This window comes from Glycine max, chromosome 16 (assembly GCF_000004515.6).
Source record: "Glycine max cultivar Williams 82 chromosome 16, Glycine_max_v4.0, whole genome shotgun sequence".
In the NCBI taxonomy this organism is placed as follows: domain Eukaryota; kingdom Viridiplantae; phylum Streptophyta; class Magnoliopsida; order Fabales; family Fabaceae; genus Glycine; species Glycine max.
In genome coordinates, this window is record NC_038252.2 from 32,265,509 (window position 1) to 32,408,523 (window position 143,015).

The 143,015-nt window shown below is 31.4% G+C and overlaps 16 protein-coding genes, 1 long non-coding RNA gene and 2 pseudogenes across 29 annotated transcripts; 11 read left to right on the forward strand and 8 right to left on the reverse strand.

Moving 5' to 3' along the window:
* Positions 1-1,583: 1,583 nt before the first annotated feature.
* LOC100792781 (uncharacterized) lies at positions 1,584-2,655 on the reverse strand. The gene has a single exon (XM_003548042.3). The coding sequence runs from the start codon at positions 2,622-2,624 to the stop codon at positions 2,262-2,264; it is 363 nt and encodes a 120-aa protein (XP_003548090.1). The 5' UTR covers positions 2,625-2,655; the 3' UTR covers positions 1,584-2,261.
* A 1,941-nt stretch (positions 2,656-4,596) lies between these two features.
* LOC100811025 (type IV inositol polyphosphate 5-phosphatase 3) lies at positions 4,597-19,961 on the reverse strand. 4 transcript variants are annotated; one of them, XM_006599404.4, is made up of 12 exons: positions 19,753-19,961; positions 12,058-12,095; positions 11,766-11,922; positions 11,429-11,497; positions 10,757-10,829; positions 10,505-10,609; positions 9,510-10,341; positions 8,603-8,787; positions 7,334-7,442; positions 6,839-6,978; positions 5,432-5,659; positions 4,597-4,843 (listed from the first exon to the last, which is right to left on the reverse strand). In XM_006599404.4, exons 2-11 carry the CDS (start codon positions 12,091-12,093, stop codon positions 5,440-5,442), a joined length of 1,926 nt encoding a protein of 641 aa, XP_006599467.1. In that variant the 5' UTR covers positions 12,094-12,095; positions 19,753-19,961; the 3' UTR covers positions 4,597-4,843; positions 5,432-5,439. The 4 variants fall into 4 exon arrangements, with proteins under 4 accessions (XP_006599467.1, XP_006599469.1, XP_006599466.1 ...); XM_006599406.4 differs by having other exon boundaries at positions 11,766-11,877; positions 19,753-19,960; XM_006599403.4 differs by lacking the exon at positions 19,753-19,961 and having other exon boundaries at positions 12,058-12,834.
* A 2,187-nt stretch (positions 19,962-22,148) lies between these two features.
* Positions 22,149-28,127, forward strand: LOC100811564 (protein PIGMENT DEFECTIVE 338, chloroplastic). Of its 2 annotated transcripts, XM_041010532.1 has the most exons (9): positions 22,149-22,395; positions 22,598-23,219; positions 23,886-23,960; positions 24,041-24,112; positions 24,931-25,011; positions 25,138-25,235; positions 26,690-26,815; positions 27,270-27,318; positions 27,584-28,127. In XM_041010532.1, the coding sequence occupies exons 2-9, from the start codon at positions 22,947-22,949 to the stop codon at positions 27,740-27,742; spliced, it is 933 nt and encodes a 310-aa protein (XP_040866466.1). In that variant the 5' UTR covers positions 22,149-22,395; positions 22,598-22,946; the 3' UTR covers positions 27,743-28,127. The 2 variants fall into 2 exon arrangements, with proteins under 2 accessions (XP_040866466.1, XP_006599470.1); XM_006599407.4 differs by having other exon boundaries at positions 22,150-23,219.
* Positions 28,128-29,454: 1,327 nt separating this feature from the next.
* LOC102668951 (F-box protein At1g30790) lies at positions 29,455-30,636 on the forward strand. The gene has a single exon (XM_006599940.1). It carries the CDS (start codon positions 29,455-29,457, stop codon positions 30,634-30,636), a length of 1,182 nt encoding a protein of 393 aa, XP_006600003.1.
* Positions 30,637-33,067: 2,431 nt separating this feature from the next.
* LOC102664560 (putative pentatricopeptide repeat-containing protein At5g59200, chloroplastic) lies at positions 33,068-35,250 on the forward strand (annotated as a pseudogene).
* A 1,181-nt stretch (positions 35,251-36,431) lies between these two features.
* On the forward strand, positions 36,432-42,979 carry LOC100812093 (putative pentatricopeptide repeat-containing protein At1g12700, mitochondrial). Of its 2 annotated transcripts, XR_418876.4 has the most exons (3): positions 36,432-38,285; positions 38,702-38,782; positions 42,722-42,979. XR_418876.4 is itself a non-coding variant. In XM_006599408.4 (2 exons), the coding sequence occupies exons 1-2, from the start codon at positions 36,566-36,568 to the stop codon at positions 38,710-38,712; spliced, it is 1,731 nt and encodes a 576-aa protein (XP_006599471.1). In that variant the 5' UTR covers positions 36,432-36,565; the 3' UTR covers positions 38,713-38,979. The 2 variants fall into 2 exon arrangements, 1 of the variants encoding a protein (XP_006599471.1); XM_006599408.4 differs by lacking the exon at positions 42,722-42,979 and having other exon boundaries at positions 38,702-38,979.
* Positions 39,552-42,618, forward strand: LOC100813182 (putative pentatricopeptide repeat-containing protein At1g12700, mitochondrial; annotated as a pseudogene).
* A 3,231-nt stretch (positions 42,980-46,210) lies between the features above and the next one.
* LOC100813712 (pentatricopeptide repeat-containing protein At1g12775, mitochondrial) lies at positions 46,211-48,750 on the forward strand. The gene is made up of 2 exons (XM_006599409.4): positions 46,211-48,238; positions 48,572-48,750. Exon 1 carries the CDS (start codon positions 46,565-46,567, stop codon positions 48,221-48,223), a length of 1,659 nt encoding a protein of 552 aa, XP_006599472.1. The 5' UTR covers positions 46,211-46,564; the 3' UTR covers positions 48,224-48,238; positions 48,572-48,750.
* A 2,561-nt stretch (positions 48,751-51,311) lies between these two features.
* On the reverse strand, positions 51,312-56,548 carry LOC100814249 (protein unc-13 homolog). Its single transcript, XM_026126118.2, has 6 exons — positions 56,193-56,548; positions 55,297-55,732; positions 53,445-54,320; positions 52,796-53,254; positions 52,490-52,676; positions 51,312-52,288 (listed from the first exon to the last, which is right to left on the reverse strand). The coding sequence occupies exons 1-6, from the start codon at positions 56,546-56,548 to the stop codon at positions 51,312-51,314; spliced, it is 3,291 nt and encodes a 1,096-aa protein (XP_025981903.1).
* A 5,169-nt stretch (positions 56,549-61,717) lies between these two features.
* On the forward strand, positions 61,718-64,027 carry LOC100782711 (tryptophan aminotransferase-related protein 4). The gene is made up of 5 exons (XM_003533710.5): positions 61,718-61,995; positions 62,376-62,670; positions 62,930-63,222; positions 63,337-63,617; positions 63,795-64,027. The coding sequence occupies exons 1-5, from the start codon at positions 61,718-61,720 to the stop codon at positions 64,010-64,012; spliced, it is 1,365 nt and encodes a 454-aa protein (XP_003533758.2). The 3' UTR covers positions 64,013-64,027.
* A 1,825-nt stretch (positions 64,028-65,852) lies between these two features.
* LOC100782177 (tryptophan aminotransferase-related protein 4) lies at positions 65,853-70,580 on the reverse strand. The gene is made up of 5 exons (XM_003533709.4): positions 70,228-70,580; positions 68,528-68,822; positions 67,959-68,251; positions 66,593-66,873; positions 65,853-66,250 (listed from the first exon to the last, which is right to left on the reverse strand). The coding sequence occupies exons 1-5, from the start codon at positions 70,503-70,505 to the stop codon at positions 66,057-66,059; spliced, it is 1,341 nt and encodes a 446-aa protein (XP_003533757.1). The 5' UTR covers positions 70,506-70,580; the 3' UTR covers positions 65,853-66,056.
* Positions 70,581-77,009: 6,429 nt separating this feature from the next.
* LOC100796859 (tryptophan aminotransferase-related protein 4) lies at positions 77,010-80,931 on the reverse strand. Its single transcript, XM_026126119.2, has 5 exons — positions 80,675-80,931; positions 79,054-79,348; positions 78,482-78,774; positions 77,492-77,772; positions 77,010-77,203 (listed from the first exon to the last, which is right to left on the reverse strand). Exons 1-5 carry the CDS (start codon positions 80,929-80,931, stop codon positions 77,010-77,012), a joined length of 1,320 nt encoding a protein of 439 aa, XP_025981904.1.
* A 1,397-nt stretch (positions 80,932-82,328) lies between these two features.
* On the forward strand, positions 82,329-82,830 carry LOC100796326 (chlorophyll a-b binding protein 1D). The gene has a single exon (XM_006586952.3). The coding sequence runs from the start codon at positions 82,403-82,405 to the stop codon at positions 82,697-82,699; it is 297 nt and encodes a 98-aa protein (XP_006587015.3). The 5' UTR covers positions 82,329-82,402; the 3' UTR covers positions 82,700-82,830.
* Positions 82,831-85,513: 2,683 nt separating this feature from the next.
* LOC106796589 (pentatricopeptide repeat-containing protein At1g63080, mitochondrial) lies at positions 85,514-96,710 on the reverse strand. The gene is given in 3 exon segments (XM_041010378.1): positions 85,514-87,084; positions 87,086-87,392; positions 94,716-96,710. Coding segments are annotated over 3 exon segments (3,381 nt in total). The 5' UTR covers positions 96,395-96,710; the 3' UTR covers positions 85,514-85,689.
* A 1,060-nt stretch (positions 96,711-97,770) lies between these two features.
* LOC102660939 (probable xyloglucan endotransglucosylase/hydrolase protein 8) lies at positions 97,771-100,964 on the forward strand. Of its 6 annotated transcripts, XM_041010536.1 has the most exons (7): positions 97,771-98,693; positions 98,768-98,814; positions 98,910-98,957; positions 99,071-99,346; positions 99,650-99,710; positions 99,938-100,033; positions 100,548-100,964. In XM_041010536.1, the coding sequence occupies exons 4-7, from the start codon at positions 99,279-99,281 to the stop codon at positions 100,758-100,760; spliced, it is 438 nt and encodes a 145-aa protein (XP_040866470.1). In that variant the 5' UTR covers positions 97,771-98,693; positions 98,768-98,814; positions 98,910-98,957; positions 99,071-99,278; the 3' UTR covers positions 100,761-100,964. The 6 variants fall into 6 exon arrangements, with proteins under 6 accessions (XP_040866470.1, XP_025982048.1, XP_040866469.1 ...); XM_026126263.2 differs by lacking the exon at positions 98,768-98,814 and having other exon boundaries at positions 98,884-98,957; XM_041010535.1 differs by having other exon boundaries at positions 97,771-98,957.
* A 7,610-nt stretch (positions 100,965-108,574) lies between these two features.
* Positions 108,575-111,089, reverse strand: LOC100794739 (putative pentatricopeptide repeat-containing protein At1g12700, mitochondrial). 2 transcript variants are annotated; one of them, XM_006586949.4, is made up of 2 exons: positions 109,325-111,089; positions 108,575-108,889 (listed from the first exon to the last, which is right to left on the reverse strand). In XM_006586949.4, exon 1 carries the CDS (start codon positions 111,029-111,031, stop codon positions 109,334-109,336), a length of 1,698 nt encoding a protein of 565 aa, XP_006587012.1. In that variant the 5' UTR covers positions 111,032-111,089; the 3' UTR covers positions 108,575-108,889; positions 109,325-109,333. The 2 variants fall into 2 exon arrangements, with proteins under 2 accessions (XP_006587012.1, XP_006587011.1); XM_006586948.4 differs by having other exon boundaries at positions 108,575-108,974.
* Positions 111,090-120,237: 9,148 nt separating this feature from the next.
* LOC100781641 (protein GIGANTEA) lies at positions 120,238-134,173 on the forward strand. Of its 2 annotated transcripts, none has more exons than XM_014768994.2 (15): positions 120,238-120,491; positions 121,614-121,834; positions 124,846-124,917; positions 125,054-125,108; positions 125,216-125,358; positions 125,574-125,848; positions 126,497-126,552; positions 127,229-127,469; positions 127,557-127,707; positions 128,274-128,483; positions 128,590-130,125; positions 131,214-131,282; positions 131,565-131,783; positions 132,516-132,608; positions 133,720-134,173. In XM_014768994.2, the coding sequence occupies exons 2-15, from the start codon at positions 121,745-121,747 to the stop codon at positions 134,008-134,010; spliced, it is 3,501 nt and encodes a 1,166-aa protein (XP_014624480.2). In that variant the 5' UTR covers positions 120,238-120,491; positions 121,614-121,744; the 3' UTR covers positions 134,011-134,173. The 2 variants fall into 2 exon arrangements, with proteins under 2 accessions (XP_014624480.2, XP_014624481.2); XM_014768995.3 differs by having other exon boundaries at positions 120,265-120,491; positions 121,693-121,834.
* Positions 134,174-134,962: 789 nt separating this feature from the next.
* Positions 134,963-137,452, forward strand: LOC102660505 (uncharacterized). Its single transcript, XR_001385352.3, has 2 exons — positions 134,963-137,041; positions 137,144-137,452. It is a non-coding gene; the product is annotated as an uncharacterized lncRNA (long non-coding RNA).
* Positions 137,453-138,654: 1,202 nt separating this feature from the next.
* On the reverse strand, positions 138,655-142,918 carry LOC102660377 (receptor-like protein EIX1). Its single transcript, XM_006586947.4, has 2 exons — positions 139,493-142,918; positions 138,655-138,907 (listed from the first exon to the last, which is right to left on the reverse strand). Exon 1 carries the CDS (start codon positions 142,843-142,845, stop codon positions 139,534-139,536), a length of 3,312 nt encoding a protein of 1,103 aa, XP_006587010.3. The 5' UTR covers positions 142,846-142,918; the 3' UTR covers positions 138,655-138,907; positions 139,493-139,533.
* Between the last annotated feature and the right edge of the window lie 97 nt (positions 142,919-143,015).

Here is a 143,015-nt window from a genome sequence, read left to right on the forward strand (position 1 = left end):
TGCAGCTTCGTTCATGATGAACAACGAACGTTTGGAAGAAAGAAAGATAGGAGAATAGTGAGTGCGCAGCAGAGCTCCTCATTTGAAGAGCTCTGATACCATGTGAGAAAACGTGATATGTCGTGATGAAGAAGAAGACGCTGTATCCATAATGTAAAGATATCGTATTATGCAGAGAGAATCAAGACTCAGTTCTGGAAAAACAGAAATATGCATCATCCTTTCATTACGTAGGTTTGTCAATATATGTACATGAAGGATCTTTAGGTTAGTTGTAACTGATTATTCTAACTAACCTAACGATCTTAACTACTTCTTGTTAGATGCTGTTAATATGCACTGTGTACATGTTTTCTTTCTTTGCATGCTTCTTGTGCTCTAAGAACAAATTTTGATGACGATATTATACTAGTTCTCGTAAGATCAGTGAAGTGCTTTGGGGACTCTGTTGGACACGATGTTCTATATCCCACATACTTCAAATAGTTGAAAGAAATATGAAGAAAGGAGGGAAATTCCTAATTCATACCAGCGAGGTTGTAAAGTTGTTCAAGAACAAAGAAAGGAAGCTGATTTTCTAGTAGTCTCAAGTCCCTCCTAATTTAATTCTTGCATTGTCACAAATCCAACCCACATCACCTTTACAGTACACAATCAATAAAATAATTACAATTAGTAAAATAAAAACAAAAAATTCCAATTAACCTCAAAAATATAAAGTGTGACATTTTTTTTATCAGAGAAAAAGGTTAAAATATACAAATGAAACCCACCATTTTCTCTCCATTATTTTTGTGTAACCGTCTTCTTCCTCATATTTCCATATCAATACCATCCTTGTATCAATACCTTTCTCATCCTTGTATTCATAATCTTCACCATAGCAATAAATTTATAAAATTACAGAATATATAGTTAGAGCAAAACATATAAATTAATGCTATTTGAAAAGCAACGTCAAATATTCTTGAAAGCAATCGAAAAATAAGAGCAAAGAGGAGGGGAAAGAACCTGATAGTGAATTTGTTAAGGATTAAGCTTCAGCAATTCACTTCAACATGAATAACTCCACTCTTAAGCTTTTGAAATTATAACCCTCTGCTTCAGATTGTTCTCATTTTGCCGGAATGACACTTTCGGCTTAATTTATATAATATTCATTCATGCTAAACCAAGTCCATGCTGGAGCCAACACCATCATGTATGGACAATATTCAAAATCTGGCTTGCACTATATTTATGTATTAGTACTTAGTAGTAAATGACATTGTCCTTAACAGATTTGCCATTTTAATGAAATTGATTTGTTCCAACTGCCACATTTGGCTCTAATTATTGTTATCGATGCAACTGTGTCCTACAAAGCTAAGAGTTTGCCCATGAGGAAAGTGAATGTAGTCTAACTTGCTTTATAACACTCATCTTCAACATTTTGTTTGCTGATACATAGTTTCCAGAGTAAGTATCATATAATCTTGAATAGAAGTTTTATTGTGATTTTCCTGGCACTAGAGTTGATGAATCATGCTAATGTGTTGTTGGCTTAATTTAACTTCCTTATCTGCAACTATTAAGACTTATAAAACACGTGTATATCTATAACTAGCTATATATAAAGACTGATACACATGTATACACATTTTGTACCCTTAGAAATCTGACAAAATATTGTGTACTGGATTGGGGAAGAATTTATCATCAGATAAGGAATAGTTGCTTTTGCGAACTGGATTGGGGTCATATTGTGTACTCGTTTTGTATTATTTAAATTTTTCATAAAGAATGATATATTAATTTTATGGTTTACCTGCATTATCTAAGAAGAAAAAAAAAAAAAAAGAGAAATGCTAGTAACACACTTTCTAACACACTATTTATTATTAGTTGAAATTTATTGAAAATTGTAAATTTTGTGGGTCTCACATCTCATTTAACAACTCTCTCCTAATTTTATCGTTTTCAATAAGTTGCAACCAATGAAAGAATGTGTGTTAGGAGGAGTGTGTTACTAGCACTTCTCAAAAATTAATGATGAAGGTACTTAATTTCAAACTAAAGATTCATGTTTTACTTTACAGAGTATCTAAGGACATACATTAAAGATTACAAAAGACCTTCATATGTGGATACAAAAAGAGAGTAAGAGACACTCTTGACATATTGCCAACGTATGGTGTTGGTTTAACTTGGAGTTTTACGCAACAACAATTATCACTGCTGAAACTGAGAGACCATGAAGAAATATAGTGAAACCAAAATCCTTATTTCCAGGTTAGTAATGGGGGAGAAGTTTTAGCAGGATTCACTATATTGCCATCAGAATCATATATTATGACACCAGAGAAATCAGGGAGCTGACACTTCCCACCCATTAGAATGTTCTTCTGCCAAAGTGAACCATCTTCTTCTTGCTCATCATCACAAGTGCTCATGACAGCTTCATTGTTGAATTCTATGACAGGTTCTTCTGCAAAGGCATAGCAAGAGATCCACTGATGCCATTTTTGCGAATGAGAAGCACACGTGAGCAATGCAATGGCACACACCATAAGGCTCACAAGAGTGAAGCCAATATGTGAATAATTGTTTGGTAGAGGGTGGATCATTACAAGTGGCCGAGCCATAGCAGAGAGCTAGAAATCTCTGAAAGTGGGATATGTTTGACACATTAAGTGGCAATATAACTACCTATATATATATATATATATATATATATATATATATATATATATATATATATATAATGTCTAGTGCTTTGCAATTCTCAACTAGCTAGAAAGTGTAGTTGGTGTTTAAGGATTTGTTAGCATTTGACTTTTGTGGTTTTGGTATTTACTGAACTCAGAGAAGAGTGTAGTGGTGTAGTTGATCTTCTTCTGTCACAAGAGTGGTGCTAGTCCTCTACAATGATTAAAAAAACTTTCACTCAATAGTAGTAAAAAATACCACAAAAGAAACTACTGTGACAAATCATGTGCCATTACCCTGCTGCCAAAATCTTAATTTATACCCCCAACAAAGAGCATACCAGAAGATTTCAACCTAACTGCAGAATCCATATACAAAAAGGAAAAGCATAAAATAGACTTTTTTATCAAAGTGGGTGAAAAAAAGAAAAAATTATCCAAAAGGTGTAATATGAGAACAATTTACCTTGTAGATGTTGTTTTCTGACCCATTTTTGTCTGACACATTTTTTTCTATAGTGGGATACGACTTACTCAGTGATGCTTCCAATACTAATCATTTTTTACTTTTTACATATGTTATATTTATAACCAAAGTAAAAAAAAATAATTTCTTTATCAATCATAATCATAAGTATAATTGATGTAACAAGTAAAAAATAATTAACTTTAACGGTATTAATAGGGATGACGTCTCCCATTACAAGATAAAAATTCGTCAGAAAATAATACCTATACAAGCTAAGTTATTCTAAAACTACTCTATTTACGGAAATTATTATTTTACTACTTTCGTAAAAAAATAATCGCATAAAATAATATCACAGATACCCTGGCATTTGATAAAATTGTGCCAATTCTGATTGTGATACAGAACACCACCTATCCAAACGATGTTCACCACAAGAGCCACCAAACTTCCATTGTTTTGGTGTTTATTACTTCAATTGTTTCTACGCTACCAATTGTTCCCACAATTAATTAGTGTAGAAATAATTGTAGAAAAAAAATTTGAAAAATGATACAGAATTTAAAATTAGTATAAAATAATGGGAACAATATAAAATTATTCAAAATTTCGTGTATAAAAAAATCTAAATAAGTGAGTCTAACTTTTAATATAATTATTCTAATTTTAATTAATCACATAAGATAGAGTTGTTTAATTCTATTTTTAGTTGGAATTAGTTAGACAAATTCCTCAAAAGGTGTATTAAATTGGAATTCTTTATTCTTCCATTTTTAGTTGGAATTAATTAGACAAATTTACACGGTTTGAGAGGATATTTTTCCGTACATTATAAAATAATATTTTTTTGGTCAAGCAAAAATCTTAACCTCTAATTATTTCATTGTGATGCTCCCTTACAGTGCACAATCAACACAAAACTTTTAAAGATTGGGATAACTTTGCTTTAAGAATATAAGCAGTATAAAAGTAATCTCTGGCAACGGGAGATGCAAAAAGATTAAAAAAAATTAGAAGCCTTTCAGATGGAAAAATTGCAAAAGAACAAAAAGAAAAAGAAATAATTATCACACAAATGCATCTCAAACCAAAAATTATTTTTTCTATTTTCAATAACGAAGAAATAAATTAATAAGAAATAAATAAATCCGAATGATAAATTGACAAATATCTTTTATATTTAATTTTTCACCTTAATAAGAAGAAAAGGACATAGGAAGGAATCAACACAATGCATGTTATGCCACAATTGCTAGAAAACGATACAAAGAAATCTGGCAGTAGAAAAAACAAAAACTCCCTGTCAACCCCTTAAATCCCTTACATACCAATTACATCTATCACTCCAAAATTCCTACACCATGCCTTCACACAAAACTCCCTCGTGCCTATATATGAAACAAAGCCATTGATGCAAAAAATATGAAAAGAAGAAAAGGCAAAGGGAAAATATCTTACATACAATGCACACCTCAATCACATAATGTACATATACAGGATATAGCCAATCAAACAAACTCTAAATCTTATTGCTAAAAGGAAAAATCATATTACAAAAAATTCAAGAAAAAAAAATGAATGAATCTAATTCTAGTAGTGGCAATGTGAGTGTTAGAAGTTGCAGCAGCTATCATTGATGCTCCTGAAATTCTGCAAGTTAATCTCCTTTACAACTCATGATGTATCCCTGCACCAGAAAGTAGAATTAGATAATATATTTATTACATCAGGAGCATGATTTCAGAGATGTACAAATATTCAAATTGATAATATTGAGACCTAGACAAGTAATAGTTGCTGCAATCCGGGAGATATAAGGTGAGTTGGATAGTTAAGGGAGAAGGGAAGAGGGAAAAGATCGCCGGTTCAAACCCCTCTGAACCCCTCCGCTAACAAAACTAACATTTTGCTAATTATAAAAAAAAAGTTGATGCAATCCAATGGTAGCCCCTGAGTTATAAATACAAGTTTAATTACACATTTGGTCCCTATACCAGCTTGGACTAATAGTTGCCAAAGTTCCCAAACCCTTAAAAAGTGATGGAGAATATAGCTGGTGGCCAAGGCAAATCAAAGAGAGCAACAGGTATTGACTAATAATATTATTATGGCCAGGACATTCTATCTTTGATAGTTTCATTATAGTCAACCTGAAGTTGCTTTTTGCAAGGGTTATGATTCTCAACACGAGTAAGGGGGTTGAATAGGCTGCGAATAATTCATTAGAAAATTATGCATGCTGACAAGTTTATACACGATATAAGAAGCAATTCACCTGTCCAGTTAAGCAGCTAAATTCCAATTACTTAAATTTGTCATGACTTGTTCATTTTCAATCTCTGCATCAGTGAAAGTTAGGGCTCGCTGTAGCTTCCTAGGAGAAAATGTCTCAACTTCAACCATATATTTGGCAGTCACAGGTCTGTGATCAGACAGTTTGAGCTCTGCCCTTCTGTAACTCAATAATCTCATTCCCTTGCCATATGAAAGAATACGATCACACCTTCAAGGTGATTACAAACAAGCAGAAAATTCATCAAGGGTAAGACATGTATCAAATACCATACCACTAGTTCATAAACCATGAAATGGGGTGTAAGGAAATAATGAAGTCAAAACATTTTCATTAACCCAGTATCATGATTAGTATATTCAATTTGAAGCATTTAGAAATTTTCAGAGGTCTCGAGTAAGACCTGTGCAGATGTTTGTTTAAAACTTATGATTGGCACAATTATAGTTAAATAATAGTTCATGCATATGAAATTATTTTGACTTTTTTTTAATTTTTTATTATTTATTATTAAATTATTTCACATATTAATCTTGTACAATTTATCTAAAGTTTATGTAATTTTTAATTAAATATTTATATTTATCATTTTTTTTAAAAAGTCAATTTCAAATCATAGTATATTGACTGCAGGTGATACTTGTCTGAGTGATGAGAATTTATAAAATAGGATGGTGAATCATCTCGTGTCTGAGTTTAGGAGGAAGAACAAGGGTCATTAGTGGGAAGTTACAGCACTAGAGTCTAGAGCTCTATGGAGGTTGAAGGAAGCAAAGTTCACATGACCTTATAAAGAGCCACTAAAAGGAAAAAACTCACCCTTACAATTAGAACAAGTTTTCGTATGCCATGGGTTGGGAGGAGTCAAGAAAATTTTATTCTCTTCAAATTTTTAATAAAATATTAGGGTTAAATATTGATCAAATTTTGACAGAAGTTGATAAGTTTAAGATCTTGTCTCCTGTGACCAAAGCTTGAGTCATTCAACTTGTTTCCTACACCAGATACCTGATCTAAAACACCTCTTTTTGATTTTTAGGTGTGTCTTCAAAGCGCATATAGTGAATAAACATGGACACAAATAATGATTAATATTATATATTCCTAAGAAATTTGAAAACATGAGAAAACAATGGTTTTTAATAGATAATTACGAGACATGTTAGGAACACACTCTCTTACACATTCTTTGGAACATTCTCTTTAATTGGTTTAAATTTATCGGAAATAACAAAATTTTGTGAGTTTCATATCATATTTAAAGATTCGCTCTCACGAATTTGTAGTTTTTAATAAATTTTAAAAAGTGTTCCTAGCACTCCTCAATAAATAAACATAAAGGCACAGGATTAGCAAACATGGAAGCAGAATCTCAGAATAAAAGCATACCATGCTGGTGAGCGCTTTCCAACCTTGGGATCCTCTCCGTAGTACTTATCTGAATTGACCTCATACTTATAAGTTGGTGGAAAGTTTAAGACGCCTTCTGACCATCCTCCAAACACACCGTTCTTGAGTTCTAGCATGAGCTGTGATAATATGATGTCAATTTAATTTATTAAACAACCAGATAATTTGATAGGATCCAGAGCAAAGTAGTTAGAACAGTTGTAGAATTAGTTATAGTTGTTATCAGTACTAAATTAAAGAATTGTCTTATGGGTTAGCTTAAATAGAAGGGAAATAGAAGGCGAGGCATTGTCTAAAATTATAACTCAAGTAATGGCTTACCTAGCAATATTAGTGACTTGTTAATTTAGTATGAAATGAAAAGAGAATAACATTTGAATGGGAGCAGATGTTAGCACAATATTTTTACTATTACCCAACAGATCAAGGGATCAAAGTATCTTTTCACAGAAACTTTAAGAGTTGCTATAGTACCTGGTCTTTCTCAACCAATTTTGACCACTGTTTTTTTGAGATAAGAGCTTTTGTTTCCACATTTGATAAGTTGATACGATAATTCAGATCACCAAACCAAATTATTCGTCTGCATATAAATTAAATTGATTAAGCAATTATAAACCACAGAACTTTTAAAGACAAAATTACAGTGACTAAACAGGAACAGAAGCTAAAAATGCTCCATCCAAGTGAATAAAACAGGAGTTGTTTGATAAGCACCCAAACATTTGAAGTCTTGAAGAACCCACCCTTAAAAGTTATACAGCAGTTATGTGTTTAGTAACAATTTTACAGTTAAGAGTGTGTGTGTGTGTGTGTGTGTCTTATGTGAATGGCATGTCAGGGAGAGGAAGACTCTGTTTGGGCTTAGGCCTGTGTATTGTGTATTGGGAGAGGTTACCTACTCTGTGATAGACATTGTCCTGTGTTCTTTTGCAGTCTGGTATCTGCTTTTCCCTTTTGTCAGGTTTAATCCAAAAAATATATGATAAAACTTTGTAATCTGTGTTATTCTCTTGTGTCTAATGTTATATGAGTGACTCTGATGTTGGTGTTACAGCTAGTGTCATATAAGCTAACTTTTAGCGACCTTGCAACTCATTCATGGACATACAAAATATGGGTAGAAAAGAAGCCCATTGACACACCATTGTGGAATAATACAAAATAAATCCATAAGCCACTAAATATTTGCCTAAACCTAAACAGAAATGAAAAGGCAGCTCAATTGCAGAAAATACAGCATATTATGACACAAGATGGCAAAACAATATTATTTCTTGAAGAAAAGTAATGTGCTAACTGCTAATGCATAGTGAATATTATTTAGCAGGGTTTGTTCACGTTACGATTGTCAATAATAAATATAGGTTAGATACATGGGGAGTCTAACTGATGTTAGTGCACCAATAACTTTGGCATGAGAGACCACAACCAGATAATTCTTCAATAAGTTCCTTGTATTCTAATTTAAAAAATGTTAGCAACCACCTCATCCATGTCAATCTCCATCTCCCATTACAAACATATTTTTTGGCCTAACATAATTCAAAGACAGAGAAAGTGATAAACCCATAGAAATATTGCAAGAAATAATTAAGCTAAAAGATGAAGAAAGAAACCAAGGACTAGCTAATAATTCAGTGCAAAAGTAAAACATACAATGTGGAAAAAAGTACAACAGTTCTAATAACGAAGTAAAAAAAAAAAAATAGTTTGTCATAGTATACTAAAGATTGCACTCACTCATGATCAAGGATATTTTTGGGAAGTCCAACATAAGAAAGTGAATGAAAATGGGTTCTACGAAGTATCTCATAAACATCAGCATTTCTTTTAAGTTCGTCTCCTTCCTTTTCACCTGAAGTAAGGTGGGTACATATGAAACAAAAAAGCGTCTGATGTATGGACATGCTGACAGAGATTGATCCCTGGAAAATTGAAACGGTTTTAATAATCTACTGCAATATCGGTCAGATGGTCACTCTACATAATATTAAATATCATCAATAGTACAATCAATCTAATTCAAAAACCCACCATGAACTAAAAGTTCATTATAATCTTCATAAAAAAAATTAAAACTTTAAAAATAGGTGGATTAACTAGTAAGTAATTTATATTCATTTAGATAAATCAAAATAAATCCTTTAACTGAGAGGGCCATTTCCCCCTTTTCCAGAATTTTGATCAAAATATGATTATTTAAAAGATAAAGAGGAGATTGATTTTATGCATGATTCAAAAAAAAATATCTTGACCCAAAAGCATGAAGATGGGTAGTTGATTTGTTATGAATTATAATTATAAGAAAAATTATACCGAACAAGAGAACCAGTAAGATGATAACATGATCAGCAGGCAATGAGCAAATCAAATGTCAGCAAGCAAAAAAGATGGTGAGAGAAGGAAAAAGCCAAAATAACATGCAAAAAGCTTGAGCTTATCTAGAACTGTGGAACAGATCTAGAGTATTTGAGTCCTTGATAGATAGCAAACAATATATAAGAACCTAATATCATTAGGATAATGCAGGAAATAGTATGACAATAAAAGGGAAAATAAAGCTGAATTATCACAATAATAGTACAATATAATGACAAAAATATAATTTTAAGCAGTGGAAAAAAATAATCAGAAGAAAGAAAAAGACCTTGTTACCAATGTAGCCCATTACACCAACTCCAACAGTTGAAACCTTTAAATTCTGAATTTGTTTACGCAAGCTCCGACGAACCCAAATGGTGATGAAAATCCCAACCATTTGCTTGCTCACAATCCTTACATATGATGATCTTCTTTTTCTCTTTATCAAAGCTTCAAGGTCAATTTCAGGAAGACTTACAATCCCTGGCATTTCATCCATAATTGACTTGAAAGAGTTGTATGTTTTGAACGACTTAGATGATTTAAAGGATCTGAGTGATTTAAAAGAAGTTGGTCTATCCAAAACTCGCTGAGATAGCAGATGTAGTGGAGGCTCTGGCCAGCTCAAACCCACCCTTTCAGACCCACTAAGCATTCGAGTTAGTTTAGTGGCCTGTTGGGCAAATGATGTGTCCATGTTTTCTGAAAAACTTTTTTGCCTATCAAACATCTTTGGAAAAGAAAACTGCCTCTGTAAGTCAGTTTTAACTGGCAAAGTGGTGTTTGCAATATCAGCAGCATCGGAAGCTAATAAATTTGTATTCACAGTTTCACCCATGAATGTTCCATCACAAATATTGTTTTCTTCATCCAAAGGATGGACTTCCTCACCAATGTCACTATCACTTTCAAGTAATATTTCTTCTTCTATATCAGGGACGTCATCTGAGGGCTTAAATTTTGATGGAGATGGAGGGTCACTAAAGGATTTTATCTTTGGCATTTCAGGTCGAACTCTATTCAGTGTTTCTCGAATAATATTCTCCCATTTTGGAACAGGACGGGTATCTTCAGCACCAAATATGTTACCAGGGTTTAAGGGTACAATCTCTTGAAGACTGCAAGTGTAAATCATTGTTTTACAAAACAGTATCAGATGTATTACATACACTATTGGAAGTGGACAAAATAGAAACTTATGACAAATACCAAAAGTTCATTCATAAATATACCATGTCCAGCTCGAGAAGTATTTTCAGTAACAATTGGTGAAGAACTTACCCCAGGACATAGATGTCAGCTGGTTCGTTGATGCCAAGCCAATCATCAATATCAAGGTCATCAGGTGGAAGCTTTCCTCCAACATTCCACGTCCCAACACATACCCTAGGAGGCAAATATACACCAGAATCCTTATTAAGATATGAATGGCTTTGGCAATCATGCCAAATAAACTGTGTTTTTCACACTTTAAAACAATTGCAACTATTGTGCAGTCTTTCTTACTGAATAAACATGAGAATGGTATCTCACCTCAGCTCATTTTTGTTTATATACTGAGATCTATAAGTTGATGACTTTTGCCTCCTTAACTTTGGAAGAAATTCTGTGATTCAATATCAATTTAGGCTAATACACAGACAATAAATTAAAGCAACGTACTAAACCTTCACAGTCACTTCACAGAAGAGATGAAAAACTCAACAGACTACAAAAATTATAAGTTAGAACAGGATGTTCATGGGGCTATTGATTTCTGCAGCATGCTAAGATTTTTTTGTGACAAGTTGCTTTCAGAAAAAAAGAAAAAAAAAAGTCTCCACACCAGGGATAATGTTATAAAGGTTTAAAATTTACAGAACACAGCATTGAACAATTTGATTTTGCATTATTTTGCAACTGTGTATTTTTCTGCAGTACATACTTACAATTATACCTACTTTCAGTGACATAACTCTATGATCTATATTCAAATGCAAAAAATCAAATAATTTACATGTGGCTGTCTACTACTGGACGAATTATCCAAAGTGACAAAAAAGCATCAACAAATCCTAGCTTTAGAACTATAGAGATGTATCATTCTTAGTTCTTACACCACTCAAAAGCCTTACTATGCCAGTCTTGAATGTGTGTTAGTGAAAATGAAAAAAACTTTGCAATTCACAGATGGTATATAAGATCATCCCATACACAAAAAGTCACCTGATGATTCAGATGAAGCTTCATCTTCATTACATCTGTTGTCCGCAAACTGCGACTGTCTTCCTCGCTCTAAATATCACACCAAACACAAAGTGACACTTCAGCAGCAAAAAAGACAAAATATAATCAAATAAAGCCTAAAACACCCAGAAACAACCCCAATTCAAAGTCTTTTTAGATCACTTCACAGTTTACTCTCCCACCCTATTGACCCCAATGCTCAACTTTCGCAATTCTGATCAAATCAACAAAATAAAAGTAACTCACTTCCCCAAAATTCAGAAACAAAAGCACACAAATTCAAAATGACAACAAAATCACTCTTGCATAAACTCACCTTCATTGTCTGAACCACTTTCAGAATCATCATCAACAGGGTCAGCACTGTAATCAGACTCATAGCTCCCCATGTTAAACCACTTGCGCATGACCACCCTTGCCCAGAAGAGCTGTAAGCAGGACCAACCGAAACAACATATTTCAGCCCAACTTCTCTGCAATTTGCCTCAGTTTCCCAAAATCAACAAAACCCCCCCACAACAGCAACAACCACACACAAACATAAAAAGACAAACAAAGAAAGAAAAACCATCAGAGGGAGAGAGAGGGAAAAAAATAAAAAACAGTACCTGTTGGTGGTGTGGTGACCTATGATGACGCTTCATCACTGTTCAAAATGGGTACCAGGAATAACTAACAAGAGTGAGAAAAATGAAGATGGGGTGATAGAGAAGATTGTTAAGTTGTCAATACACAACAGTGAGGGAACAAAAGAATTTGCAGTTGTAGGTGAAAAAAAAAAAAAAGTTGCTCCTTTTTTTGTAGATTCTGGAGCTTTGACTGTGCAATTTAGTTGAGTTAGTAGTAATTAGAGAATTTTAAGGGGAGGGTTGAGGGAAAGTTTACATTTTTACACCTTCAATTAAATAAACAAACAAAGAACAGAACAATGGGGTTTGACACAGAATTTTTTGTAGCAAAAGCATGGTTATCAATGACATTTGACATGTTTATATATGACGGTCATTAGTGGTGGTCCATCGATAATCCGAGGTCACGATGGACGGTTAGATTGCTCAAAATTCATCATTCAACTATTACGCATTTTTTATAGCCAAGAGTCTGGGCGATAGGGTACGAAGTTTTTATCTTTTCTAATATGGACGTGTGAATTTTTCGCAGTCTATTTGGAATGATAATGCTTGCTTTCGTGCATGTCTTTTTTTTATTTCTGTACATCGTAATAATTTATTTTTGGACTAATTAGTGTAATGGTCCTTATAATTATAATTATAATAACTTTCTTTTGTAGTCTTATAGTTTAAAATATCTCATTTTAGTTTGGTATAGTTACAATTTTTAATTCTATTCAAATCCATAAAACTACTAAAAAAACTAAAACTATCCAACTCTTTTATGGTTTTTCACTCCCAAATTCGTAGTAATTTTAAAGAATCTGAATATGCAATGAAATTTTTTTAATTATAAAGACTAAAATAAAATGTTTTAAATTATAACGCTAAAAGAGAAATATATTAACTATAGACCAAAAGTAATTAAACTTTTATTTTTCTTCTTCTTTTGTAGCATGTGTAGCAATGGATGAACATGAATAAAGTCTATCTAGGAAAAGATGTTGAATATATGGTACAGAAATTGAGTCATAATATATATAAAGGAAATTTAATTAAAATACTGGTAATGAATAAAGTCTATCTAGGAAAAGATTATTCAGGGAATTGAGTCATACTAGTATATTGCAGTAATATAAATGCTATGTGGTTAGTATCATTGAATGTGGATACACAGAAGCAATCATAAATTTTAATTTTAACTAGACCACCATACAGTAAAAAAATAAATTCCTTCACATTTTATAAAATTCAAAGTAAACTTGGTCTCATAATTAAGTCATAATTACCGTCCAGCAATATTTTTTTTATCCAACTTGAAGAGTTAATTGACGCAGGAAATGCCTCTTGTTCACGGCGTCTAATGAAGACCTCGACATCTCAAGTTTCACTTTTATTTGTTTGTTTTACTTTTTTGTCTTTGTGATAACATAAATTGGTGGATGTGTATAGAAGAGGAGTACGTAACTAAACCATTTGGTGAATTTTAGTAGTCTTGCATTACACTCTTCTTATTTATTTAGTCTCTAATTTTTGTTGGCATTCACTTTTACCAGTTCTAAAGTTACTCTATGTCTTCGCACAGATACATCAAAACCCACCTAACATTAACAAAGAGGGGATTATTCCAATAAGAAAACAAAGCAATTAAAATACTAACAAGAATGAAAAAGAGTGATCATGATCATAACCATGTATGCAAGTAAGCACCTAAGCTCACTACTATTGGTTCCTATTCTAAAGGATATATATAATATAACAATCAACTTTTGAAATAACAACTATGGTATAAAATGGTATGTCTATGTCAAACCAATAAACATGGCTATAAGGTAAGATAAATCAGCTTAAACAAAAGGCCAATTAGTAACATATAGTTTATAGGTGTAAAGGACAAGAAGGAATCAACAATGCATTGTTTTTTTAGAATATTCTAATTGGTTAAACAAAAGTATGCGAAGGAGATGGGGCAAACTGAGGAAGCATTAGAGGATAAAATAATTCCATAGCTAAAAAAAAATAGATTTAGTTAATAACATGGCACGCCAACTCATGGACCACAGCTTGCAGAGAAGAATTGCAACGCGGAATTGAGCAAAGGTTGGGAAAAGTTTGGAGTTGAATCATAGTTGATAATCACATCATATTATCCAAAAGGGGGGTCACTCTACAATACTGTATTTTTTTTATTATTATTGTGGGGATACACGAATGAACACAATCAAACCTGCTGGACACTGCACATTACTTTTGTTTTCTCTTATTATCTTTCTCCTTTTGGAATGAGTGTGGATATATGATCATTTTCACCCAATGAGTGATTACAAAATTATTATATTTTGAAAAATGACAGCAACACACACTAGCTTGTTATTGTTAACACTTTTTTTTACGTGCATTTTTTTATTGTTGATTAAAATTTATCAAAAATTATAAAAATATGAAAGAGAGAGAGTGAATAAATAAGATAAAAAACTTACAAAATTATAATTTCAATCAATAATAAAAAAATATTAGCAACACGCTTTTTAACATAAGCGTTCTAACACATTTTATTATTAAAAATAAAAAAAAAATAGGAAAGAGAGAGGGTCAATATAGATGTGAAATGTGCAAAATTATAATTTTTAATAAATTTTAAATAATAAAAAAATACATCCAAAAGAATATATCAAAAAGTGTGTTGTTAGTCCTAAGGATTTCTCTTAAATTTTTTTCTAGTTATCACATAATACCATGTATGTAAAATTGTGTATCTTGGCTCAAGTGGTGACTAGTGAATTCTGCATATGAATATATGATTGCACCTAAATTCTTAAAAAAAATCAATAAAAACACCTATTATTTGGTGCATATATAATTTGCAACTTACTTTATTTGGAATATACATGAAACTAAACAACATATAATTACATTTTATTTGGTGCAGAGATTTGATTCTCGTCTTTCTCTTTGAGATAATAAATTTTGACACTTAATAAAAAAAAACCATACTTAATTCCTTTCTCTTGCACTTTAGAGCTAAAGCAACAACCTTTTTTTTAACATAGGAAAAAGGTGATTTTCTAACTAAAAATGTTTTTAAAAATTATGATAATTATATAATGAAGTTTGATGAAAAATTGTAAAAGAAAATTTTAATTGTGACCCTCATTAAAACAAATAATTTTTGTAAAATCTTTTAAAAGAACTATACCATGATTATATTTTATCAAAAAATATCTAACGCGATTCTATATATAGTATAATTTTAATTACATTCAAACTGAACCTACGGCAATCAATAATATTTATATTTAAATAGTTGGTTTGGGCATCATACCAAACAATTTTCTGGGACAAAATTTTTGCATATATAACTTAGTTCTGGGGCATCAATTTTTCAAAAAATTGAAGTTTGAACCTAAAATTTTGCTATGACTGAATGCTGCTACGCCAAGTGTCACACTCTGGTATCACATCGCTAATATTCGGAGATTAGTATAAGAGTCTTGACAATTGTAAACCTTGTACGAGCTATAAGAGCTGTGATATCTTTTGTGTCTTTAAGTTACAATGAGCTGGGATTTAATAGTTCTTCCTTCCTGATAATTTTATATGGGTTTATATCATAACTTTCTTTCTTTTCTACATATAAAATATAAAAAAGGTTCGTGTGCATGCAATCATGCATACATAAAGAAGTATAATTAAAATATATATTAAAGAATCATTGGTTTGAAAAAATTATATATATATATATATATATATATATATATATATATATATATATATATATTGTAACATTCTCTCTTTTTGGTTTGAAAAAATTATATATATATATATATATATATATATATATTGTAACATTCTCTCTTTTTTAACATTTTCTTCCTCCCCTTTATATTTATTAACGTTTCTTATACAAGCGTTGTATAGTTTATTTTGAATCAACTATTTATATGATTCATTTCTTTAAGCAAGTTGTAAATAGTTTTCTTATATTTTAGTTATCGTTTTTTGCTCAAATATATTATGATGATCATCATTTCAAATAAACAATGTAACTGATGAGTCCAATTTTTATATGAACTCGCACATAACATAATAATGATATTTTCAATTAAAATATTATATATATATATATATATATATATATATATATATATATATATATATATGCTCATAATAAGATAATGAGGAAAAGTTTGATGATATTTATATCTGTCTTTAGTGTCTTTTTCATTTGTTCTCCATATCTAAAATTTTTGACAAACATACAATTGCCGACAAAGCAGAATTGATTCAAACAATGCATGATTAACTGCAAAAGGTTGCATCCTAAATTAAACCATCATCATATATAGATGAATGCATATGATTATGTGAATGTTTGTTCTACACAATCATTGCCACAAAAGCCATGTTTAACAAAGCTGAACAAATCTAGTTTCATGTATGTTTGTCTCTCGTACCTCATTATAAACCATGAAATGAAGCTCTACATTATTTGGTATAGATAATTAGAAGATGTAAGAAAAAATAACGAAAATACTGTCGGCAGATATATATGTGAGGAGTGAAAGTAAACACACAAAAACAGAGCTACTGAGATTTATATATTTTGTTAATAATAGTATATTGAGTAAATTGAAAACACTATATATATACGGTATAATATGTATTATTTGAGTTTTGATTTAGAACATTTTTTTAATAAATAAAGTAATAGGCACTAATCATTCATGAAAAATAAAGACTAATACTTGAAAAAAAGTAAACTATTGAATTAAAATTTAAAAGGGTGATCATAGAAAGTGGTGCAGTTTATTTTCAATTAATATATAGCTTTGCTGTCTTAAATTAATAAAGAACAGGATAATTGAAGGAGTCCAGCTCCCCAGAGTTTTTTGTAAGAAAAAAACAGAAAGAAAAAACATTAAGAACATTATACGGAGGAAAACACATGATTTATATTTAATATAAACAACATTAATTGATTGATATTTATAAGAATTAATTTATTAGTGTGATTATTTTGTATAAATTTACAATTAAATGCTTTATCTATATTTCATTTTTTATTCATAATATTATGATTTATCAATCTACTGAATGAGCTATAATTAACACAAGATGACCATATATGATCATATAAACTCAACTTTAATTGTATGAATAATAGCACAGATCGTGCGCGCTTTATAATACTTTAAATGATTTAATTAAAAAAACATTCTGCAGTTTCATAGTTTCATATATAGCTTAACTTAAGGGAAATTAATTATATACATCACATGCAACATGGGGCCCCTTAATGGAGGGTTTTAGCTAGCCAACAACTCACAAGCATGCATGATATGATCACATACAGATGATTCACAGAATGGGGTTCTTATTGGAATGTAATGAATACGCAACAATGTTGAGTCATGAGTGTTTCCTTTATTTCTTTGTCGCAACAGCACATGCATGTGAAGTGGAAGAGGAAGTTTTACATGTTGCCTTCCTTTGTCACATCCATAGAATTTTCCAACTTTCCCCCACTTATTTGAATACACTCCTTTTTTCTTTCATGTTAATTAAGCAAGAATCTTCTTCTTTTTCGACTTTATTTTCCCCTTTATGATAAAATGGAGAGATTTTGGAAAAGAATCAATTGATTATATTTTCCCCAAAAGTTGTTTAAAAAAGTGTATACTAGAGAAAATGCATGTACATGTGGGGTGTGTGGGTGAGATTTTGTGCAAGGTGGGATGAGGGGGGTGCTAACATAGTAATATAATTAATTTTGTTTCATATAAAAGACATCCTTCTTAGGATATGCACCAAAAAGTTGATAAAGATCTAACATTTAGATTTACATACGAGGGGCAATTCAAGATATGGTCATGGTCCTCGTTTGGTGTGAAGGAAAAAAATGCGTTTATTATGGCTGTAGCTTATAAATATAAAATTCTAAGTAACTATACAACATACATTATGTAAAGACGAATATTTAATATTTAATAATGTACCAAACAAACAAAGACTATTAAAAGAAAAGTTGACTTCTCTGCCGCTCCACCGATGTCAGTACCTTAATATTTTTTTCCCGATTTATATAAGAAAAGGAACCTGATCGATAATTTAAAATTGGTATAAAATAAATAAAATCTTATCAAAAAATTATTTTTATTAAAAATAAAAATCGAATATTATTCCAACTATTCCATGTTAACTTTAGTACTTAATTTTAACACATTAATTATTTATGTTTAATTATTTGATTACTTAAACTAATTTGGTTATAGAATTAAATATAATTTATTTATTGAAAATTGTTACTTTTTATATTTTTTTATAAATTTCAATATATTTTTAATACAATTTTTAGTAAAAGAAATTGTTAGATTCCTTAACCAATATTCTCTCTGCCAAAAGAAAAACTAATATCATCCAATTGCTAAGATTTTATATTCTCTAATTAGTAGTCTTTTCACAATAGTGATAAAAAAATTTGAAATATGAAACCTCATATATGTAATAAATTTTCTGAAGGTTTTACTGGTAGTCAAGTTAAAAAAAATACTAATTTACTAAAAAAGTCAAAACGGATTAATTAGTTCATCCATTATTATGTCGAATTTTAATAATGTTAATCATAAAATTCATTTGCCTAATATATAAATCATAGCGCGAGTTATTACGAGCTACAATGAGTAAATTCATTAACCCGTTAGTTCCTCATTTATTTAGTTTATATTACCTTAAACATAAATTTAGAAGCACCTTTATTTTGAAGCAAATATTTTTTCTGAATTATTATAAATATTAACGTTTTCTTTTATGGATGGATATCTTAATAACTCTAAAGTTAAAAAAAAAAACATAAATATTTCAGATAAGCTAAGAAAACTATTCTTGTAATCTATATATCAAACTGCCCTTCCATGCTTAACACCTTATATACATTTTTTTTTCCGGTGAATATAACTCCTTAAATTAACATATTCTTTTGCCTAACCTATCCTTCCTTGTTTAACTGCTACGAAAAAAAGTGTGGAAATAATTTACCTTACAAAAAAGAGAAAAGAGAACAAACCGTGAAGAATTTTATCACCTGCGACTAATGCCGCTAACTATATTGTTGAGTTATAAAGGAAACTTTGTTCACTAGCTATACTTATTAGTTACGCGATATAATACCCAAACATGTCTGTTCAGAAATTATGTTAGGATCAATTATGATAATCATCATTTTCTTTTTTTCTTTAATTTTTCCTTTTAGGATATGTTTAGTTTAAGAAAAAAAAATAAAAAAAACAAGATATTTTTTTTAAATATTTAATAAAAAAGAAACTTAAAATAAATTAAAAAATTGAAACTTAATTAAAAATAATTAATTTTATTGCTGCACAATGCTTAATTAAGGATGCATGATCTATTCTACGCTATTATTCTACTCCTCTCAAAAAGTAAAAATTCAAAAAACTATGTCTAGTTACATTAAATTTTCTCCATTCTCACCAAAGTTAAGTTATATTGTCATTTTCAAAATGCATCCTATTATTGTATTACAAACCAATTGGCTACTTTGCCTATGGCTCATGAACAAACTAATTTTAACAAGCATTCAAACCACTATTTAACAAAAGAAAAGAAGAAGAAGAAGAAAAAAGTATCGATGGTCGATGATGATAAAGAAAAAGGAGGGAATATGAAGAAACATACCTCTCTAGCTTGAGATGATCGATATTAAAAGAAGAGAGTAGAAAGATGTATATATCTAATTTCTTCTACTGTGTTGCGATTTGCGAATCCTTCAAACTATATGATACACCGAGTGACAAGTTATGTGTGGAAGGTTTCTTCTTTGCTGATATGGTTCAAGCATGCATCTTGTGAAGAGCCTGAACCTTGAATTTATATATAGTTCCTCCATTTGTCTGTCGGATGGTATTATATATATATATATATAACAACACAGTGGGAGGAGGTGGCATCTTTCTCTAACTACACTTATCTGCCTCAACGTGTCGAGGCACGTGGCTTTGGTGTGCTGTGTCAAAAGCGGGTATGATTGTAAAATTACTACTAACAAGTATGTATATAAAACAGAAAAATTCTTGAATAGGAACAAACTCAACACCTACACTATCCTTACTAAAATTAATAAATCATGTAGTTGTGAAAAAAATTTCTCATTTATTAGATTTAAATTAATTCCTTCTAATATGATGATATGAATATATAATATAGCATAGTTACCTAATGAAATTCGTTAAATAAAAATCAAGAAACATGTTAACTAATAATCTTATTATAAATCTAAATGTGTTAAAGGTGTTATGAAAATAATATAAATAAAAGACAAAAATATAAAGATAGTGTAAAGATGCCAGATATAGAAAATAAAACAGAAAATGTTTTTTAGAGAAAAATTAGGGGAGAGAGAATGATTTCAGGGCAAGAGAAACCTTCATATTCAAAGAACATTTACATAAGAATATATTTCTCTCTCATATCAAGGAAATGTATGGAGGTTCAATCATGTGACTTATTAGATGTAAGACTCTCTCTTGCAACTTAATCAATACCTTGGGGTTGTACGTTTAATTTTATTTTGTTCATATAAACAAAAGATAACGAACAAAATTGAAATTTTTTATTCTATAAATATTGACCAATGGGTTTTTATCTTTAGATTACTTGGAAACCTTTTGAGTAATTCCTCCAACGATAACCACCTTTCTTCTTTCACATGGAGTGGATTTTCCTTGAGACCAAGGAGATCTCATTTTCTATAGCTAGACTTCTATCATTCAGACTATTCATCAACTATTCCTCGACCTTGATGGCTATGGACGATGAAGTTCTCTTTGGCTTCTAAATGCTTAGAGCCTTTCCTAGAGTCTTCATATTAAAGTTCTATCTCATGAACTTTCAAGATACTAATCAACTCCTCCAAAGATTGCTAGGTCATTGGACGCTCTCAAGGTTGTAACAAGTGATCTTCACTGTTTAGGCAAATTACTTCTTTAGATTTTATCCATATTATAGTTTTACCTAAAAATATGAGTTTATTTAATATGGTCTAAAATCTACCAAACATATTTTGTATGTTTTTAATTTGTTTTCTTCCATATTAAAAAACTCATATTGATGCACAATCAAACTCAACTTATTTCTTTTTACCTTTGTGCAACCTTCATATGTGAGACCTAAAGTGTTCTACATTTGCTTAGCACTTTTAAAGTTGTGCACTTTAGTATATTCTTCTTCAAATTAAACACAAATTATGAACTTACGAGCTTTAGATTTTAAGTGATACCTTTGCTTGTCCTCCTTCTTCCATCTATTATGAGATATTTCATTGAGATTCTCATCAAGAGGTATATAGCTACTGATTTCAACTACATTCCATGGTCGTTTTCTTTTCTAATCTTGCTTGCCTTCTCCAATCTCGTGAGAGTGAGATACATGGACTCCTCATTTCTGTCCTTTAAAACGTTACACCATATCCATTGGTGGAAGAGGAGGGATGGAAAAGGAAGGGTCGTTGCTTAAGGACTTCTTCTTAGGTTAATGACATTAATATGTGAAAATTTAAAATACATTCTTTTTAATTGACGTTACATAACATGATTGGAGGGGCATGAAAAGGGACAGACTTTTAGGAGGAATGTGATTTCAATCCGTTTGAAATAATAAGAAATATATTAGAACGGGTTGAATATTAGATAATTTATTATAAATATTTATTTTAATAAAATAAGTATTTTTTTACTAAATTATTTTTATTTTGAAAAATAATTTTCTTACTTATTTTAAAAAATAAATCTTATTTATTTTTTAAAAATATTTATATAAAGACATTTATTTTAAAATTATTTTTAAAGTTTAAATGCACTCATTTTATATTATATTATAGTAAATTAAGTTGTTTATTGTGAAAATTTTATTGTTTAATCTTTTTTCAGTGATATAAAAATTTAATAAAATTGTCATATATACTTTTAATTTTAATACATACTAAAAATTTATCTCCACGATTCATCCATACATGAATTCACAAGAGTCCATACTCCATGCTCTAATAAAGATCAAACCAAGAGAGATTAGTGTAATTAAGTACAATTATCACTAACTGTAATGACAGTCATCCCTTAACAACGAGATAGTGTTGGTGGCATTGCCACTCAAAATGCAGCGAGGCTCAAATTACTTGTGAACTGAACTGAACTGGAGGAAGTGAGAGAAAGAAGCAAAAGGTGAAGATAAAAGAGGATAAACCAAAGTGGCACGAAACTGAGAACTGAACAAAACATCAAATTGTGTCTCAGCATTCGAAGATGTCATTGATTCTTTGTTCTTGTAAGTCCCTTTGTTTTCCCAAGTGTTCTTTACCTCTTAATCATATCAGCAACAATTTGAGGAACAAACCACATGCGAACCCCGTGAAACTCCCATCTCCAACACCCCAAAAATTTTGCCCCTTTACAAATAAATTTTCAATTTTGGGAGCCACCCATGTTCCATTTTGCTCCAGGAATGAGGAATTTGTGGTTGATGATAGGATCCAGGAGCTTGAAACGCTTGAGCTGCAGGACAAGCCTTCACTGGTTCCCATTAAAAACGAGTCCTTTTCTGAAATTGATGTACACTCAGAGAATGATTCTACCGAAGAGGATGTTTTGGCACCCTTTTTGAAGTTTTTCAAAGGGAGTAATGATTCTGTGGTGGAGGAGGAAGAAGCTGGTGGGGTGTTAGAAGGTTCCAAAGAAAGGGGTAATGAGAGTGAAAATGCTGAGAAGTTTTGTGCTGAGTACTATGAGCCCAAACCTGGGGATTTTGTGGTTGGTGTTGTTGTTTCAGGTAATGAGAACAAGCTCAATGTGAATGTGGGGTCAGAGTTACCAGGGACAATGTTGACAAAGGAGGTGCTTCCCTTGTATAGTAAAGAAATGGAGCACTTGTTGTGTGATGTGAACAATGCTGAAGAGAGTCCTACGGTTCAGGGGAAGATAGGGATTCTGAAGAATGATGATGCAATAAATGGGGTGCCAGTGCCTGGGGGAACTGTTGTAGAGATTGGAACCATTTTATTTGCTGAGGTTCTCGGTAGGACACTTGCTGGTAGGCCGTTGCTTTCTACAAGGAGGCTCTTTCGCCGGATTGCCTGGCATCGGCTGAGGCAGGTTTTTGTCTTCCTTTCATTATTCTTTTTACCTTGGTTATGTTTAGTATATTAGATATGAAAACTTTTATGTGTAATTTTGTGAATGGGATGCAAATTCTAGGTTCTTATGACTACTTAGTTGGAATCTCACGAAGCATAGATACAACACAAGACATGAGTGTGACATGACACCAACAAAAGAAACTGCAAATTCTAAAAATTATAGGACACAACTTGGTTAGGATACAACACAAAAAGATGATATTGAGCTAACATAAAAACACAAATCTTACATTACAATAAAAACATCAAGTTTCAATAGTCAACATTTTTCATTGTGAACACAATAAAATACTATCATTTATCTAGTTATTAGCACACAAATTCAAAAATAAAGTAAAGAAATTGAAGGATTTAGGCTAGCATTGGTATGGTAACAGTTTTGACGTGTTCATGATTCCTAGGTTGGAAAGTATTATCATATATTGAATTATTGATAAGGTAAGCGAATGTGTTACATCACTAATAACTACAGTTATAATCAGGAAATATATGTGATAACAAACTTGAAAGCAATGATCTTAAGTCAGATTATTGCTTTAGTCAATTTTAAAACCTACAAAATCAATTAATCTCTTCTCTTGCTGATGAGATTAAAATCTTATGCTTTTAATGTTCTGGGCAGATAAAACAGCTTGGTGAACCTATAGAAGTTAGAATCACTGAGTGGAATACTAAGGGACTGCTGACAAGGATTGAGGTCTGTGCCACTGACCTGAATAATCATGTTCATGTATCATTTGAGAAGATAATTATCACTTCTTGAATTTGGATATGCAGGGTTTGCGAGCTTTCCTACCCAAAGCCGAGCTTATGAAAAGAGCAAATAGCATTACTGAGTTGAAAGAAAATGTGAGTTCCAGCCCTGTAATTTTTCTCCAACAGAAAAATTATATACACTAAAAATCTTATTTTGGGACAGCTAATTTACTTATATGCTTCCATGGGATTCTGGTACTCTATTATTGTATTATATACTATTGAGTGGATCAGCATATAACAATATTTATAGCTTAACTGATGCGGATGGTGTTATTAGGCTCAATTAAAATCTTCTGTAGCTTTGGTTTCCTTGAGTGTGATTGGCAGAAGCCTCTATGAGCTACCCTGTTAATTCGTTGTTGGTTTTTAACTGAAGCAATTATCTTTTCAAGCTTTAGGCATATCTGTGCCTTAAGAAAGTGGCCAGAGATTTTAATAACTAATTAAACAGTAGGAATATTCAACATCCAGAAAATTTAGTTCTGACATGTACTCAAAATATATTCCCTAACTACTTCAGTGAGATCACAGTGTTTTTCCACAAACCTAAATTTATTTAATTTTGTATTTTCTTAAATGTACACCAGTCTATTAAATTTTTATATATCATGATAATTAAGGAGTTCAAGGGGTGATCTCAAGTTGTCTTACATAGTACTATATAAACCTCCTTTTGGTAAATGAATTTAGTTTATTTTTCAATTCTTATTGCTCGGCATGTTACCTGAAAAGTTTTCACTACTTAAAATGCATTTTTCCTCCTTATTTTCCAGTTTCTTTATACGTGGAAAACTACACCAGTTTGACGTTTGTACACATTTGATGTTTCTCTCACCATTTGTTGTTTGTCTTCAGTTTTTTCTTCCATACTTCTTAGTCCTTACAACTATTTGATAATAATGATGTAGATTGGACGCCATATGCATGTACAAGTTATTCTAGTAGATGAAGCTGAAAACAATTTGATACTTAGTGAGAGGGAAGCTTGGGTCAGTACTCAAATCTGTCTATTTCCTTGGTTGTTGCCTCATTTGAATAGTCAGTGTTGGAGTTTACCTTTTGTTTTCTCCTTTTTGTCTTTTGAAATCCCTGCTTTGTAATTGATACGTTTGCAGGAAAAGCTAAATCTTCGAGAAGGAACACTTCTTGAAGGGACCGTAAGAAAGATCCTTCCTTATGGAGCCCAAATAAGGATAGGAGAAACAAATAGAAGGTGAGTGATATCTTGGATATAGATAGTTAACTCTTCATGCATCTATTTGACTGTTTGGTAAGTCATAACGTTATTCAACAGATTCATGTAGGTTCAGTTCTTATTTCCAAGGGAACAATTTCATCTTAGAGTATCGCTTAGATGCTTGCATGCTTCCAATATCCCTGCTTTAAATGTTGCCACTTGTGAAGAAAAAAAATGTTAATGCAAGTTGATCCTACTTATCTCTTACAGAAAAGATAGAAACCAAACTAGATAATTCATGTGCAATAACATGAGTGCTTTTTGTAGGCAAAACATACTTGTGAATCCCTTCAAAATAGAATCATGTAGACCTGCATCAACTCTAATGAGATTAAATTGTCCAATTATTTCTATTAAACCATTTGGTGGATTGCCACTCTGTTTCCTGTTCACTTTTATATTTTCCTCATTTCCTGCAGTAACAGTATTCAACACTGTTGAATTGAGTGGAGTACTGTCATTAAAGTATTAAATTGAGTGTTAAGTGTTTTTCATTTTTCTTTCCCAACATATTGTGTCATTCCCTTGTGGTGGTATTATGAAACTTGCTTATTGAACTCTAGATGTCATTTACTGCCTTAGTAATTAAGTCGCCATGTCAATTTTCTGATTACAAAGAAGAAATATACTTTAAATTCTTATGACCAGAAAGAAAAGGGGAAAAAAGGACTAAACAAGGTTCGACAACTGAGAAAATATAATCTTTAAATGTGGATAAGAATATATTGCCTTGGTTCCAACCAGCATCACCACCCTTCTGCAAAGACTACTTAAATTAGCGAAATTTAAATTGTCAATGCATAAAAAGTTGAAATTCCAGTTAGTTAACAATTGAACTTTTGGGAAGCAATGTATTGGTAAGTGCTTAATTGGTAAGCAGTTTGGTGGTTATGGTATGTCTACCATGGGAGATGTGGTTTTCATAAAATTTCAAATAATCAACTAATCATATAAGAGAGTAAATATTTCCTTGGTTGTTTGCTTTGGTTTGACATTTTTTCTAGACCAATTCTTGCACTTTCTTGTTTTTAAATTTTAACCCAGAAGCAGACATGACTTAACTTCATTTATAGATATCGGTGCATTTTACATTGAAATTTTTATCATCTTAGTGAATACATGAATTTAACAAATATAAGGTGCATCAATCCTTGTTAGATCACAAATTTTCATACTCATACGCACATACCTATCCATTTTCTATTTGTGGAAATTGTTGCATCGTCCGAGATTCTAGCTTGGTTGTTTTTCTATTAAGAACTCTATTTTGTCATCCTATTCTCCTTGTTAACATCTTTAAGATTTGCATATCTTTGTATATATATAACCTGACAATTGACATTTAATTTATCACGAGTGAAAATTATTGAGATCAGCAAACTGTATGTGCATGACCTGACATTTAAAATTAATCTGTTGGGTACCTTCAGTGGATTGCTACATGTTTCAAATATCACTCGAGCCCAAATTACTTCCATCAGTGACATACTTTCTGTTGATGAGAAGGTTAAAGTTCTGGTCGTGAAGTCAGTCTCTCATGATAAAATTTCTTTAAGGTAATGGATTGTGACTTTTGACTGACTTCTGTAATTGTTGGGTGCACTTGTTTATTTTGTTTTTTTGCCCAAGGGATGGGGGGTTAACCCCACAACTACGAACCGATGCACTCGGTTTGTTACTGTTTATTTGGAGTTAATTAAGGAATCAGAACAAACCTTCCAAGCTAACGAAAATCCTAATTCCTACCCTTACTACTTACGACACATGAACTCCTTACAAAATTAGGCATCATCAGGCCTTTCATTCATTCCTTTTACAGTGGTTTCTTGCAAATTGAGATAAATTAACTTTGTTTTGAGTTGCACGTACTTGAACTCACTGTGCTCACATTCCTTGTTCCTTTCTAGTTGAAATGTTTTGTTCAAACCTTTCTTTCTCTCAAAAGTTGTGTTTAAGAAGATTAAGTGGTATACATTGCTGCTAATATCTAATTGTCTTCATGGCATGCAGCATTGCAGACCTTGAGAGTGAACCTGGACTATTTCTATCTAATAAAGAGGTATTTATTTTAGAGTTTAATTTATATGAACCGGTAGTACAGAAATTTTTACACTGTCAACTAATATGAAATTATGTTAGTGTAACTTTTAAAAGTCAATAAACTTATCATATATAATAGTTTCTGATTGGATGACAGGGTAAAAAATCTTTACACTATTAGTGCATATATTATTTACTCCTTTTCATTTTATTTTTATTTAAGTGCTTTGGTTTATGTAAGATTGATATTGACATATGCTTGTTTCTTTCTTTTCTTCCTAAAGAGAGTATTTCTGGAGGCTGATATGATGGCAAAGAAATACAGGGAAAAGCTACCTCCTGCTTTTATCTCTCAACGACCAGATGGCCTCCATAACAATGTCCTCCCTTTTGAAAATGAAGCACTTTATGCTAACTGGAAATGGTTCAAGTTTGAGAGATAATGATGAAACAATTACCCTTGAAAGCATAATAACATTATTCATAGGAAAGCTTGATTGATAGAACCTGACATTGCATAGCACAAAAAGTTCCAAAACGGGGGATTTCATTCTTGGAAGAAAACATTGAGTCTATAACATCCAAGCTTTTGATTCAGTCTTTATTCATTCATAAGTTGATTGCATGCATTGCAGAGCACACAAGGTATGTGGTTTCAATAGTGTGATATGCTTTCAGATTATTTTTTTTCCTTTCATTTTTTGCCTTAATATTTATTCAAAATGATTTTTTTCCATGCCTTTTTAGCTTGTTGATTAATAGGTAGATTCATGTAGCTTGTAAATTTTTATGTAAGTTATATTTACATTTTTTTCACTTCAATTTTAATGCTTTCCTTTTCGTCTTGTCTCTATCTTTAACTTTTCATCTATTTTTGCGTTTTCTTTTAAAGGGTTTTATGTCGCATGTATTGCTAGTTTGGAGATAACAATTGATGTTCCAAGATATTAAATCATTTGATGTTTCTCAACAAAATTCAGCTATTTATCACAATAATACAGGGGGAAAAACAATTTACTTTTTCCGCTTGTTTTAGCAAGGAACTTATACGTTTAATTGGAAAATGTCTTCTCATTTAGCGTCATTATATTATATTTTATTTTTTAAATCAAATTTACTAAGTCTTCAATTTCTTCTGTGGATAAAAAAAATTCAAAACAGTCGAAGACACCTAATACTTAGGTGGCATTAAAGTGTTGTTAAAGAACACTACTATCAAACCCAATACTTTTAAAGTTAACAAATATAATAATTAGTTACATTGGAAAAATATAATAATCAGAAAGGTGAAATAAATCATATCATTTTGGGTGAGATAAATTAGTTTATAATATTTGAACCAATCACGATGTATCAAATAATAATAATACATTAGTTTATTATTATTATAATATATTTATTATATCAATTAATATAAGATTTATTGAAATGATTAAATCAATTTAATAAATAAAATAAATATAGAATCTATATTAATTAATTAAATTATTATGAGATTCTCACGTGATATTACTCCAAATCAAACATTTTTTTACATAGATATATAATAGATAATAGAATAGATATAGTATAGTAGATTAATTTTAGAAAACTATCACGCAATTTTAACAAACGGTTAATATTGTTAAATTATATAGATTATAATTATATTCTACTGGATAGGATAAAATTAAGATTCATCATATATATTTTTTATCTTATCTTATTATCATCCAAATAATTTTTTATTTTATTTTGTAATTTAATCTTGACAGCTAGTAAATAGGTCAAAAAGCTAGCTAGGTCTCTCTAATCTTACTGAACAAACGCGTATCTTTCCAAGACACCAAATAAGTCCTGTGCAGTACTCTTTGCCTTTGGGTATATTTCTTTGCCCCCAAGCCATTGTCAAATTTCGTCAATTGTATGACCATTTATTTGTCTAGGGATTTCCAAAGCCGTAATCTTATTAAAAAAAAAAAAGAGTTTAATTTGATAATTTTTCTGATTGCATTAGATATAAAAAAATAACTCTTATAAATGAAAAAATTTAAATTTAAAATAATTAAGCTAACTCTCCTCTATAAAAAACCGTGACCACTTGCTCCTAATTTCATTAACACTCTTCAAAGCCTTGTTTCCCAAGTCTCTTAACACACATTCTGCAGCAGTCATCATGGCTGCATTCTCCTGGGACCAGTTATTTGAGGTTTTTTCTTGTTTACCTGCCAAAGCCATTCATAGGTTCAAATGCACAAGCAAAACACTGGCCAAGCTTCTTGAAGAAACCTGTTTTGCATCAAAGCAAGCTCAGAACTCAATGAAGAAGGATGATACATGTTTCTTCCTTCAACAAGAGACCCCTCATTACAATGAAAAAGTTGAAGTTGAGTTGCATCCATTACCCGGAAACCAATTGTCTTCTGGCGTGTCCCATGATGTTCTGAGATTCTTGTCTAACTCAACAAGAGTCTTGGCTTCCACTAAAGGGTTGATTCTTTGTAATCACGCCACGAGCCACACACCAATTGAACTCTTCATTTGTAACCCATCAACAAAAACTTGGTTACCCATTCCCACCCCGAAGGAAGTTCAAAAAAGATATGATGCTGCTGATCCCACAATGCTGTTGCTAGAATCTTCCTACGATGGCTGTGATGATGATTACATGGTATTTCACCTTGAACTTGAAAGCACAACAGATTGGTCCTCAAATTATGCCTGCAAGATTTTCAAGCCTAAGGAAGGTTCGTGGAAAACAATGGAAACAAGTTTCTTTGTAGGTGGCAGGAACATGAAGTTTAACATGCCTGTGTGTTGTAACAGGGCAATCCACTTCATTTCTGATTGTGGTCCTTATCTGACTAAAAGGAGCTGCTTTTTTAACCCCTATGTCATGTCTTACAATCTAGAGAGTGGCACCTCAACAATGCTAAGGGTGCCAAAAGATGCTAGAAGGGGCTCCCATGATTCAAGTTGTGACATGAGAATTTTCATTTGGGGAAAGGCTTACACAGCTCAATGCTCCATATGTTTGGTGAGGCTAAGAAAATCTGTCTTCACTGTTTGGATCTTGACAGATTATGAACCAAGCAGATGGTTGAGAATTCTCAAGGTAAGAACAAAAGGAATGGGCTTGAGGGAGGAAAATCCTAAAATAACCGGATTCGCGGTTATGAATGGTGATCTCCTAGTTTTTGCAACTGAAACAAGGGTCTATAGCTATGGTTTAACAGAGGAAAACTATATGAGGGTTGAGGAAATCTGCCAACACAGATTCCAATCTAATGTCTGCTTTACTTCATACTTAGATACCCTTCGGTTCTGTGGGCGTGGTGCTGAAAGTGTGCCTTTTTAAGGTTGTTGTCATATTCAAAGAAAATGCTTAATTCTATGTAGTTGAGATTCATTGGTATCTCCTTGTCTTCATATAAGATGTTTTGATTTTAATCTGATGTAGTTCAGTAGTTGTCCCTTTCTATATGTAGTTGTCCATAAAAGAAAAATGCTATGCAATTTCACATTCAAGTTTTTGTTTTCTGCATTGGTAGCTTCATGTAATAGAATAGTATATGCAGTAATATAATTGAGCTTTGATTTCATTTTTCCAGACCTGTTTTGTTTCTGTATATTAATACTGTTATTTGCCAGGTAATTTCTGATTTCCCTGTCTCCTAATGAAACTAAAAATAATCTTCATTATACTTGTATGTTGATTTCATTTCTAGCCTGAAGAAAAGTGTTGTATTACTAGAGCTGGCTACAACCTTCAGAGTTTAGATCCATTGAAATGTCATTAAGATTTGTGTTTAGTAATCTGAAATTTTGCAAACTTGGTTAATAAATTTGTTACTACTTATTTACATGTGCTCTTTACCGATATGTTTGCAGTACAATTTGTATGAGTATCACAGGACTGCAAACATGTGTAAGGCCCATCTTCTGAACATTAAAGTGGTATTTTCTCGTATTATTAAAACGAAGAAGTTTTCCAGAAAAATCGTCCCACCTTTTTTGCATGCAAATTTCATTAAAAAATTTATGTAAATCAGGTAACATATTGATATTATTATTAAAGTAATTTGTATTGATGATTGTCTTGTTGATCTTAAAAACGCATGTCAATAAATATATTATGGAGAATCTCTGCATAGTAAAATGCACCAAGAAGCATGCCCATTGATTTTCATTTAAATTGTCTAGTTAACCAGGTTATCAAGGAGCCCTTAATTGCATCATTAATTAGAAAGTAGTCAAATAGAAGTAAAATAGAACAAGCATATCTCTTATTTTCTCTTATTATTAAAGTAAAAAAATTCGTATTAATTAGAAATGAGAGTTTTAGTTATTTCTACATGCAAATTTTGCTAAAAAAAAACTCATGTAAATATTGATATTATTATTAAAACAATTTGTATTGATTACTGTCTTATTAATATTAAAAACACGTGCGCCCAATCAATGACTATATTATGGAGAATCTCTGTAGTAATTGACCAAGATGCACTCCCATTGATTTTCTTTTGAAATGTCATGCCCATTAATTTTCATCTAAAATGTGTAGTTAACAAGGTAATCAAGCAGTCGTTAACTGCATCATTAACTAATATCCTTACTTTTCATTATTAATTAGAAATTAATCATTTACTAATAAAACACTAACAAAATAACATTTGTTTCAATCTAAGAGTTAACTTTCTTTTGTAAAAAATTGATTTAGTTTAATTTTTTAATCATGTTATTATTGGTAGGATGTATCTAACAACTTTGTTAATATTTTTTTTCTATAAAAAATGACATTTGTGCATGTGACAAAACCTTCCTCAAAGGAAACATTATTAATGTTGTGCAGTTTTGCAAATATAAAAGAAATAAATAAAAGAAATGGAGGAAAAAAGAAATAAAGGAAAGAAAAGGAGGAATAAAAGTATGAAATCGAAGAGAGGAAGGAGAGGAAACATATAAAAAGGAATGGAGAATCTCAATTTGAAATAGAAAATACAACTTATTAAATAGTACCGTGTACAAATAAATTTAAAGGAGGATTTTTTTTAATTACATACAAAGTAATATTAATAATTTTACTAGTTTTTTATATTATTGAAAAAAAAGCTAAAATCAATTCAAATGTTAAAAAAGTAATTTATTTAAAATTTAAAACGAAATTGGTTAAATCTTAATTTAAATATTTATTTCATAACCGTTTGTAATATTTTTTGAAAAATTTAAAATTTCGGATAAGTATTCATAATCGTTTTAAAATACTTAAAACTTATCATTTGAATTAATTCAATTAAAATATATTTGTAAAAAATTGGATTTAAATTGATTATAAATATTAAATATATTTTAAAAATTTGAAATTTTCAAGAAAGAATTGATAAAAAAAATTAAGATTAGTACAATAAAAATTACTTCTATGTGATCAAATGATTATGTACTTTACTTTTATATTCAAAACAGAATTTATTACAATTTGAAAATGAAATTTATTAAAAATCTTAATTTAACTACTTTATTTCATTGTTTCCTGGTATCAACAATGCATTCGTAATGTTTTTGAAGTGAATAGAAGTAATAGAAAAAGGTTTTAAGAAAAAGAAAAAGAAAAATTAATAATTTTTTTTTAAAATTTATAGTGGTCTCATTTAATATTATTCATGATATAATATTATTTATTTTAATACAAATAATATATGCTCATTAAATATAATACCTGTCTAAAAATTTATATATATTATTATTTTTTACATAAAAATAGTTGTTGCAGTGTGTGATCTGAATCCCGATGAACAACGTGCTTTTGGTTGGGAGTACCTTACTAAAGAAGCACAAGCTGCAGGTTCTGCGCGTCTAGTGTAAGAAGACATGGATATAAAATACGTTACAAAACGCTAATTTTCAGTGACCAAAGCACATGATAAGGCCATTACCAAACAGGGAAGAACGGGAATCGCGCCCATGAAATGATTATTTCCACAGTGCCTATAACAACCGCAAATTTACCAAATCCACGTTCTAACTCCCATGATTCTAACCTTCGTAAAGCCATAATCTCACTCCTTCACAAGAACCGCAAGAACCCAAAACACGTTCAATCAATACACGGCCACGCCATAAAAACTAGAACTTCACAAGACCCTTTTGTAGCCTTCGAGCTTCTTCGCGTATATTGCAAGGTGAACTACATTGATCATGCCATCAAGCTCTTCCGCTGCACCCAGAACCCAAATGTGTACCTTTACACTTCCCTCATTGATGGGTTTGTGTCATTTGGCTCTTACACTGATGCCAAATGGTTCGGAAGCACGTTTTGGCTGATAACTATGCAGTCACAGCGGTGTTGAAATCATGCGTGCTTCAACGTGCTTTGGGAAGTGGAAAAGAGGTTAATGGGCTTGTTTTGAAATCTGGGTTGGGCTTGGATAGGTCCATTGGGTTGAAGTTGGTTGAGTTGTATGGGAAGTGTGGTGTATTGGAGGATGCGAGGAAGATGTTTGATGGAATGCCTGAACGAAATGTGGTGGCATGTACCGTTATGATTGGTTCGTGTTTTGATTGTGGGATGGTTGAGGAGGCGATTGAAGTGTTCAATGAGATGGGAACTCGGAATACAGTGTGTTGGACAATGGTGATTGATGGGTTGGTGAGGAATGGGGAGTTCAACAGGGGTTTGTAGGTGTTCAGGCAGATGCAAGTGAAGGGTGTGGAGCCTAATGAGGTTACGTTTGTTTGTGTCTTGTCCGCGTGTGCACAGTTGGGAGCTTTGGCTCGGTCGATGGATTCATGCATACATGCGCAAGTGTGGTGTTGAGGTTAACCGGTTTGTTGCCGGTGCGTTGATCAATATGTATTCAAGGTGTGGTGACATTGATGAGGCACAATCATTGTTTGATGGGGTGAGAGTGAAAGATGTGTCTACTTATAATTCCATGATTGGGGGATTGGCTTTGCATGGGAAGAGCATTGAAGCAGTTGAGTTGTTTAGTGAAATGCTTAAGGAGAGGGTTAGGCCAAATGGTATAACATTTGTTGGGGTTTTGAATGCTTGCAGCCATGGAGGGTTGGTGGATCTGGGTGGTGAAATATTTGAATCAATGGAAATGATTCATGGGATTGAACCAGAGGTAGAACACTATGGCTGCATGGTTGACATTCTTGGTAGGGTAGGTAGGCTTGAAGAGGCCTTTGACTTCATTGGGAGGATGGGAGTGGAAGCTGATGATAAAATGCTTTGCCCATTATTAAGTGCTTGTAAAATCCATAAGAACATAGGGATAGGAGAAAAGGTTGCAAAACTTTTGAGTGAACATTATAGGATAGATTCTGGTTCCTTCATCATGCTGTCAAATTTCTATGCTTCTTTGGAAAGATGGAGCTATGCTGCAGAAGTTAGAGAAAAGATGGAGAAGGGAGGAATCATAAAGGAACCAGGTTGTAGTTCTATTGAAGTCAACAATGCAATTCATGAGTTTCTTTCAGGAGACCTCAGATACCCTGAGAGGAAAAGAACCTACAAAAGGTTAGAGGAGTTAAACTATTTGACAAAGTTCGAAGGTTATTTACCAGCAACTAAGGTGGCTTTACATGATATTGATGATGAACAAAAGGAATTGGCTTTGGCTGTGCATAGTGAGAGGCTTGCAATATGCTACGGACTAGTCTCAACTGAAGCTTACACAACACTTAGAGTTGGGAAAAATGTAAGGATATGCGATGATTGCCACGCAATGAACAAGCTCATAGCAAAGATTACTAGGCGAAAAGTTGTGGTTAGAGATCGCAATAGATTCCACCATTTTAAAAATGGAGAATGTTCTTGTAAGGATTACTGGTGAGTAATAAACACTTTTAGTGTATATTTAGACACATAACTCATAAAACCGGTAAGTTTGTCACGATTGAGGTTGCAATGTAGCAATCACTTTGAATGAGAGTTGTTTCTAATTGCTATCATTAGAATAAAAGCCATGCTATTTAGTATCGAAGAGACAAGCTCGAATTGCACGACATAAAATGTGTCATATAGTTATTTTTAAAACATTTAATTAAGTTTTTCAAAAAATGAACTATTTTCAAATTATTATCTAATATTTATTTTTTGTCAGGTAATTACTTGAAAATAATTTATGTTTCAATTTACAACTTGTCGTTAGTCTTCTTGTGTCAAGTGATGATGTGTGTCAAATTGAGTGTCATGTTATCACGTCTTATCATCGACATCTCATTATCACGTCATTATTTGCAATGACGTGTTATTGACTAAGGATGATGACATCTGTCACGTCATCATTAAGGGTAGAAGACTAATTACAAGTAGTAAATTGAAACAATTTTTGTTCAGGTAATAATTTTATAAAAAATTAATTTTTGGTTAGTAATATGAAAATCACTTATTTTTCAAATATGAAAAACATCTTTAATTCAAAATGGAAAAATAATTTTTTAATTAACAAATGATAAGGAGGATTTTTATCAAAATAAATAATTTAATTTCAGATAAAATGATAAATGATAGATTTTATTATTTTATTGAAATTAAAAATAAAAATGATAATCGCAAATTTAAATTATGATTGAAAACAAATCTTATAAGTCAATAAGAAAAAATCATTTCTCAAACACTTTTATTTGATCAAATAAATTTGTAAAATTGTCAAAAAAACTAAAAATTAATTAAAATAACTTGATTTAATCAAATTTAACTTATTTATTTATTTTAAGATGATTCCTCGTTCAAATTAAGAAATACATTAAATTAATAAGATATTTTTTATTGGTAGAAATAAAAAATACTATTTGAAATTTATAATAACTTACCTATCAATTTATCATGTTTAAGATTTATATTAATAAATGATAATAAAGATGAAGTTAAAGATGTAAGATGCATACATTTAATATTTGAACAAAGCTAATAAAAAATTCAACAAGTTCAAATGTATATTTTGGGTGCAAATAATAGTAAAGGAAGAGTAAGGGAAGACATATGTTGCATGCGTAGATTAATCATAAACGGCAAAACACTAATTATATATAATTTAAATATGTTTTTCATTCTTAGAAAATATGTTTTTTTTTCATATTAATACTTAACATTCATTTTTTTCAACGAAGTATATGAAAAAAATTTCTTTCAATTAACTATATGTCATTAGTCTCTTTCTCTCAATTTTATTGTTAGCGCATTGCCCTCTATCAGTTCATGCCTCGAATCGGAGCAAACTGAGCTTTGATCTCTGTTTCACATAAACCAACCAAACAAACACAATCCATTCAACACAACAATGTCATTCTCATTCTCATTGTCAAGAAGGTTAAGCTCTTCTCCCTCTCTTTCCATTCCCACCTTTCCTCCTTCTCTTCCAAACCCCACTTTCACTCTTTGCTTTCACTCTCAGCCTCCATCCATTGAAAATGTTGTTGATGATGCTGTTTCCCAGTTCAATCGCATGCTCCTTGTGCGTCGTACCCCACCCATCATTGAATTTGGCAAGATTTTAGGATACCTTGTAAAGATGGAGCATTATCCTACTGCCATTCCCCTTTTTAGACAAATGGAAGTCAAAGGAATTGAGCCAAATCTTGTTACTTTGAGCATCCTCATCAATTGTTTCTGCCACTTGGGCCAAATGGCCTTTTCTTTTTCTGTATTGGCCAAAATTCTAAAATTAGGTTATCAGCCGGATACCATAACCTTGACTACACTCCTGAAAGGTCTATGTCTCAAAGGTGAGGTCAAGAAATCACTGCACTTTCATGACAAGGTCGTAGCACAAGGATTTCAGATGAACCAGGTTAGTTACGGGATCCTGCTCAATGGACTATGTAAAATAGGAGAAACTAGATGCGCCATCAAGTTGCTGAGAAAGATTGAAGACAGATCAATTAGGCCTGATGTGGTAATGTACAGCACAATCATTGATAGCTTATGCAAAGATAAACTTGTAAACGAGGCTTATGATTTTTATTCTGAAATGGATGCTAGAGGAATTTTCCCTGATGTTATCACTTACACTACTCTAATATGTGGCTTTTGCCTTGCCAGTCAGTTAATGGGAGCATTCAGTTTATTAAATGAAATGATATTGAAGAACATCAACCCGGATGTTCATACCTTTAGTATATTGATTGATGCATTATGTAAAGAAGGAAAGGTGAAAGAAGCCAAAAATTTATTAGCTGTGATGATGAAAGAAGGAGTAAAACCTAATGTTGTTACTTATAATACTTTAATGGATGGATATTGTTTAGTTGGTGAAGTGCAGAATACAAAACAGATATTACACGCCATGGTCCAAACGGGAGTAAATCCTAATGTTCGTAGCTACACTATAATGATTAATGGATTATGTAAGAGTAAAAGGATGGATGAGGCCATGAATCTCCTAAGAGAAATGCTGTATAAAGATATGATTCCTGATACAGTGACATACAGTTCTCTTATTGATGGTTTCTGTAAATCAGGGAGAATTACTTCTGCTTTGAATCTTTTGAAGGAGATGCACCACAGAGGTCAACCAGCTGATGTAGTCACCTACAATTCCTTGTTAGATGGTTTATGCAAAAACCAAAACCTTGAAAAGGCAACTGCACTATTCATGAAAATGAAGGAGCGGGGAATTCAGCCAAATAAGTACACATACACGGCACTTATTGATGGATTATGTAAAGGTGGAAGACTTAAGAATGCACAAAAACTTTTTCAAAATCTCTTAGTTAAAGGCTGTCGTATAAATGTCTGGACATATAATGTGATGATCAGTGGGCTTTGTAAAGAGGGCATGTTTGATGAAGCATTGGCCATGAAGTCAAAAATGGAAGAGAATGGTTGCATCCCCGATGCTGTAACTTTTGAAATTATTATTCGTTCTCTTTTTGTGAAGGATCAAAATGATAAGGCCGAGAAACTTCTGCATGAAATGATTGCTAAAGGCCTATTACCTTTTAGGGATTTTCATGGTGAGCGATCTCCAGTTACAAATAAAGTTATTGTGAATTTTCATGGTGAGTGACCAATACTATGGACATTTCATTTGATTAAAAATCATATGCTGGATCATTTATTTGGGTATTGTAACAATAACTTTCATTTATTTATTTATTGTTTTAGTGTTGTCATAACTCAGACCTACATTTTTTCTTCCCAGTGTCTCGTCTACTTTTAAGGTTTTGTTCAGTCATTGTTAATTCTTTGTGTTTCAGATAACAAACCAAGCTGAAACAGACTTATTATTTGAAATGCCTTAACTTTTATAGTTGACTCTATTTACTCCTGATTATAGAAAGTATAATTGAATTCTGTTTTTATCTGTTTATTTCCCTGGTCTTTTTGTAGAAAAGGAAGATTTAAAACCTACAGCATATTTGTTTGCATCATCTGAGTAGTCTTAGATTTTAAAGTTGCTAATGTTTTCCTCCAGGTCATTGCTGATAAATTAATGGAAGCTTCTTGAAAGGACAGAACTTATTTTGGTTGTACTCATTCCGGATTGTGCGTTCCGGTGAGTAATTTGTTGCGGCTGGTTTCCTGTACTTTTTGTGGTCTTACAAGGCCTTGCTGCTTCAATGTTGTGAGGGACAATTTTGCCGTGTGTCACCCATTCCAACTGTCCTTTACTTGAGAATATAATTGAAATGTATGATTTTGAATTGATTCACCCAATTAACTGTGAAATCTAATATAACTTTGTTGCGCTTTGATTTCTATTTTCAATTGACTGCAGTTGAACAAATCTATACTCACATCACAGGTGACTAGCATATTTAATTTCGATTTTGAAACATGATTTCTTTTGATCATTTTACTATGGACCCTCGATGACATATTTGGGGAATTGGAATTTGAAACTTGAAAGTTGGTGTCGACATCCAATGCTTATATATCCCCATAGTACCAAGTGGAATTTTACTGTTTAAGTCGCAGCTTAGTATTGTTCACCTTGAAACATTTGATACAGAGCTTGTTGCTATGCATTAAGTTAGCAGAGCATAATTTGACAATTATATATTACATAATTAAGATTACTTTCTTTATATTTTTATCATTTTGTTGTAAACACATTTTTAAAATTATATTCCAAAATCTAAGAAAATAGCCTTTTGCTGTCTGAAATTTTGTTCACAAAACATTATCCTTATGTTATGATGTGCTCTAAAATGTACCCTTCATAAGCTGAAAAAAAAAATACTGGATTAAGAGTACCTGCTAAATTTTAAACATTTTAGATTGTTATTTCCCCATTACTTTCTCATTTCTATGGAGTACGATATGATAAAGTTTTGACGTTTAGGTTTATTATAGTAGCAGAACTACCTCAGGCACTGGAGGAGTGATTGCACTAGTAGAAATAGGAAGTACAATACTACGAAGTTTGAGCATAACAAATGAACTGCGCTTGAAAGGATGTTAACTTGTTTCAAGATAGGATCACATCAGGACAATTGATCAGGTGACTCAATGTCGTCTATTTGGTGTTATATCCTCTTAGGAATGCCACATGCACCTTGGTTGGTTTTAAATTAATTCTTGAAAAAAGTGTCTTTAAAACAAAGAAATGGAGCAAAACCAGTTACGATTCTGCAGAGAGAAACAAGATACCCTACACTGAATTAGAAAGTATTGCAATAACGTAAGAGCAGTGGTTGCTCAAGCCAAGGATAATTCCTATGGCCCCATATATATCTTCCTAGGAGACTTAAAAGTTACAGTTGCTCTTGTTATTAATTTCTTGAAAAGAAAATCTGACATGAAAGTGAGCATTAAAGGGAAGAGCATCCAAATTGGAACAGAAGAGTGACTGTGACTGCAACAATGCAGAATGTGGTTTTCCATTCATGGGAGAGAAACAGCGCAACAAAAAGAGTTGCAGGACTGTTAATTTGCTCGAGACACCTGGTAGGATTGAGTAGAAGAGGTCGTCACGTGTGAATCTTTAGTTGTTTAATACAACCCATTAGTTTAAGACAGATTCTACCGTTCGAAATTGAAACAAGTTTCACACGGTGGGAAAGTTCAAGTTTCGCATGGTAGGAAAGTTCATTTAAATCCATTAGATAAGCTTATTTTGAAATCAATGACTATCATTTTTTGTTTTTTGTTTTGCTTTAGTTTTTTGTTTTTATTCTAGTTTTCCGATTTTTCTCTCTTCGCTCTCCCACTTTTCTTCTTCTCCTCTATTTCTTCGCGCCATGTCTCCACCTTCTCTACCTCTACTTCTCTACCTCTACTGCAGTTGTTTATCACCTCATGAATATCTTGTTGTTAGCGCATTGCTCTCTATCAGTTCATGCCCCAAATCAGAGCAAACTAAGCTTTGATCTCTGTCTCACATAAACCGATTCAACACAACAATGTCACTGTCATTCTCATTGTCAAGAAGGTTAAGCTCTTTTCTTCCAAACCCCATTTTCCCTCTTTGCTTTCACTCTCAGCCTCCATCCATTGACAATGTTGTTGATGATGCTGTTTCCCAGTTCAATCGCATGCTCCTTATGCGTCATACCCCACCCATCATCAAATTTAACAAGATTTTAGGATCACCTGTAAAGATGAAGTACTATCCCGCTGCCATTTCCCTTTCTAAACAAATGGAAGTCAAAGGAATTGAGCCAAATCTTGTTACTTTGAACATCCTCATCAATTGTTTCTGTCACTTGGGCCATATGGCCTTTTCTTTTTCTGTATTGGGCAAAATTCTAAAATTAGGTTATCAGCCAAATACCCTAACCTTGACTACACTCATAAAAGGTCTGTGTCTCAAGGATGAGGTCAGGAAATCACTGCACTTTCATGACAAGCTCGTAGCACAAGGATTTCAGATTAACCATGTTAGTTGCGGAACCTTGCTCAATGGACTATGTAAAATAGGAGAAATGAGAGGCGCTAATGAAGTTGCTGAGGGTGATTGAAGACAGATCAACTATAACTAATGTTGTAATGTACAACACCATCATTGACGGCTTATGCAAAGATAAACTCGTAAACGAGGCTTATGATTTATATTCTGAAATGGATGTTAGAGGAAATTTTCCTAATGTTATCACTTACCATACTCTAATTTGTGGCTTTTGCCTTGCGGGTCAGTTAATGGAAGCATTTGGTTTATTAAAAGAAATGATACTGAAGAACATTGACCCAGATGTTTATACCTATAATATATTGATGGATGCATTATGTAAAGAAGGAAAAGTGAAAGAAGCCAAAAATTTATTAGCTGTGTGATGAAAAGGAGTAAAAATTTATTTTGTTACTTACAATACTTCAATGGATGGGTATTGTTTAGTTGGTGAAGTGCAGAATACAAAACAAATATTCCACGCTATGGGCCAAATAGAAGTAAATCCTAATGTGTTTACAACTACAATATAATGATTAATGGATTATGTAAGAGTAAAAGGGTGGATGAAGACATGAATCTCCTAAAAGAAAGGCTGAAAACAAATATGGTTCCTAATACAATGACATACAGTTCTCTTGTTGATGGATTGTGCAAATCAGGGAGAAAGTCTTATGCTTTGGATCTTATTGATGAGATACACCGCAGACGTCAACCAGCTGATGTAGTCACCTACACTTCCTTATTAGACGGTTGATGCAAAAACTAATACCTTGACAAGGCAATTGCACTATTCAAGAAAATGAAGGAACGGAGAATTCAGCCAAATGTGTACACACACAGTACTTGACGGGCTGTGTAAAGGGTGGAAGACTTAAGAATGCACAGGAGTTTTTCCAACATCTTTTGGTTAAAGGCTATTGTATAGATGTCTGGACATATACTGTCATGATCAGTGGGCTTTGTAAAGAGGGCATGCTTGATGAAGCTTTGGCCATGAAGTAAAAGATGGAAGACAATGGTTGCATCCCTAATGCTGTAACTTTTGAAATCATTATTTGTTCTCTTTTTGAGAAGGATGAGAATGATAAGGCCTTGTAGTAAGAATAATCCTAGGTATGATGCTTTCCAACTAGAATTTAAGTTATTGTGCATTTTGATGGCGATCGATCAATGTTTATTTCTTTTGATTGTTTCAAAGACTATGCTATGGAGATTTCATTTGATTAAAAGCCACATGCTGTTTCATTTATTTTGGTATTGTAACAATAACGTGTTGATTTTTTTTCTGAGTCTTGACATAACTACAATTTTCCTTTCCAGTGTACTACCTCTCTCGTCTACTTTTGAGGATTTGTTCAGTCACTGTTAATTGTTAGTGTTTCAAACAACAGACCAAGTTGCAACAGACATGTTATTTGAAACACTTCAACTTTGATAGTTGACTCTATTTACTCCTGATTATAGAAAGTATAACTGGATTCTGTTTTTTGCTATTTATTTCCCTGGTCTTTTTGCAGAAAATAAAGAGTTAAAACCTAAAGCCTTTTTGTTTGCATCATCTGAGTTGTCTTTGGTTTTAAAGTTGCTGATGTTTTCCTCCAGGTCATTGCTGATAGATTAATGGGAGCTTCTTGAGAGAACAGAGCATATTTTGGTTGTACTCATTCAGGATTGTGCGTTCTGGTGAGCAAATTGTTCTGCTGGTTTCCTGTACTTGTTATGGCCTTACAAGGCCTTGGTGCTTCAATCTTGTGAGTGACAGTTTTGCCATGTGTCACCCATTCCAACTGTGCTTTACTTGAGAATATAATTGAAATGTATGATTTTGAATTGATCCACACAATTAGCCGTGAAATCTAACATAGCTTCGTTGTGCTTTGACATCAATAAAGTTCACTATCTTCTATTAATATAATAAGAATTTATATTAAATAAAACACTTGAGCATATTAAAGAACACTTTTCTATTAAACCCAATCCTTTTAAAGTTAGCAAATATAAACATCAGTTACATAGGAAGAATATAATAATCGAAGAGGTGAAATAGATGAGATCACTTCGTGTGAGATATATTAGTTTACATGGTCATTAAATATAATACCTATCTAAAAAATTATATATATTAACTTTTTTACATAAAAATAATTATTGCAGTGTGTGATCTGAATCCCGATGAACAACTAACGTGCTTGGTTGGGAGTACCTTACTAAAGAAGCACAAGCTGCAAGTTCTGCGCGTCTAGTGTAAGAAAACGTGGAAATAAATACATTACAAAACGCTAATTTTCAGTAACCAAAGCACATAATAAGGCCATTACCAAACAGGGAAGAACGGGAATCACGCCCCTGAAATGATTATTTCCACAGTGCCTACCATAACCGCAAATTTACCGAATCCACATTCTTACTCCCATGATTCTAACCTTCGTAAAGCCATAATCTCACTCCTTCACAAGAACCGCAAGAACCCAAAACACGTTCAATCAATACACTGCCACGCCGTAAAAACTAGAACTTCACAAGACCCTTTTGTAGCCTTCGAGCTTCTTCGCGTATATTGCAAGGTGAACTACATTGGTCATGCCATCAAGCTCTTCCGCTGCATCCAGAACCCAAATGTGTACCTTTACACTTCCCTCATTGATGGGTTTGTGTCATTTGGCTCTTACCCGCCACTGAGGTTAGAGGAGTTAAACTATTTGACACAGTTCGAAGGTTATTTACCAACTGAGGTGGCTTTACATGATATTGATGATGAACAGAAGGAATAGGCTTTGGATGTGCATAGTGAGAGACTTGCAATATGCTACGGACTAGTCTCAACTGAAGCTTACACAACACTTAGAGTTGGGAAAATTTTAAGGATATGCGATGATGATTGCCACGCAATGATCAAGTTCATAGCAAAGATTACTAGGCGAAAAATTATGGTTAGAGATCGCAATAGATTCCACCATTTTGAAAATGGAGAATGTTCTTATAAGGATTACTGGTGAGTAATAAACACTAAACACTTTTAGCGTGTATATTTAGACGCATAATTCATAAAACCCGTAAGTTTGTCACGACTGAGGTTGCAATTTAGCAATCACTTCGAATGAGAGTTGTTTCCAATTGCTATCATGAGAATAAAAGTCACGCTACACTGGACATAAAATGTGTCATATAGTTATTTTTAAAACATTTAATTAAGTTTTTCAAAATATGAACTGTTTTCAAATTATTATCTAATATTTATTTTTTTTGTCAGGTAATTACTTGAAAATAATTTATGTTTCAATTTACAATTTGTCGTTAGTCTCTCTTTCTGTTAAGTGATAATGTGACAAGCTGAGTGTTATGTTAACACGTCTTATCATTGACATCTCATTACCACACATTTACAATGATGTGTTAGTGAGGAATGATGATGATATATGTCACGTCTTAGAAGACTACTTACATGTAATAAATTGAAATAATTTTTTTTCACGTAATTATTTTATAAAAAATGAATTTTTAGGTAGTAATATAAAAATTACTTATTTTTCAAATATGAAAAACATATTTAATTCAACATGAAAAAATAATTTTTTAATTAACAAATGATAAGGAGAAGTTTTATCAAAATAAATAATTTAATTTCAGATAAAATGATAAATGATAAATTTTATTATTTTATTGAAATTAAAAATAAAAATGATAATCCCAAATTTAAATTATGATTAAAAACAAATCTTATAAGTCAATAAGAAAAAATCATTTCTCAAACACTTTTATTTGATCAAATAAATTTGTAAAATTGTCAAAAAACTAAAAATTAATTAAAATAACTTGATTTAAGCAACTTTATCTTATTTATTTATTTAAAGATGATTCATCTTTCAAAATAAGAAATACATTAAATTAATAAGATATTTTTTTATTGGTAGGAATAAAAAATACTTTTTGAAATTTACAATAACTCACCTATCAATTTATCATGTTTAATCAATTGATTTATATTAATAAAAAGATAATAAAGATGAAATTAAAGATTTAAGATGCATACATTTAATATTTGAACAAAGCTAATAAGGAATTCAACAAGATGTATATTTTGGGTTCAAATAATAATAAATGAAGAGTGATGGAAGACATATGTTGCATGCGTACATTGATCATAATCTGCAAAACACTAACTATATATAATTTAAATATGTTTTTCATTCTTAAAAAATATTTTTTCATATTAATACTTAACATTCATTTTTTTCAACCAACTATATGAAAAAATTTGTTTCAATTTACTACATGTCATTAGTCTCTTTCTATTACTACATATGATTACATATGTCTAATAAGTGACATGTCACTATCACTTCATAGAAAATGATGACCTGACAATGAGGTGTCATGATGTGACATTCTATATGTCACATCATCACTTAATGAAATTAGACTAACAATATATAGTAAATTGAAATATTTTTTTTCAAATATTTGGTTGAAAAAATGAATACTAGGTAGTAATTTGAAAATGGTGTACTTTTAGGTAAGAAAACTTATTTAAGTTTTTTTTAAAAAAAAATTGGGAATAAAAGTTTTTTTTAATCTATGAAAATAAAAAATAATGTTAGAAATTTTACAATAATTCATGCATCCTACTCAATTAACCTAAATTTTATTAATCATTGAAACAAAGGCTATGATCTAGGCAAATAGAAACAAGGAAAATGTTATGAGAAGTGAAAACCATACGAAAAGAAAAGGGATGAAAAAGAGAATTTATCATAATTTGATCTCCGTTGTAGGTCATGACTAGAGTGTAGAGTTTTAGAACCATGCTTATAGTCTCTAGACATCGATCCATTTGCTTCAATCTTTTTTTTTTCTTCTTCAAATCTTCAAAAAACATTTCAATTTTGATTTTTTTTGTGTATTTGTTTAAATGTTTGAAAATTTTAAAATTTAAATTTTTATTATTTTGAGTAGTTCCTAAAAAGTATAGTTATAGCATAACTATTTTTTTTAATCTTAACTAGTTAAGAAATTCATCATACCAACTATTTTCATCGGATTGATCCATTAATGGACAATCACATAACAACATAACTGTGAATAAAGTGTAATGCATCAGTTAACATCGTCAAATGTAATATCAAAAAAAAAAAAAATCAAACACAAATTGCACAAAAGAAAGAGGAAATTATAGAAATTGAAAAGAAAGAAGAGACAAGAAGATCTTGGAAAACCCATTTCAATGGGGGTGCCACCGTGCCAGACCCAATTAATGTGCTGGCAAAACTTGATTGGCTGTATCTATCACGTCAAATTTAGGGTATAAACATAATCAAAGCTGAATATTTCAATTTTATTGTTAGCGCATTGCCCTCTATCAGTTCATGCCTCAAATTGGAGCAAATTGAGCTTTGATCTCTGTTTCACAAAAACCAACCAAACAAACACAATCCATTCAACACAACAATGTCATTCTCATTCTCATTGTCAAGAAGGTTAAGCTCTTCTCCCTCTCTTTCCATCCCAAACTTTCCTCCTTTTCTTCCAAACCCCACTTTCCCTCTTTGCTTTCACTCTCAGCCTCCATCCATTGAAAATGTTGTTGATGATACTGTTTCCCAGTTCAACCGCCTTCTCCTTGTGCGTCATACCCCACCCATCATTGAATTTGGCAAGATTTTAGGATACCTTGTAAAGATGAAGCATTATCCTACTGCCATTTCCCTTTCTAGACAAATGGAAGTCAAAGGAATTGAGCCAAATCTTGTTACTTTGAACATCCTCATCAATTGTTTCTGCCACTTGGGCCAAATGGCCTTTTCTTTTTCTGTATTGGGCAAAATTCTAAAATTAGGTTATCAGCCGGATACCATAACCTTGAATACACTCATGAAAGGTCTATGTCTCAAGGGTGAGGTCAAGAGATCACTGCACTTTCATGACAAGGTCGTAGCACAAGGATTTCAGATGAACCAGGTTAGTTACGGGACACTGCTCAACGGACTATGTAAAATAGGAGAAACGAGATGCGCCGTCAAGTTGCTGAGAATGATTGAAGACAGATCAACTAGGCCTGATGTGGTAATGTACAGCACCATCATTGATGGCTTATGCAAAGATAAAATTGTAAACCAGGCTTATGATTTTTTTTCTGAAATGAATGCTAGAGGAATTTTTCCTAATGTTATTACTTACAGTACTCTAATATGGGGCTTTTGCCTTGCGGGTCAGTTGATGGGAGCATTCAGTTTATTAAATGAAATGATATTGAAAAACATCAACCCGAATGTTTATACCTATAATATATTGATTGATGCATTATGTAAAGAAGGAAAGGTGAAAGAAGCAAAAAAATTATTAGCTGTAATGATGAAAGAAGGGGTAAAACTTGATGTTGTTTCTTATAATACTTTAATGGATGGGTATTGTTTAGTTGGTGAAGTGCAGAATGCAAAAGAGATATTCCAGATTATGGTCCAAACAGGAGTAAATCCTAATGTTTGTAGCTCCAATATCATGATTAATGGATTATGTAAGAGTAAAAGGGTGGATGAGGCCATGAATCTCCTAAGAGAAATGCTGCATAAAAATATGGTTCCTGATACATTGACGTATAATTCTCTTATTGATGGTTTGTGTAAATCAGGGAAAATTACTTTTGCTTTGGATCTTATGAAGGAGATGCACCACAAAGGTCAACCAGCTGATGTAGTCACCTACAATTCCGTATTAGATGGTTTATGCAAAAGCCAAAATCTTGACAAGGCAACTGCACTATTCATGAAAATGAAGAAATGGGGAATTCAGCCAAATAAGTACACATATACGGCACTTATTGATGGATTATGTAAAGGTGGAAGACTTAAGAATGCACAAAAGCTTTTTCAACATCTCTTGGTTAAAGGCTGTTGTATAGATGTCCGGACATATAATGTCATGATCAGTGGGCTTTGTAAAGAGGGCATGTTTGATAAAGCTTTGGCCATGAAGTCAAAAATGGAAGACAATGGTTGCATCCCTAATGCTGTAACTTTTGACATCATTATTCGTTCTCTTTTTGAGAAGGATGAGAATGATAAGGCCGAGAAACTTCTCCATGGAATGATTGCTAAAGGCCTATTGTAGTAAGAATAATCCTAGGTAAGATGCTTTCCAACTAGAATTTAAGTTATTGTGCATTTTGATGGTGATCGATCCATGTTTATTTTGTTTCAAAGACTATGCTATGGAGATTTCATTTGATTAAAAGCCACATGCTCTTTCATTTATTTTGGTATTGTAACAATAACATGTGTTGATTTTTTTCTGAGTCTTACATAACTACAATTTTCCTTTCCAGTGTACTGTCTATCTCTCTCATCTACTTCTGAGGATTTGTTTTTTTGCAGAGAAGGAAGAGTTAAAACCTAAAGCCTTTTTGTTTGCATCATATGAGTTGTCTTTGGTTTTAAAGTTGCTGTTGTTTTCCTCCAGGTCATTGCTGATAAATTAATGGGAGCTTCTTGAAAGAACAGAGCATATTTTGTGAGTGACAGTTTTGCCATGTGTCACCCATTCCAACGGTCCTTTACCTGAGAATATAATTGAAATGTATGATTTTGAATCGATTCACCCAATTAACTGTGAAATCTAATATAACTTCGTTGCGCTTTGATTTCTATTTTCAATTGACTGCAGTTGAACAAATCTATACTCACATCACAGGTGATTAGCATATTTAATTTCGATTTTGAAACGTTATTTCTTTTGATCATTTTACTATGGACCCTCGATGAAATATTTGGGGAATTCGAATTTGAAACTTGAAAGTTGGTGTCGACATCCAATGCTTATATATCCCCCATAGTATCAAGGGGAATTTTACTCTTTAAGTCGCAGTTTAGTATTGTTCACTTTGAAACATTTGATACAGAGCTTGTTGCTATGCATTAAGTTAGCAGAGTATAATTTGCAATAATATATTACATATAATTATTATTTCTTTCTTTATATTTTTATCATTTTGTTGTAAACACATTTTTAAAATTACATTCCAAAATCTAAGAAAATAGCCTTTTCTGTCTGATATTTTGTTCACAAAACATTATCCTTATGTTGTGCTCTAAAATGTACCTTACATAAGCTGAAAAAAAAAATACTGAATTAAGAGTACCTGCTAAATTTTAAACATTTCAGATTGTTATTTCCCCATTACTTTCTCATTTCTATGGAGTACGATATGATAAAGTTTTGACTTTTAGGTTTATTATAGTAGCAGAACTACCTCAGGCACGGGAGGAGTGATTGCACTAGTAGAAATAGGAAGTACAATACTGCGAAGTTTTATATACATAGTATTCATTATTTTTATGAAGTGACCCTCACTTTTAATTTTATTACAAAGTCTTCCTCCACTATTCTTATATATATAACATATCATTCCCATAACATATCATTCCCATGGACATTTCAGGATTCATCCAAGAATTTGGTCTTACCTCTGTTATTTTGGCAGAAGCAGGGGAATTGTCTTGCTTTATGTAATTAAATATAAATTTTGAAATTAATAGAAACTATAAGGGTGATATTTCTTTTGGGATGTTACATAACAGAGGTAGATATGATGTTACATAACATCATCTATGAGTTTGGTCTAACCTCCGTTATTTTGTGATGTCTTGCCTTAAGTTATGTCATCGTTTGTATCTTTAAAAGATGAATTAAATTACGGTATACTTATGGTTAGCTCAAAAGTAGGATGAATCATATGATGTTTGATATAATCTTTAAAACTAAAAAATTAGCACTTGCGTCCATCAATGAAAATAAGATTTTTCTTTATTCTCTTTTGTGATATTAATAAAGGAGGAATCGAGTTACACTATGCATGTTTGGAAGGGCGTCAATTGACCTTGTCCAACCCAAAAATCATGTCAAATATACTAAAATAGCACATAAGCTACAATAATAAGCATATAAAAGATTTGAATCGGTATGATGTGATGCCAAAGCAAACATAAGCTACGTGAGTTAGACTTACACCTATACTGTCTTTGTCCATATTAGTTTCATATAAAGTCATTTTCAGTGATTCAAACCATTCAATTATAACTATACTATCTAGATTATTTGTGTTGATTCTTATAAAGATTGAAGCACAACAAATAATATTAAATGGTTCTTATTTTTGTATAGTTTTAAAATATATATCATGTTAATTTTAAGATACAGGATGTATCAAATAATTTAATTAATTTATAAATTTCAAGATTGATCTATATTATAGAAACTTTTAATCCAACTAGGAGTTTTGAGATAAAATGATCTAATAAAAATTTATTAAACAGTCTAAGAGTAGGTGTTCTTGGTGAAACTTGTTTTCTCTTGTCAATAATATAGATTATTGCCACACATCTTTCAATTATAGAACAAGAAATGATGCCAACATATTCAACTTCAGCTTTGCTATTAATATATTTCTATTAGAATTTGTGTAATTTACATATGAATAACTATTAAATTTGATTTTAACAAACATTAATCAATCACGGCGAGTTGGCAACTCTCATAATATATAATGTTTTACTGCCTTATGCTTATCATTTGCCAAGTGTTTGAAAATTGTTTTGGCATAAAATTTTATTGATTGAATATCAAATGTGTTTCAGAATAAAAGAGCAAAGAACATACTAGTTGTTTCATATATACTTATGTCCATTACCTATTGTGAGAATAACTTTTCGAAAAACCATTCTCTTTCTCTCTATCTTTTTGTCCCTTCAACGAAGAAAAGTCCTTCTCTTGTTAAGCCCTTTACGTTCACACTGAATTTACAAAAGCAAAATTTCGTTTTTAGTTACAGGCAATTTTGTTTTCCGCACTCTGTATACTAATATAACTGGTGGCAGCATCATAGCTACAAGCTACTCCTGAACTAAATGCATCGATACCAAATTACACGACAAAGTTGTGTTTCTTTCGTTCTCCCTTTTCTTCACAAAAAGGTAATATAGTCCCTTTTAACATGCAATAGTTTCTTGAATCATTTGAATGTTGAACATGCCCAGAGATGAAAGCAAGATAGTTCTTTCTTGAACCAATATATTTCTCAACTTTTCTTCTTTTGCTACAACCTTCACCCTCCCCTCTGCGAAACACTTTCTCATCCTAGTTAATAGGAAATAATTATGTAGCCACGATGTTTTTCAAAGTTTATTGATGTGCCTCTTTGTTGTCATCTCCTCTTTGCTATTTGGAATGTCCTTTTTAAGAAGTTACTTGCAGTTCGATCATTTCTATAGCACAATACCCTCAATATTGTGTTGGGGTCTGCTCTATTCCACTTTCCTGTAGTTGGTGGCATTGGCAACTTCTGAGCATTACCAATGACTCCTATTCCACTTGTCTCATTTGATAAGGTACTTAAGTTTTCCATCAATTGTTCAGTACTCATTCCCATTAGTGCCATCACTCCCTCCACTATCTCAGCCGCTTTCTCCACCTCAGTTTCTGCTATCAATTCTTCTCCAAAACTGCAGAATAGCTGCTTCAAACTGTCAAAATCCTCTCTAATACTTTCATGATCTGATTCATTGAACACCCTGGTGGTTCCACCAGCAAGCAAAACTGTGAGGAATGCATCGAAGGAGGCCTTCATAACTTCCTTCGCAGCCGGTGCTTGAGCTCTTTCTGTCAGAATTGCTGTCATTAATTTGATGTTATGCTTGAGAATTGTCAATAATTGGCTAATCCTAGCATTGGCTACATCGCCAACATAGAGGCTGTCATAGAAAAAAGGGTTTGTGTCAAAGAACGTGAGACGGTAGGAAGCAACTTCTGAGACATGCTGGCAGGCTGCTAGGATGGTGGTGTTGGTGGTTTCAAAGTATGAAGTTCTGTTACTATGAGTCTTGTCGCTGCTTGTGAAACAGTGACGGTTAGAAGGAACAACTCCTGGGGTCAGGGAGAGTGATTTGTCAAGTGAGGGGATATGAGAAAGGAGGTAGTGTAAGGTGTTGAGACGAATGTAGAGGCGCTGTGTTCCACGGCTTGTGCATGAGTGAGGATGATTAGCTTCATATATTCCATATATGTGTGGATCTTCACAACTAACACTGCAGGGGCTAGCTATCTTCCACAGCTTGTGGAACTTTGAATTCCTGTTGCACCTGGTCAGTGGGGGAAGAGACGGAATGTAGTTCTCTTTCAAACCTGAGAAAATTTAGATCAAAATATAATAAATCAGAATGCTACAATCTTTGCTGTTTCCTAGTCATTGTGACTTGACTAGCAAGTACTGTAAGTCTAACCTTTCTTGAGCTTTTCTTATCTTTTATTTCGAATCAAAAAGAAAAAAAAAACAAATTGATGAAGTTTTGTAGAGTAAAGGAGGTTAGCTTAAAGAGTACATACCGCATGCAGCAACAAACATTGTGTACTCCCGGAAGATTTTTTGTAATCCATCAGCAAGTTCTTGAACTAAAACTTCAGTTATTGGTATTGGAATTTGAAAGAATTCTTGCACAATCTTCTTGGCCAAATTCATAAGCTCTACAGCTGATTTTGCATATGGCTCTGATTTAGATTTTGGATTCCATGCCTGAGATAAAAAGAAAACAATGCATAAATTACCTTAAAAAAATGTTATTTAATTTTCTTAATGCACAATAGATTGTGATCTCCCTCAGTTATATTTGTAGGAAAGAGTCTAAAACTTACTTCAGATTCTTTTGCTCTCTGCAAACACTCTTTTCCTTTGTGCAGTGATTCATCTATCCATTTTCTAATACGGATCATTATGGTTGACTCAACTTCAAATGGAACCATCTCTCTCACTACTGTTTTGCCACCATCCTCACAATCAGCTGAGTCTTCAACTACCATTTGAACCAAAACATCTTCTAGAATTTTAGCCCTCTGCAGTACTAAAACTACCTCAACTGTTATAGATGTGGTCATTTCACTTAAATACTGCTTTAGCAAATGTCCATAGCAATTGTTCAGTGTCAATGCTGCTACTGCACCAGCTATTGTGTTCCATTTCTTCAAAATTGGACTATAATTTTGTCTCTCTTTCAATGCCAAATATTCAGTTTCCTGAGCTAATTGAAGCATAACTTCACCTATTTCTTTCTTTGTTTCAGACTCAGCAGATTTGGCATTTGCTGCTTCCATCATCTACAGTCATTAGGCAACAAAGACATTATGATATTTTCTTTTTACTTTTAAATTAAAAAGCAGAAAATACTATAAGTTTGACACCATTAGGGATTAAAAAGCAGAAAATACTACAAGCAGAAAACTCTACAAGTTATATACATGCTTCTAACGTATCAACCTTTTGGATTGTTTCTTAACAAATACCTACCTTTTCAAAAGCATTTTTCAAGGAAGAACAGATATAGTCATCAATCCGGCCCTCAGAGGAATTCGCTCTAGTTTTTTCTCCTTTTTCTTGCCTTTCTTCAGAATTTGTAACATCTCCCAAAATCTTGGATGCTAATAACACCACAGGGAGAAGGTTTTCAATTTGTCCAATATCACCTCCCTGAAAATACTCATGGTAGTTAAGAAACCTTTTATCTGCCCACTCTTGCAGTGAACTGAGGACAGATTTCAATATCTCAATATACAAGGACTCCCTTTCTTTCTTAGCATCATTTGCCACCTCATTCAATAATGTATGTGAGGCACAAAGAAGGTCAGGTTCTATCTGCCCAGTTTCTACATATTGTTGAAACATCACCCATGTGAAACACACATTGTGGATTGGCCTATTGATCCCCAGTGTTGACCATGTTTTCTTTATCAGACCAAGTTGCTCATCCACTTCATCAAGCACTGATGTCTCATCCCTTAGATCAAAAATGGACTGAAGGAGGGAAATGTAGAGGTGAATGTTCACTGGGTATCCATTAGCCCAGTGGCAAACATTGGTGGGAGTATCATCAGGGCTTCTCATTGATAAGGAAGCCACAGAGTTGCTGAAGGTTCTCATGGTGTCTGAGTTTTTGCCAGTGTCTAAAGGTTTGAATTCGGCGCTACGTATAATTTCCTTAAGGTTCATGGCAAAGGTGTTGGTCTTTTGTATGGGAATTGAAGGGTGCAAGAGGAGACCTACTTCAAGGAACTTGAGCTGCCTCTTTTGCCACAAATGGTACTCATGGGAATCATTGAACTCTGAAGGCTTTAGGTGGCGAAGGAGTTCCAAAGGGAGAATGATAGTTTCTGCTTGTCGGCCAAGCTGCAATTCAAGTGTTTTGAAATAATTAGAGGGAATAGAAACAGGAAGAACTTTTCACTAGTGTAGCAAGAATTGGCAAATTTTGTGAACAAAATAGATTCATTGTTTTCTTAATATATTTTAGCTATACCACACTAATGACTCCATTTTCCATTTATGCGAGAGACTTTATTTGAGAACCAAGATGCCAATTTTAAGCATTTGCAAAATCATGCGCGACAAAAACTAGAGGCATAGAGCATTCTCTATTTCAAGATCCAGAACTTTTCCCATTCCTTGTGCATATGATCAAATTAATAAGTTCCTAACAGCTCAAATATATCTAACCATTCAATGTAAAGTGAGCAAATACCTAGCTCAGAGTTTTAACTAGAGACGGAACTAGAATACATTATTAATGAGACTCAATCAATTAAAAAAAAAAACGAATTTTGGCTTGAAACAATACTTATTTGATACATTATATGGAGCAGATTGGAAAGGGAGTCCTTTTCATTGACACAACACTCGTATCAAAGATTTAACCAATAACTTGTTCAACTAACTGAAAATAGGGATTCCATTGCCGTCTCACCCCAAGTATTTGTCATCACACTAGGCATCGACGATTACGCCAAATACCATTCTGCAAAACTAAAACCACAACAGATAAAAGGCCTATAACAACAACATTGAGAACTCCACCCAAAAGAAACAAACAAAAAGAAAAGAGTAAACAATGTAGCACAAACATTTTCAAGCACAAAAAGATCAAATTTAATTCTGATACACCATCACTAAAAAGATTTTTACGCCTTCAACTAATTTCTAAATACGACTTTTAAAGTGAGTATTACAAAAGTCAAAAATCTTATCATATAAGGCAATATAATTAATTCGCAGTAAAAAACAACGTGAATGCGTTTCAATTAATTTAAAAAGTTCAAATAAAAAAACTTATTTCCTTATAGAAAAATGTTTGCACATGTTGTCTTACTTGGCCAACAAGCGTCCTCATGAGTGTTTTCCTCAGCCGGCTATCGCTCTGCTCCGACACCCCCATCTGCAGCCTCATAACCTCCGCCATTGTCACGGTCCTCCGTGGCACGGCCTGAGACCGAGGACTCCGCTCAGTCACCGGCGATGCCGGTGCCGACACCATTATCCTCCGAGACAAGGAGCTTCTCAGCATCCTCAGCCCAAGCGCTTGCTTCACCCTACTTGTCTGGGACACCGGCAGGCTCCTCCCATCGCCATTGCATGCATCATGCTTAGAATAAAACGTGATCGGGCTTTGGCCGCCGAACCCCGGTGAGGACCGGCACGCCGTGAAGAAGATTTCATAGGCAGTTTCCCTTATGTCATCATGGTCGAGACCTTCAAGCTCGCCAAATGGCCAGGCGAGGTTGCTGTCCTTGTCATAGAGACACAACCTGTGACAGAATAGAAGTTAGTTAAGAGTTTTCTTAAGACAGTTTTATATCGTATCTTGCTATAAATGCATGGTATCATCCTTCCAAGGTTTTCAAGCATGGTCTAGGGTTGCAATTTTGGCTACAACATCAAGGTTTTTGGAGTGCCTGCAACCGTCATTGTGGCTGCATCTATTTGCAATTTCAAGAAATGTGATGAATTTAAAACCTTTGCACCGTTCTGTTCATCAACACTTATCTCTTTGGATAAATTTTCTTTAAACGCTTAGGAAGAGAATAAAAAGCAAAATAAATCAATTTTCTTCCATAAGTTTAAAATCAACCTATGTATAAAAATTGAAGTACATAAATTAGTTTAGATTTACGGAAGAAACTTAATTTATTCTCTTCTCCCGTAAACATTCATGAAGAAAAAATTATCCAAACAGGAAAATTTAGATAATCTTGATATCACAATAACCTGCGTTTGCTGGTAGGATAATAAAGCTCACGATGATAATAGTGGTTGATGGACGGTGATGAGGTTGAAGGAAGGAGGAGGGAATCAGATTCAGTGAATGTGGGGGAAGGGAAGGGGCCGGGGTAGGAGTCGCGGCGGGAATGAACAGTGGTCGGAGGCGGCGAGAGGGGAAGGAAGGAGGGGCCGGGGAGCGATTCGTGGCGGTTGTGGCTACCAGCGTTGTAGGACTGATCAAAGAGGGAATTAGGGTAGGGATCATGGTGGTGGAGGAGCTGGGGAGGGGGGATGAAGATGGTGGGGGAGAGCGGAGGGACGGTGCCGGTAGCAGAGTCGTAACGGCGGGCGTGGAGACCCATGTGGTTGTGGCATGCAACGTTAAATGTGGAGAGGGTGGGGTGAGGATAGTTTCATTTTATCTATTATTTAGTTATTATCAGAAAAGAAAAGAGAAAAGAGGAAGATGATGGTATTAGGGTATTCTTAGCAGGTATGTCTGTTAATGACGGTTGCATGGGATTCACGAGAGAGATTGAGAAAGGATAATATTAGTAATGACGCGTTGGGTTAGCTAGCAATGTTATCCAAAATCTTACGAGCAATTTTAAAAAAAGAAAAAAGAAAAACACTTCTGCAATGTATGTCTTTGCTTTGATCAATGTTCAATAATCATCAATACCATGATTTTAAATGCCAACTGGTTTGCCCTAGTTTATCAATGTTATCACGCTTTCCATTCTTATTAAGAATGATAGTTTCTTTTAAGTCAATTATATTATATTTTATAGTTTAAGATAAAATTAAGAATGATAATCTATCAATGTTATTTTATTACATTCTTTTTTTCTCGCCCAAATGAAATTAGTTTTTTATTTTGTTTTTTCAATTAAGAATATATAAAAATATAATTAGTATAATTTTGATTGTTTATAAGAATTATTTTTATAAATTTTATTCATATTACAGTGATTTATTTTTAGCATTATACTTTTGTTGCCCCCCAAAAATTAATATATTATTTATTTGTATAAAAAACTTTGTAATTTTTTTTTTAAAAGTGTATTCTGTTAAGAGTGACTATCTTTTTCTTGTGCATAGGAGGATGAGGATGTAGAAGGGAGATTTATTAGCTTGTGGGAAACACCATCACCATCAAATATTATTATCAGGGTTTTAAATATCAGTACAGGACCATAATTTGGACTGAAACATCAAGATTTTTTAACTGTTCGCAACTGCGATTGAGATTGTGTCAGCTTATTTGTCCACGACATCAACAAATGTGACAAAACCGCAATGTAACTGCGACGAATATTTAAAACCTTGGTTATACTATCTTCAGTTGGAAGCTCCTCTGGCACCACATTCAAACTAGAGGAAATTTAAAAGGGAGAAGCATTCTTTTTGCCGGGAGATGATTCATCATGTGCGTTCTGCCATTTGGAGGAGGAATCCAAGTCTCACATCGGTTATCTCATTTCTTGGAGTGCCGCTTATATATTTGTTAGACAACTTCACTTAATGTCAATTGATTTAAGATGAAATCTAACATGTTATGTCAATAGAACAAGACCTTTTTTGTTCTCTTATGCTTCATTGACCTCTTTCAGCTTTGGGGTATCACTTTTATCCTTTTTCTTTTCTATAATATTAATATATAACTATTTGTTGGTTGATTAAAAAAAAACCAGTGATGACGGTGATTTTCATTTTTCACATATGCCTATTAAATTAAGATCAAATGTTAATTTTGTTTCGGTCCCTGACTTTTCAAACATACTGTCAAAAAGCTATATCAGAAGGATAATAGGTATATAAATTATATTATTTTAAAAATGAACAATTTAATTTGTAGTATGAGTGTATTTGATATTATTATTGTATTATTTATATAAACATTAAATAATTTTTTTATTACATTATTATAGATAATGACAAATTAAAATTAATTGTATTATTAAATATAATGTTTATGAAATATATATAATATAATTTAAAAAAACTTTTACGTTCTTAAATATATTTTTGACTATGATAATGTAGTGCTTTTTTGGTTTTGGTTTTTTATAAAATTATTTTTTTAAATGGTATTTCTAAAATTATTTTTTAGTTTTATTGTACAGCTTGTGTAGTCTTTTTGCGTATCTTTCTCTCCATAAATATAAAATATATACTTTTACTTTAGAAAAAAAATATAACAGTTAAACATGTGTATCCAAATATCTCTATTAAAATAAAAGAAACAAAATTACAGCTTTAAGAAAATAAAAGAACCAAGGTTATAATTAAATCTTTATATAAATATTAAATAATATTATTTATTTTACTTATTAATATAATAGTAGTATATAATTAATATGATATAATTAATATTACTATCATAAGTATATATTCAATATTAAATTCAATATTATTTATTATATTTATTAATATATATAATAGTAGCAAATATAGAATAAATATTATACACATGTAGGCATTCAATATTATATTTAATATATAATTAATATTATAAATGCTTTTTTTTTCAACGACGATAATAAGACTAGAGCAATGTTCTTTGATATTATTATTGTATTATTTGTATAAACATTAAATAATTTTATTTATTACATTATTTTAGATAATGACAAATTAAAATTAATTGTATTATTAAATATAATGTTTATGAAATATATATAATCTAATTTAAAAAAAAATTTACGTTCTTAAATATATTTTTGACTATGATAATGTAGTGCTTTTTTGGTTTTGGTTTTTTATAAAATTATTTTTTTTAAATGGTATTTCTAAAATTATTTTTTAGTTTTATTGTACAGCTTGTGTAGCCTTTTTGCGTATCTTTCTCTCCATAAATATAAAAATATATACTTTTACTTTAGAAAAAAAATATAACAGTTAAACATGTGTATCCAAATATCTCTATTAAAATAAAAGAAACAAAATTACAGCTTTAAGAAAATAAAAGAACCAAGGTTATAATTAAATCTTTATATAAATATTAAATAATATTATTTATTTTACTTATTAATATAATAGTAGTATATAATTAATATGATATAATTAATATTACTATCATAAGTATATATTCAATATTAAATTCAATATTATTTATTATATTTATTAATATATATAATAGTAGTAAATATAGAATAAATATTATACACATGTAGGCATTCAATATTATATTTAATATATAATTAATATTATAAATGCTTTTTTTTTCAACGACGATAATAAGACTAGAGCAATGTTCTTTGATATTATTATTGTATTATTTGTATAAACATTAAATAATTTTATTTATTACATTATTTTAGATAATGACAAATTAAAATTAATTGTATTATTAAATATAATGTTTATGAAATATATATAATCTAATTTAAAAAAAAATTTACATTCTTAAATATATTTTTGACTATGATAATGTAGTGCTTTTTTGGTTTTGGTTTTTTATAAAATTATTTTTTTTAAATGGTATTTCTAAAATTATTTTTTAGTTTTATTGTACAGCTTGTGTAGCCTTTTTGCGTATCTTTCTCTCCATAAATATAAAAATATATACTTTTACTTTAGAAAAAAAATATAACAGTTAAACATGTGTATCCAAATATCTCTATTAAAATAAAAGAAACAAAATTACAGCTTTAAGAAAATAAAAGAACCAAGGTTATAATTAAATCTTTATATAAATATTAAATAATATTATTTATTTTACTTATTAATATAATAGTAGTATATAATTAATATGATATAATTAATATTACTATCATAAGTATATATTCAATATTAAATTCAATATTATTTATTATATTTATTAATATATATAATAGTAGTAAATATAGAATAAATATTATACACATGTAGGCATTCAATATTATATTTAATATATAATTAATATTATAAATGCTTTTTTTTTCAACGACGATAATAAGACTAGAGCAATGTTCTTTGATATTATTATTGTATTATTTGTATAAACATTAAATAATTTTATTTATTACATTATTTTAGATAATGACAAATTAAAATTAATTGTATTATTAAATATAATGTTTATGAAATATATATAATCTAATTTAAAAAAAAATTTACGTTCTTAAATATATTTTTGACTATGATAATGTAGTGCTTTTTTGGTTTTGGTTTTTTATAAAATTATTTTTTTTTAAATGGTATTTCTAAAATTATTTTTTAGTTTTATTGTACAGCTTGTGTAGCCTTTTTGCGTATCTTTCTCTCCATAAATATAAAAATATATACTTTTACTTTAGAAAAAAAATATAACAGTTAAACATGTGTATCCAAATATCTCTATTAAAATAAAAGAAACAAAATTACAGTTTTAAGAAAATAAAAGAACCAAGGTTATAATTAAATCTTTATATAAATATTAAATAATATTATTTATTTTACTTATTAATATAATAGTAGTATATAATTAATATGATATAATTAATATTACTATCATAAGTATATATTCATTATTAAATTCAATATTATTTATTATATTTATTAATATATATAATAGTAGTAAATATAGAATAAATATTATACTCATGTAGGCATTCAATATTATATTTAATATATAATTAATATTATAAATGCTTTTTTTTCCCCCCGACGATAATAAGACTAGAGCAATGTTCTTTGATATTATTATTGTATTATTTGTATAAACATTAAATAATTTTATTTATTACATTATTTTAGATAATGACAAATTAAAATTAATAGTATTATTAAATATAATGTTTATTAAATATATATAATATAATTTAAAAAACTTTATGTTCTTAAATATATTTTTGACTATGATAATGTAGTGCTTTTTGGTTTTGGTTTTTATAAAATTATTTTTTTAAATGGTCTTTCTAAAATTATTTTTTAGTTTTATTGTACAGCTTGTGCAGTCTTTTTGCGTATCTTTCTCTCCACAAATATAAAAATATATATTTTTACTTTAGAAAAAATATAACAGTTAAACATGTGTATCCAAATATCTCTATTAAAATAAAAGAAACAAAATTACAGCTTTAAAAAAATAAAAGAACCAAGGTTATAATTAAATCTTTATATAAATATTAAATAATATTATTTATTATACTTATTAATATAATAGTAGTATATAATTAATGATATAATTAAAATTACTATCATAAGTATGTATTCATTATTAAATTCAATATTATTTATTAATATTTATAATATTAATAAATATAGAATAAATATTATACACATGTAGGCATTCGATATTATATTTAATATATAATTAATATTATAAATGCTTTTTTTTTCAACGACGATAATAAGACTAGAGCAATGTTCTTTGATATCGTTTGAGCAAGATCTCATCAAACCAATATTTAAAGAATCAATTTTAAAAGAATCGCTTATATCATGCATTCTTATCAATCAAACAGTTAAACGTGTGTCCATATATAAGGCATTTCATTTCAGAATTCTCAATGTGCAACAGAGAAACTACTTAAATACTATTTCATAATAAGAACTACGTACAAAGAATGGCCAAAAGAACAAGTCCGATTTACATAGGATTCGTGATTGTATTGTGTGCCTCAAGCATGTTTGTAATTTGTATGGGAGAATGGGAATCAACTTGGAGCACAAGAGCTGCAGAAGAAGCTGAGGCTGTGGCAGCAATACCATGCTCAGGACATGGAAGAGCCTACTTAGATGGTCTTATTCTAAAAGGGCATGAGCCTGTTTGTGAGTGCAATCCATGTTATGGTGGATCTGATTGCTCCAACTTATTATCTGATTGTGCTGCCAATGCTGGAAGGTAAACCCTTCTCAAAATTTCAATCTACTAACTGCTAATGAATTTAGCCTTTGGTCTCAATATTACAATAGTAGTTATTATCTGATATTTTGGCTATATATCTATGAAGTTACCCTAATTGGTTAATTTGCAGAAATGTTTTGGACATTTCGATTCATTTATTTTGGGTTAATTAAACTTTTAATTCCTTAACTTTTTCAGATTCTAAATTTTAATTTATTAAATATTTATATTTTTTAAACTTTTAGTTATTTATTAATTTTTGGTCAATATTTTTAGTCCTTATAATTTTTTTTGCCTATTCTTTGTTAACGAATCATTTAGATCATGTTCTATATTGATTTTTGGTTGATGAAACTAGTTGCATATGTTAATTGCAGTGGAGACCCATATTTTTTGGAGCCATTTTGGATGCAACATGCAGCAAGTAGCGCGATTTTAGTATCAGGATGGCACAGAATGGGATATTCTTATAGTGATGAATCATACATCTCACAACTATTGGTTGAGTACATAAAAAAACTTCACGCCATCGTTGGGAATGCAGCCACTGAAGGCAGGTACATTGTTTTTGGAAGTGGCTCAACGCAACTCCTCAATGCTGCTGTTCATGCCTTGTCTCCCAGTTCTTCAGTGTCTCCGGCAAAAGTGGTAGCCACAGCACCATATTATCCCGTGAGTTCAATTTAATACTTATTTGGACGAAATTTAATTTCTATGTAATTGTTTAAGGGTTTTTTATGTCATTTTTTTAAAATTAAAATTGAAGTTTGACTGATATTTAATACAAATATTACAATTTTGATTGGAGAATGAGAAAAGGAAATACACAAGGAACTAAATTTTGCTTTGTACTACTTTTTTATTCTTGTATAAATTTAATTATGAAATTGGTAGAGAGATGACATAAATTATGATAAACTTTTTGCCACAGGTGTATAGAGCACAGACACAATTTTTCAATTCTAGAGATTTTAGTTATGAAGGAGACACGTCCTTGTGGAAAAACAGCACAGATAGCAACTCTAGATTTATTGAGTTTGTGACTTCACCAAACAATCCCGATGGAAAGTTGAACAAGGGAGTTCTCAAAGGCCCTAATGTCAAAACCATTTATGATCGAGCCTATTATTGGCCACATTTCACTGCTATTCCTTCACCAGCTGATGATGATCTAATGCTGTTTACAATTTCCAAGCTCACAGGCCATGCTGGGAGTAGATTTGGGTAAGAAATATTAAACGTTCATCGAAGTTAAACTCTATTTTCTCAATTAGTAGTCTAGTAGCTAGTAATAATTAAGTAAACTTGTGTTATATATTGTGATTTTGATTTTAACAGATGGGCAATAATAAAGGATGAGGCAGTATATCAAACGATGTTGACATATTTGCAATTGAACACCTTTGGAGTTTCCCGTGACGCTCAGCTGAGAGCTTTAAAGCTTTTGGACGTGGTTCTTGAAGGAGATGGAAAAGAATTATTCCAGTTTGCATATTCAACCTTGAAAGATCGTTGGAGGAGGTTGAAACAAATCATATCTGAATCAAAACGGTTTTCTCTACAGAATTTGTCTCCCCAATACTGTACCTTTTTCAAGAGGGTCAAAGATCCTTCGCCAGGTAGAGATTTAAACTTAACTTATGGGTGTGAAGGGATTAAAATTTACAATCTTTACTTATAGGAAAAAAAACTGTGAAATGAAGACAATTACAGGAACCAAAAAATAAATTAAACGCCAGATAAAAATGTTAGAATAAAATATATGAACTGATATATATTTGTCATTTTTCTTGCAGCATACGCTTGGTTAAAGTGTGAGAGACAACAAGACAAGAATTGCTATGAAATCCTTGAAGCTGCTGGCATCATTGGCCGTCAAGGCAGTGACTATAGTGCTGATAATCGTTACCTGCGTCTCAGTCTCATTAGGAGCGAAGATGATTTTGAGATACTAATAAACAAGCTTAAAAATCTAGTTCCAACGGAAAAGGAAACCAAGGATTTTAACAACTAGTTGATTTGTAAGAATATTAAGGATAATGATTTGAGAGAATACCAAGAATTGAAAACATGAGAAAATTTCAATTTTTAATTCAATAATGATTTTTTTGCTTTTAAGTATGCATGTTTTCTCCACATATATGAAAAAATAAAACTTGTTAGAATTGAAGAACGGTGAACGGATTTGCACTGAGTAATAGGAGAAGACCTTCTACCAAAATTGCACATTTTATATGCATGTTAAAATAATTTAATTCTCAATTCTTCTGGTGATCAATCTGTTGAGTGATCTTTAATTTCGCAAGTTAGGATTGAAATGCCAAAGAATTCGCCGTAGCCACTGAAAAATTCGAAGCTACTGCAAACAAAAAGAGGATGGAATTGTTCAGAAAAAAAAAAAACAATTGTTGTGTGTTTGGATCGTCTTAGTTTAAATAAAATTCAATAGTTTGTGTACGTTCCGGAGCGTTGTTCGATATTGAATATTCCTACTTTAGGCTTCCTATCTAGAATTTATCTTTTAATATTGATTATTCGGATAAGATTTAATCCTTTAAAGATTAATTTTCGTAATGTTGAATTTTTAAAAAAATATTAACTAAAACTATATAATAAACAAAAAAGTTAAACAGGCCTAATATATACACGTTAAACTATTTATTCCTATTCTTATTTAATTTGACTAGTCCCAAAATTGAATAAGTATAACATGTATATATTTGACTAACAAGTTTTACAAGTCAATATTAGCCCCCAAGAATTTCAAATAGAGAAATATTGATATTTATTTATTTGAAACGAAGATTTAATATCCGCAAACAGCAAAAAGTTGGATGTGTACTCAACTTTTACTCACTAATAAGGAAATGTCATATATCATAATGAATTGAAACAGACAAACTACTTTTGTTAAAATTAGTATAGGCTGATAGAATCGATAGATTATTCAAGAAAAACACTCATACATTTTTTTAAGGAATTCAAGATAAACTCATACATTTCTCTCTACAAATAACCTTATCCTGCAGTCAGCAGATAAAAAGTGATTATTCAAATCCCTAAATATGTTTGATATGGTCATTACTAGTATTTTAACTCGTAAATATTAGGGTAAACATTTTTTATATACAACGATTTAAGTATATAAATTTAAATAATTTAATTATATTATTTTAAAGAATTAAATTAATATGAAAATAACATTTAATTTGATTTAAAGTTAAATACAATGTTATAATTATAATAATAATTTGTTGAAGACAATAGGATTTATTAGTACTTAAAATAAAATATTTAATTTAAATTTGGAGACAGAAACTTAATAATAATAATAATAATAATAATAATAAATAATGCAATTAAATAAAATAATAGGAATGAATATATTTTAAAAGAAAAGTTAGTTTAATTTAATTTAGATTTAGATTTGAAGATAACGACACACTCATAATAAGAGTAACTTAAATTAATTTGAAAAATGATATAAAATCTAAAAAAAATTATTTCTACTCTCAAATTTAATTGTTGGTGTCTTTGAAGATTACTTTGTAATACTTTGTAACGAGAAAAGGGAAAGAAATCAAAGAATATAAAAACTGATAATTTAATTGAGAGATCTCTCAAAGTAAGAGTCTCAAATTCTCCAAAGTGTATACTCAAATTCAAAACACGGAAGTAGATAACAAACAATATATGTAAGATTATCTTTTAGTGAAGACAACTATAGATTATATTTGTGCTTCAGTAACTATTTCCGGTATTAGATTATAATTAATTCTATACGTAGAGGGAAGCTTACTCCCGTATAAAACACGTAACATAGCCACAATATTGTTGAATGCATACATTCGTACTTAATACTAAAAGCAATGCTTTTTATTCATTCTATATCACGTTTTTTACATTAAGAGCAATACATTTAGCATTGATTTAATACAAAGAACCCATATTATTTTTATACAAGAAACGACAATGATTCAACTGATTTCAGAATGTTTTATTATGCACGTAAATATTTTGATAATATGACATTGAATATTGATATTTCTTTATTTGGTCTATTCCTTAGAAACAAGAATTTTGAGCTTGTTTATGAGTATCTCAAAATCATCTTGGCTCCTAATGAGACTGAGACGCACGTAACGATTATCGGCACTATAGAGACTTCCTTCACGGCCATTGATGCCAGCAGCTTCAAGGATTTCATAGCAATTATTGTCTTGTTGTCTCTCACACTTTAACCAAGCGTAAGCTGTGAGCAAATCGAAATCAAATTGTTATGCAAGGGGAAAGGAAAATTTTGCACTTCGTGTATATTTTACTCAATTTTGTATACCACAAGAAATTAAAGTACGTACTACCCACAAAATTTTCGTCACTATTGGTAATTTTTGTGACTAATACTTAGTCACTAGAATTTTACTGACAATTTTTTTTTATAAATTACATGTAAACTACTTTGTAACTATGTTATGCTTTTTTCTAGTTAAACTGAAATTAATTATTGATGAATGAAATCTTTATATAAAATTAAATTATTGGGTTAAGAATGAACGCATTTACAAAAATTGTGACAACTAAAAATGATGTTTACCTGGTGAAGCGTCTCTGTCCCTCTTGAAAAAGGTGCAGTATTGGGAAGAAATTTTCTGTAGAGAAAACCGTTTTGTTTTAGATATGATTTCTTTCAACCTTATCCAACGATCTCTCATGGTTGAATATGCAAATTGGAATATTTCTTTTCCATCTCCTTCAAGAGCCACGTCCAAAAGCTTTAAAGCTCTCAGCTGAGCCTCACGGGAAACTCCCATGGTGTTCATATCCATATATGTCAACATCTTTTCATATACTGCCTCATCTTTTACAATTGCCCATCTGTTAAAAAAAATCATAATAGAAGACATTAGGTGGTTACTTAGTTGATAAAACTATACTTTAATTTTGATCTGAAATTTTTGCCCTCACTTTATATATTCAGTTTTTATCAAAAAAGAAATTAATTCATCGCGGAGTAATTAAATGTTGACTTTTTTTATCTTAAAGTTTTACACTATGACCCAATTCAAATTAAATATAAAACATTTTTTAAACTTTCATAAATTAAAATAAAAGGTTTTAATTAAGGCCTACAAGTTCTTGACCATATCTAAGAAATTAACCAAGATAATTATTTTACAGTCTGTAAAGAATTCTCATATAGTCTTTGAAGTTGTTAGTGTTATCTTAAAGCCAACATTATATTTCAATATCAATAATCATAACAAAAACTAACCAGTTATTATAAATAATACTAACCTTGATTTTCTTACGCAAAATTTCAAACATGAGTTTTGTGAATAAAAAAATATTAATGGTGAAAAAACTCTAACAAAAAGTGGTTAATCAAACTTTTCAAAGAAGATTAATCATCAAGAAATTTAAGAAATCTTCAAACCAATAGCATATGCTTTTTAAAATAAATAAAAAAATAAAAAATACCAAACCCTTAGTATAGGTAAAAGAAAAGCTTTCAATTGAGTTATATGATTCATTAGTCTTAATTATAATTTGAAGGACCTCTAGTAGAATAACAATGAGAAATTGAATATATGGTTTACAAAGTAGTCAAATTTCTATATATTGTCATTTATCAAAACAAGCTAGTGTTGTTTTTCTTATAAATAAAAGATAAATTAAAACAAGTCTTGTTTCGGGTAAGTCAATTTTTCAAAGTTAATATTTTATATACATTGATGTCAAATGCTGACAATCAATGAAGAATAAAAGTATAAAAGTCGTCTCAAACTTATTTTTCAAATATTTAATGATCATTAAACCAGTATTCTTAAAGTACTCGCAGTTGAATCTCAGAATGATGAAAGAAATAACGGCAACCTTTTATGTATATATAGATTCTCTTTCATAGATTTATATAACTTAATTAGCATGATGAAAGATTCATATATAGCAGTATATCTCACCCAAATCTACTCCCAGCATGGCCTGTGAGCTTAGAAATTGTAAATATCATAAGATCATCGTCTGCTGGTGAAGGAATAGCAGTGAAATGTGGCCAATAGTAGGCTCGATCATAAATGGATTTTACATTAGGACCTTCAAGAACTTCCTTAGTCAATTTTCCATCTGGATTGTTCGGTGAAGTAACAAACTCAATAAATATAGAGTTTTTATCTGTCTTGTTTTTCCACGAGGATGTTTCTCCTTCATAACTAAAATCCCTAGAATTGAAAAATTGTGTCTGTGTTCGATATACCTGTGGCAAAAAGTTTATCATCATTTATATCATTGTCTACTAATTAATTTCATAAACTAAATAAATGTATACATGGAAAGAAAAAGTAGTACAAAACATAATTTAGTTCCTTCGGTATTTTTTTTTTTGTCATTCTCTGATCAAAATTGAATTTTGTATTAAATATCAGCATAGATTATCAAGGCAAAACTCCAATTTTAATTAGAGAACAACATTAAAAACATTAAAAAAAGTATCTAAATCTTGCTAAAATAAGTATTAATTAATGGAACTCACCGGGTAATATGGTGCTGTGGCTACGACTTTTGCTGGAGACATTGAAGAGTTGGGAGACAAGGCATAAACAGCAGCATTGAGAAGTTGAGTTGAGCCACTTCCAAATACGATGTACTTTCCTTCGGTGATTGCATTCCCAACGATGCCATGAAGTTTTTTTATGTACTCAACCAATAGTTGTGAGATGTATGATCCATCACTATAAGAATAACCCATTCTATGCCATCCTGATACTAAAATGGCACTACCTGCTGCATGTCGCATCCAAAATGGCTCCATAAAATATGGATCCCCACTGCAATAAACATATTCAATAAATTTTATCGAACTTGTAAAATTCAAATGAATATAATCACAAAAAAATATTTAGTTTCTTGTTTGCTACTTTTTTGGCATGTGATCTAAAATTTTGTGTGGGCAAGTTTAATCAATAAATAAGGTGTTATTATATAATAAAATTATATTATCATCTAATCACAAATTAAAATATAAAAAAATTATATGCACGTGTAACTAATGTAAAATCTGTTACAAATTAAAAATAAATAACTTAATGGATACATGCGGGTAAAATAAATGATTTTTTTTCTCTAATAGCTTATTAACAAGGTGGAGGTGGAAGTAGTAAGGTAATTATAACCGCATATAACCACAACTTGAAATTACTTAAATATTCATAATTGCATGTGGATATAATTATTTTTCATATAAATATATGTGTCAAAACTATTTAATTTTTTACTTTTGTTTCAAATTTTATATTTTGACAAATATCTACTTATACTTGCATATATTTATAAAAATCAAAAAATATTTTATCATTTGCAAATCATCATACAATTTAGTTATACATGTATTTTGTTTATTGATTTTTATAATAATTATTTGAAAATTTATATCAATGATAATTTTTTATTGATTATTTTAAGCATGCTTTTAGTATCTGAAAAATATTCTTTTTATTTTGTATTTCCTCTTTGCCATTGTGTTGGTCATGTTAAGTGATTCTTAAAATATTTTTGGATTTTTCTTTTGATTCTTTTTTTTATGACAACCGCTGGTATATTTTTTCATCAAATGGTGACTAGTAAAAACAAAGGTTTATATAATGACAAGGACGAGATACAAAACAATAAAATAAAATAAAAAATCCAAGAGCTAAAAGTCAATAAAAATTTATTACTAACCAAATGCAAAATCTGGAAGAAGAAAAATTTAGAAACAAAAACATATTTATTTAAATCTTTAATTTTTTTTATTAATTTTAATATAAATAATTAATATAATTATTAAATTATATGCATTAATCTTGAATGCTGATTAAATTTATAATCAGATTATCATTCATTAATATATGTGTAAACTAACCACAACATTAGTTATATTTTAAACATATTAAAATGAACATGATTATTAATTTTTCAACTATGTTTTAAATTATGTGCCCAAAAAATATATTTCTAAATTAAAATATTTTATAACCTTAATATACTTAATAGCAAATGTTAATCCAATATGGTTCCTGCTGAAAAAGAAAAATATATCAAATGCCCAAATTAAAACAACCATTCAGTAAACCATTTAACAAAACTTCATAGATAGCCAAGATATCAAATGGGCTATAGACTACTATTGCAATACTAAGACCAAAGGTTAAATTCATTAGCAGTTAGTAGATTGAAATTATGAGAAGGATTTACCTTCCAGCATTAGCAGCACAATCAGATAATAACTTGGAGCAATCAGATCCACCGTAGCATGGATTGCACTCACAAACAGGTTCATGGCCTTTTAGAATAAGACCATCTAAGTAGGCTCTTCCATGTCCTGAGCATGGTATGGCTGCCACAGCCTCTGCTTCTTCTGCAGCTCTACTGCTCCAAGTTGGCTCCCATTCTCCCCTACAAACAAACACGTTTGATGCACATAATAATATTAAAATGAATGCTAAATTCACTGGACTTGTTTCTTTGACCATTCTCTTTAATTTGTACGTACGTAATTTTTCTTATGAAATAGTAATATTCAAGCAATTTCTAGATTTCTGTGAAATGAAGTGACCTATGCCCATGCATTTATATAGAGATATAGGTTTCACCATAATGAGTTTTCAAAATTTAAGGATAAAGACTGAATTAGCCAGAGTTTGTTAAGTGTACGTTTCCCGTACTGAAATTTGTACACGTGACATAGGAATAAAAGGCATCATATTCACATTACTAATAGAAAATTCTGCCTCCTCGTCTATCCTATTGATTATAGATAGAACACCAAGACATAATATTAATCAAATCACATGGTTGAATTATCATCTGCACATGGATGTAGACCGTAACATAGGAAATTAATTCCTATTCAAAATTCAAGAATATATAATTCCATATCGATTACCTCCGCAACAAGAAAACCATGACGTAATTATAATTTATAATAGTTTTTGTTTGAATTCTAAGAATGAAAAGTATTTACATTCCTTCGTCAACCTGACAAGTATTTTTTTGGTTGGATGAACCTGACAAGTAGGATAGTTGATTGAATTTGAACTGAAATATAACGAATTGTTTTGAATTATATTTACAGTTCGTTTGAATTGGACTGACAAATAGTTACGGTCTAATTTAAACACACTGAATCAAATCATTTTAAAAGCCATTTAATTTGAACTGAATTGAATGATTTTCCAAACTATTCTTAAATGCTATGAATTGTTTTGAAGTGCTTCAAACTATTGCAAATTATTTGTTTTCGAAAACATCTATGAGAAGAAAATGGTTTTTTATTAATTTCTATTTTAAATACTCCGACATTAAAAATATTTATTATATTTAGAATACAATAATATAATCAGTGCTTTTAAAAAAAAAAATAGCACTTTTTCCTAGATATTGATATTTTTCTCTCCTAAAAAAATAATATTAAGATTTAGTTTTTTTGTCAGATATTAGCATTTAGTTGATCAAACGTATCGTGTAGCTTGGTGAATACAAAAAAAAAAAAAATACAAGTTTTGGTGCACGAGTTATACAATAAAAAAGACGGATTGAAAAAGGGGAGAATTAATTCAACCATTAATGGTTGTGCTACTATATATACTCATTAATAAAATAAAGATATATAAGGAATAAGGAAGGGGAATGAATTGAGGTATGGCACGGATACAATTCTAAAGTAGACGTTAGCAAGTGATTTAAGTTTTTTTTATAAAAAAAATGTAGTTCTCATTTTGTTAATCTATCTAGAAGTACTGAAGTAGTTCTCATTTTGGTTCCTAATTGAGTTATATGTTAATTTAGAACCAGTTTAGTTTTGTACAACAGTTTAAATTAATTTTTATTGAAAAAATTTCAGTTATGTTTTACCAGTACTTCAGTTCAATGTCACTTCTGTTCAATTATCGATTTTTTTCCACCCCTACTAACAAGTATTGTAATTAAAGAACTACGAAGATTCACAGCTTAGTGAGAAGTTTGTCATGCCTAGCAATCCCCAGAAATAATTAAAGGATGTTACAGCCTTTGTTATGGGGTAAAATTCACACTATTTGACCATGTTTTAATATATTTTTGTTATGGGATGGATAATTCAGATTATTTAATAAGAATAATAGAGGATGATTTCACCCAATTTGATTTTAAAAAGTACTAATCAAGTTCGAATAGTACTTCATAATAAACTATCATTTAAAAAATTCTCATATAATACTAATTGATGGGTTAATTAATAAGTTAAAAGTATATAATATTGTGATTTTACGAAAACAACAGTGGTTGCTGTTCTACTTGAACAAGTTTTGTTGTAACGTGACGAATTCGTATTAATTAGCTTTATCCCATTACAAATACCTTTAGCAATCACCTAAAACACCACGAGCCTCGACGAACAAACCATAATAGCATTACTCCATCACCGCATGGACCACACCTTGCATCCGAAAGTCATGCGTTGATTTCACTCCATATTTAACCCCTTTCTCTTCTCTCGTGCCCATGCTCTATTTTAATTTCCAATCAAGCCGGCTTAAGGTTAAGTAATCCAAACAAGACTTTAAGTCTAAAAAAAAATTCTTAAATTTTTTTTAGTATTAATATACCTTAAAAAAATTATTATAAAATTATATTTAAAAATAAATTTTAATTATAACAATTTAGTCAATATTTTTACATAACAAAAAATTAAAAAATTAATTTTAAATAAAATAATAATAATTTTAATAGGTTATTTTATGAGTAAATAAAAGACTCATTTTTAAATTTGTTCTCAAATTCTTGAGCCATCCTATTTTCAAATACACTTTTTTTTTTATTCTAACGCTTCAGGTCAACTCTCTAATGTCAATATGACGTTATCCTTTCATCTCGCGCGTACAACGTATGCCTTTTGCAAACTGCTGAAATCCACAAGATTTCAACTGTCCCAAACATGCTCTTAGATGAAACTTTTGAGTGTTTGTGATTGCAATCCATACTTTGGTCGATCTGATTGTTCCAAGTTATTATCTGATTGTGCTGCTAACCCGGAAGGTAAACCCTTCTCAGAAATTCAATATACCATCTGAAATAATGTCTATCATGCGTTTCAAATGAATTACACGTCATTGATAGATAGAACACAAAAAAAAAAAAAATCAGATCCAAACATTAGGTTAATTATTCTTAGGTTTTTATCAAGAATCTTAAAGTGAACTAATTCAAAGTTGGGGAAATTAAAACTCTGTTTTAGGATTCTCTTCGGATCTAAACTACTTCGAACCCTTATCAAATTATATATTTTTAGGTAAACCTCTGTACGTTCTTGCAATCTATTTCTTGGTGACTTACAATTGCACTCGCTACTAGGCCTTGGAGGAAATTATGTGTTTTGGGTGACTTTTTTTTATATCAGAGTTAATTAAGTTATTATTCGTTGGAAATTTGGAATTTGGAATTCTTACACGTGGTAAGAAAAAATGGAATCGGGATTAATTAAAACAGATATACACAAAGACATCACATGTGGATCTTTTGCCTTCTAATGAGTCATTCGTTTGAAATAAAACAAAGGATGTAGATTAAAAGTAACTTCTTAAACTTTAAACTAAGAGGGAGTTTAAGGTGCAAAAGTAATGTGTCAGCCATCTGCATGTTTGCAGAACCGTTAGATTTAGTTGATTTTAAATCAACGGCTCAAACTTTTCTTTTCTTTTTCTTATTTTTCCCAATTTTCCCTTTTAGTCTTCTTTCTTTGCCCTCGGTTCCTTCCAATTGCACCACCTACGTTTAGAATTAGGTTATTTGCGTTGGTAAGGGTGCAGTTTTCAACTTCAACAGCATATTCCTACGGTGCGAAACTTTTTCACTTTCCCACGGTAGAATCCGTCTTAAAGGTCGAATTAAACAACTAAAGTTTCACACATATCTTCTACTCAATCCTACTAGGTGTCTCGAGCAAATTAAATTAACATTCCTGCAACTCTTTTTGTGGAGCTATTTCTCTCCCAAGAACGGAAAACCACATTCTGCATTGTCGCAGTCACAGTCACTCTCCTGTTTCAACTTGGATCCTCTTCTTCCTGTTGATGCTCGCTTTCATGTCAGATTTTCTTTTCAAGAAATTAATAACGAGAGCAATTGTAACTTTTAAGTCTCCAAGGAAGATATATCTGGTGCCATAGGAATTATCCTTGGCTTGAGCAACCACTGCTCTTACGTTATTGCAATACTTTCTAATTTAGTGTAGGCTATCTTGTCTCTCTCTGCATAATCGTAACTGGTCTTGCTCCATTTCTTTGTTTTAAAGACACTTTTTTTCCAGAATTAATTTAAAACACTAACCAAGGTGCATGTGACATTCCTAAGAGGATATAACACCAAATAGAAGACATTGTCCCAATGTGATCATATCTTGGCGGTTCATTTGTGATTCTCAAACTTGGCAGTATTGTACTTCATATTTCTACTAGTGCAACCACTCCTCCAGTGCCTGAGGTAGTTCTGCTACTATAATAAACCTAAAAGTCAAAACTTTATCATATCATGCTCCATAAAAATGAGAAAGTGATGGGGAAATAACAATCTGAAATGTTTAAAATACAACAATTAAAAGAATCTCTTACCAACTTTAAATTCGTGGTAAAAAAATTAAATTCTTAAAATATTTTACGACATCAATAAAAAAATCATAACACAGTTGTAACCGTAGATTACCTTAAGACTTATCGTTTGAAGTTTACAACAACGATGCAAGTCCCCGCCTCCCTCCCAACACCACATCTGCCCTCAATCTCAACTGTTTATACAGTTTCTCCGGCGCCGCCGATGCTCCCCTCCGTCATGCTCGTCTAGTTTCACCCCGCTGCCTAGAACGTCGTCCAAAATTTCCACCCCTCCTTCTAATTTTATCTCACATATGAATTGAACATTCTTTTTGCCTTCATCTGAGAGGTGCTTGAAACTTTAACCAATTTCGATTGTTAAGGTTCTTAGGACTACCTCTACAGTTTGTTTCCCTCTCGCTAATCACAGTGTTGCATAAATATATCGCAGGCAGATTCTAGTCCCTTCAAGTTGGGTTTTTTCAACTGGTTGCGTTAGGGATGTGTGTGATTTAACAGCTGAACAACATTGTACGGTCATTAGGTGTGTATAGATCTGAATGGAAGATTTCAAATGTGCAAAAAGATAAATGCTCATGTTTGTTTATAAACATTTGTTTGCAATCCAACGTGTTAATGAGATGAAGGTGTTGATGGGTTTGAGAAAAAACATGCAAAAAACTTAACCTCCTCCACTAATGATGGCAAGTCCACCTCTGCGTTATTGAAGATCTTATTGTTCCAAATTTTCCACAACACCAAAGTTTTTGCCAAGTTTTCTGGTAGTACTGTTGCGTACGATGGGGATATATCCATGAATAACACGAGTACCATAATTGAGTAGCGACAACATAGTTAATAAAAATATGATGCACTGACTCCATGTGTTGTTGACACAAGGAACACAACGATCCACTAGCTATTGCTTTGTCTTTATTTTGAAATTTTTGTTTGCGAATGATTTCACGACTTCAGGTTTTTTATTAGCTATGACTAAATAATTAATTTTTTTATTCTAATAAAATCAAAGATAATGGTAAGCGAATTTATAATAATTCACTTGCCTACTTAAATTTCTTTGGCAAAATTATTAATTAATCATGTGTATGACCTAATTCATATGTAGGTTGAGTTAAATACGTAGGGTATATTTTTTAGTTGGTATATTTTTCTCTTTTTGTTATAATTTTACAGTGTGTTATGACTTAGGATGTTCTTAACGAAAAATTAATTTTTAGTATTATGAAGTTTTGAATACTATTTTTTGTTTGATATTATGTTATATTGTATAACATAAAAATATAATTATTTTATTATTATTGGTTCAATCAGGATTGAACTAGTATCTTCATTGGTTAAGTGACCCTTGCATGTTCCTCCCTACTTTCTATATATAACGATAGATGACACTTAGGTAATCTTCAATGAAAGATGTTTGATAAGTTTTTTAAGATAAAAAATTATTTTATTTTCTTGTATTATTGGAACAAGTCTAATTGACAGTCTCAATTTCTTAAGTTTTTGGTCTCGATATCTCATATAAGTAACTCATCTTCAAAGTTTTTTAAGAATAAAAAATAATTTCATATGCTGTAAGATACATAAAGTGAATATTTTAAATTTTGATCATTTAAAAATATCCTTAAACATTTTATATTTTCTTATATTATGTTGTGTGTACTAAAAATATATTATTTTTGACAGAATATTTTTCCCAAATATATTTCATAAGAAATGTATGAATTATCAACTAAATTTACCGACAAAATCTTTATTTTAATTAAATAAAATAATAGGAATTGATATATTTTAAAAGAAAATTTAGTTTAATTTAATTTAGATTTAGATTTGAAGATAACGATACACTCATAATAAGAATAACTTAAATTAATTTTAAATAAAATCTAAAAAGAAATTAATTTTACTCTCAAAATTAAGTTTTGGTGTGTGTGAAGTTACTTTGTAATGAGAAAAGGGAAAGAATATAAAAAATGATAATTTAGAATTGAAAGATCTCTCAAAGTAAGAGTCTCAAATTTTCCCAAGTGTATACTCAAATTCAAAACACAGAAGTAGATAACAAACAATATAAGATTATTTTTTAGTGATAAAAATTATAGATTAGATTTGTACGTGCTTCAGTAAGTATTTCTGGTATTAGATGATAATTAATTCTATACGTAGAGGGAAGCTTAATTACTCCCATATAAAACACATAAAATAGCCACGATAGTGTTGAATGCATAAGTACGTATTTAACACTGAAAGCAATGCTTTTGAATCATTCTATTTCACGTATTTTACATTAAGAGCAATACATTTAGCACTGATAGAACTGATTTCAGAATGTTTTATTATGCACATAAATATTTTGATAAAATGGCATTCAAAATTGATATAACTTTAATTGGCCTATTCCTTAGAAACAAGAATTTTGAGCTTGTTTATGAGTATCTCGAAATCATCTTGGCTCCTAATGAGACTGAGACGCACGTAACGATTATCGGCACTATAGAGACTTCCTTCACGGCCATTAATGCCAGCAGCTTCAAGGATTTCATAGCAGTTCTTGTCTTGTTGTCTCTCACACATTAACCAAGCGTAAGCTGTGAGCAAATTGAAATAAATTGTTATGTACGGGTTAAGGAAAATTAAATTACTATTGACAAAAAATTTGTCAATAGTGGTACTTTTTGTGACTAATACTTAGTCACTAGAATTTTACTGACATTTTTTTTTATAAACTACATGTAAATTACTTTTTCGCTATTCTTAAGTTTTTTTAGTTAAACTGAAATTAATTATTGATGAATGAAATCTTTATATAAAATTAAATTATTGGGTTAAGAATGAATGCATTTATAAAAATTGTAACAACTAAAAATGATGTTTACCTGGTGAAGCGTCTCTTCCCCTCTTGAAAAAGGTGCAGTATTGGGAAGAAATTTTCTGTAGAGAAAACCGTTTTGTTTTAGATATGATTTCTTTCAATCTTATCCAACGATCTCTCATGGTCGAATATGCAAATTGGAATATTTCTTTTCCATCTCCTTCAAGAGCCACGTCCAAAAGCTTTAAAGCTCTCAGCTGAGCCTCACGGGAAACTCCCATGGTGTTCATATCCATATATGTCAACATCTTTTCATATACTGCCTCATCTTTTACAATTGCCCATCTGTTAAAAAAAATCATAATAGAAGACATTAGGTGGCTACTTAGTTGATAAAACTATACTTTAATTTTGATCTGAAATTTTTGCACTCACTTTATATATTAAGTTTTTATCAAAAAAGAAATTAATTCATCGCGGAGTAATTAAATGTTGACTTTTTTTTATCTTAAAGTTTTACACTATGACCCAATTCAAATTAAATATAAAACATTTTTTAAACTTTCATAAATTAAAATAAAAGGTTTTAATTAAGGCCTACAAGTTCTTGACCATATCTAAGAAATTAACCAAGATAATTATTTTACAGTCTGTAAAGAATTCTCATATAGTCTTTATGTATAAATTTTTTATCAAAAAAGAAATTAATTCATCGTAGGAGTAAATGTTGACTTTAATTTTTTATCTTAAAGTTTTACACTGTGACCCAATTTTTTATCTTGTTTCGGGTAAGTCAATTTTTCAAAGTTAATATTTTATATACATTGATGACAAATGCTGAGAGTAAATGAGGAATAAAAGTATAAAAGTCGTCTCAAACTTATTTTTCAAATATTTAATGATCATTAAATTAGTATTCTTAAGTATTCATAGTAAAATCTCAGAATGAAGAAAGAAATAACGGCAACCTTTTATGTATATATAGATTCTCTTTCATAGATTTATATAACTTAATTAGCATGATGAAAGATTCATATATAGCAGTATATCTCACCCAAATCTACTCCCAGCATGGCCTGTGAGCTTAGAAATTGTAAATATCATAAGATCATCGTCTGCTGGTGAAGGAATAGCAGTGAAATGTGGCCAATAGTAGGCTCGATCATAAATGGATTTTACATTAGGACCTTCAAGAACTTCCTTAGTCAATTTTCCATCTGGATTGTTCGGTGAAGTAACAAACTCAATAAATATAGAGTTTTTATCTGTCTTGTTTTTCCACGAGGATGTTTCTCCTTCATAACTAAAATCCCTAGAATTGAAAAATTGTGTCTGCGTTCGATAGACCTGTGGCAAAAAGTTTATCATAATTTATATCATCTATCTACTTGTTAATTTCATAAACTAAATATACATAAATGTATACATGGAAAGAAAAAGTAGTACAAAACAAAATTTAGTTCCTTGGCAATTTTTTGTGTGTATCTAATCAAAATTGAATTTTGTATTAAATATCAGCATAGGTTATCAAGGCAAAACTCCAAATTTAATTAGAGAACAACATTAAAAACATTAAAAAAATGTATCTAAATCTTGCTAAGACAAGTATTAATTAATGGAACTCACGGGGTAATATGGTGCTGTGGCTACCACTTTTGCTGGAGACATTGAAGAGTTGGGAGACAAGGCATAAACAGCAGCATTGAGAAGTTGAGTTGAGCCACTTCCAAATACGATGTACTTTCCTTTGGTGATTGCATTCCCAACGATGGCATGAAGTTTTTTTATGTACTCAACCAATAGTTGTGAGATGTATGATTTATCACTATAAGAATAACCCATTCTATGCCATCCTGATACTAAAATGGCACTACTTGCTGCATGTCGCATCCAAAATGGCTCCATAAAATATGGATCTCCACTGCAATTAGTAAACATATTCAATAAATTTTATGGAATTTGTAAAATTCAAATGAATATTAATAAAAAAAAAAATATTTAGTTTCTTGTTGGCTACATTGTTTGTATGTGATCTAAAATTTTGTGTGGGCAAGTTTAATCAATAAATAACGTGTCATTCATTGTATAAAAAATCGTCTAATCACTGATAAAAACGAAAAAAATTATACACATGCATAACTAATGTAATTTTACTAATTAAAAATTAAATAACTTAATGGATACATTCGGGTAAAATAAATGATCCCCATATAACCACCGCTTGAAATTACTTAAATGTTCATAATTACATATAATAAGTGGATATAATTTATTTTTCATATAAATATATGTTTCAAAATTATTTAATTTTGTACTTTTGTTTCAAATTTTATATTTTAACAAATATATATGTATACTCGCGTATAATTATAAAATTTGAAAATATTTTGTCATTCCCAAAATCATTATGCAAGTTAGTTATACATGCAATTATGTTATTGATTTTTATAATAACTATTTTAAAAATTATACTAATAATAATTTTTTATTGATTGATTTAAGTATGTTTTTAATATCTGAAAAATATTTTTTTTATTTTATATTTCCTCTTTGTCATTGTGTCCGTCATTTTAAGTGATTCTTAAAATATTTTTGAATTTTTCTTTTGGTCCCTTAATTTTTTCTATGACAACGGCTGGTATATTTTTTCATCAAACGGTCACTGGTAAAAAGAAAGTTGATATAATGACAAGGAGGAGATTCAAAATATAAATAAATAAATCTAAGAGGTAAAAGTCAATAAAAATTTATTACTAGCCGAATGAAAAATCTAAAAAAAACTAAAAATATATTTAAGTCCTTAATTTTTCGTATATTTTAAAATAAATAATTATTAAATTATATGCAATAATCTTGAATGCTAATTAAATTTTTAATTAGATGATCATTCATTAATAATATATATATATATATATAAACTAACCACAACATTAGTTATATTTTAAAAATATTAAAATGAACTTGATTATTTTTCAATTATGTTTTAAATTATGTGCCAAAAAAACTATTCTTAAATTAAAATATTTTATAACCTTAATATAATTAATAGAAAATGTTAATCCAATATGGTTCCTGAAAAGGAAAAATATATCAAATGCCCAAATTAAAACATCCATTTAGTAAACCATTTAACAAAACTTCATAGATAGCCAAGATATCAAATGAGCTATAGACTACTATTGCAATACTAAGACCAAAGGTTAAATTCATTAGCAGTTAGTAGATTGAAATTATGAGAAGGATTTACCCTGCAGCATTAGCAGCACAATCAGATAACAACTTGGAGCAATCAGATCCACCATAGCATGGATTGCACTCACAAACAGGTTCATGGCCTTTTAGAATAAGACCATCTAAGTAGACTCTTCCATGTCCTGAGCATGGTATGGCTGCCACAGCCTCTGCTTCTTCTGCAGCTCTACTGCTCCAAGTTGGCTCCCATTCTCCCCTACAAACAAACACGTTTGATGCACACAATAATATTAAAATGAATGCTAAATTCATTGCACTTGTTTTTTTGGCCATTCTCTTTAATTTGTACGTAGTTTTTCTTATGAAATAGTAATATTCAAGCAATTTTTCGGTTGAACTTTGAGATTTCTGTGAAATGAAGTGACCCATGCCCATGCATTTATTTAGAGATATAGGTTTCACCATAATGAGTTGCATTCTAAATTATTCTGAACTGTTTCAAACTATGACATGGACACAATTTGAGAATAAACGTTATCATGTGATTTAATTGTTTTTTAAGAAACAATTCTCATTTTAATTCACAGTTCAGTTAATTATTAATCAAGAAGTAAATCTCATTTTGGTTCATAGTTCCGTTATAAGTTAATTTAGAACAAGCTCAGTTTTGTACAACAGTTCAAATGAATTATTATTGAAAAAAATTTAGTTATTTTTTACCAATTCAATTCAACGTTTAGTTCAATTACTGATTTCAACTGTCCCAAACATGTACTTCGATGAAACTTTGGTTGATCTGATTGTTTTAAGTTATTAGCCTATTTGGATACAAGCCACAAGTGTTTTTGAGTTTTTTTTTTAATGAAAATATAGAACAATTTTCAATAGAGAAACTCTTAAAAAAACTTATAACCTTGTATCCAAACAGGCTAATAACTTGAAACTATCATACCAGCCTAATTATCTGATTGTGCTGCTAATGCCGGAAGGTAAACCCTTCTCATAAATTCAATATATTATTTTAAAAAATGCCTATGAATGTGTTTCAAATGAATTACACGTTACTGAAAGAACACAAAAGAAATTCAGATCCAAACATTAGGTTAATTATTCGAAGCTAGGTTTTTTTTTATCATGGATCTTAAAGTGAACTAATTCAAAGTTGGGGAAACCTCTGTTTTAGGATTCTCTGGGGAAACCTCTGTTTTAGGATTCTCTTCGGATCTGAACTGCTTCGGACCCTTATCAAATTATATATTTTTAGACAAACCTCTGTTCTTGCAATCTGTTTCTTGGTGACTTACAATTGCACTCCTACTAGGCCTTGGAGGAAATTATGTGTTTCAGGAGACTTTTTTTATATCAAAGTTAATTAAGTTATTATTCGTTGGAAATTTGGAATTCTTACACGGGGTAAGAAAAAATGGAATCGTGATTAATTAAAACAGATATACACAGAAACAGACCTGGTTTCTCAGTCCTTTTTCATGTTGTTCCTGTGCTGTCCCATTAAAATAACAATGCATAACAGCTGTGTTAATATTTAATTATGATATTTAATTTTAAAAATCATGAAAACTGTATAATTTTAAAGGGCAGCATAAGAACAACACAGGAAAGTACAGCAGAGAAACCAAATTCTACAAACACATCACATGTGGATCTTTTGTTTTCTAATGAGTCATTCATTTGAGATAAAACAAAGGATGTAGATTACTTGGGCAACCCAAGCCTGATCCATGCACAAAGCATCCTTGCCATCTGGGCCACTCAAGTTATCTTGATGGGTGCTGTTGAGGGTTACCGTATTGCTGGTGGGCCTCTCGGTGAAGTGACTGACCCAATCTACCCAGGTGGCAGCTTTGACCCATTGGGCCTTGCTGATGACCCAGAGGCTTTTGCTGAGTTGAAGGTGAAAGAGCTCAAGAATGGTAGGTTGGCCATGTTCTCCATGTTTGGTTTCTTTGTTCAGGCCATTGTGACAGGAAAGGGACCTTTGGAAAATCTTGCTGATCACCTAGCTGACCCAGTAAACAATAATGCCTGGGCCTATGCTACAAACTTTGTCCCCGGAAAGTGAGCATAGCAATAGTGAAACAAAGAGAAACACAGTGACTTGAAAATTAGAGTGAGAGTTTCATTGTTATTTGGAGAAATACATATTGAATGTTTTCTTTTAAGAAGAATATGAATTATATATCTTATTGTGCATTGAGATCTTTATTTAGTTTTGTAGTGTTGATGCACTTTATATTTTTCGGTAGATGTGGTAGAGCTGCAATACCAACAAGAGCGCATTATGTTATTAATTATACGCATTAATTGGATTAACATTGTGAGGATCAATATGGCTTGTAACATACTTGACCACATTCTGTACACTAGTGTGATGATAGTAATAAGGTCAACATTACTGATTGTGCTAATTGCAACCCAAGAAAACCCAAAACTTATTATTGAAAAAAATTTAGTTACTTTTTACCAATTCAATTCGATGTCAGTTTAGTTCAATTATTGATTTCAACTGTCCCAAACATGTACTTCGATGAAACTTTGGTTGATCTGATTGTTCCAAGTTATTATCTGATTGTGCTGCTAACGCCTGAAATTCAATATGTTGTTTGAAAAAATGCCTATGAATGTGTTTCAAATGAATTACACGTTACTGAAAGAACACAAAAGAAATTCAGATCCAAACATTAGGTTAATTATTCAAAGCTAGGTTTTTTTATCATGCATCTTAAAGTGAACTAATTCAAAGTTGGGGAAACCTCTGTTTTAGGATTCTCTTCGGATCTGAACTGCTTCGGACCCTTATCAAATTATATATTTTTAGAAAAAACTCTGTTCTTGCAATCTGTTTCTTGGTGACTTACAATTGCACTCGCTACTAGGCCTTGAAGGAAATTATGTATTTCGGGAGACTTTTTTATATCAAAGTTATTTAAGTTATTATTGGTTGGAAATTTGGAATTCTTACACGGGGTAAGAAAAAATGGGATCATGATTAATTAAAACAGATATACACAAAGACATCACATGTGGATCTTTTGTTTTCTAATGAGTCATTCATTTGAGATAAAACAAAGGATGTAGATTAAAAGTAACTTCTTAAATTTTAAACTAATGGGTCGTATTAAACAACTAAAGATTCACATGTGACCGATTCTGCAACTCTTTTTGTTGTGCTATTTCTCTCCCATGAACGAAATCGACATTCTGCATGTTCGCAGCCATAGTCACCCTCCTGTTCCAACTTGGATCCTCTTCCTGTTGATGCTCGCTTTCATGTCAGATTTTCTTTTCAAGAAATTAATAACGCGAGCAATTGTAACTTTTAAGTCTCCAAGGAAGCTATATCTGGGGCCATAGGAATTATCCTTGGCTTGAGCAAGCACTGCTCTTACATTATTGCAATACTTTCTAATTTAGTGTAGGCTATCTTGTTTCTCTCTGCATAATCGTAACTGATTTTGCTCCATTTCTTTGTTTTAAAGACACTTTTTTCCAGAATTAATTTATAACACTAACCAAGGTGCATGTGACATTCCTAAGAGGATATAACACCAAATAGAAGACATTGTCCCAATGTGATCATATCTTGGCAGTTCATTTGTTATGCTCAAACTTGGCAGTATTGTACTTCATATTTCTACTAGTGCAATCACTCCTCCAGTGCCTGAGGTAGTTCTGCTACTATAATAAACCTAAAAGTCAAAACTTTATCATATCGTACTCCATAGAAATGAGAAAGTAATGGGTAAATAACAATCTGAAATGTTTAAAATTTAAAATTTAGCAGGTACTCTTAATTCAGTATTTTTTTTTTCAGCTTATGTAGGGTACATTTTAGAGCACAACATAACATAAGGATAATGTTTTGTGAACAAAATATCAGACAGCAAAAAGCTATTTTCTTAGATTTTGGAATGTAATTTTAAAAATGTGATTAGAACAAAATGATAAAAATATAGAGAAAGAAATAATAATTATGTGTAATATATAATTGTAAAATTATGCTCTGCTAACTCAATGCATAGCTACAAGCTCTGTATCAAATGATTCAAAGTGAACAATACTAAGCTATGACTTAAACAGTAAAATTCTACTTGGAACTATGGAGATATATAAGCATTGGATGTCAACACCAACTTTCAAGTTTCAAATTCCAATTCCCCAAACATTTCATCGACTGTCCATAGTAAAATGATCAAAAGAAATCACGTTTCAAAATTAAATTAAATATGCTAGTCACCTGGGATGTGAGTGAGTATAGATTTGTTCAACTACAGTCAAGTGAAAATAGAAGTCAAAGCACATCGAAGTTATATTAGATTTCAGTTAATTGGGTGGATCGATTCAAAATCATACATTTCAATTATATTCTCAAGTAAAAGACAGTTGGAATGGGTGACACACGGCAAAATTGTCACTCACAACATCGAAGCAGCAAGGCCTCGTAAGAACATAATAGGTACAGGAAACCAGACGCAAACTCACAGGAACACACAATCCGGAATGAGTACAACAAAAATAAGTTCTGTCCTTTCGAGACGCTTTCATTAATTTATCAGCAATGACCTGGAGGAAAACATCAGCAACTTTAAAATCCAAGACTACTCAGATGATGCAAACAAATATGCTGTAGGTTTAAAATCTTCTATTTCTACAGAAAGACCAGGGAAATAACAGATAAAAACAGAATTCAGTTATACTTTCTATAATCAGGAGTAAATGGAGTCAACTATAAAACTTAAGGCATTTCAAATAACATGTCTGTTTCAGCTTGGTTTGTTATCTGAACCACTAAGAATTAACAGTGACTGAACAAAACCTTAAAAGTAGACTGAGACAGGTAGACAGTACACTGAGAAGAAAAAATGTAGGTATGAGTTATGACAACACTAAAACAATAAATAAATATTATTGTTACAATACCAAAATAAATTAACCAGCATATGATTTATAATCAAATGAAATGTCCATAGCGTAGTCTATCAAACAATCAAACGCAATAAACATTGGTCGCTCACCATGAAAATTAACAATAACTTAATTTGTATCTGGAGATCACTCCCCATGAAAATTCCTAAAACCTAATAGGCCTTTAGCAATCATTTCATGGAGAAGTTTCTCGGCCTTATCATTTTCATCCTTCTCAAAAAGAGAACGAATAATGATTTCAAAAGTTACAGCATTAGGGATGCAACCATTGTCTTCCATTTTTGACTTAATGGCCAAAGCTTCATCAAACATGCCCTCTTTACAAAGCCCACTGATCATGACAGTATATGTCCAGACATCTATACAACAGCCTTTAACCAAGAGATGTTGAAAAAGCTCTTGCGCATTCTTAAGTCTTCCACCTTTACATAATCCATCAATAAGTGCCGTGTATGTGTACATAGTTGGCTGAATTCCCCGTTCCTTCATTTTCATGAATAGTGCAGTTGCCTTGTCAAGGTTTTGGTTTTTGCATAAAGCATCTAATAAGGAAGTGTAGGTGACTACATCAGCTGGTTGACCTCTGTGGTGCATCTCATTCATAAGATTCAAAGCAGAAGTAATTCTCCCTGATTTGCACAACCCATCAATAAGAGAATTGTACGTCACTGTATCAGGAACCATATTTTTATGCAGCATTTCTCTTAGGAGATTCATGGCCTCATCCACCCTTTTACACTTACATAATCCATTAATCATTATATTGTAGCTGTACACATTAGGATTTACTCCCATTTGCACCATAGCGTGGAATATCTGTTTTGCATTCTGCACTTCACCAACTAAACAATATCCATCCATTAAAGTACTATAAGTAACAACACCAGGTTTTATTCCTTCTTTCGTCATCACAGCTAATAAATTTTTGGCTTCTTTCACCTTTCCTTCTTTACATAATGCATCAATCAATATACTAAAGGTATAAACATCCTGACTTCTCCCATACGATATCATTTCATGTAATAAACTGAATGCTCCCATTAACTGACCCGCAAGGCAAAAGGCACATATTAGAGTATTGTAAGTGATAACATTAGGAAAAATTTCTCTAGCATCCATTTCAGAATATAAATCATAAGCCTCATTTACAAGTTTATCTTTGCATAAGCCATCAATGATGGCGCTGTACATTACCACATTAGGCCTAGTTGATCTGTCTTCAATCATTCTCAGCAACTTGATGGCGCATCTCGTTTCTCCTGTTTTACATAGTCCATTGAGCAGGGTCCCGTAACTAACATGGTCCATCTGAAATCCTTGTGCTACGACCTTGTCATGAAAGTGCAGTGATTTCTTGACCTCACCCTTGAGACACAGACCTTTCATGAGTGTATTCAAGGTTACGGTATTCGGCTGATAACCTAATTTTAGAATTTTGCCCAATACAGAAAAAGAAAAGGCCATTTGGCCCAAGTGGCAGAAACAATTGATGAGGATGTTCAAAGTAACAAAATTTGCCCTGCTCAATTCCTTTGACGTCCATTTGTTTAGAAAGGGAAATGACAGTGAGATAATACTTCAGCTTTACAAGGGATCCTAAAATCTTATTAAATTCGATGATGGGTGAGGTATGACGCACAAGGAGCATGTCATTGAACTGGAAAACAGCATCATCAACAACATTGTCAATGGATGGAGGCTGGGAGTGAAAGCAAAGAGGAAAAGTAGGGTTTGGAAGAAAAGGAGGAAAGTTGGAAATGGAAAGAGAGAGAGAGAAGAGCTTAACCTTCTTGACAATGAGAATGACATTGTTGTGTTGAATCGGTTTATGTGAGAGAGATCAAAGCTTAGTTTGCTCAGATTTGAGGCATGAACTGATAGAGGGCAATGCCCTAACAATAAAATTGAGATATTCAGCTTTGATCATGTTTAGACACTTTGTCCACTGTCATGGACGGCTTGAGAAAGCTAGGTAGGTCTTTCATCATAAGAAAGAATTATCAACCATTAGATATATCCATTAAAACATTAGATGGCTGAGATTTTTTTAACTTTTTTTTCCATTTAATTTTCTCTTTCCAAGTTTATCTCTCTACTCCTTGGGGAAACGACGGAAAGGGAGCATTTTTTTTTAATTACCAAATGGGATAAAATTTTATTATTATCCAAAAGGGATAAGACATAACTTTTAAATTGATGAAACATTATTAACCTTTCTTATTTATTTCATAAATAAATAAACTAGAAATCAAAACAAAATACCTAAACATTAAAATCCTAGATAAACAACACATCATGCATATATTAAAGCTCAAAATAGAACAAATATTTAAAAAAATAAAAGAGAAAAAAAAAAATTTTAGTGTATTCATCAACAGATGTCACACATTTTTATTTTTATGTATTACAAAAGAAAAACATAAAATAAATGAAATGGTATAAATATTCTAAACATAGCGTATCGAGTTTTACTGTACCATGATCTCCTTATTTTTTAGGCATGTAGTTTACAATCTTATCTTCTGATAATGGCTTCTTTTTTTTTTTACACATGATCTTATTGTTAGGCTTGCAATTTTATGACCTTATCTTTAGGTAATTACTTTTTTTTTTTCAGTTGGATGGCATTGCTACAGTGTAACTGAGATATCTTCTCGTGACCCTATCTTCTTCTAACTATCACATCTTCTATCATTTTTTTTTTTCAAAAATCTTTTAAATACTTTTTATTTAAAATACACTTGGATAAGATTGGATATCCACATGTTTGATCCACAATTTTAATCCCTTCGTGTTAAGATTGAGACCTTTGGTTCTCCAATTTTAAAAAATTTGTAATTTTAATAAAAAATTTAATTTTTTCTACGTTTTTTTTAGTAGAATCCTAAACCTAATGTATTTATTTGACATATCATTAAAAAATGATTTAATTAATTATAAAATAAAAGAAATAAAGCATAGACAAAACTAAATATTAAACCAAAATTGTGGATTTTCTAAATTAGGAGAACTAAAATTATAAATTTTCTAACATATGAAACCAAATGTTTATATTTTAAAATAAAGGACTAAAATTATAGATTTTTTAAATAAGATGATTAATTGTTTCAATTGTTAAATAAAGGGACCAATATTACAAATTAAGTAAAATAAAGAGACAAAAATTATATTTAAGCCTATAGTTATATAATGGTATGTCAATAAAATATTTGATATTTTACTTTAATTTTTATTATATCTATTATATATATTATCATTTATTTAATATTTTATAAAAAAAAGTATAATTAAAACAGAAAATCAATCCAATCAAAATTACATCATATTAGATCAAATTGGATCGTATTAAAATAAAATTTTAAATTGAATGATAAATTTAAAATAAATGGATGAAATAATTTTTGTTTTCAAGATCGATCTAATTGAATCTGTTACCATTCTATTGTAAGGCTCAGATTTTTTCAAATAAGGAAAATCAAATACTATTTTTATATTAAATAATCCCATGCACAGGAATGGTAGTTGAGAGAAATGTCAAACATTTTATATATATATATATATATATATATATATATATATATATATATATATATATATATATTACATGAAAAAAATGTGAGAATCATAGACGAGGACATGTGGGGCTACCCACCTACAATACTTTGTCCAATGAAACCAGCTAATATATATATATGTTTTATATTTTAAAATAAGAGATTAAAGTTGTAGATTTTTTAAAATAAGATCAATTGTCTCAATTGTAAAATAAAGGGACCATTATTACAAATTAAGTAAAATAGAAGGATAAAAATATATTTGAGCCTATAGTTATACAATGATATGTAAATAAAATATTTGATATTATACATTAATTTTTATTATATCTATTATATATATTATCATTTATTTAATATTTTATCAAAAAATAAAAGTATAATTAAATAAGAAATATAGTATTTAATTAATTTTCAAATATTTTAAAATTAATCCCCAAGCTCAATCAACACAACTTGAATAAATGTACACAACTAGTTGTAAATAAATGTGTTCGGTCTAATATATATGATCAATTTTAGTTTTAATAAAACATTGTTCTTTTTTATTATTAAATTTATCATTTTATGAAATTATTAATTTGGTAAATTTCTTGACTTTTAAATTGACAACTTATCATTATAGAGATAGAGATTGTGATAACGAGATACAAATTTTTTATAATGTTAATTTTAATTATTTATTATAAGATTATTTTAAATAAAATATCAATAATCTTAACAGACTAATATGTTTGTAATGATCTTTATTATTTAAATATTAATAAATCTCATTAATTAAAAAAATATATAAATGATATAAATGTAGATATAATTGTTAAACCTACTCTCATTATTTAAAGCTTAAGTTTTTTTCTTATAGTTCAAACAATTAAGATTAACTCTCAATTCTTTCCTAAGCATTTAGAATTATGGTAAAATGGTGATCAAACATCTCATATAGATAAGATTAATAAAAAAAAGAATCATGAGAAGAATTCAAATAAATATAAAGGCAGTGCAATTAGGTCAAATAACTAAGCTAGCCCAATCCAATCCTAGAAAACAGAATTCTACTAACATAGGCATGGTAGTACCCCCAAAACAACATAAACAAAGAAATCAAAACCAAAATGAATTGTATGAGAAAAAAAAAGAGTTTCATGACCTTTTCCTAACCCTTAAGAGAGTTTATTTATATCTAGGGTGCAAAAAAGGTCAAAATCCAACTCAAAACAAAATATAAAAATAACAAAAAGAAGGAGTGATGCACCCCACACAAGTATAGCAGGTGGATGTGCAGAACAGCCTAGTGCCAACCAGTAAAAATCGTTTAATTTTATGTAACAGAAGTGTTGCTAAGACTCGACAAATACATTGTCAAGCAGTTCAAGGATTTTCTGAAAGCAGGACAGGTACACCAAACTGATAGGCAAGTGTGTAACCACATAACGACAGCAACAATTTAAAAGTAAAGAATCTCCCTCCTAAATTGACTAGGACATTTGTGGAGGGAAAGAGGTCCTTCTGCCATCAGTACAGGGTTTGGCTCTCAGTAAATGTGAGTGCTAAAAGAGGAAATAAAAATTATAAGAAAATTATCACAACTGCAGAACTTATCCAGACTGACTTGCTTCAGAAATAATTGAAACAAATTATTTATACTATTCAGAACCACAGTAAATGGGATGATTCCAAGAATTATGAAGGACTACAGTGAGCAGTATTGGCTATATACATGCAATGAGAAGGACAACAAAATCTGCAATGAAACCATTCAATAAAGGAATTCAGCAAGCTTTGCGGTTAGCAAGGACTACACTAAAGTCGGCAAACAACACTACTTTGATCTTGGGACATTTAATTAACAAAATCTTGAAAACGGGAAATAATGAAGATGTGATGATGTAAACTGCTAATTTATAGCCCAAAAGATTACCACGTAGCACTTTCTGAGTGCTTTAGTCAATCTGACCTGAGAAACTCAAGCAACGAGTAACATCATTACCCTTAATGTTGATATCAAAAGAAATAAGCATCCAAACTGAATGGAAAGAATACAAACACCTCACCACAAGAACAGAGGATCAAATGAAAGCATGACTGGCCCAGCAGACCGAGAAAGAATTAATGTTTATATCATATTCATATTTTAGTGAGGGCATTGGTGAGGTATAATCAAACCGTAACTGGTCAACAATCACTACTTGCTCCAGCCTCAATGCTGTAAACAACTTGAAGCTTATGCAAGCAACAACCAAGCAACAACTAGTTTGAGTGTCATGAGCTTGATAACAAGCAAGGCTTCATGACAAGTGCAACTGACACAACAGCAATCTCCACCAACTGGACATAATAACTTGAAATGTGCAAGCTGTATAACTATCTCGTGGAAAAACAGAATGTACGGATTATTTGGCCCTCAGTTTCTATTTGATCATCAAAATGAGCAACTTCTCAAACACCACAATCTCTTACACTTTTCCACCTCCATTCAGAAGAAAGTACTCAACTATATAAAAAGAAAATAGGTATCTCTAGAAGAAGAAAAAAAACAAATTAGACTTTAAGTAACCCATCTAAGAGTTGATACTCACCTAAAGTACACAAACTAGGGATTTAAAGTCTAAGACTCTAAGTCAGCTGACATCAAATTAAAGCTTAACTCTAATGAAGGAATGGATTAGGTATTAACCTCATAAATGATCATAAATAAATTTGAACCTCCATTTCTCATATCTCATATTCATTATTTAAATCATGAAAATTTTAGATAATCACCAGAGTGCACAATCCTGAATGAGTACAACCAAAATAAGCTCTAACCATTCAAAAAGCTCCAATTAGTATAGCAGCAATGACCTCTAGGAAAAGATCGGCAACATTAAGACCTAAGACAACTCAAATGATGCAAAGAAACATGCTTTAGGTTTTAAGTCTTCCTTGTCTGCAAAATGACCACAGGAAATAAACAGCAAAAAACAAAATCTGGTTCTACTTTCAATAATCACTAATAATAGAGTCGGCTATAAGAGATACAGCATTCTAAATAACAAGAGTTTCAGCTTGGTTGGTTATCTGAATCACTAAGAATTAGTAGTCATTGAACAGAAAAACAAATTAAAGATGAAGTAGCTGGACAATACACGAGAAAGAAAAACTGTACAATCCATAAAAAATCAATGAAAGTTATTGGTACAAGTAGAATATCAAAATTAAAGAAACAGTGCATGACTTTTAATAAAATTAAATGTGATAGCGAGGAAAAATTGGTTGGTTGCCATCAAAATACACAATAACTTAAATTCTAGTTGGAAAGCATCTTACCTAGGTTTATTCTTACCACAACAGGCCTTTAGCAATCATTTCATGCAGAAGTTTCTCGGCCTTATCGTTCTCATTCTTCTCAAATAAAAAGTACAGGAAACCAGCAGCAACAAATTACTCACCGGAACACACAATCCTGAATGAATACAACCAAAATAAGTTTTGTCCTTAGCAAATTATATATTTTTTAGATAAACCTCTGTTCTTGCAATCTGTTTCTTGGTGGCATACAATTGCACACGCTACTAGGCCTTGGAGGAAATTATGTATTTCGGGAGACTTTTTATATCAAAGTTAATTATGTTATTATTCGTTGGAAATTTGGAATTCTTACACGGGGTAAGAAAAAATGGAATAGTGATTAATTAAAACAGATATACACAAAGACATCACATGTGGATCTTTTGTTGTGCTATTTCTCTCCCATGAACGAAATCGACATTCTGCATTGTCGCAGCCATAGTCACTCTCCTGTTCCAACTTGGATCCTCTTCCTGTCGATGCTCGCTTTCATGTCAGATTTTCTTTTCAAGAAATTCATAACGAGAGCAATTGTAACTTTTAAGTCTCCAAGGAAGATATATCTGGGGCCATAGGAATTATCCTTGGCTTGAGCAACCACAGCTCGTACGTTATTGCAATACTTACTAATTTAGTGTAGGCTATCTTGTTTCTCTCTGCATAATCGTAACTGGTTTTGCTCCATTTCTCTGTTTTAAAGACACTTTTTTCCAGAATTAATTTAAAACACTAACCAAGGTGCATGTGACATTCGTAAGAGGATATTAACACCAAATAGAAGACATTGTCCCAATGTGATCATATCTTGGCAGTTCATTTGTGATGCTCAAACTTGGCAGTATTGTATTTCCTATTTCTACTAGTGCAATCACTCCTCCAGTGCCTGAGGTAGTTCTGCTACTATAATAAACCTAAAAGTCAAAACTTTATCATATCGTACCCCATAGAAATGAGAAAGTAATGGGGAAATAACAATCTGAAATGTTTCAAAATATAGCAGGTACTCTTAATTCAGTATTTTTTTTTTCAGCTTATGTAGTGTACATTTTAGAGCACAACATAACATAAGGATAATGTTTTGTGAACAAAATATCAGACAGCAAAAAGCTATTTTCTTAGATTTTGGAATGTAATTTTAAAAATGTGTTTAGAACAAAATGATAAAAATATAAAGAAAGAAATAATAATTATATGTAATATATAACTGTCAAATTATGCTCTGCTAACTTAATGCATAGCTACAAGCTCTGTATCAAATAATTCAAAGAGAACAATACTAAGCTGTGACATAAACAGTAAAATTCCACTTGGAACTATGGGGATATATAAGCATTGGATGTCAACACCAACTTTCAAGTTTCAAATTCCAATTCCCCAAACATTTCATCGACTGTCCATAGTAAAATGATCAAAAGAAATCACGTTTCAAAATCAAATTAAATATGCTAGTCACCTGGGATGTGAGTGAGTATAGATTTGTTCAACTGCAGTCAAGTGAAAATAGAAGTCAAAGCACAACGAAGTTATATTAGATTTCAGTTAATTGGGTGGATCGATTCAAAATCATACATTTCAATTATATTCTCAAGTAAAAGACAGTTGGAATGGTGACACACGGCAAAATTGTCACTCACAACATCGAAGCAGCAAGGCCTCATAAGAACATAATAGGTACAGGAAACCAGACGCAAACTCACAGGAACACACAATCCGGAATGAGTACAACAAAAATAAGTTCTGTCCTTTCGAGACGCTTTCATTAATTTATCAGCAATGACCTGGACGAAAACATCAGCAACTTTAAAATCCAAGACTACTCAGATGATGCAAACAAATATGCTGTAGGTTTAAAATCTTCTATTTCTACAGAAAGACCAGGGAAATAACACATGAAAACAGAATTCAGTTATACTTTCTATAATCAGGAGTAAATGGAGTCAACTATAAAACTTAAGGCATTTCAAATAACATGTCTGTTTCAGCTTGGTTTGTTATCTGAAACACTAAGAATTAACAGTGACTGAACAAAACCTTAAAAGTAGACTGAGACAAGTAGACAGTACACTGGGAAGAAAAAATGTAGGTATGAGTTATGACAACACTAAAACAATAAATAAATATTATTGTTACAATACCAAAATAAATTAACCAGCATATGATTTATAATCAAATGAAATGTCCATAGCGTAGTCTATCAAACAATCAAACGCAATAAACATTGGTCGCTCACCATGAAAATTAACAATAACTTAATTTGTATCTGGAGATCACTCCCCATGAAAATTCCTAAAACCTAATAGGCCTTTAGCAATCATTTCATGGAGAAGTTTCTCGGCCTTATCATTTTCATCCTTCTCAAAAAGAGAACGAATAATGATTTCAAAAGTTACAGCATTAGGGATGCAACCATTGTCTTCCATTTTTGACTTAATGGCCAAAGCTTCATCAAACATGCCCTCTTTACAAAGCCCACTGATCATGACAGTATATGTCCAGACATCTATACAACAGCCTTTAACCAAGAGATGTTGAAAAAGCTCTTGCGCATTCTTAAGTCTTCCACCTTTACATAATCCATCAATAAGTGCCGTGTATGTGTACATAGTTGGCTGAATTCCCCGTTCCTTCATTTTCATGAATAGTGCAGTTGCCTTGTCAAGGTTTTGGTTTTTGCATAAAGCATCTAATAAGGAAGTGTAGGTGACTACATCAGCTGGTTGACCTCTGTGGTGCATCTCATTCATAAGATTCAAAGCAGAAGTAATTCTCCCTGATTTGCACAACCCATCAATAAGAGAATTGTACGTCACTGTATCAGGAACCATATTTTTATGCAGCATTTCTCTTAGGAGATTCATGGCCTCATCCACCCTTTTACACTTACATAATCCATTAATCATTATATTGTAGCTGTACACATTAGGATTTACTCCCATTTGCACCATAGCGTGGAATATCTGTTTTGCATTCTGCACTTCACCAACTAAACAATACCCATCCATTAAAGTACTATAAGTAACAACACCAGGTTTTATTCCTTCTTTCGTCATCACAGCTAATAAATTTTTGGCTTCTTTCACATTTCCTTCTTTACATAATGCATTAATCAATATATTATAGATATAAACACCCGGGTTGATGTTCTTCAATATCATTTCATCTAATAAACTGAATGCTCCCATTAACTGACCCAAAAGGCAAAAACCATATATTAGAGTAGTGTAAGTGATAGCATCAGGAAAAATTCCCCTAGCATCCATTTCAGAATATAAATCATAAGCCTCGTTTACAAGTTTATCTTTGCATAAGCCATCAATGATGGTGTTGTACATTACCACATTAGGCCTAGTTGATCTGTCTTCAATCATTCTCAGCAACTTGACGGCACATCTCGTTTCTCCTATTTTACATAGTCCATTGAGCAGGGTCCCGTAACTAACATGGTCCATCTGAAATCCTTGTGCTACGACCTTGTCATGAAAGTGCAGTGATTTCTTGACCTCACCCTTGAGACACAGACCTTTCATGAGTGTATTCAAGGTTATGGTATCCGGCTGATAACCTAATTTTAGAATTTTGCCCAATACAGAAAAAGAAAAGGCCATTTGGCCCAAGTGGCAGAAACAATTGATGAGGATGTTCAAAGTAACAAAATTTGCCCTGATTCCTTTGACTTCCATTTGTTTAGAAAGGGAAATGGCAGTAAGATACTGCTTCATCTTTGCAAGGGATCCTAAAATCTTGTTAAATTCGATGATGGGTGGGGTATGACGAACAAGGAGCATGCCACTGAACTGGGAAACAGTATCATCAACAACATTGTCAATGGATGGAGGCTGAGAGTGAAAGCAAAGAGGGAAAGTGGGGTTTGGAAGAAAAGGAGGAAAGTTGGGAATGGGAAGAGAGGGAGAAGAGCTTAACCTTCTTGACAATGAGAATGAGAATGACATTGTTGTGTTGAATGGATTGTGTTTGTTTGGTTGGTTAATGTGAAACAGAGATCAAAGCTCAGTTTGCTCCGATTCGAGGCATGAAGTGATAGAGGGCAATGCGCTAACAATAAAATTGAGATATTCAGCTTTGATTATGTTTATACCCTAAATTTGACGTGATAGCTTATCTTTAGGTAATCACTTTTTTTCTTGTCAGTTGAATCACATTGCTCTAGTGCAACTGAAATATCTTCTCCTGACCATGTCTTCTTGCCACTATCACATCTTTTATCATTTCTCTTCTTTTTTCTTTTTTTTCAAAAATCTTTTAAATATTTTTTATTTAAAATATAAAAATACATTAGGATAAAATTGGATATTCACATGCTTCATCCACAATTTTATTCCCTTCATTTTAAAATTGAGAGCTTTGGTTCTCCAATTTCAAAACATTAGTAATTTTGATAAAAAAATTTAATTTCGTCTACTTTCTTTTTTCCAATAAAATCCTAAACTTATTATATTTATTTAAGATATCATTAAAAATAATTTAATTAATTATAAAGTAAAAAAATAAAAGAAATAAAGTGCAGACAAAATTAAATATTAAACCAAAATTGTGGATTTTCTAAATTACGAAAACTAAAACTACAAATCTTTAAAAATATGGGAACCAAATATTTATATTTTAAAATAAGGAACTAAAATTATAGATTTTTTTAAATAAGAGGATCAATTGTCTCAATTGTAAAAGAAAGGGGCCAATATTACACATTAAGTAAAATAAAAGGATAAAAAATATTTTTAAGCCTATAGTTATATAATGGTATGTAAATAAAACATTTGATATTTTACATTAATTTTTATTATATCTATTATATATATTATCATTTATTTAATATTTTATCAAAAAATAAAAGTATAATTAAATCAGAAATAAAGAGTATTTAATTAATTTTCAAATAGTTTAAAATTAATCCACAAGCTCAATCAACACAACTTGAATAAATATACACAATTAGTTGTGAATAAATGTGTCAGTCCAAGATTCGGTCTAATATATACGGTCAATTTTAATTTTAATAAAACATTGTTCTTTTTTATTATTATATTTATCATTTTATGAAATTGTTAATTTGGTAAATTTCTTGATTTTTAAATTGACAACTTATCATTATAGAGGTAGAGACTTTGATAATGAGATACAAATTTTTTATAATATTAATTTTAATTATTTATTATAGTAAGATTATTTTAAATAAGATATCAATAATCTTAATCGACTAATATGTTTGTAATGAGAAAGTCACAATCCTCAAACCTAAGCCGCTACAATAAAAAAAGAGTTTCAGGACCTTTTCCCAACCCTTAAAAGAATTTATTTATATCTAGGGTGCAAAAAAGGTCCAAATCCAACTCAAAACAAAATATAAAAATAACATAAAGAATGAGTGATGTGCGCCACACGAGTATAGCAGGTGGATATGTAGAACAGCCTAGTGCCAAGTAAAAATCATTTAATTTTATGTAACATAAGTATTTAAATATTAATAAATATCATTAATTTTAAAATATATATCTATATACTATCTATAAAAGAGATACCCCTGGAAAATTCTAAAATGCCCCTACCTAAGGTTGTGACACCTGTCTATTTCCTTGATTTTTTTGTCTTTTTGCCCCTTTATTTTTTTCACCTTTTTTTTCTGTTGCCCCCGACACGTGTCGCGTTGCATGTGCAGTTTCAAACATATGTCACTCCCTGATTGGCGGATTTCAACTCTCCATTTAATTTTACTTAATAATCGGAACTCTCCTCTCTCTTCCTAGATCTTTTCCACGTTACTCTCCTTTCCTCAATCTTTTATTTCTCCTCCTCAATCTTCTCCACGTTACTCTCTATTCCTCAATCTACTCTTTCTCCCTCTTTCTCTTTTTCTTCCTCAATCTTCTCCTCTTTTTTTTTTATCTTTTATCTTTATATTTCTGACGTTCTCTTCTTTGATTAGGTCAGGTCTTCTATCAGCTTTCGAACACCCGGTAACTATAGTGCACGCGACCCTTTATGCTCTCCAATGAACCGAGATAAGGGATATGAGACAACAACGGGAGATAGCTGCCAAGCCACCCTCAAGAATTAGATGAGTCATTTGAGGATCAAGGATGAAGAGTTACATAAAAATGGGAAGTTGAGCAAGAAGAATAGCAAAAATAACAAAATTGAGTTTTCGTGGTTCTCTGAATCATGGCGATGGAACGCGTCTCCGAATTTCCTCACACTTATATGGATCGTCGCCCAAGAAAAAGAGTTCCCAAGGTAAATTTTTTATCCTAAAATCTCATATGTGATATTTTCTTCTTCTTCTTTTTCTTGCATTTTTATTTTTTCAGGTTGTAGATCTGGTGAAATTTGCGTACATTGGTTATATTTGCTTCAGGTAACATGTTTTTTTGCCTCGCAAGGTTGAAGTGACGATTTTTTATGTTTTGTTTGATGCATCTGTTAGTTTTTGTGGTTCTCTGAATCATGGAGATGGAACGCGTCTCCGAATTTCCTCACAAGAAGGATCCAGCAGGAAAGGTTTTTTATTTTGCTTTGTTGTTATGCATGTTTGTTTCCTGTTGTTAGTAACACTGATCTTGCCTATTGAATGTTCTTTTCCTATTGAGAAAACCCATCTCTTCCTTTTTCAGTTTTCTTCAGCTTGGTGGTTGTGCAACGTGATGATGAAGAAGCATCCAACAGGCAAGGTTTTTTTTTTTGCTTTGCTGTTATGCATGTTTGTTTCCTTTTGGTAGTAACACTATCTTAACTATTGAATATTCTTTTTCTATTGAATGTTCCTTTCTTTGTTATTTTGTTGGTTTTGTTGCTCCAAGTTAAAGTAGTTTTCGCTGCTCCATGGTTTTGCAACGTCAGCCGCGAGGAAGTATCCAGACATTGAATCATATTCCTGCACATCAGCAAAGGTTTGTAACTTTCAATTTTCATAGGTACTTGAGATTCAACATTTTTACCCCTAAAGTTTCAATTTTTTTGCAACAAGCAAAAAAAACTAAAATAGATTCACGGGTACTTGAGATTCAACATTTTTACCCTTAAAATCTCAATTTTTTTAAAGCAAGAGTAGAAAATTAATTGTTGCTTTGTTCAGTGGGGCAAAAAAATGAAGTTTAGAACAAACACATGTCTTCTTTGTACTCTTTCTTAATTTTTGTTATTTTTTTGTTTTGATTAATTATTGTTATTATTAATCTTCATTCCTTTCTCAGGGCCGCACTCTTCCATTGCACCCTTCCCCTGCAACGTAAACGCCGCAATCATTGGGACTCCGTTAGTTTCTCTCAATTCCCTTCGCTTTATCTTTTTGTCATTTGATTCAACAACTTCTCTTGATTTATATCAATTTTTGTCTCTTTTAATTATGGGTCTCACCACCCCAATTCCATGTTTCTTTCTGATTTTGTATCCGTTTTTTACAATCTGGGAACTTTTTGTGTAACCCAAGCAGTGGAAAGTGTTGTTTACATGTTTTGTTGCTGAGAACGGTTTAATTGTAGAGAGGGAGCAACGATACCTCGAGAAGGTTTAGAAGGGTGCAAACGAAACACAGGGTAATGAACAATATCAATGATTATGCAAAATCCCTTTTTCAGGTTCATGATGCCTCTTCTCTATTATTATTATTATTATTATTATTATTATTATTATTATTATTATTATTATTATTATTATTTGTCTTTTTTCTCTACGATTCCGCTTCTTTGTTGTGGCTTTCTTCTGCATCATTTTTGTCTCGAACGTTTGTGGTGGAACACATTTTTTAGTAACACGATTATTGATATTGGTTGTGACATGTGTAATGTTCTTTAAAAAATGATCATTTTTGTCTTTAGGGGTTGAGTTTTATGGATAAGTTTTGTGAATATGAATAACTTTTTACTATTTTGTGTGTTGCTGTTAATTTTGAGAATGTATATTAATTTTGAATGATTAGTATATTTACATGGTACAAGGATAAACTACTGGCTTCAATTTATTTATTATTTAGGGCCTTTTTCTTTTTTGAGAATCCTTCTATGTTTTATCCACTTATACATTGTTTATTTTTTAATGAGTTCCCCTCTATGTTTCTATGATTCCATTGTGATGAGTGGGGAATTGTTGCAGATGTGCTCAGAAAATGGTGCAGGGCCAGAAAAAGATGAGCTTGATTTTGAGTTTTTGGGGAACAAAACAGGAAAGCCTTATTTGATTCAGACTAATGTATACAAGAATGGGATTGGTGGACGTAAGATGAGGCACATGCTTTGGTTTGACCCCACAGAGGACTACCACACCTATTCCATTCACGAGGGAAGAATTAGAATGAGATCATGTTAAAGAGGCATTTGCTTAGTTGATTCTAACTAACTAACTACTATATAATTTTAATTTTTGGAGTTATTTGCTGCTAGCTAGGGGACTTATTAGGGAATAATTGAACATCAACATGTCATTTGAACCTTATGATCAAAATTGAAATATCTTGATTATTTTCTCAATAGAAGCATGATATGAAATGTGATTGTTATTTTAACTTTATGGTTGAAACACATTTTGCTAGCATCTTATACTACACATTTGAATAGTTATTCAATAGCCCAAAAGGAATTACAAATCTGTTATAGCAATGAAATTAACACTAAAATTTGATTATACTACAAATTATATATGATCTTATAGTGCGGATAAAAAAACTATATAATCTTATAGCATAATTATTTACTTTACGGGGTTACTTCTCTTTATTTCTATCTTTAAACATGAGTAACCAACAAGTTGATTGGAAATGGATAGAAATGCAACTATTTTCAAACAAGAAAGATGTGATTTGGATTCTATTATAGTTGCTATTAAATCCAGAGCTTGGAATTGGATATCAACTTTCGGGAAAGGACTAGAAATTTCTCTGTATTCGTGGCGCTTGGATCCTACACATTACATCAAGTTTCTGTCATAAGGTTATTCATAATAGTAGTCATAAAGCATTAATATTTTCAACTTTAACATCATTCCACGAATATGATCCTTTGATTACAAGGAAAATATTCAATGTATACTTTAAAAAACCCATAGAAGTATATAAAAATAAACAAATAAAAAGGATCAGGGAAGAAAATAAATTGATGCTTTGTTGAGTTGACGTACAACTGGAGGCACAGTATCAACAAAAGACAATATTATTATTATTATTATTATTATTATTATTATTATTATTATTATTATTATTTAGTTATAGTTGTTTGTTTCATGTTTTTCCTTATTGTGTCTATAAAATTGAAACTGAAATCATGCAAGATTTTAAAATTTCTAATTTGAATTTGAATTATTGTATCATTAAGGTTAATATATAATACTTTAATTGTTATTATTAATTTATTTATTAAATTATTAACATGTAATCAATTAATATTTATTTAATTTATTCAATGTTGATGCTAATAGTAATAGTATACATATTATTCCAATTGAATTTTTTTAATTACTTTAATTGTTATCCAATCAAATCATCGTAACATATGATGATTCAGCATAAAAAAATTATGACTTTCGTTACATTTATTAGCATATAATAATTGATTACTATATATAACAATTCATTAAATATTAATATACACGTAATTAATTGTTGAATCATTGTATCATATTTTTGTCACTATTACATTTGATTACATTCAACCATCAAGTTTATTTCTTTGTGTTTTGTTTTATGCATGTTTATTATTATTATTATTATTATTATTATTATTATTATTATTATTATTATCATGTAAGCTCTGTTCTTCTATAGTTTCTTAGTTTATTTTCTAATCAGAAAATAAATAAAAAGGATTAGGGAAGAAAATAAATTGATGCTTTGTTGGGTGGATGTAGAACCGGAGGCGCAGCAAAAGGAAATATTAGTATTATTATTATTATTATTTAGTTTGTTTCATGTTTTTCCTTCTTTATTGATCTTTCCTATTTTTTTCCTTTCTGATTTTCCCGCTCGCAAGGTAATCCACGAAAAAACATCCAGTCGACAAGTTTCTTTCTTTGTGCTTTGTTTTATGCATGTTTATTATTATTTTGATGGAAGGTTCAAGCTATTTGAGAGGTACTTCAATTTCAAATTTCATGCTATTCTGCTATGGATTTATCTCTTCTTTCTTCATTCTTATTCATTCATGTTTCATTTTCTTCTTTACAATTGTAGTCATGTTATTCTCATTTTTGCGTGTTCTTCCTTCTCCAAAACTAAAACGAAACTTCTCTCTCTAAAAAGCGCAGTTTCAACTTTTTCTCTCATCGCTTTGTCGGAATCTCGCCACCTCCGTCGCCAGAAAGGTGAGGCTCGGAGCTCGCGAGTTGTGACGCCGTCCTCAGGAGAACCTAATGTAGCCTTTTAAACAAATAATCACACAACCATCAGAATCACAAAAACAAAAATGTTCATGCACAACATGTACATCATATAAAATGAAAATTAATAATAATAATAATAATAATTATAATAATAAAAATAATAATGATAATAATAATAACAACAACAACAATAAAATTAAATAGAATCCTAATCCAACTTCTTGCAACAAACTATCTAATAAAAGAGATGTACTTGTGCCCATACCTGAAATGATTTATTATTATTATTATTATTATTAACAATTATTGGAGCCTCCAAAAATATATTTATACTATTTATATCATACTTCAATTTTACATTTTAAATCATAAAATTTATTGTTGTTGTAGGAAGCTGGATTAGGATTCTATTTAGTTTTATTGTTGTTGTTGTTGTTGTTATTATTATTATTATTATTATTATTATTATTATGTATGCTCTAGCTCAAGGCTCTTTTTTATGTTGTAATGTCGAGAGTGAACATTGAGATATTTTTCTTTGAGGTTCCTGGTGTGTGTCATTCTCTAATTGGCGGATTTCAACTTCCCATTTAATTTCGCTTAATAATCTGGCTCAAATCCCGAATCTTCTCTTCTTCCATTTATCTCTTTTTCTTCCTTAATACTCTCTCTTTTTGTTAATCTTTTCTTTCTTCGACTTTCATTCATCTTCTGTTTTCGTTATTTTGTTATTTTATTTTTTTCGTAAATAAATAGGCACGGTTGTTGTTCCCAACAAGTGTGTTGCATCTTTGGTGGGCGTAATGGAGCAAGAGAATTACAATATCAAATGAGTGAGTTTGCTTTGAAAATCGGAATGTGTTGTGTGTGTTGGATTTTCTGTTTTTGATAGAGTTCTCTTCTGATTTTCATTCTATTTTTTGCGATTTTGATTACGGTTCTTTTACTTTTGTTGGTCTGCTTTTTTGTGGTTTGATTTTTGGGACAACCTGCAGTAACAACGACGGTGCTGAAGATGATAGTGTTTTGCCCATACAAGGGTTGCAACAATAGGATTCACAGGGCAATGTTGAATAATAAAGTCCCAAAGTGCATCCTTTTTTTAACGAACCCAAAGCCTACATGATGATAATAATAATAATAATAATAATAATAATAATAATAATAATAATATATGAATGTTAGTCTTTTTACTTTTTTTACAATACTTTTTTTTTAAATTTTTTCATCGAAAATCATTTAGCGAAATGACCCGTGCGTATGCACGGGTTACCGACTAGTATATATATAAATGATATGCATGCGTATATGCATGTACATCATTAATATATAATTTTTAATTAATGAAATTTTTTAATATTTAAATACCAAAGATCATTTGACCTAGTTTATTAATATTTATGTATTTTTTAATTTCAGATTTATTATCTCAAGACAACATAAACAAAGAAATCAAGACCAAAAAGAATTGAAAGAGAAAGTTACAATCCTAAAACCTAAGTTGCTACCATAAAAAAAGAATTTCAGGACATTTTCTTAGCCCTTAAGAGAGTTTATTTATATCTAGGATACAAAAAGGGTCCAAATCCAACTCAAAACAAAATATAAAAATAACATAAGTGTTGGTAAGACTCGAAAAATACATTCAACTGTCCTTAATTTATATCTTGCCGTGTGTCACCCATTTCAACTGTCCTTTACTTGAGAATATAATTGAAATGTATGATTTTGAATCGATCCACCCAATTAACTGAAATCTAATACAACTTCGTTGTGCTTTGACTTCTATTTTCACTTGACTGCAGTTGAACAAATCTAAACTCATTCACATTCCAGGTGACTAGCATATTTAATTTGATTTTGAAACGTGATTTCTTTTGATCATTTTACTATGGACCGTCGATGAAATGTTTGGAGAATTGGAATTTGAAACTTGGAAGTTGGTGTTGACAAGTGGAATTTTACTGTTTAAGTCGCAGCTTAGTATTGTTCACATTGAAACATTTGATACAGAGCTTGTTGCTATGCATTAAGTTAGCAGAGCATAATTTGACAATTATATATTACATATAATTATTATTTCTTTCTTTATATTTTTATCATTTTTTTCTAAACACATTTTTAAAATTACATTCCAAAATATAAGAAAATAGCTTTTTGCTGTCTGATATTTTCTTCTCAAAACATTATCCTTATGTTATGTTGTGCTCTAAAATGTACCCTACATAAGCTGGAAAAAAAATACTGAATTAAGAGTACCTGCTAAATTTTAAACATTTCAGATTGTTATTTCCCCATTACTTTCTCATTTCTATGGAGTACAATATGATAAAGTTTTGACTTTTAGGTTTATTATAGTAGCAGAACTACCTCATGCACTGGACGAGTGATTGCACTAGTAGAAATAGGAAGTACAATACTGCCAAGTTTGAGCATAACAAATGAACCGCCAAGATATGATCACATTGGGATAATGTCTTCTATTTGGTGTTATATCCTCTTAGGAATGTCACATGCACCTTGGTTAGTGTTTTAAATTAATTCTGGAAAAAGTGTCTTTAAAACAAAGAAATGGAGCAAAACCAGTTACGATCATGCAGAGAGAAACAAGATAGCTTACACTAAATTAGAAAGCATTGCAATAACGTAAGAGCAGTGGTTGCTCAAGCCAAGGATAATTCCTATGGCACTAGATATATCTTCCTTGGAGACTTAAAAATTACAATTGCTCTCGTTATTAATTTCTTGAAAAGAAAATCTGACATAAAAGCATCAACAGGAAGAGTTGCAGAAGTGGTCACATGTGAATCTTTAGTTGTTTAATACGACCCATTAGTTTAAAGTTTAAGAAGTTACTTTTAATCTACATCCTTTATTTTATCTCAAATGAATGACTCATATTAGAAAACAAAAGATCCACATGTGATGTCTTTGTGTATATCTGTTTTAATTAATCACGATTCCCTTTTTTCTTACCCCGCGTAAGAATTCCAAATTTCCATCGAATAATAACTTAATTAACTTTGATATAAAAAAATTATCCCAAAACACATAATTTCCTCCAAGGCCTAGTAGCGAGTGCAATTGTAAGTCACCAAGAAACAGATTGCAAGAACAGAGGTTTACCTAAAAATATGTAATTTGATAAGGGTCCGAAGCAGTTCAGATCCGAAGAGAATCCTAAAACAGAGGTTTCCCCAACTTTGAATTAGTTCACTTTAAGATCCATGATAAAAAAAACCTAGCTTTGAGTAATTAACCTAATGTTAGGATCTGAATTTCTTTTCTGTTCTTTCAGTAACGTGTAATTCATTTGAAACACATTCATAGGCATTTTTTCAAATAATATATTGAATTTATGAGAAGGGTTTGCCTTCCGGCGTTAGCAGCACAATCAGATAATAACTTGGAACAATCAGATCAACCAAAGTTTCATCGTAGTACATGTTTGGGACAGTTGAAATCAGTAATTGTACTAAACTGACGTTGAATTGAATTGGTAAAAAATAACTAATTTTTTTTCAATAATAATTAATTTGAACTGTTGTACAAAACTGAGCTTGTTCTAAATTAACTTATAACTGAACTATGAACCAAAATGAGAATTACTTCTAGATTAATAATTAACTGAACTGTGAATTAAAATGAGAATTGTTTCTTAAAAAACACTTAAATCACATTATAACGTTTAATCTCAAATTGTGTCCATGTCATTGTTTGAAACAGTTCAGAATAATTTAGAATGCAACTCATTATGGTGAAACCTATATCTCTAAATAAATGCATGGGCATGGGTCACTTCATTTCACAGAAATCTCAAAGATCCACCGAGAAATTGCTTGAATATTACTATTTCATAAGAAAAACTACATACAAATTAAAAAGAACGGCAAAAAAAACAAGTGCAATGAATTTAGCATTCATTTTAATATTATTGTGTGCATCAAACGTGTTTGTTTGTAGGGGAGAATGGGAGCCAACTTGGAGCAGTAGAGCTGCAGAAGAAGCAGAGGCTGTGGCAGCCATACCATGCTCAGGACATGGAAGAGCCTACTTAGATGGTCTTATTCTAAAAGGCCATGAACCTGTTTGTGAGTGCAATCCATGCTATGGTGGATCTGATTGCTCCAAGTTATTATCTGATTGTGCTGCTAACATAGGCATGGTAGTACCCCAAAACAACATAAATAAAGAAATCAAAACCAAAACGAATTGTATGAGAAAGTCACAATCCTCAAACCTAAGCCACTACATTAAAAAAGAGTTTTAGGACCTTTTCCTAACCCATAAGAGAGTTTATTTATATCTAGGGTGCAAAAAAAGTCCAAATCCAACTCAAAACAAAATACAAAAATAACAGGAAGAAGGAGTCATGCGTGCCACATGAGTATAGCAGGTGGATGTGCAGAACATCCTAGTGCCAAGCAGTAAAAATCGTTTAATTTTATGTAACAGAAGTGTTGCTAAGATTCAAAAAATGCATTGTCAAGCAATTCAAGGATTTTCTGAAAGCAGGACAGGTACACCAAACTGATAGGCAAGAGTGTAACCACATAACGACAGCAACAATTTAAAAGTAAAGAATTTCCCTACTAAATTGACTAGGACATTTGTGGAGGGAAAGAGGTCCTTCTGCCATCAGTACAGGGTTTGGTTCTCAGTAAATGCGAGTGCTAAAAGAGGAAATCAAAATTATAAGAAAAATTATCACAACTGCAGAACTTATCCAGATTGACTTGCTTCAGAAATAATTCAAATAAATTATTTATACTATTCAGAGCCACAGTAAAAGGGATGATTCCAACAATAAAATCTGCAATGAAACCATTCAATAAAGGAATTCAGCAAGCTTTGCGGTTAGCAAGGACTAGACTAAAGTCGGCGAACAACACTACTTTGATCTTGGGACATTTAATTAACAAAATCTTGAAAACGGGAAATAATGAAGATGTGATGATGTAAACTGCTAATTTATAGCCCAAAAGATTACCACGTAGCACTTTCTGAGTGCTTTAGTCAATCTGACCTGAGAAACTCAAGCAACGAGTAACATCATTACCCTTAATGTTGATATCAAAATAAATAAGCATCCAAACTGAATGGAAAGAATACAAACACCTCACCACAAGAACAGAGGATCAAATGAAAGCATGACTGGCCCAGCAGACCGAGAAACAATTAATGTTTATATCATATTCATATTTTAGTGAGGGATTTAAAGTCTAAGACTCTAAGTCAGCTGACATCAAAGTAAAGCTTAACTCTAATGAAGGAATGGATTAGGTATTAACCTCATAAATAAATTTGAACCTCCATTTCTCATATCTCTTATTCATTATTTAAAACATGAAAATTTTAGATGATCACCAGAGTGCACAATCCTGAATGAGTACAACCAAAATAAGCTCTAACCATTTAAAAAGCTCCAATTAATATAGCAGCAATGACCTCTAGGAAAAGATCGGCAGCATTAAGACCTAAGACAACTCAAATGATGCAAAGAAACATGCTTTAGATTTTAACTCTTCCTTGTCTGCAAAATGACCACAGGAAATAAACAGCAAAAAACAAAATCTGGTTCTACTTTCAATAATCACTAATCAGGGTTAAATAGAGTCGGCTATAAGAGATAAAGCATTCTAAATAACAAGAGTTTCAGCTTGGTTGGTTATCTGAATCACTAAGAATTAGTAGCCATTGAACAGAAAAACAAATTAAAGATGAAGCAGCTGGACAATACAGTAGAAAGAAAAACTGTACAATCCATAAAAAAATCAATGAAAGTTACTGGTACAAGTAGAATATCAAAATAAAAGAAACAGTGCATGACTTTTAATCAAATGAAATGTGATAGAGAGTAAAAATTGGTAGGTTGCCATCAAAATGCACAATAACTTAAATTCTAGTTGAAAAGCATCTTCCCTAGGTTTATTCTTACTACAACAGGCCTTTAGCAATCATTTCATGCAGAAGTTTCTCGGCCTTATCATTCTCATTCTTCTCAAATAAAAAGTACAGGAAACCAGCAGCAACAAATTACTCTCCGGAACGCACAATCCTGAATCAGTACTACCAGAATAAGTTCTGTCCTTTCAAGAAGCTCCCATTAATTTATAACCCATGATCTGGAGGAAACCATCAGCAACCTTAAAACCTAAGACAACTTAGATGATGCAAACAAATATGCTGTAGGTTTTAAATCTTCCATTTCTACAAAAAGACCAGAGAAATAAACAGATAAAAACAGGATTCAGTTATACTTTCTATAATCAGGAGTGAATAGAGTCAACTATAAAAGTTAAGGCATTTCAAATAACATGTCTGTTTCAGCTTGGTTTGTTATCTGAAACACTAACAATTAGCAGTAACTGAACAAAACCTTAAAAGTAGACAAGACAGGTAGACAGTACACTGGGAAGAAAAAATGTAGGTATGAGTTATGACAACACAAACACTAAAACAATAAATAAATAAATGAAAGTTATTGTTACAATACCAAAATAAATGATCCAGCATATGATTTTTAATCAAATGAAATGTCCATAGTATTGGTCACTCACCATGAAAATTCACAATAACTTATTTGTAACTGGAGATCGCTCACCATGAAAATCCCTAAAACGTAATAGGTCTTTAGCAATCATTTCATGCAGAAGTTTCTCAGCCTTATCATTTTGATCCTTCTCAAACAGAGAACGAATAATAATTTCAAAAGTTACAGCATCGGGGATGCAACCATTCTCTTCCATTTTTGACTTCATGGCCAATGCTTCATCAAGCATGCCCTCTTTACAAAGCCCACTGATCATGACATTATATGTCCAGACATTTATACGACAGCCTTTAACCAAGAGATGTTGAAAAAGTTTTTGTGCATTCTTATGTCTTCCACCTTTACATAATCCATCAATAAGTGCCGTGTATGTGTACTTATTTGGCTGAATTCCCCGCTCCTTCATTTTCATGAATAGTGCAGTTGCCTTGTCAAGGTTTTGGTTTTTGCATAAAGCATCTAATAAGGAAGTGTAGGTGACTACATCAGCTGGTTGACCTCTGTGGTACATCTCCTTCAAAAGATCCAAAGCAGAAGTAATTCTCCCTAATTTGCAGAAACCATCAATAAGAGAACTGTAGGTCACTGTATTAGGAACCATGTTTTTATGCAACACTTCTCTTAGGAGATTCATGGCCTCATCCACCCTTTTACTCTTACATAATCTATCAATCATTATATTGTAGCTGTAAACATTAGGATTTACTCCCTTTTGGACCATAGTGTGAAACATTTGTTTTGCATTCTGCACTTCACCAATTAAACAATACCCATCCATTAAAGTATTATAAGAAACAACATTAGGTTTTACTCCTTCTTTCGTCATCACAGCTAATAAATTTTTGGCTTCTTTCACCTTTCCTTCTTTACATAATGCATCCATCAATATAGTATAGGTATAGACATTCGGGTTGATGTTCTTCAATATCATTTCATTTAATAAACCAAATGCTTCCATTAACTGACCCGCAAGGCAAAAGCCATAGATTAGAGTACTGTAAGTGATAACATTAGGAAAAATTCCTCTGGCATCCATTTCAGAATATAAATCATATGCCTCGTTTACAAGTTTATCTTTGCATAAGCCATCAATGATGGTGTTGTACATTACCACATTAGGCCTAGTTGATCTGTCTTCAATCATTCTCAGCAACTTGAGGGCACTTCTCGTTTCTCCTATTTTACATAGTCCATTGAGCAGGGTTGCGTAACTAACCTGGTCCATCTGAAATCCTTGTGCTACGACCTTGTCATGAAAGTGCAGTGATTTCTTGACCTCACCCTTGAGACACAGACCTTTCATGAGTGTATTCAAGGTTATGGTATTCGGCTGATAACCTAATTTTAGAATTTTGCCCAATACAGTAAAAGAAAAGGTCATTTGGCCCAAGTGGCAGAAACAATTGATGAGGATGTTCAAAGTAAAAAGATCTGGCTCGATTCCTTTGACTTGCATTTGTTTAAAAAGAGAAATGGCAGTGGGATAGTGCTTCATCTTTACAAGAGATCCCACAATCTTGTTAAATTCCATGATGGGTGGGGTATCACGCACAAGGAGCATGCTATTGAACTGACAAACAGCATCAACAACAATATTATCAATGGATGAAGGCTGAGAATGAAAGCAAGGAAGGAAAGTGGGATTTGGAAGAAAAGGAGGAAATTTGGGAATGGAAGGAGAGAGAGAAGAGCTTAACCTTCTCGAGAATGACATTGTTGTGTTGAATGGATTGTGTTTGTTTGGTTGGTTTATGTGAAACTGATAGAGAGCAATAATATTCACGAGGTGATAAACACAGCCAATTAAGTTTTGCCTGCACATTAAAATATTTTAATAAATAATCATTAATAAAATAAAAGCATACGATATTTATTTTGATTTCGGAAAATGTACTGCACCATAAATAAAAAATTAAAATTTAATTCTTAAATATAAAAAATGTGATATCCTATTGTTAAATCTCTGAGCTTAATAATTGATCTACAACATAAGATCTAATTAAAAATGTTCTCAAGAATTAAAATGAGATTAATTTCAAAAATCAAAATAACAATAAATAATTATGTTCGAACATCAAAATGATAATAAATTATTAAGTTTGTAAATTAAACTAAAAAAATAATAATAAAATTTTAAATTGAATAATTAAATCATTATCAATACGTCAATAAATTAGAATAAATAATACATGTGATATTTTTTCAATGAGAACTGGATCTAGATATCTCATAATGGATACAAACGTTTGAATTAACGAATGAAACTGGCTCATAAGACAAATTTATTATGCTTTTTTCAAATTTGATGACTGAATTTTAATTTTATATCATTTTAACGATCAATATGTTACCCACTTCCAACCAAATTATAGACTGTTGAACTAAAAATTCAGATAAGTTAATTTCATTCCATAAATCAAACAATTTATTATTCATTTAAAAGGGGATGCTCTTCGTGGGGTCGATATGTTACAAAACAGAATCACCATCTAAATGTGAAGTTCTTGTTTACATTGCTTTAGGTTGGATGAATGAAACAAGTTTGCTATCCAAATGTGGTGATCAACATTGGTGGTTTATATTTATTTTTTTAACTACACAACCCAGAGAAACTAAAGGCCTCTGGAGAAAAAAAATCTGAACTATATAAGCTCTAAGAGCATCCTAACACAAAGCTAGGAACAAAATCAAAAACATGAAAATTAAAATCTTCCTCCATCTCATGCTACGTCATACCATATGCTATTTGATTAATTTCTCTAAAGATGTGATTCCAGGTAACCATTCCCAGATTCCTGAAAACTGAAAGAATGTCCATGATGAGATTATAAGAAGGGTGCAACATGCAACAACCTTTAGAGAGAAGCTTCACTACTAAAAGAGAGTTAGAATCAATTCTAATTTTTCGATGTAAAGTTTTAAGTCAAAAGATAAGTAACTTAAATACAAAGAAAATATTGAATTTTACTATATGAAACTTAATTGAATGGATGTATTTGAAATTATTTTTTATTCAATTTTCAAGAGAGTTCATTTATTAAAGTTGGTGATCTTCACTATAAATTGAGAAGATAATTAGTAAAGAAATACAATACATGAAGATGTAAGAAGCGAGATGGTGAAATAAAGTCACCTTATTAAAAGAAAAGTGTATTTGTGTGACTCATTTCTTCTAATCATTGAATGGGATATTCAAGTTGGTAGATTGATACATTAGTTGATATGTGTTATAATCTTGTAATCATAGTGAAATACTTTTTTGAAACGATTTTATGAACATAGATAAGATGTTAGTTTTTCTTACGACTTAATTTTTATTTGTTCTCACACTTTTTTTATAAGTGTAAGTAATTTTATCCGTGAGCACTAAATTAAGAACAATGTGAATAACCTTTAATTCAGCAGTGAGTACAGAACAACCACCAAGATTTGCACCAAAACCAAAAGTGAAAGCACCGTTATGGTCTCGCAAAAACTCCCCCACAAGCAAATTTATTCCCTCTATATGCAACAACTCCATCACAATTGAGAACTATTCTCCCTCGTCCGAAGAACTCCACTTGATATGGTTCATACTCGAGTGCACCTGGGTTCGCAACAACAAGCGGCTTATGATTCAATGGGGTCTGCTTTATACCGCTCCGCATATAGAAGCTAATTAATTTCATGTGTTACTTTCCTACTTTGATCTAAACAAATTAGATTTGAAATTTGGTTTAATGGTTGTGAAAGGGGTTTATGAATTTATTTGGCCACTTTGTTATCAAATTTTTAATTTGGATATCACATCAATAAAGTCACGTTGTTCTAATAGCACTTTCATTTTCTTCCTATTCATATTGTAATCCTTATTAGATTGAATTACTTTAGTAAGTTTTTGAGTGAGACACACATTTAAAATTGATCACGAAATTAAAAAATAACTTATATATGAAATTGATCTTTGCAAGTTAACCTCATATTTGATTTCTATAAGATTTTTTTTTCAATTTTAACTAATAAGTTCATATTTTTTTATTTTTAATATTGGTCGTCACACTTTAATTATTGATACAAAAATTATTAACTATAATATCATTATACACCACATTAATAAAAATGATGTCATCACATACACATCAACATAATATCTCATCAATATTAACCTCATATGAACTAAAATAAATAAAAAACTTACAATAAGTAAAATGAAAAAAAAACTTATAATAACAAAATGAAAAAAAAGGCTTACACCAGAGAAAATACAAAAAATGAAAAATAAAAAAATGCACGATCCAAAAGAAAAAAAAAAGTGAACATTTGTGGACATAAAAAAACACCCAAAAATGAGGTTAAAGACTATCTCTCAATTACTGCAAAAATGTTTACTTTGAAAATATTTTGATTCATCAAATTTAAATGTGAAATTAATATTTAAATTCAAGCCCCAAAAGATATAGATTCTAAAATCGTGTCCAATCTTTAAAAATTAAATTCTGTACAAAGAAAAAAGAGCAAAACACTGAGCATGTGTGACCACTGACCATGGCTTGTGTCTTGGAGAAGGATTGTTGGGCTTTTAAAAAAACTGTCCTTAAATGAACTAATTCGGAAAGCAAAAGCATGCTTGTAAGGAAATACTACTCTAAAATATAAATTATCAAGTTGGTGAAAGTTTACTTTCATGCAAGGAAGGTTATCAATTCTTTCTATTTGTTTTATTTTTTTTTATCTCTTTTCCTTTTACACTAAATTCACCCCAATTTGGAGTGCATGTTTAGTATTTTCTGGAATATATTTTTAAATATGGGTGACTTATTTCCTTTTTACCCTCTTTGATTGGAAGGTGAGATATATATCCAATTTAAAGAAAAAGGAGTCAACTGAAAAACACACGAGAGAAGCAAAAGTGATTGGTTTTGGACCTTTGTTAATGCACATCAAGTCAAACATAAACATCAGAAAAATACTATTGTTCTAACTTTATGAGCCGTCCAAATTTTTAAAATAACATATCATTGGCCGACCCAGAATAATGTGCGTGGCCCCATTAATGCACCATAAATCTTAATCATTACAGGTGTACAATTTTTAATACGAGACAATGCAATCGTTGTTAGTTCTTTCAGTATTTTAATTTTGTAGTGAAATCCTGCGAGTTACTACTTTTTTTTTTTTCATGATGTCAAATCATAACGTCAAATGTTAGAATTGGCATGCTTTCCAATTGTGTTTATTTTATGTGACTGCGTGGCCTCCTAGCTTGTTTGTTCTTCTCAATAATCAAATGTTAAGGTCGATAGAATAACTCTTTTTTTTAATGTCTCTAGAAAATTCCTAAGGTATTGCTTTCACTTATATTCTCCACTAGGTCGGTTTAGTATTCGCTTCTAACAGCTAACTTGTTTAAATTTGACAAGAGATGTTAGTGTTATGCTTTGACGTAGACTTAAAAATTAATGGTAGGTTTGATTTACAGAAGAAAGTCAAAGACAAGAAACAATAAAAGTTAAGATAATTTTGAAGTTAGTTGATAAAAAAGAAAACAAAAAGAAAGGAAATTAAAGCAGTCTTTCATTTTGTTTGATTGTGTGAGAAGTAAAGAGGAAAAAAAATGTATAAAAGCTAACATAAATATCTTTAATAAAAAAGTATGAAAAAAATAATTTTGTCTTTTTATAGGGAAATAATTAAAGGTTCATTCCTTTTTTTTGCATACATGGTTAAACCAAATGCTTTTTGAACATCGGTCTCACATAAATTAGAAAAAAAAAAAAACGCAACTACTAAAAGTTCTACATTTTCGCTTCAAAAAACAAAGTTCAACATTAATTCAAGATAAAGCAAAAATAACTCCTTATTACTTCAACTCAAATTTGTTTTTTCTGAACTAAAAATGATTTTGCTTTTACAAAGAAGCATCTCGAGTCAATCTTAAAGTAACCTAGAATAAAAATGATCCCCCACAAAGTCATCTATAAAAAGCAAACATGTACATAATATCTTTCGTCCATCTCCCTTTTATAATGAAAAATCAAACCTTGTAAAGAGATAAAAGCCTCATCTTTTTCGTACGTTGCTCTTCCTTGCTCCGTTTCATGAAAACAAAGGTAAAGGCATCGTATAAATATATCGTTCACAAATAAATAAATAAAAACTCTTTAAATTAATATTTGAACTTTACTAAAATAAATCAAGAGACTAAAGTGATAAATTATATTCAATATTTTCGAAATTATTTGAATATTTTTATTACTTTAAATGTTATTTAAGAAAGAGATTAGTTAATTTTTCTATCAAGAGAAAGAGGAGGCTTGTTGGAATCATCTTACATTTTTTGGAATATGAAGGTGAGAATTCTCATGTTTATTAGGAAATTATCAAAAGAATATTCTCAGATAGAAAAACTACATTCCTATGTGGCTATGTTGATGCAACTTTTACTCTCATGCTAATCGGGTGTGAAAGCTAATGTTTCCTTGGGAAAGCAAAAAAATTTGTTTTAATTTCACTATAACTTTCATTTTTACTTTTATTTTTCATTTATTATTTTAAAACTTTAAAAATATTTATAAGAATGTTAAAAGTTAGTCAAACACATTTTTATATATGTCGAGAAATAACATTTTCAACTATAATATTTTTGGGATATAATTCCTGAAAATACAAGATAATTCCATGAAACAAATGCTCTTAATGATATTTTAATAAGGGTTTAATTACCTATTTAGTCCTTATAGTTTTCAAACTCATTCAATTTAGTCCCTATAGTTAATGAGTGGATTTTTAAGTTCATGTAGTTTACCTTTTAATTTCTAATAACTACCGTTAAAATTGTTTAACACCGTTAACGAATCTTGACAAAACTCCATCTGCACCGCACCGCACCGCAAAACTCCCTCTGCATTTTGAATTCATCTCCCTCTCGACCATTGTCATCCATTGTTGAAAATTAAAATTCATTGTGATTTACTGCAACCAAGCGTTGACCCATGTCGTTCATTGTTGCAACGAACTGAAAACTCATTTCGATTTGTTGCAACCTCGCACGACACCTTGCACCGCATCGCACCTTAACCTGCCTTCATCCTATGTTGAAGAAGAACACGTCTGGTTTTCAGTTCGTTGCAATAATGAACGACATGGGCCAACGCTTGGTTGCAACAAATCACAATAAATTTTAATTTCCAACAATGGATGACAGTGGTCGAGAGGGAGATGAATTCAAAATGTAGAGGGAGTTTTGCGGTGCAGTGTGGTGTGATGTTTTGCCAAGGTTCGTTAATGGTATTAAGCAATTTTAACAGTATGTACCTATTAGGAATTGAAAGGTAAACAACAGGGACTAAAAAAGTCACTTATTAACTATAGGGATTAAATTGGATAAATTTGAAAACTATAGAAACTAAATGAGTAATTAAACCTTTAATAAGTTATAAGCGATTCAAGTAAAAATATAAACAACTAGACCAAGAAAATTGTATACTTTTCAAAGTTAAAATTATTTTTATTTAGGAATATGTGTAACTTTTTTAAATTCTTATAATATACGTTATGGGTCAATTTAGAGATGAAAAATTTAGATAATTTATATAAGGTCTTAAGTTTAAATTTTGTTATAGTTATTATATGTATGCACACACGAAAAAATTCTTATGATATAAAAAGTTGTAATTTTTATACTAAATTATCATATATGTTGTAGGTCTCTATACCAAACAACTCATAAATTAATTAGAGCAAAAACAAAAGGCAATGAGAACCTCGTTGGTTTTGTTCTTTCCTTTTTGCACTACAAATCTCAAAAGACAATGATAAAGAATCAAAATTTTGTTTGTTTTGCTTTGATTCTTGTGTTTAATTTATGTCCCTTCTTTGTTTTGTGAAAATGTCACGTATGACCATAGAGTATTGGTCATCGATGGCAAGCATTGAAACATGTTCATGGCCTTCATGGATTTGGATGTGAGATTCATGATGTCCGAGAATGATGTGTGAAGGTCATTTGTCACAAATTGGGATCAACCACTATCATTGCAATAGATTGCTAATCCTAACCTTAGCAAGGATTTTGATCATGGGATCCTCTGACCAATATCATTGTCATTGTGGCTTTCACTATCATATGTTTTGGTTTCCTCATCATCATCGTCATGATAATGATACTACAATTTTCGATTATGTGTTCTTCTTTCTTAAACTTGTTCACTTTCGTTATTACATTGTTGAGGTGTTTTATTTCGATTGAGCCCTCACAAGGCTAAACAATAAATTTTGTGAGTTCAATAATGGTTTATGATTTGCATGTACAATTGTGGGATGTCTAGTACCAAAGAGGATTATGGTTTGTCAATAATGAAATTATCTCTAAGTGCTTCTTTTTATTTTTTATTTTGTGGGATTTTTTAGTCACGATGAATAATTATTAATGATGATAGCTTTATAGAAGAATTATCTTGAATTAGTTTAAAAGACAAAGAATTAAATAAACTTTTTAAAAGATAAAAATCAAATTAAATAAAAAACAAGGTAAAGGAAAAAATCATTTAGCATTATCTTAATTATTTTAGTTCGACCAAAGTTTACTTTTTTTTTTGTGTGTGGAGAGATTACTTGTAGTTTACTACGTATACCACACCAATTCCTTTTTTATTTTTTTTATTTTTAGATATACCACACCCAATTCTTAATGATTCAAGATCTAAAGAAGCTCATTTGTGGCTATTTAAAAGAAATAAATTGTTTTATTATCTCTTCTGATATATCATTTTTATCTTTATTTTTAAATTAATTTTTAATATTTTTTTTAAAAATATCAATAACTAAAAAAACCTTGTGTTACAATATAATCGTTTATTCTAAATTTAAAATATAATTTATATGTTTAAAAAATAATGTATTATAAATTTTAATTATAATATAATTTATATATTTAAAGATGTTTATTCATTATAAATTTTAGTTATATCAACGAAACAAACTAAAATAACTCCTTGGATGTTGCATGGCATGACCCATAAGCATGTGAGAAAATGGAAAGCCGGAAGAGAGACATGGAGTTATAATAATATCTTATGCTTACTTGTGATTGGGCCACGTGGCACCAACTTGACACAGTGGACCCGTTTGAAATGCAAGAAAAAAATATCTTGCAAGGTAGGAGCCTTTTCCACCAGATATTTTCCGCAGCCTCCCAACCACGCAGATTCACACGTGTCGACACATGATTGGCTCTCACCTTCTTTCTTCGGATTCCACGACGTTGTTCTGACTTCTGCAAACTGTAAGCTGTTTTCCCTGCACGAGTTTGGAGTTCCATCTAAAATACCTAAATAATCCTCACGTTTTATTTATGAAACAAGGTATGGGAATTTTTATTTACTTTTATATATTTTTTAATTTTTTCAAAATATTTATTCATATAAGATTTTAGTCTTTTAGATTTCATTGTGCATACGAAAATTCATCTCTTTAAATTTAAAACAACTTACGTAAAACTTAAAACTTAATCATGTATGCTCAGAATATTCGTTTTTCAAGTGTATGCGTTAACCATCTTCACAAATGTTTATGGGTTATTATAAAGGCAATACCAAGGAATCAAAACTTTTATTGACAGAAACTGGTAGCGTGGGTAATGTAGCGGTAATTCGGTAAAACAGATTCACAATGTGTACAAGCACGACCAAGTTAGGCTTTACCTTGTATAATTTCATGGTTCCACTATAGTTTGTTATAATTCTTTTAAAGTGGGTTAGGATACAAAATTTTAATGGTGGAAAATAATTTATAAATTTCTTTAATCTAATATTCACTGTTTTGATGTGCTTTTTTTTTTTAAGAATTTAAATTTTTAAAATTTTAAAATAGAATTTTAATCAACTAAAAATATGGATGCTTAATTTTCTTTTAAAATGTGAGAAATTAAAATTCTCTTTTTAATAGAAGAATTTTTCAAAAAGTTGTGTATTTCCTTATAACATTCATCCTCTCTTTTACGTGAAAGTTCTCGAAATCTTATTCTTGAACTCATGATTCTTCTCTCATGTCGATGATTCTTTTATTCAAGAAACACCGAGAGCTTGCGGAGTGTCGATCGGGGGTGTGGGTGTAAGGGGACATGTAAGCCTGGACCATGCCTTGGGTCGTTCATGAGATGATCTGGCCAGGTATAGTGGTCTACGTCGTCATGTCTCGATTCTCGTGCAACTCTCAATATTCTTTTCTTTGGAAGCACACCAATTATATTTTTTTCTTTTTTTTATATTCATTTTTTTTTCACCCTCATAATTTTAATTTTTTTTTATCCAAACACAAACTTTTAAAAATAAAAGAATTTCAATTAAAGTATTTAAAATTCTTAAAATTTAAAATTTTTCAGAAAAATTCTCTTATCCAAACATACTCTTATACGTTTTGTTTCCCCTTTTAAGTAAGTTTGTCTTCACCAATTAACCTATTAAAAAACTCAATTTTATATTAAGACTTTAAATAAATCAATGGAATTGTTCTTAAATAAATGAATAAAATCATAGGCTAACAAATCTATCACTAAAAATCCTAGAAATAACTGTTAAATAAGGTATAAGACATATCAAAATTTATAATTTTTAATAAAAAAAATTAAAAATATATTAGAGAATATATTTTGTTACCGAATGTGTGAATCAACTGAAATTATTATCTCTTAATCATATTGTTGTTGGATCCGATTTAAATATTATTTTTTTAGTAAAAATTACGTGTGTAGTCTAGAAAAAGAGAAATAATATGTATAATTTTTTTGTTTAAACAAGGTGTATTCTGTATTAAAAGAAATTTTGCCCAACCCTTAATGTAGAAGATGCATGTCAAGTCAAATTGATGTGATGGGTATGTATGTAATTACATATACGTTACATACATACATGAATGTAGAAGATGCATGACGTGTAAGAAGCGAGAGGAAAATATCTTGCCACGCGGGCACAGAGCTTCTCTGAACTCTCCTCTTAAAGATCTTCTCTTCTCTTGGCTTCCTTTTTGGCTCTCTGTCACCATAAGTAACCACCAAATCTTTTCTTTCATGAAATTCTATTATTATTCACACAAAGGAGGAAAAATCAACACGAAGATCTCATTCTCGCAGCTGCACTGTTTCACCTTCTAAATCAGAGTACCGTTTTTTCATCAGATCCGTATACAAAACTCCTCAGGTACATACATACATACACAGTGTTTATTTGTTTATTTTTAGTTTTTTAATTATTGTTATGCAATTTTCTGCTAGATTTTTGTGTGGTTATGTCTTGTATTCGAGTTTTGTTGTTGGTGTTTGTGTAATTGTGTTGATTATTGAAGTGGATTTGGTTGTTTCTTTCTTAATTGTGTTGTCGGATATTTTGGTGATAGTTTTCATTTTTAATATTTTTTGTTTGTTTCTGGAAACCAGTTTTTTTATGATTAATTGAACTGTGAAAATTGAACACGTTTTGGAGTTTATATCTGCTACATTTTTTTTCCTGATTACATTTGTTTCGGTATTTTGTTGGTGTTTGTGTAGTTGTGTTGGTTATTGAACTGGATTTGATTGTTTCTTTTTTTTTACTCTGGTGTTATTAGATGTTTTGGTGATGGTTTTCATTTTTGATATTTTTCTTCTTCTTCTGGGAATCAGTTTTTGAAGATTGTGAAGAAAATTAAATGTTTCTACCGGAACTTCTCATCCTCATTTTTTTTCCTTTGGTTTTCCATAACTGCTCTGTTAGACAGAGCTCTTTTTTGGTTTACATCTGGTACATTTTTTTTATATATTTTCTGACTACATCTTATTTTCGAATTTTGTTGTTGGTGTTTCTGTTGATTACTGAATTGGATTCAATTGTTTTATTCTCTCTCGTTTGATTTTCTAATCTGTATTGAATCTAAGTTGTTATTAGATAATTTGGTGCTGGCTTCTTCCTTTACGGAAGCCAGTTTTTTAAGATTACTTGAAATGTTTTGAATGTTTCTACGAGAAAATATGAATCTCATTATTTTTTTTTTCCAGAATTGTTCTTGCTCGGTTTAACAGGATTCTTTTCTTGGGTTTTCTATCTGCTCTGATTTTCTATAAACAAGCCATCAATTTAGGTTCTGTAGTAGAAATCACCTTCAGTTTCAACATTTTCAAGTGTGAAATGTAACAAACAACTAGAATTTGCTAAAAGGATGCATTGATATGTCATCCCATTGAACATTATTTTAGTGCTTATTATTTGTGTTTGCTGAAATATGAATTTTAGTATACCAATCCTTGTTGATGGATACTGAGATAAAAATATGTATATGCTAAACAGGGAATGTTGAATTACGATATTTTAATTCTTGATTGGTAGCCGGTTTTGGCTGGATTTGGGTTGTTGGTTTTTATATCAGAAGGAGAAAGGAATAGGTTGAGAGTTGAAAGTGAAAGTAAATTTCTGTTTCAATGGCTGCTGCTTCTGGTGAAAGGTGGATGGACCGTCTTCAGTTTTCCTCATTGTTCTGGCCTCCCCCACTAGATGATCAACAAAGAAAGGTACCATGCTCATATTATGTTTTCATGGGGCTTAAAAATCCCAGTGGGGTGCTTTTTAGTTTTTACTATTGTTAATCCCTCTTTCTCTCTTAATCCATATCTTCTTCCCAGTTACTAAGCCAACCTTATATATCAATTCCATGTCCTTTATGAATATAATCAATAGTTCAAAATATCCTTATTAGCCTTTGACTACTCTCACTCTTCATAATTAATTTTTTATTTTTGGATTTGTGTTTGATTCAATATATATAATCTCTTTTCCTTCATTACATATTGATCTTTAAATATAATTTTTAGAATAAAATTGATTTTTGATATTTTTTAAATTAGTTGGGATTATATCCTTATTATCCCTGCTCTGTCCTCCTTTTTGCATTTTAAAATTTAAATTATTGCTATTATGAATATATTATTAACTTCAAATTTAAATGAAATCATTTTTTATTTAAATTATAGAAATTAATATTATTTTTTAACTCAAATGAAATTGAATCAATTGTTGTTATTATGAGTATGATATTATCTTTAAATTTCAAATTAAATTATATTTTAATTTTAATTTTTGACAAATCCTATTGTCTTTAAAGTATTTTTGTTTTTTTACAGATAAAATATTATTTTTGCAATAATTATATTATTATTTTCAAATGTAAATAAAATTAAATGTTATTTTACGGGCTCGGCCTGGTTCATCTAGTCCACTGATCTAGTCAAGATTTTAGGAGCGTGATGGACCAAGCTAATTTTGAGGACTTAAAATATGGGCTATTTCGTTGACACTCAACTACTCTACAAACAAAATTTTGTCACGCCAACAAAATTTCCTATTTGACACTAAGTGTTTAAGTTTTTTTTTTTAATCTCCTTATGTCCCAAAAAAAAAGTTTTTTATCTCCCTAATTTTAATGGCTTTAATTAAGCAATAAACATACATCACTCATACATAATTACATATAATTGTAAGTAATATTCCTTTATAAGGAGAAAATATTAACTGAATTATATCTTTTTTTACATGAAACATGTCTTTACTTTAAATGACATTGAACAGTTAATAACAAATTTTCAATAATATTAGTTAAGATAATAACATGAATATCATATAAACACATTTCCAACTAACTGTTTAAGAGTAAGTATATTATTCTGAACATAAATAATTTCTTAACCTGACAATAACAAATAAATTATAATTCAGAAAATTCGAGTCAAGTTACAAGAATGATAATATCCACGTCACCTTTGCATTTTTATTTTTATTTTGAACAAATTATAATTTAAATAAGTTACTTTGTTTCACAAGTCATGATCAGCATTTTCCCTTTATTATCGTGTATTCAAAATAAATAATATGAGTAGCATTTGAATTATATAGGGATGGTTTAAAAGCCTATTTATTTTACCATGCGTGTTTTCAATAATTCTAAAAACTGTCTCTAGTATATAAATTATTTATTTTTAATATGATTGAGAGAAAAAATAAAAAATATGATTATTATTTGTACACCGCTTAATAAATATTTATTTATTTATATCAATGCAATATCTATTATGTTTATTTATACAGTTGTGATATTTTTGTGATGTTATTAATTAATGTTTTCATGCTTACCATTTTTTATTTAAATTACTAATTAAAATATTAAAAAAATTAACATTTGTGCAATGTGCCATTACATAACTAATGTTGTTGAAAATGAGAAACTTAATAGTTTGTGAATCCTCACATCCTCTCTAAGGTATTTTAATTTAACAGGATCTTTGGTGCTTTGTTTCTCAAGTTTTGATTCAAGGGTACCAGATCAAAACTGATAAATTGAAATCAATATAAAATATCCAATTATCTCCCATAAGTTGGTTCATCCCAATGGGACCTTGGAAAATTGTTTGACAGTGGATTTTTATGACAAAAACTCTATTGAATTTAATGAACATTGGCCATTTGGAAAAGGAGAGGAAAATACAACCTTGGAAAACTTGCTTTATCCTATTGTTGCAGAAACACTCGAGCTAAGTCAGTTCAAATGGGATATCAATCATAGGAAATGGAAACATACAAAAGAGGCATTGGAATAAATAAGCTTCAGTAAAAAGCCTGTTTTATTAGTTTTCAGACAGTAATACTCTTACAATTAGAAATCATGAGTCTTCCCTTAATCCAACAAAATGATAGTGTGTGTTTGTTTTACTCAAAACACAGGTTCAACGCAATTCTTGTGAGATGAGGCTTTGGCGTTGAACGTGGTTTAACACCAAACCAAACAGCTATATTTTTCATATATAAATGCCCTTAACAAAAGCAGATCTATCAACGTAGTTTTACTTCCACATGAGTTTCCCCAAAGTGTCAGTTTTTGATAGAATCTCTTAAAGCAGCTCTTTTACCCGTCTATATTGGTAAAGATAAAATATAGTTTACATAAAGATTTGCTGATATCATAAAAAATGAAAGCGAACACTTTAATTATTCCTATGTAATTTGTAATACAATAGAATACAGTGATAAGCAGTAGCCAATAAGATATGTACAAACTTATCTTTAAATTCAAACAGAAATTTATCCTTATCATATTGGAAAAAAAAACAGTTCTAGAAAGGCTTAATAAATGCTAATGTAGAAAGGCTTTTTTCAAACTGAGTTGTTGAATTGGGCAATGCTTTAATACTTCACAGGAAAGAACAGCTCTTATTGTATTTTGATCACAGGAGAATAAGAAACTCCCATATATAATGCCACCAGATTGCTTTCATTTAAGGGTTTTTGGTTGCCTTTAGCACTACTCCTAATAAGTTGTCCCGATGCTCTATTCGTTAAGATAATGAATAATGAATTTGATAGGTATTTCCATTTCAGTCTTTATATATCATACTAGTCAGAAAGCAGCAGCATTTTAGTCATGTGTAACTGAAAATATATATTTCCAAGCCTACATATAAGCACTTTTATGTTACACATTATTGTTTTTTCATTTACTTGGTTGTTATGACATATTTCTTATTTTTATTAGGATCAAGTTGCTGCGTATGTTGAATACATTGGCCAATTTACATCAGAACAATTTTCTGAGGATATTGCTGAGGTATGATAAATGCAACTATATTTACATATAAACTCAAAAAGTGCAACTATATTTACATCAGAACAGTTTTGTACTTTGACTTATGTAATCCAGGAGTTTTATCAAACACACTTACTGGTTTGTGTTGCTTTGACAGTTGATCCGCAACCATTATCCATCAAAAGAAATGCTCCTCTTTGATGATGTTTTGGGTATTTTTGCTTTACTTAGTATTAGTTTCAATTATGATTTACTCAACAGTAACTTATGACTATTTCTTGTCCAAATAACTAATTTATTCATTCACATGTACATCCAGCGGTACTTGTTCTTCATCATCCAGAGCACGGGCATGCAGTTGTGCTTCCAATTATTTCATGTATTATTGATGGTACGCTGGACTATGATAAGACTAGTCCTCCATTTGCTTCTTTCATTTCTTTAGTCTGCCCAAAAAATGAGGTATAATCCCTTGGCTTATATTTTGATTCTTTTTTGTACATAATTCAAATTCATATAAAAATAAGTTTCTAGTTTGAGAAACGCAATTACAAATTATCACTTAAATAAAATTGTTATGACTATTGGTTTCTAATTGATTTAAGTATATCATTTATTCTGGTATCTGCTAAGATATTTCATGGCAACCTTTTCATTTATTCTGTCTAATTTTACAGAATGAATATTCAGAACAATGGGCTATGGCATGTGGTGAAATTTTGCGTATTTTAACTCATTACAATCGCCCCATATACAAAATGGAAAGGCAATATTGTGAACCAGAAGTAAGCAGTGGCAAAAGTCATGCAACGACTAATGATTCTGTAGATGGGGAGTCTGGCCATAATTCTTTGATGCAGCAGGAGAAGAAACCTATAAGACCCTTGTCCCCTTGGATTACTGATATATTACGAGCTGCACCTTTAGGCATTAGAAGTGACTATTTTCGGTGGTGAGTATTTTTCATTATGCCTACAAAGTCATGTATGGTTTTGCTTCTTTCGGTTCAGATAGATGATATTAGTAATGCTATGTACGTTTTAGTTCTGCCTGCAAGTTCTAGGGTATTTAATGGGGAGGCTATTTCTGTTCAAGGTTTACCCTGGCTCAAACCCAATTGTATCTATTGACTCATAAATTATAAGTTTTGGAAACCAAAGTGTAGATAGTTAGAGATAAAGAGAGTGGTAAAGAGAGAACCACATGAGTAAACTGCAGTTTGGCCAAGCCCATATACATACTAAAACCCTTTTTTTCTAAATGACTCTAACATAAAGTAAACCACCACTTGTGTTTTTGTTAAGTTATGAACCTTGGTTTATTGGTGTTTCAAAGGATTAACCTAGAATAGAATGGAGTGTAGCATAACCAAGCTCAGGGCTCAGCAATATCATTTTTTTTTTGTCAATAGCATGCATTGGAGCAATATTCATTCTGTGATTTTAGTCTGTAATTCTTATACTTTGATTCTCTTGCAATTGTAGTATAAAATGTTTGATTATATCAATATGGTTGAATCAAATGGTTCAGTTATCTTGTTTTCTCTTGGGCTCTAAGTAAACTTATGCTTAAGTTAATGAAAATTGTCATGCATTAACAGGTGCAGTGGTGTTATGGGTAAATATGCTGCAGGAGAACTCAAGCCACCTACTATTGGTACGTTCTCCCTTACATAATCAAACTTGAGTTTTCTGATTTTGTACTTCTGTTAATGTGATATTCAAATATTTTGCAGTTTTCCATTTCTTTTTACTTGATGTCTTTTTTGTATAATTGATCCATGAAACTTAAAATAAAAATTGACTTCTCCCTATCTAACATAAATCACCCTGTGTTATTTAAGTGAAAAACCTTATTTGGACATACTTGATACGTGTTAAAAATCTCGCATTGACTAGTTATATGTCCAAATAATGTATATAAGTGGGGGACAACTCTCATCCTATGAGCTAGCTTAGGGGGTTGAGTTAGGCCTAACCACCTAAGTCCAAATTCATATATGGTATTTGTCTACATTCTAGATGTCTATTCCTAGGCATGAGGGGGTGTTATTATTTGGCCAAGTGCATTTGTCCATGCTCCAAATATTCCAGTCTTGGGTGTGGGGTGTGTTTAGAATTAATATCCCAGATCGACTACAGATATGGCCAATGTAGTTGTAGTCCTTATAAGGTTTGGTCAATCCTAAATTCAAAGAGTACACATGTAGCAATTTGATTCATTCATTTCTAATTTTCCATTGAACAGCAGTATAAAAAGGCATTAATCATTTTGATTCTCGAAAGACAAGATTTATAATAATCTTTTCTTAACTGAATTTGTTTTTCTTTAGTTTCTGCTCGCGGTTCTGGGAAGCATCCTCAACTCGTGCCATCAACTCCAAGATGGGCAGTTGCTAATGGTGCTGGTGTTATATTAAGTGTTTGTGATGATGAAGTTGCTCGTTATGAGACTGCTACTTTAACAGCAGCTGCTGTCCCGGCACTCCTACTTCCTCCTCCAACAACAGCTTTGGATGAGCATCTCGTTGCTGGATTACCGGCTCTAGAACCATATGCACGTTTATTTCACAGGTTATTCTGAACTCAATACCTTTCTAGTTATTTTGTTGTTCCTTCAATGCATTGGCCTGAGCAAATTTATATATCTAAATTATCTAGATATTATGCCATTGCGACTCCTAGTGCAACTCAAAGACTACTTCTTGGACTTTTAGAAGCACCCCCATCATGGGCTCCGGATGCCCTTGATGCTGCTGTGCAGCTTGTAGAGCTTCTTCGAGCTGCTGAAGATTATGCTTGTGGAATAAGGGTAAGCTGTATAATCTTTATGCAAATTCTAACCTGGGGAATAGTTAAGAAATCAGAAGTAGAAAGTATTATTGAAAAATAAAGCATTTATTATATCAAATACACAAAAGTCATTCATACTTATTTGTTTACTTTGTGATGATTGCATTGATGAGTGCCCCAAGATTTCATCATTATAGCTTTAACCAAGACGATAAAAGCCTTTACTGACTAGGTTGGGTTGATTACATGAATGAAATGATACCATGTTGTGTTTTATTGTTTCATAGTGCGAGAAATGAAATGAGGAACATGATGGTGTGCAGTCCGAGTGGCATGTGCCTGTGGTTAGTGAAAGTCATATGGATTGTACATATAGATTGTGCCATGGATGGGATAAAAAGAAAATGAAGTGCTCAACACACACACACACACACACACACACACACACATGGGATTTAATAATGTACACTCTCATGTTTTTTAGTATGTGTGCATTTGGATGTTTTCATCTGCAGAAACATTATGAAAGCTTGAACCCAACTGACTGATTCAGTTTTTTTACCTTCTCTCTAAATGTTAATACAGCTTCCTAGAAATTGGATGCATTTTCATTTCTTGCGTGCTATAGGGACTGCAATGTCCATGAGATCTGGTGTAGCTGCTGATGCTGCAGCTGCATTGCTTTTCCGGATACTTTCTCAGCCTGCTTTACTTTTCCCTCCACTAAGGCAAGTTGATGGAGTCGAAGTTCAACATGAACCTTTGGGTGGATACATTTCTTCCAATAGAAAGCAGGTTCGGTTACTCTTTGCAAGTTACCTCATTTTTCTCATTTTGTATGGTAATGTAGAGCTAATTCTTTATGCATGCTGAAGATCTATAATATATATTTGTCTATCAGATTGAAGCTGCTTCAGCCGAAGCCACTATTGAAGCTACGGCCCAAGGCATTGCCTCAGTGCTTTGCGCTCATGGTCCAGAGGTAGAGTGGAGAATTTGTACCATTTGGGAAGCTGCTTATGGGTTGATTCCATTAAATTCCTCAGCTGTTGATCTTCCAGAAATTGTTGTTGCAACACCACTTCAACCTCCCATACTCTCATGGAATTTGTACATACCCCTACTCAAGGTTCTGGAATATCTTCCTCGTGGTAGTCCGTCTGAAGCATGTCTCATGAAAATATTTGTTGCTACAGTGGAAGCTATTCTTCAGAGGACATTTCCAGCTGAGTCCACTAGTGATCACAAAATAAAAACAAGATACTATTGTGTGGGGTCTGCCTCCAAAAACCTTGCTGTGGCAGAACTTCGTACCATGGTGCATTCGCTTTTCTTAGAATCATGTGCATCTGTTGAGCTTGCTTCGCGCCTACTATTTGTTGTCTTAACAGTTTGTGTTAGTCATGAGGTCCAATTCAATGGAAGCAAGAAACCAAGAGGTGAAAATAATTATTTAGTGGAGGAAATTATTGAGGATTTACAAGCAGTATCTGAAAGCCAGAAAGAAACAAAAAATAGGAAAATGAAGAAGCAAGGTCCTGTAGCGGCATTTGATTCCTATGTTCTGGCTGCCGTTTGTGCTCTTGCCTGTGAGCTTCAGCTGTTCCCTATGATCTCACGAGGAGACAATCACTCAGTCCCCAACAATGTACAAAATATAGCCAAGCCTGTCAAAATAGATGGATCTTCCCATGCATTGCAGAATGGCATAGATTCAGCAATACGCCATACTCACAGAATTTTAGCAATTTTAGAGGCGCTGTTTTCATTGAAGCCATCTTCTGTTGGTACCTCATGGAGTTACAGCTCAAATGAAATAGTTGCAGCTGCTATGGTTGCTGCACATATTTCTGAACTATTTAGACGGTCAAAAGCTTGCATGCGTGCTCTGTCTGTTTTGATGCGTTACAAATGGGATGATGAAATTCACTCTAGGGCTTCGTCATTGTACACTCTCATAGATATTCACAGAAAAGCAGTTGCATCCATAGTTAACAAGGCAGAGCCATTGGGAGCAACCTTTATTCATACCCCTATTTGTAAAGACCCCTGTGATAGAAGTAAAAGAAAAAATCAGTGTGAAAATAGTAGGTGCCTTGATCCTGGGCAGACATCTACTTCGACTTCTGAGGATTCATCCCGCTCAAAATTCAGCAAAAAAAGTGAGAGAACTTCATATTCAAATGAAGCATCAGGATGTACCTTTGAAAAAGCTACCACAAGTCTCCCATTTGATGCTTCTGATCTAGCCAATTTCTTAACTATGGACAGGCATATAGGATTTAATTGCAGTGCCCAAATTTTTCTGAGATCGAGGCTTGCAGAGAAGCAACAGTTATGTTTCTCTGTAGTATCACTACTATGGCAGAAGTTGATTGGATCTCCTGAAACTCAACCTTGTGCAGAAAGCACTTCTGCTCAACAGGGGTGGAGACAGGTACTATTACATATATTATACTTGTACAACTATTACCCTCTTTGTTTTTTTAAATGGAAAACTATTTTTGATCCTCTTTTCTTCTCATGATAGAATTATGCATGCTTTTAATCTATAATGCAAGGTCTTGTTAATCATAGACATAAGGTTCTCAGAGCTACTGGTGAAAATAGAGACTAATGATAATTTGAATTCATAAGAGTATTGCAATACTGCCTCCAGAAGAGGTGTGTCTTTAGTCCACAAGCAAAAGATGTAAAAGTATTAGGTTTTCAGTGAAGTTGAGAAAATGTTTTTGTATTCTGTAAAATGAAAATCCAGTTTACTGAAAATGAAATATCAGCTATATATAGCTGTACAAAAAAGAGCTAAAAAGATAACCACCTGTAAGGCTGTAACTAACCGAGAGTTAGTTAAGAGTAAAGCTGTCAATAAAACTAAATCTTACTGATAACTGCAATTATCCAGGGATTATACATAAATTGATTACAGAGTAAAACTCTTCTGTAATACCCCCTGCAAGCTCACGAGGGGAATAGACCAGAGAATCAATTTGTATAAAAAAATAGTGTACTATTTTATCATATTAGATTTATCAATTTGTTTTCAGTTTTTTTACCTTGATCTGTCATATTTTCTCTTCCCTTCTCCTTATCTAAACCTTGTAAGCTTCAACACTGATGTACTGATAAGTCATAATTCAAAGAAAATGGAGCCTTATTTTGATCGATCATTTTGATAGGGAGAGGAATTGAAATGAAGAGTACTCAATGGAGATACTTGAAAATGAAAAGCCAAATATAGTTCTTATCATATTTAGCGCAAGTGTAAATAGATAGTAGACTGCTGCAAAAATCAACTAGTGATAAACTCCTTGATTGATTGTAATGATTATATACTATAAACAAGACAGTAGCGTGCAGCACCAAACTCAATTTTTCTCAAATGTATTTGTCTCAAAAGATATAAATATGTATATGCGTATGCCAATATGCCATATGTTGTGTGGACTAAAATACCATTATTATATGCCTATTTTCCACAGAAAATGTACATTATTAATCAGTATGTGATTTAATGTGATATAGGTTGCTGATGCATTATGCAAGGTTGTATCTGCATCTCCTACGAAAGCAGCTATGGCAGTTGTTCTTCAGGTCTATTTTTGTCTTTTAATGAAATGGTTGCATAAATAATGACTCTGAATATGGGCTAGGACACCTGTTTTGTTTAGTCAGGATTGTTAGTATTTTTGGGACAGGCTACAGAATTTTTGAATTACCATATTTAATTCCCACATGAGACATAGCTTTTAATGTATAGAAAGTTTAAATATCTTATGCAGAAGAGCTCATCTAACCTGTGTTCCAAATCAGCTTCCATTTTGTAGATTTTTTTAAAATATTTCATTTTTCATCCCTTGACTTGTTGCTTGTCAGGCCGAGAAGGAATTGCAGCCATGGATTGCCAAAGATGACAATCTAGGTCAGAAGTTGTGGAGAATCAATCAGCGGATTGTAAAATTGATAACTGAACTATTGAGGAATCATGATAATTTGGAATCATTAGTAATTGTGGCAAGTGCATCAGATTTACTACTACGAGCCACAGATGGAATGCTGGTGGATGGAGAAGCTTGCACTTTACCACAGCTGAAGGTAACATATTCAAACATTAGCTTATCTATGCACTTTCAAAGGTTCAATGTCTTTCAACCAGAAACCTGTCTTCAATTCATGACCACATGGCAATAATGACTTTGTGAAAAATAAAAGACAGAAATGTTTCTTTCAAAATTTACTTACTAGATGTTGTTTAATATTTAATTTGACTCCTTGAATTTTGAATATTTAATTCTATTAATCTATTTTATGAAGATTTAGACATAACAAATGATTTTTTTTTCAGATAAATAATTGCCAGTATTCTTTGGTACACATAGATGCACACCCACCCACATATCTATTCATCAATTCCTTGCTCCTTTTTCTTCATGTCTTTATATGAGAAATTAAAGATTTTGGAGCAGGTAATATGTATATATATATATATCTATATATATATTTTCCCTGGAGGTGAAATAACAATGAAATTTATATGCTATATGGGAGACTTTGTATGGAAAGCAATTATATAAGGAAATTAACTTTGTGCAACCTAGTGAGGAATTGTGCTCAAGTATTGCACAACTGCTTCCTTTTGGTAGCCTTTTAATTCAAAACTTCCAGACTAGTAACCTGAAGAAATTGCCATAAATCAATCCTCAGTTATAAAACATTGAGCAATGATTTGTGGTACTGTAAGGGAGGATTTGATATTTCATAGGTTTTCAGGTTTAACCTTAAGCTTTTTCTGATGTTCGTATTTCAATTTTTTGTAAAACTGGCCAGCTATTGGAAGCAACGGCGAAAGCGGTTCAACCAGTGATTGAGTTGGGAGAATCTGGACTTGGAGTGGCAGATGGGCTTTCAAACCTGTTAAAGGTAAACAAACTTTCCTCATTTGAACTGGAGCCTATACTAAATGTAAAATTTTGAACTTAAAAAATCTGATATTAAATTAGGGGTGGATATATGGTCTGTTTAAGGCTCAGCCCACAAAGTCCACATTTTAAATTGGCCAAATAAGTTCAATCCATGAAATTAATGGACTTTTTTTCAAGGTCTATAGCTAACCTGCAAAAAATCTGAGGATCAACGGATCAGCCCACAGGCCCACATAGTAATTTGAAAAAAAAAAAAAGTGAGAAATGTATAAAATTAGAAGAAAAAAGATTGATTTCATTTTTTAAGCTAAAATATATCATATTAAATATACCAACATTTTAAACACAACAAATTAACAATAACAACTTAAATTAAAGACCAAAATTTTAACACAACAAATTAACAATAATTATACATTGAATTTAAACAGGACAGATAGTCCACAAGTCCGTGGATAAAGTCTGGGTCTGCAAGCTTAGCTGATTAGACTAAAAAACTCGATATAATTATATAGACTTTAAAAAAAGAGACCCGTTATCTGGCCTAGTTTGCGAGTCTGGGCATGTATACCCACTCATGTTTTAATTTCAACCGCATATGACACGGTATACGTTGTGTCACAACCAATAAAAACTCAGGATACGCCAAAATAATAACAGAAAGCACAACAAAGCCGTTGCTCAAATTATTTTATTGTCCTGAATTTTAACTGATTGTGCTTACAAGCTAAGAAGCACCACAATCACTTATAAATAGTAGCCATGTCATGTTGTATTACTTATGCTCATTTTTAAATTTTAAAACATAAATTCTCTTTTGTGATTTAAAATTTGTATTTTATGTTAACTTGAGATTAATTTTATACCTTATAGTGCAGTCGTGTCGTGTCCTAAAAATTTTAAAATTTCTCATATTCCCATGTCCATATCATATTGTATCCATATCCCATGTTGTATCTATATGCTTCCTAGCCATAAACACTGTCTTCGTGCTATAATCTGCTCTATTTGAGAAAAGAAATTCAAGTTTTGAAACAAGAGTAACTCGTGTGTGTTCTGTAGTTAAAATAGAATTGTTGACCAATATCCTTGTGCATATGCACATGCAGTGTCGCCTACCAGCTACAATCAGATGCCTTTCTCATCCAAGTGCACATGTCCGTGCTCTGAGCAGTTCGGTTATTCGTGACATTTTGCATACTAGTTCAATTGGATCGAGTCCTAAGCCACTGCAAAAGAATGGCATCCATGATCAGTACTTAAATTTTGATGTCATTGACTGGCGAGCTGACGTAGAAAACTGCTTGACATGGGAAGCTCACAGCCGGCTTTCAAATGGATTGTCTATTGAATATCTTAACACAGCTGCGGATGATTTAGGCTTTGCTATTTCTATCTGAAATGAAATGAGACCATATGTAATCATCTTAGTAATTTATGTTTAGGAACTTAAATTAAGCTTTTCATGACAGATATTATCTCAAGATTTGTATAAAACCTTGATGTAATCTATGTTTAGGAACTTAAATGGTTTGCAAATAAGTAAACCTTCTCATTCTGCTAGTTTTTGTTAGTAAGTCACAAGCTAGAAATTGTTATCCCATCTCTCTTTTTCCCAAACACGACTTCAAGCAATGATGACCGTATATAGAAACTAGTTTCGTATTATGCTTGTTATGTTTACTTAAACCAGCATCCTCTTCATGGTCATGCTCTTCATATAAACTAACATTTACACAAAGGACAAACCATTAAGCCAGCATTTATTTTCAAATTTTGTTTTCAATTTCTATATAAAGGTCACTGTTTTCTTCATTCAAACCAGCAAAATATTTTGGTGGTATCCTTAATGTTTATAGCATGGTATAGGTCCATGTTCTCCAATTGATGCAGAAAATTAATCTGTAAAGTTCCTGAATACTAATTTACTATTTTAAGCGTAGAGACTACTTTACTTTCCTGTTGCATTCTACGGTTTTTATCAATGGCAACTCTCACGTTGGTGGTTAATATTAAGAGATGACAATAGCTTGACCGTGAAATATTAATAAGAAAATACCAAGTTTGGCCTAGGTTAAACACATTGAAAAGCGTTTTAAGCCAAATGAGAGTCAAATCATGGTTATGCACACAAAATCCAAAAATGAATGGTGTTTTATGTTAGACCAGTTCCCCTATATTCTAATTACCTAAAGGATTCTATATGTCAAATATAAGGTGAATCAGGTCATTTGACCAGATTAGCATGTTAATGGCAGAAAGTACAAGTAATGGGCTGAAATTAGGCCCAGTGTGGGCAAAATGGTGTAAACCCTTGATGTGATCTAAAGAGGGAGCCGAAAAAGTATGGAAATTGTTAGTTTCTGGAAACTAATTTCCACAAAACATTTTTCAGAAACTAGTTTCCGGAATTCATTTTTAACTCGTGGAAAGTTTCTTACATATTAGATGCACGTTATTGCTATTGTTGGATCTGGACTTCTCTAGTTTTCACTCCCCTTCTCTTTTTACCATTTTTTGATGATGCTTTAATTTTTGTTTTCAGAATTGCCTCTATCTCTTCTTTTTTTGTCTATTAATTATAACCATCCTTCATCAGGGAGCATTTTGTATTCTTCAAGTTCGTGAATCTATGTTTTTAAATTTATTGGTTGACTAATATTAGTAAACGTTAATGTTGGCATCTCGGGAGTAGATGGATACAATGCATTTCTCTTTGTCAATCGATGGATTTTGTTTGCTCTCAAATCTATAGAGAAGGAAATACCTGTGCAGATAGGTTAGTTAACTATAGTTCTAAGAATCATACTACTTTTGTTTGCTGGAACTCAGTTCCTAGATTTTTAAAGGATGATTTCTTCCGAAATAGAAATGGTCTTCCTTTCTTTAGGTTTTGCTAACTCTTGTTTCCATGGGTTTTGATCCAGTCCCCCCATGTGGTTTTTCATCCTTGCTTTTTTGTTAAATTTTTGGAGTGCTTCCCTCTTTGCACTCCATAACTTTTACAAAAACAAATCTTACAGAAACTGCTCTACTTATTTGACTAATTGCAAATAGTTCATAACATATTTAGTTGGCAAAGTAAAGGACGTCATAGGTTTAGAACTTGCATTCTAAACACTAATGATTCAGAGTACTCACTGCCAAGAGGAAGAAGTGCTACTAGGTCTTTGATGAAACAAAATTAGGGGGATTTCCTTTTCTTGGCCAAATTTGTGGTAGGCATGTATCCTATGAGCATTATACCCAGTTAGGAAATAACTAGATGAGAATACAACTTGAGTGGCATTGAATTTCATATTAGGTGCTTTGTCCTTGACAAATCTTCCAATTGAGACAAGTAACATAAAGTGATAAGCACCACGTCTGCGGTTCCAATATTGATACTTGTAATTGATAGTCTGACTGTAGTCTATGTGCGACTCCGTATGTGATCATTCCTTTAATTCTTTGAGAGACTCACTCTTCAATTTAAGTTTGATAAATGGAGTTTAAGATGTCTGTTTTTCAAATGGAGAATCACATTTTTTAATCTATTAACTTAGAATCCGATGGATAAGAAAACTGCTATGTAGTCAAAGAAATTTTCATTAACCTGTGTACTGGCAAAACTCCCCAAGTTCAAATAATGTTTTGCACTTGTTGGAAACTCATATCATACTAGTTATTTTAGTTTATCTTGTTACTACTCTGGAGTTTTTGCTAGGATCAACAGTAACCTTTCGTGTTCCTCCTTCTTTTACCCTTCACTACCCATTCAGTGGTCAGTAATCTTGAGTATATATAGTTTTGGTTTAGGAATGAGATCTGTTATATATGTTAGTCAAGTGTGTAATGAACTCAAATCACTAATTATGTTCATTTGTGCGCAGTACCTTGAATTTTAACTTTTACATGAGGTAACTACAAATTTTGATTTGTGGCTTATTTTATTGGTTCTGTTTATTGCTGAAGAGTGAAAAGATTGGTAAAACAAAAGTGTTTGTCGAGTTGGTCAAATGCTAGAACTAGACACTTGTAGAAGTGGGGTCTTAGGAAAGTTCGCAAGCATTATTCATGGGAAAGTTTGTTCCTATTTCTTGATATGTTGATTGTCTGCTGTACAGATTCAAGCTGCATGCAGAGGTGTCTCTACTTGTTTCCTTGAAGTATTAGTTTAGCTTACAACTTACAAGTTGTATTTAGGGGAATACTTAAATTTGAGAAGTTTCATGAGTTTTTTTATGGTGGTTGCAGAGCAACTTGCCTGGCAAGTTTATGAGGGATTGCAGTAGGAGGCTTCTAGTCTGATGATTTAGTGCTATTTTCGCATGCATGTCGCTCGCCAACTTACCTCTCTCATTTCAACTCCATTCCCGAGCCGACAAACAAAGAAGAAGAAGATAACCCCAAGTGAAGATAAAGAGGCTTCACCATGGTCAGGACTTAGAGGTATGCAATGGCTTTGATTTCATTTCTCTTTATTCTATATATGTATCTGTTTTTGCTAACATCGTAGAAAAACTGACTATAGCTATTTATCTAATATTGTAGAGTGTTGAGCATGGCGCTACCCTACTGGAAGGAGCATGACTCAATACTCAATTTTGGTGAGCATTTGTGTGGTGAATTTGGGCACAGGAGACACTTTCGGTGTGTGTGTGGGGGAACTTAAAAGGATATTTTTGGGGGAGAAAATATGAAAAGGAGGTATATTTGTAATAAGAAGAGATATATACTTTCGGTGTGTGTGGGGGAACTTAAAAGGGTATTTTTGGGGGAGAAAATATGAAAGGGAGGTATATTTGTAATAAGAAGAGGTATATTTGTAATAAGAAGAGGTATATTTATCAACCGCAAAAAGTTTTATTGGATTGTATGGGATTTTCAGATGAATTTGATATTTACACCTCCAATTAAAAAGTCACACAAGTTCTAGGGCTTTTTTTTATTATTATCAAAATGGGTTAAAAATATAAACTAATTATCATAATGGGTTAGGCAATAAAGCATTTATCAAAATGAGCCAGTAGAACTCTCTAGGAAGCATTCCCCTAAGTAGCACATTGTGTTTTTTTTTTGTCTTATAGTAGGATACGTCACTCTGGTATACTCCTTCCTGTTGTATATTTATCATTGGTCAGATATGAAATGTAGAAAAAAAATTCAAATTTCAATTGTACCAGTGTTTCAATTATTGTTTAATATTTCACTATATAATTGTATTTCATTGTAATTATAATATATTTTTTATTTTTTGACTTATATTTTATGATCTTAATTAAAAATTGAAATAAATATTAACAAAATATGGATGAGTTTATTTAAACTTAAAAGATATTTTGTGTCAGTTTTATTATAATAAGTAATTTTCTGTTTGTCTATTTTATCATCTAAAATAAGTATTTTGTGTTGGTTTGACTAACACCAAATGAAGTAAAAATGTGTCTCTAAATCTAGTAGTTAAATATGTATTTACTTGACAGGATGAAACATATCATGGTGTACCTCCTACTACGACAAATAAAAAACACAAGGTATCACTCAAAATAATACCTCTTACATTCCTACATGTCAAAATTCACTCATTTTGATAAATACTTTGTTAACTAACTCAATGTGACAATTAGTTTTAATTTTTAGCCCATTTTAATAAATAAAAAAATGCCCAAGTTCTAATCTAGGAAGCAATTCCACAAAATTAGCAAGTTCTATAATACTAAAAGACTTTTTGTTGTCTTGACTTCATACCACTAGATTTGGAAGTCCTCTTTAAAATATCATGATAACCCCATTAAACACAGCAGGACTTGTATACATTTTTTAAAATCCTAATTAAATATCACCAGACTTTTTTTATCACAAAGTAATCTTTTAGAATCCTAATTAAATCTGCCACCCTTATATATATATATATATATTCTCTAAATAATTGTGAAGACTTTTTCCAAAAACAAGTGTGAACATGCAAAATATAAGGCTTAAGGGAAATATCAATCTATGCTTCTCGATTTGGGCAGAGGAGATGTTTACGACAGATCAATGTTTAACTCATGGAACTTTGGTAAAATAACATAACATTACAAATAGATCATATAGTCTTCAAGATGGAGTGTAAAACCTTCACACTTTAAATATCGATAGTCTTAGCTTATAAGGGAAGATAACATAACATTACACATAGATCATATAGTAAAACACTGCTAAAGTTTTTGAAACGGTGATTTTGCACCTATCAGATCTGTAAACTTCAACACTACATTTATTTCACTTTGAACAATGCATGACACTTTCATCCCATAGCTGATCTGCAATAAGCTGCAAAGTTTATGGTAAAATTTAGAGACATAATTTACTGATCAACTGCTCTAAATTGAAAAGATAACTAAAAATAAGGGTACTAATAGTATTTAACTGATGTTCAGAAAGAAAAAAAGTATTTAACTGTAAAAACTTCTTTAAGAGGTTTCAACACTAGAGAAGTCTTTTAATAACTTGACTACTTCTGATCTAAATTAAACATATAAACACAAATTTTAAATCCTTTACCTCCATAAATGATCATTCAATTGATACGCAACTAGCATTATTAGAAGCATGAACAAAAGAACAAGGGGAATCACTTATACCCAAATTGTACGGCTAAACTTAGCTTAAGTGGCATTTCAAGGTGGAGAAATTGTTGAAAGCTAACATTTGTATGTCAGAGACAAATTAAGATTGAAAGAGATGTGAGGGATTGGAAAAATAAAGAAGTTAGGATGAGCTAGTATGAAGAATTAAATAAGTAATTTCTATGTGTATATTCATGCCAATTTGAGCATGGAAAAACCAAAAAGACATATAACTTCAGCAGAGAATAAAACTTGGTGAAGTTTAAAGAAAGATAACAGAATTACATACCTACTAGCCTTTGAGCCCGTAGTGACACTTTGCCGCTTTATTTACAAAACCATTTGGCATATATAGTTTGTCAATCTATCCAAGAACCTCAAGTAAGCATTTCTCCAAGGTGTCCAAAATAGTATTGAAGCTATTAAGCCCCAAAAGCCTGTGAAGTATCCTAGGCCAATGCTCATGTACAATGCTTTTGAGAAAACTGGATTATCATCTGTTTCATTCCTTGTTGATTCTTCAGGCTTCATTGACGTCTCATCTTCAGGACAACTTTTATTGAGTTTTGTGCCACAAAGATCAGGATTTCCTTCAAAACTAGAGGCATCAAAGGTCTGCAACTGTCTTCCATCAGGGATTCTTCCAGAGAGAGAGTTGTTTGACAAGTCTAACACAGCCAAACGATCAATTTTGGAAAGAGATGTAGGAATTTTGCCAGAGAAATGATTTCTTGACAAATCAACAAATTCTAGTGAATTTAAATTCCCAATCTCTGAAGGAATTTCTCCACTCAGATTGTTTCTTGAAAAATTCAAAGAAACTAATCCAATCAAATATCCTATCTCTTTTGGTATTTCTCCTGTTAAACTATTACTTGAGATATCAATGCTCTTAAGTCTCACCTCTGGATCCTTGAACCCATATTCGACACCTTTCCACATCAAAAGTATATTAAGTGTATAACCACCTGTAGTGATATCACCATAATTTTCTACGTAAGTAACATTGTACCAATATATACGAGTTTGAATTTCACTTGAGTTAATGCTCTTTACGGACAAAGCTGTGAAGTTTTTTATGCATGTTGGAATTCCTTGTGACAAGTTATTCCTTGAAAGATCCAGCAATTGAATATGCCTTAAATAACAAAGATGAATAGGAAGATCACCAGAGAAGTGATTCCCTTTCATGCTCAAGATTATCAATTGATGCATACTTTCTCCGATCCATGATGGTATGGGACCTGACAACAAATTTTCTCCCACATCAAGCAGCATTAAATTGTTGCAATTCTTCAAGGTGGAAGGCATTTCACCCTCTAGACTATTGTTTCTTAAAACCAAAGCTTCCAATTTAACAAGGGTTCCCATAGACAGTGGAATGTTTCCTGACAATCTGTTATTGCTCAAATCAAGAAACAATAAAGAGTTTAGAGATTTCCAACAATCTGGCAGTTGCCCCTTTATATGGTTGTTTGATAAATCTAAAGTTGACAAGTATACAGCTATGCTTGTGTCACATAAGAGTGAAAACAAATCTGAAAATTTGTTTTCAAAGAGCATTAACTTTGAAGCTTGTTGCAGAAAATATGGAACTCCACCCTCAAATTGATTTGAATTCAGAAATAAAGATGGTCCATAGGGAAGATTGAAGGGTTTATTTGGAATCGAACCAACAAGATTGTTGTGAGACATATTCATCAAGTACATATATTGCGAGTTGGTCCAAAGCCACTCTGGTACAGTGTCATTAAGCCCAGTGTCAGAAATATCCAGAAATACCAATTGATATTGAGTCTGGAGCCAACCAGGAAAGCTTGAACCTAACTTGCACGATGCTAGTCCCAATTCTAGCAATTGAAAAGGAGGAACCCAGCTAGAGACAAATTTTAGGGACAGTGAATTGTATGACAAGTATAAGTATTCTAATTCGGAAAAATTAGAAAGATGTGATTCAGAGATGTCACCCTCCAAAGAATTCACCTGCAGGTTCAAAGTTTCCAACTCGGATAGTAATCCAATGCTTTTAGGTAGCATGCCAGTGATCCGATTATAAGATAAGTCCAAACTATTGAAAATGTCTCTATTGCACCATGAAGCATCTTGAAAGAAGCTAGAAATTTCTCCACTCAAGTTGTTCTTACCAAGGTATAATTCCTGCAATGTGCACATGTTCCCAAAGAAAACTGGAACCTCACCTTGTAGTTTGTTAGAAGAAACGTCAAGTACTTGAAGTGAGTTCATTACTTTCCCCAATCCATCTGGTATAGGACCTTCTACCAAGTTACCAAGAAGGGTAAGGATGTGAAGATTGGTGGTGAAGTTAAAAAGCCAATCAAATATGGCTTGTGATTTTAACAGATTATTAGAGAGATCAAGGGAGACAAGAGAAGATGAAAAGTTTGTCACGGAAGCAGATGATACTAGGAAACTTCTGTCCATAAGACTACAGTTTTGTAGATTAAGCGTTTCAAGTTTGGAGCAGAAGATGAAATTACCTTCAAATATTGATGATGTCATATTATTATAAGAGAGGTCAAGGATCACAAGAGAAGGAAAGTTTGGATATAGAGGAGATGACAAAACAATATTATTGTAAGAAAGATAAAGCTCCCGAAGATTAAGGCTATAGTTGAACAACAATCTAAATGCTGATGAAGTCAGCATATTTTTGGAGAGATCTAGGATGGTAAGGGAAGTGGAAAAGTTAGACTGAGAATCAAACAAAAGTTGAATATCATTATCTACAAGATTTCCATCAACTAGCCTCAACTCTTGCAAGTTTGGAATAATCTTACTAATAGTTTGTAGCCAGAGATGAGAGGATCCAAGATTCTGTAAAGATATCAACTCAAGATTTGTCAAGGAGTAGAGATTAGACAACCACTCTGCATCATTGGCCTTGATATCAAAATTGCTGCCAAGCCTAAGAGTATGCAACATAGGAAGATTCCCAATACGAAAAGGGATTACTCCAGAAAGTGAACTTCCTCCAAGACCAAGATATCGCAATTGTGATAGATTTCCAAGTTGATAAGGGATTTCACCACGAATATCATCATTGTCACTCAGATCCAAATATCGCAAACGTGTAAGCTTCCCTAGTTGAACAGGAATTGCTCCAATGAGATGATTATTGTTAAGATTGAGATACTCCAGCTTTGAGAGATTTCCCAATTCACTAGGAATACTCCCACTAACTTCAGAATAGGAGAGGTTGAGATACCTTAACATGGATAAGGAGCCTATGAGTTTTGGAATGTGAACATAAATAAAATCATTCCAACTGAGGTCCAAATATTCCAAATTTTGCAGGTCAGTCAATAAAGTAATATTGATTGAACCTGTCAAATATGCATCGTGACCCTGAAGATCAAGCATCTGTACATGACCTGTTTCATTGTTGCATTGAATTCCTTTCCATTTGCAGCAATCTCCATTGTTCTCATCCTCATTCCATGTAGACAGCATGCCAGCATCATCCAAAACGCCTTCCTTGAACTTGAGGAGTGCTTGTCTTTCTCTCTCTATGCACTTAACTTCTGCAAGTTTACCTGGCCAGTTGAATCCCAGAGTAGATTCTGAGGTATGCAATAAAACCAGTAGTAGTACATTAAATTTTTTGAGAAAATAGGTTCTCATTGTAATGATGGGAGTTGTGATCAAGTTTTTCTCTTTTCTTGTGACTTGTGAGTATGAAAACTCGATGGTAGGATTTATATTCATAAAACTGCACGGATGAATGGCTATGTATGCTCTTGGTTCTAAATCATGTTTCAAAGACAATAAAACGACAAAGTTTCAAAAGTGGA

Bases quoted from the DNA above. Each gene is read 5' to 3' on its own strand.
- LOC100781641 (XM_014768994.2), top strand. From the start codon at position 121,745: ATGGCTGCTGCTTCTGGTGAAAGGTGGATGGACCGTCTTCAGTTTTCC. The intron at 127,470-127,556 runs GTTATTCTGAAC...TAAATTATCTAG, and splicing joins TATGCACGTTTATTTCACAG to ATATTATGCCATTGCGACTC. The intron at 127,708-128,273 runs GTAAGCTGTATA...ATGTTAATACAG, and splicing joins ATTATGCTTGTGGAATAAGG to CTTCCTAGAAATTGGATGCA.
- LOC100814249 (XM_026126118.2), bottom strand. From the start codon at position 56,548: ATGGGTCTCCACGCCCGCCGTTACGACTCTGCTACCGGCACCGTCCCT. The intron at 53,255-53,444 runs GTAGGTATTTGT...TAATGACTGTAG, and splicing joins TGAAAAATGCTTTTGAAAAG to ATGATGGAAGCAGCAAATGC. The intron at 52,677-52,795 runs GTAAGTTTTAGA...TTTTTATCTCAG, and splicing joins AGAGAGCAAAAGAATCTGAA to GCATGGAATCCAAAATCTAA.
- LOC102660939 (XM_041010535.1), top strand. From the start codon at position 99,279: ATGGTTTTGCAACGTCAGCCGCGAGGAAGTATCCAGACATTGAATCAT. The intron at 99,347-99,649 runs GTTTGTAACTTT...TTCCTTTCTCAG, and splicing joins ATTCCTGCACATCAGCAAAG to GGCCGCACTCTTCCATTGCA. The intron at 100,034-100,547 runs GTTCATGATGCC...GAATTGTTGCAG, and splicing joins ATGCAAAATCCCTTTTTCAG to ATGTGCTCAGAAAATGGTGC.
- LOC100794739 (XM_006586949.4), bottom strand. From the start codon at position 111,031: ATGTCATTCTCGAGAAGGTTAAGCTCTTCTCTCTCTCCTTCCATTCCC.
- LOC102668951 (XM_006599940.1), top strand. From the start codon at position 29,455: ATGGCTGCATTCTCCTGGGACCAGTTATTTGAGGTTTTTTCTTGTTTA.
- LOC100796859 (XM_026126119.2), bottom strand. From the start codon at position 80,931: ATGAATTTAGCATTCATTTTAATATTATTGTGTGCATCAAACGTGTTT. The intron at 79,349-80,674 runs GTAAATCCTTCT...TACTAATTGCAG, and splicing joins TGTGCTGCTAATGCTGCAGG to TGGAGATCCATATTTTATGG. The intron at 77,773-78,481 runs GTGAGATATACT...TTTTTTTAACAG, and splicing joins CATGCTGGGAGTAGATTTGG to ATGGGCAATTGTAAAAGATG.
- LOC100811564 (XM_006599407.4), top strand. From the start codon at position 22,374: ATGTCATTGATTCTTTGTTCTTGTAAGTCCCTTTGTTTTCCCAAGTGT. The intron at 23,961-24,040 runs GTCTGTGCCACT...TTGGATATGCAG, and splicing joins GACTGCTGACAAGGATTGAG to GGTTTGCGAGCTTTCCTACC. The intron at 27,319-27,583 runs GTATTTATTTTA...TTCTTCCTAAAG, and splicing joins TATTTCTATCTAATAAAGAG to AGAGTATTTCTGGAGGCTGA.
- LOC100811025 (XM_006599404.4), bottom strand. From the start codon at position 12,093: ATGAAGCGTCATCATAGGTCACCACACCACCAACAG. The intron at 11,498-11,765 runs GTGAGTTTATGC...TGTGATATTTAG, and splicing joins AAGTGGTTCAGACAATGAAG to AGCGAGGAAGACAGTCGCAG. The intron at 10,830-11,428 runs GTGACTTTTTGT...ATTGAATCACAG, and splicing joins AGCTTCATCTGAATCATCAG to AATTTCTTCCAAAGTTAAGG.
- LOC100796326 (XM_006586952.3), top strand. From the start codon at position 82,403: ATGGGTGCTGTTGAGGGTTACCGTATTGCTGGTGGGCCTCTCGGTGAA.
- LOC100812093 (XM_006599408.4), top strand. From the start codon at position 36,566: ATGTCATTCTCATTCTCATTGTCAAGAAGGTTAAGCTCTTCTCCCTCT.
- LOC102660377 (XM_006586947.4), bottom strand. From the start codon at position 142,845: ATGAGAACCTATTTTCTCAAAAAATTTAATGTACTACTACTGGTTTTA.
- LOC100782711 (XM_003533710.5), top strand. From the start codon at position 61,718: ATGGCCAAAAGAACAAGTCCGATTTACATAGGATTCGTGATTGTATTG. The intron at 61,996-62,375 runs GTAAACCCTTCT...TGTTAATTGCAG, and splicing joins TGTGCTGCCAATGCTGGAAG to TGGAGACCCATATTTTTTGG. The intron at 63,618-63,794 runs GTAGAGATTTAA...TTTTTCTTGCAG, and splicing joins GGTCAAAGATCCTTCGCCAG to CATACGCTTGGTTAAAGTGT.
- LOC100792781 (XM_003548042.3), bottom strand. From the start codon at position 2,624: ATGGCTCGGCCACTTGTAATGATCCACCCTCTACCAAACAATTATTCA.
- LOC100782177 (XM_003533709.4), bottom strand. From the start codon at position 70,505: ATGGTCAAAGAAACAAGTCCAGTGAATTTAGCATTCATTTTAATATTA. The intron at 68,823-70,227 runs GTAAATCCTTCT...TGTTTATTGCAG, and splicing joins TGTGCTGCTAATGCTGGAAG to TGGGGATCCATATTTTATGG. The intron at 68,252-68,527 runs GTGAGTTCCATT...TTTTTGCCACAG, and splicing joins CCACAGCACCATATTACCCG to GTATATCGAACACAGACACA.
- LOC100813712 (XM_006599409.4), top strand. From the start codon at position 46,565: ATGTCATTCTCATTCTCATTGTCAAGAAGGTTAAGCTCTTCTCCCTCT.